This window comes from Glycine soja, chromosome 12, assembly GCF_004193775.1.
Source record: "Glycine soja cultivar W05 chromosome 12, ASM419377v2, whole genome shotgun sequence".
NCBI classification, from domain to species: domain Eukaryota; kingdom Viridiplantae; phylum Streptophyta; class Magnoliopsida; order Fabales; family Fabaceae; genus Glycine; species Glycine soja.
The window spans coordinates 14,342,457-14,486,635 of record NC_041013.1 but is presented as its reverse complement, the minus strand read 5'-3'; the positions used below and the strand labels follow the sequence as shown (position 1 = coordinate 14,486,635).

The 144,179-nt window shown below is 33.2% G+C and overlaps 7 protein-coding genes and 1 long non-coding RNA gene across 8 annotated transcripts; 2 read left to right on the top strand and 6 right to left on the bottom strand.

Moving 5' to 3' along the window:
* Window positions 1-28,530: 28,530 nt before the first annotated feature.
* LOC114378074 lies at window positions 28,531-29,250 on the top strand. The gene is made up of 2 exons (XR_003659250.1): window positions 28,531-28,723; window positions 29,097-29,250. It is a non-coding gene; the product is annotated as an uncharacterized LOC114378074 (long non-coding RNA).
* A 17,477-nt stretch (window positions 29,251-46,727) lies between these two features.
* Window positions 46,728-51,939, bottom strand: LOC114380004 (shaggy-related protein kinase eta-like). Its single transcript, XM_028338878.1, has 12 exons — window positions 51,719-51,939; window positions 50,420-50,512; window positions 49,678-49,737; window positions 49,292-49,564; window positions 49,130-49,204; window positions 48,992-49,048; window positions 48,466-48,606; window positions 48,304-48,354; window positions 48,128-48,223; window positions 47,772-47,855; window positions 47,482-47,583; window positions 46,728-47,251 (listed from the first exon to the last, which is right to left on the bottom strand). The coding sequence occupies exons 1-12, from the start codon at window positions 51,851-51,853 to the stop codon at window positions 47,156-47,158; spliced, it is 1,263 nt and encodes a 420-aa protein (XP_028194679.1). The 5' UTR covers window positions 51,854-51,939; the 3' UTR covers window positions 46,728-47,155.
* A 4,224-nt stretch (window positions 51,940-56,163) lies between these two features.
* Window positions 56,164-59,683, bottom strand: LOC114378346 (peroxidase P7-like). The gene is made up of 3 exons (XM_028336924.1): window positions 59,373-59,683; window positions 58,618-58,809; window positions 56,164-56,969 (listed from the first exon to the last, which is right to left on the bottom strand). Exons 1-3 carry the CDS (start codon window positions 59,586-59,588, stop codon window positions 56,418-56,420), a joined length of 960 nt encoding a protein of 319 aa, XP_028192725.1. The 5' UTR covers window positions 59,589-59,683; the 3' UTR covers window positions 56,164-56,417.
* Window positions 59,684-71,166: 11,483 nt separating this feature from the next.
* Window positions 71,167-80,393, bottom strand: LOC114380199 (50S ribosomal protein L1-like). The gene is made up of 10 exons (XM_028339168.1): window positions 79,678-80,393; window positions 77,675-77,752; window positions 76,851-76,892; window positions 76,681-76,783; window positions 76,263-76,330; window positions 76,102-76,146; window positions 75,897-76,004; window positions 75,715-75,802; window positions 75,391-75,437; window positions 71,167-71,523 (listed from the first exon to the last, which is right to left on the bottom strand). Exons 1-10 carry the CDS (start codon window positions 80,245-80,247, stop codon window positions 71,446-71,448), a joined length of 1,227 nt encoding a protein of 408 aa, XP_028194969.1. The 5' UTR covers window positions 80,248-80,393; the 3' UTR covers window positions 71,167-71,445.
* A 1,365-nt stretch (window positions 80,394-81,758) lies between these two features.
* LOC114380036 (sec1 family domain-containing protein MIP3-like) lies at window positions 81,759-89,680 on the bottom strand. Its single transcript, XM_028338938.1, has 7 exons — window positions 89,362-89,680; window positions 88,279-88,422; window positions 86,167-86,316; window positions 84,592-85,080; window positions 82,613-84,136; window positions 82,422-82,490; window positions 81,759-82,227 (listed from the first exon to the last, which is right to left on the bottom strand). Exons 1-7 carry the CDS (start codon window positions 89,407-89,409, stop codon window positions 82,099-82,101), a joined length of 2,553 nt encoding a protein of 850 aa, XP_028194739.1. The 5' UTR covers window positions 89,410-89,680; the 3' UTR covers window positions 81,759-82,098.
* Window positions 89,681-118,363: 28,683 nt separating this feature from the next.
* On the top strand, window positions 118,364-120,444 carry LOC114379930 (phospholipase A1-IIdelta). Its single transcript, XM_028338762.1, has 2 exons — window positions 118,364-119,086; window positions 119,478-120,444. The coding sequence occupies exons 1-2, from the start codon at window positions 118,558-118,560 to the stop codon at window positions 120,206-120,208; spliced, it is 1,260 nt and encodes a 419-aa protein (XP_028194563.1). The 5' UTR covers window positions 118,364-118,557; the 3' UTR covers window positions 120,209-120,444.
* Window positions 120,445-124,276: 3,832 nt separating this feature from the next.
* Window positions 124,277-127,372, bottom strand: LOC114377980 (multiprotein-bridging factor 1a-like). The gene is made up of 4 exons (XM_028336470.1): window positions 127,089-127,372; window positions 126,596-126,679; window positions 124,702-124,784; window positions 124,277-124,591 (listed from the first exon to the last, which is right to left on the bottom strand). The coding sequence occupies exons 1-4, from the start codon at window positions 127,228-127,230 to the stop codon at window positions 124,472-124,474; spliced, it is 429 nt and encodes a 142-aa protein (XP_028192271.1). The 5' UTR covers window positions 127,231-127,372; the 3' UTR covers window positions 124,277-124,471.
* Window positions 127,373-139,283: 11,911 nt separating this feature from the next.
* LOC114378796 lies at window positions 139,284-141,314 on the bottom strand. Its single transcript, XM_028337415.1, has 4 exons — window positions 141,119-141,314; window positions 140,969-141,037; window positions 140,342-140,373; window positions 139,284-139,460 (listed from the first exon to the last, which is right to left on the bottom strand). Exons 1-4 carry the CDS (start codon window positions 141,312-141,314, stop codon window positions 139,284-139,286), a joined length of 474 nt encoding a protein of 157 aa, XP_028193216.1.
* Between the last annotated feature and the right edge of the window lie 2,865 nt (window positions 141,315-144,179).

The window sequence follows — 144,179 nt, the reverse complement described above, 5'->3', positions numbered from 1 at the left end:
GAAGTCCAACTATTTGTTGCATGCTTGGTCGTTTGAGAAGGGAGATAGGTATTTTAAGTGGAAACATTTATATTCAAATAGAATTCAATTCTTAAAAAAAAGCATGTTCACCTGAAGCATAGCTTTTATAAAGACGACTAAAATGTTGTTTTGAAGAAAGGTCCTCTCTCTCTCTGTCTTTCTGTCTCTCTCTACCATCTTTTGTCCTCACCACTATTTGACACACTGCTCCCCTCTATATGGCGTAAACTCGATAGCTGGTAGTGCAAGCAAAGCAAAGCAAGTACCCCCACTTTTTTTTTGGGGGGTGGGGGGGGGGGGGGGTTCTCTAATCTGAATCTCCCTCTCCTAAAACTGAATTGTGCATTCCTCTTTGTCTGTTAAAATCTGGTTTTTTGTCCTCCCACACCACCTCTATAAGCAACTCCTGTTTAGTGCTTCACTACCAAAATCCACCTCCAAAGTTGTCTCTCTTTCTCTCTCCTTCATATTCTACTTCTTTCTATTACTGTAATTCTCTCTGTCTCTCTCTTGAAGAGGTACATAGAAACATAAAAAGAAATGGTAAACATATCCAGAAAGAACGAAACAAACAATTAACCACTACCATCATAGTAATCAAGAAAATCATTCTGCTGAAGCTGTAAACTAGATATACTTCCTTGGTCCCAGGCTTTCTACACACGCTTAAGAGTTTTCAGTGCAATTCCACTGCCAACATCCCTATAAGAAGTAGGTAACAGATCAATCATTGGCATGAATGATGCATGATCAGCTACCATTGCACATCAGCTACCAGCAGCTAGCTGCAATCTCCACCACTGCACATCAGCTACCAGCAGCTAGCTGCAATCTCCACTGCTACTAGCTGCAATCTCCACCATTGCACATCAAAATCTTAGTTAAATTAACACTACTGCCACACAAAAACTGCAGCCATCCTAATTTCGTGACCAATATACCCAATTAATGACCAATACACACACACACACACATCATAATTTCATGACCAATATACCCAATTAATGACCAATACACACACAGACACGTGCACACACACACACACACACACACACACACACACACACATACACACACACACACACACACACACACACACAGAAACACACACACACATATAGACACACATACATATACACACACACACACTCTAGCAATTTTGTTGCTAGTCCTACTTCTGTTGATCCCACAACAGATTCAAATTCCAACTCTAGTTCTCCTGTCAATGCTGGTTCTAGTCCTACTATTGAGCCTGCAGCTCCTATCTTTGAAGCTGGATATACTTCTGTGCAAGCTAATTCTCCTCAGTCATTAGATTAGTCTCCTTCTGAAATTTTCCGCTGTACAACATTGAAAAATGTTACTGCAGTTAATTCTCATCCTATGCAAATTAGATTAAAGTCTGCAATCCATTTACCTAGGCTTAATCCAACTCTGTTACTTGCTCATTGTACACCAATGCCTTCTTAAATGGTCTTTTTTGGAGGAAACCATTTATATGCAGCAACCCCCTGGTTTTGAAAATCCCAATACCTCTGTAGTTTGTAAACTTAATAAGGCTCTATGTGGGCTTAAGCAAGCACCAAGACAGTGGTTTGATAGCCTAAAATCTACTCTCTTGCATCTTGGTTTTTCTGGAAGCAAGTGTGACCCATCTCTCTTTGTTTTCAAAGATACGTCTCATATTGTTGGTAGTTTTGTGAACTTAGTCCAACAATTTACTGGCAGTTCTGTCAACTTAGTCCAGCAATTTACTTGCCCTTGAAGGGTTGTAGTGCACACAACTAGCTTCTGGGCAAACATACACCTTTTTCCTTATAATCTCGTTGCTTGATCTCTGCTTCAGCTTCCATGGTAAATTGTGCCCTCTTTTGTGAAGTTGGAGATTATGGTCTCTTTGAAATCCCTTGTTGCAAATCTCACAAATGAACCTATTAGTTGCCAAGAGAGTTTTTGGAGACCACCTTCTCACTACCAGTGGGAGGGATTTCTCTTTTACTACCAACACTAGAATCCCATACTTCTAATGTGGGACTAGTCTCATACCTTGTTGGATCCTAACATCTGATCTTGGTTAGCATCTTGCTTTTGCTTGTATTATTATAACTTTATAAGGATAAAGCATGTCTGTTAGGAGCTATTCCCAGCACAACCAAACTTGTCCTTACAAATTAGCCTTCCAAACGCCAATCCCACACCCAGTTGGAGGATAAGCAAAGAATACGACATGGATTTGGGGTTTTGGAAGAGAGGGTTCGACTCAACAAACTCCATTGAATCAACAATGGCCAAACAAGACTGTTGCTTCAAGACCGTCCCTCTCCAATCCAAAAGCCTCAGATAAGAATGAATCACAAATAAAATGAATTTGTCATACCTCTAGCATATTCACAAAAGAAGACGCATACCCAACTACAATAATAAAGCATAAGCACCCCCAAAACCCAGAATTCCAAATTAGTTACAAAAAGAACTTTTGATGTCGACCAAGCTCCGGATTCTTTAGATACTCTTCCTTCTTCCTAGCAGTTAGTGCCTCAATCATCTTCTTGTTAGCTCCAGACATTGACCTTGCTATCCACACTGCTTTTGCAATCAGGTTACTCAACACAAATCTTATTGACATATTGTTCTTTGATTTTCCATAGATTAAATGTGTAAACATAGATTAAATTCTTATCCAAACTTTGGTTTCAAGTTTTTGGTAGGAGCAAGCTAATTGAGTTGCTCACCTTTTTAGTTAGGTAGTCGCAATTCTATGTTAGTCACCATATGTTTTTAGTACATATCACCTTGTATTCAAGATTTTATTTACACACAAATGAAATGAGCTTATTTCAGAAAAAAAAAAAAAACTCTCTGACTAGAACTTCTCTGCCTCACTCCATGCACTTGAGTCTCTCATAATTGCCCATGCATTTACTATCACCCTTGATTTTCTTGGTATGAAAAAATCTCCAACCATGCAATCTTCCCTCGATTGGTGTGGCATTAGTAACGGTGCCACTAGATGGAGCCTCATGTTTTCCTTTATAACCATATCCAAATACTCCAACTTGTCCAAGTCTGATTCCTTCACCTTCCTCTACATACCCACAATAGTTTCCAACTCCATTTGGACTTTCTTCATCACCCGTGGATTCTTTAGGAGCTCTGAAAGTGTCCACTAAATTGTTGTAGCTGAAGTATCCATTGAGTCTAATAGCATATCCTGCATGATAGTGTAAAAGAAACATGCATGTAGAAGTGAGAACAGAGACAACTAGCTATGCACTTGCAGCTATACTAATTATTAGTTAAGTACACATCTTTTAAATGGAAAAAGAAAATCTATAAGGAAAGAATATTGCAAAACTGTCATTCCCTTTACCAGCAATATAGCATTGATGTTGGGCCGTTCAATACGATATTCATATTCCTCGCTACCAACAAAGCTCAACATGACATCCACAAAATCCTTCACCTTATTGTCTTGTCCCTTGTCTGATTGAATATGCTCATCAATAATTTTGTCAAAGAATTCATCAAAGACTGCTGCTGGCAAGACACAGAAGCAGTTGATGAGGACAAAGGCAAAGGAGATGGGGCCTGATAGGAAGAGCAAGTTGTAACTATGTCGGTGATGTCACATTATGATGATGCTTGTTGCTCTGAAACTTTTCATAATGTTGTTTATCTATAACTGTAATAAAAGGTTGGAGAATACTAACCAGTGGCTTAAAGAATTAAAAAGAAAAAAGTTTTTGAAAGATAGTATACTAATGCACTTTTACTGTGGTTTTCAATATAAATCTTCTATTTATTTGATTAAGATACTTGGTAGTAACATTTTATTATCAGGCTCTGCTTATGATGGACCATGTTAAACAAGAGCTACCCTTGGAGCATGCATTAGGAACTGTTAGATAATATCAAATTAGATGTACAACAGATTAAAGAAAGTCTACTTGATTATCAGCAAGTTAATAAAAATTAATTACTAATGATCCATAAAGTAATACTAATTATTTGTACAAAAGAAAAGCTCTATCTTTTCCACAGCCTCACAATCAAGAACTTGGCCGATACTTACTAAAAGTGCAGATGATGGTGAAGTTGCACCTATGCATAGCTTACAGCCTCAAGATGCAGAAATAGAGTCACAAAGCACCCTCTCCCTCCCTCCCTCCCTCCTTGTAAGGGTCTTATACAAGACCTCTTTTCCATTAGTTACCTGTGAATTGTGAGTCACCTTCACTGTTTTCCCTTCCCATCCTTTGTAGTATATTCTTGCCAAATCTTAGTTGACACAATTGATTTACACCACCCATTTCCTGTTGCTTAAATTGGGCCTTTAGACTACTTGACCCCTAACATCATGCATCTTGTTATTTAAAGAATTGGTATGTTCTTTCTTTGTCATTTCATTATAGCAAGGAGCATAATATGGTTCTTTACTCCTAAATCATCACAAAATATATTGAAGTAGGCAAAGGCGTGTACTTCTCCCTATTATTAGTTGAGTTTCCTTTAATAAAAATGTAAGTAAACACACAGAGACGAACATACATAGAGAGAGAGAGAGAGACACACACACACACACACACACACACACACAAACACACAGTGCGAGAGACCGTCCCTCTCCAATCCAAAAGCCTTAGATAACAATGAATCACAGATAAAATGAATCTGGCATACCTCTAACATATTCACAAAAGAAGACACATACCCAACTATAATAATAAAGCATAAGCACCCCTGAAACCCAGATTTCCAATTTAGTTACATAAAGAATTGTTGATGTCGATATTTGTCTGTAATTGAAATTTACATTTTGATGAAATATAAAGGATCATGGCTTCTCCACCTGCCTCGCCTCCTCTTCCTCCTCCTTTAGACGCTTCAACTTCGCTGTCTGTCGTGAAGCGGACACGCAAAGCCTCACTTCTATGATCCTTGTCTACCAGACCACCCGGTGCTGACAGACCAGTGGTCCACGTTGATCCTACTACCAACAAGGCCGACGGTCCCCACAGGAAGAAATTAAGAACATATTTGGGGATTGTGGCATGTGATAAGGTGGACGTCACATACGAGAACTGGAAGGAGGTCCCTACTACTCAGAAGGACTTGATTTGGGAGGATATTCAGGTATTTTTCTTTTCTTATTTGATGTTGTTTAATTAATAGCCAAAAAATACATTATTGTAACAAATAAACCTTATTTGTTATTGTCAGGCGGAATTTGAAATCCCAGAGGCTTCTGACAGTAGGACGAAAAAAAAGTTACTTCAGACTATCGGCGAGAGATAAAGGCAGTTTAAATTAGACCTCACGAGGAAATGGGCCCTTGAAGCCAATCAGGACGGTGTGGACGACACTGTCTATGATAAATACGACATAAGCAAGGAAAAATGGGCCCAGTTTTGCCAGACTCGCAGAGACCCTTCTTGGGAGGTATGTACCTTGCCATTTAAGTTGTTTTTCAAAAAAACATTAACTTGTTATAATTCATTCTAGCAATTTGAAAGATTATTGTTTTATTTTTGTAGGATGTGCGAAAGAAGGCACAGGTCATCCAAAAATAGAACACTGCCCCCCACATTTTGTCTCGTGGGGGTTATGAATATTTGGAACAGAAGCTCCTCGCTGAGAAGACCAAGAAGAAGTTGGAGGAAGCTGCACAGTCAGGAAGCGTTGATGGCGTCATCGACCCTCCATCCCCCGTCAAACGCCACGTTAAGTGGAAGATGACCCGCACCAAGAAAACAGGGGAGATGACGACTGAGGCCGCAAAGGAAATCGCTGAGAAGATCGTAAGTCATTTTCAACTAACCATTAGAATTATATTTCTTTATTTTCTGAATGCCATGTACAAATGTGTCTTTTTTGTGCATGATTCCTTTGAGGAGCAGGCGACACCGGGATCCTTCGTCCCCCATGGACGTCAGGATGTTCTCACCGCTGCTATTGGACGTCCAGAGCACCCTGGACATGTTCGTGCTGTTGGAACCGGTGTCACCATCAAGCAATACTTCGGATCGGCTCCACGGACGTCCCGCAGCTCTTCCTTGCTACCTCCTGAAGAAGTGCAGTAGCTGACCCAGAAAATCAGGGACCAGCTAGAGGAGTGATCACAAAAAAAATGATTCGGCAGCTCATGGCAAAGTTTAGCCAGATGCAGTCCAGTTTCAGTCCCAGATGCAATCTCAGGGACTTGCATTTGGAGCCTCTGGTTGGTCCTTCTGGTCCTCGAGTAAGCACAAAGGAGAGTTGTGCTGATCCCTCAGGAAATGATCCTGAGACGGGTGACTCTGACAGGTGTGGCTTGTACATTGAAGCAAATCCTGCTCGCCTGGTTGCCCTGGGAAGAGTTTATGAGGGATCTACTGTTGTTCATAACACTCCTTTGTTGTCTGGCCAAGTAAAGGTGGGTGTGGAGGAGGCTAAAGATTCAGACGCTCCCGTTCCTGTACCCACTGATGAAGTTTCCTTAGTGGGGCAGGCAATTCACACCTTCCTTGCTTGGCCGACACATCTGGTCAAGTCTTTATCACAACAGGTACTTTACTCTTACTATATGTTTCTTCTTTTTGAATTAATTCATTTAGCGTGTCTCTGGTCAAGCCATTTAATTTTGTTTCATGAACAGGCAGTTGTGTCTCCGGCAAAACCACCTCAAAAGCCGGATCCGGAGGTCGATGATCCGCTTTATCTGATGACATTGACCATCCCAGAGCTTTTCTTGAGGTCTTACCAGGTTACATGGGATGCCACCGTGTTCAGGGTCTTTAATCCATACTTCCTGCTCTACATAAAGCAAAATAACCGATGTTATATATAACTAACTACAGCAAAATAAGTGTATAGATGATGAATGTTGACATCGATTTTCTAGAAAAACCGATGTTAATTATTCGTTAACATCGGTTTTTTGTAGAAACCGATGTTAACGAATATATTAACATCGATTTTTCTATAAAATCGATGTTAACGAATATATTAACATCGATTTTTCTATAAAACCGATGTCAACGTTCATTATGCATATACTTATTTTGTTGTAGTTCTTTATATATAACATCGGTTATTTGAAAAATTGATGTTAGCATTTTTATGTTAACATCGATTTTTCAAAACTAATGTTAACAATAATACATTCAACATCAGTACTTTCAATATCGATTTTAAAACCGATGTAGAATGCCGTAAATAACCGATATTGAAAGTGTATTTTCTAATAGTGATTGTATTTATAAAGTTTATATATTGAAAAGTAATTATATCATTAATTTATTATTTGATTGTTATGAAGATAAAAAAAAAAAATTGTGATTAAAGGAAGGAGACATTCAGGCTGCAGATAGTTTGTGCTCTTTTTGTTGTATGGTCCGGTGACTTATTTTGAGAATTCATTTTCAATCAAATTTGCAGTTTCAAAACAAAAAGAAAATTGGTATGTAATTGATTTAAATTAAATTTGGCAGCTCCAAATTATTAAGTGAAGTTATTATACATCTTTGTAAAATATAGAAGGGTTGAATTTGGTTTTTATCCGCACCCTTTCCACTAACGGGACAAGAAAGTAGAAATCCATATTAATTACATCTTTGTAAAAGATAGCTGAATATTTATTTAATTTTTTCAAGGAAAAGTAGTGGTCTCTTTTAATTTCTTGAGGTAAAAATTATATAGATATAACATTTATTTAATTATTTTCAAAGTAATGATGCAGGTGATAATATAATATAATTATTAAGAAGTCTAAAAAATATATCTTTGCACAAATGATTAATATACATATATTAAATAATTATAAAATTAATAATTACTAAAAATAAATATTCTAAACGTAAATAATTATTTTTGTTTTAGAAATAATATTAATTTTCTATAGATTTTGGAATAATAATAATAATAGCATATGAGATGAAAAATACATACAAAATTGTATATATAATTAATTTAAATATGATCAATAACTCAATGTTTCGATCTGATTGCTCAAAATGTTAAAAATGTTAAATTAAAGAAAAAATTAGATAACAATTATGGTACATTTCAAATTTTAAATTTCTATTTGACGGTTCAAAATGTTGAACTAAGGGAAAAATTAGATCATATCAGTTGTTATACATTTCAAGTTTTAAGGTTTTATCTTATTGCTCAAAATGATAAACTAAGAGAAAAATCAGATCAACGATTATTGTCAAATTTAGATCCGACAGTTGTAAAAATTTCGAGTGAAGTTTATTATAATATATATATATATATATATATATAAGAATTGACTCTCACGAAAAAGAAAAATATTGTATTTCACTTAATTTGAATTATAAAATTCTCTCTTTTTATTGGTTGCTTCTAATCTATTTCCACTAAGTATTTACTTCCTACTAACCTTCGTAATTATCCAATAAGTACCACCAACAATCACAATGATATAAGAAGTCTAAAAAAAAGCTTAAGAATCATGAAAACTAACATATAACGTATCAAAAGTCACCTAGACGAAAATAAGAACAAAAATACATAAAAAATAGAAAATAAACCTTAATTGATTTTTTAATCCAAAGTCTAAGTAATCCATTCAAATAAAACTCATCAGCTCATACATTCAATACTTTTTCTAGATATATCAGATTCCATTTTTTTATACCTAAAATCAATGAAAGCTTTCACAAAAAGAAAAAAACTCATTCCATTCCAATTCAACTTACTCTAAATTATAAAATTCACTCTTTATATAGGCTAAGTTGTTTTCTAACCTTTTCACTTAGCAATTAATGAAATGCGATCCTTAATTGATTTTTCATGCCTTAAATATGATTCTTTTAAATACTCTATTGTAAATTATACAAAAGAAAAATTATTGAGATTTCTTTATTTTTTGTTTTCAACCAAATACATATAAAATTATTTTATTCTGTCTTTCTGTTCTTTTCTATTTTTTCACGCATTTTCTTATTGTGACCAAACAAATCATAAGGAATATGACGCGTAACTTTTTATGATAAAAATAACTTTTTAAAATAAATCCCAACAAGGTGAGACTGAGTCATTACAGGTTAGGCACACACTATTGTCACACATTTCAAGGTAATCACATGCGATTGATTTTCAATTGGCAAATTGTCGCATTGATACTATTTTAGATTTTTAGTATTATATATATATATATATATATATACATATATATATATATATATATATATATATATTCTCAAGGCAGCTGATCCAGAGACCTCTGTGTTTTTGAACCAAAAGTCTCATCTGGTAGCATTTTTAGCAGGATCGACATCAAAGGAGGTCTTAGCTAAAAATCTGAAGGAAGTTCTGCAAATGTTACAGCAGGAAGAAGAAGCTTCATCCTCAAAGAAGGAAGAAACAAGTTCTGCTGAAGAAGAAGAAGAAGATCCCTTTAACCAAAACGAAGATGATTGTTTTGGTATCTGTTTAGATTAAATTTAATTTCGGTCACAAAACCGTCTGTTTGTAATTAATATGTAATTAATGATGGACAATACTACCTGTCCTGTAGCCATTAAAGTCCCGGTCAAAACTACTTGTCTTGTAACAAACTGTCAAATAGTCCCGGTATATATATATATATATATATATATATATATATATATATATATATATATATATATATATACTGATTTAAACATACAAATCAATTAAATGACATATTCAGATCAAGCAGCAAAAATTAAAAAAAATTACGAGCGTACCTCCAGCCATTGCAAATTGAACGCGAAGCGGCACACACACGAACCTGAAAGACAGTTTTGTTCTTCCAAACCCTTACTCACTCTGAATTACTTGGAATGTGAACGTGGGCGCGTAACGTGAACGTGGGCGCTTCCAACATTCTCCCACTTGGCCCATTTAACCCAACATCAACCATAACAAGAAACATAATATATGAGTCATGGCGATAGGTCCTCTGATGATGAGTAGTATCTTCCATGTACCACAATATATCAAGTCTCTCAACACTAGCTCTCAACTTAATGAATAAACCATATGTTTATTCTATATCTAAACCGAATGATTTTTTTTCTCGAAATAAATAAATATGTGCACAAAATCATATGAGAAAATATCTAACTGAATAAGAGTTTCATTGAAAATAACAAAATGTACGTACAATGAAATTACATCATGGAACCAAGTCCCATTCGTACTACATGATCCTTAAAATTCTTTGGTGGCATGCCTTTAGTTAAAGGATCAGCAATCATCAACTCAGTGTTGACGTGTTCAATGACCACTTTCTATTCTTTAACACGTTCTCTTATGGCTAAGTACTTAATGTCGATGTGCTTACTTCGACTTCCACTTTTGTTATTTTTAGCCATAAACACCGCAGCAAAGTTGTCACAATACAACTTTAATGGCCTAGAAATAGAGTCCACAACTCTAAGGCCAAATATGAAACTCTTCAACCATACACCATGCGAGGTAGCCTCAAAACAAGAAACGAACTCAGCCTCCATAGTGGAAGTAGCAGTCAAGGTTTGTTTGGCACTTCTCCAAGATACACCTCCACTGGCTAACATAAAAATATAGCCAGATGTTGATCTTCGTGAATCAACGCAACCAACAAAGTCTGAGTCAGAGTAGCCAATCACTTCCAGACAATCAGTTTGTCTGTACATGAGCATGTAATCCTTTGTTCCTTGAAGATATCTCATCACTTTCTTTGCAGCTTTCCAGTGGTCAATACCTGGATGACTTTGAGATCTTCCCAAGACTCCAACAGCGAATGCAATATCAGGTCTAGTGCAAACCTGAGCATACATAAGGCTTCCAACTGCTGAAGCATATGGAATATTTTTCATGTGTTCCCGCTCAAAATCATTTTTGGGGCATTGACTCAAAGCAAGTTTGTCACCCTTCACAATGGGAGCTACACTTGGTGAACAATCTTTCATATTAAATCTCTCTAAAACTTTGTTGATATAGGTTTCTTGAGACAAGCCTAAAATGCCTCGAAATCTTTCTCTATGGATCTTTATGCCTATGACATAAGATGCCTCTCCCATATCCTTCATATCAAAGTTATTTGAGAGAAATTGTTTCACCTCATATATCATACCCTTATCATTAGTCGCAAGCAGAATATCATCTACGTATAATACAAGGAAACAAATCTTACTCCCACTGACTTTCTGGTATATACAGTGATCCATGGCATTCTCTTCAAAGCTAAATGAAGAAATGACCTCATGAAATTTTAAATACCACTGACAGGAGGCTTGTTTCAATCCATAGATGGACTTATTAAGCTTGCAGGCTAAGTGCTCACCAACACTAGATAAGAATCCCTCGGGTTGTTTCATGTAAACCTCTTCTTCTAGATCACCATTCAAGAACGTCGTTTTCAAATCCATTTGATGCAACTCAAGATCAAAATGAGCTACTAATGCCAAAATTACTCGAAGAGAGTCTTTCTTAGATATAGGGGAAAAGGTCTCTCTGTAATCGATTCCTTCTCTTTGAGTGAATCCTTTAGCAACAAGTCTTGCCTTATGTCTCTCAATGTTGCCTTCTAAGTCTTTCTTTGTTTTGAAGACCCATCTACATCCGATGGCTTTTACACCAACAGGCAACTCAACGAGATCCCAAACTTGGTTAGATGCCATAGAATCCATCTCATCCCTCATAGCATTATACCACAAATTTGATTCCTTAGAACTCATGGCTTGTGAAAACGTCTCAGGATCATTTTCGGCTCCAATGTTGTAGTCTGATTCTTGTAGGTACACTACATAATCACTAGGAATGTCTGTCTTTTTTACTCTAGTAGATCTTCTTAATGTTGTTTGGTCATCTTGCTGAGGAACTTGTTCAACTGGTTCTTGACCAATTTGTTCGATATCATCATGTTGCTCCTCAAACAACTTGATCTACATGATCACTTTCAACAGCTTGTGGAACTTCAATCACTGGTTGTCTAACACCCATTTTAACTTGAGGGGTGGGAATGACTACCAACCTATTACTTGTCCCAGAAGGTTCAACTTCATAGTGATCCCTTTCAGAAGAAATGTTCTGAAATTGATCACTCCCACTGATCAAGTCATTTTCAAGAAACTTTGCATTCCTTGATTCCACAATCCTAATGTTGTGGGATGGACAATAGAACCTATACCCTTTAGACCTTTCAGCATATCCAATGAAATACCCAGTAATAGTCTTAGGGTCTAGTTTCTTCTCTTGTGGATTATAAATTCTTACTTCAGACGGGCATCCCCAAACGCGTATATGTAGCAAACTTGGTTTCCAACCCTTGAATAACTCAAAAGGTGTCTTTGAGACAGCCTTGGTTGGAACTCGGTTTAATATATACGCAGCTGTCTTAAGAGCATCAATCCACAAAAATTGAGGAAGCTTTACATTACTCCTCATGCTTCTCACCATGTCTAATAAGGTTCGATTTCTTCGTTCTGCCACACCATTCTGATCCGGAGAACCAGGCATAGTGTATTGGGCAACAATCTCATGTTCTTGAAGAAATTTCGCAAATGAACCTGGTGCTTGTCCATCCTCTGTGTATCTACCATAGTACTCCCCACCTCTATCTGATCTCACGATCTTAATTTGTTTTCCACATTGTTTCTCAACTTCAGCCTTAAAAACTTTAAAGGCATCTAAAGCTTCATTCTTAGAATGAAGTAAGTAGAGATACATATATCATGAATAATTATCTATAAAGGTTATGAAGTATTTCGGACTATTTGCATCCATGTCTGGACAACATATGTCTGTATGTATGATTTCTAATAAATTAAAACTCCTCTTTGCACCCTTTTTAGACTTGTTAGTTTGCTTACCCTTAATGCAATCTACACAAGTCTCAAAATCAGCGAAATCCAAAGTACTAAGTACTCCTTCATTTACTAATCGCTTGATTCTCTCAATAGAGATATGTCCTAATCTCCGGTGCCACAACATAGAGGATTCTTCATTCACAATACATCATTTTAACCCAGCAGAAACGTGCATAGAAGTAGCGTCGTTTTTCAATTCAATCGAATAAAGACCATCAACCAATTGACCACAACCAATAATTTCATATTTATTTAGTAAATTAAAACCGAAGTCTGTAAAATTAAAATAAAATCCCAAAGGTGCAAGTTTAGAAACAAAAATTAAGTTTTACAGAAACTAAGAACATAAAAAACTTTCTCCAAATGTAATTTAAAGCCACTACTTAAAACTAAGACGCACATTCCAATGGCCTCTACATGCGAGCTCATCCTACTCCCTGAGTAGATGCACTGCTCACTTCCCACTGGCTTCCTTAGGCTTTCCATACCCTGCAAAGTATTAGAAACATGGATTGTATAACCAGAGTCAATCCACCATGTATTATGATTCACATTAATCATATTAGATTCATAACAAACGAAAGTCAATGGTGTACCTTTCTTCTCAAACCAACTTTTAAATTTGGGGCAGTCCTTTTTCATGTGTCCTTTGTTTTTACAGAAGAAACACTTTGACTCCTTTTTAATTGTTGGTTGAGTCGGAATCTTTCCTTTATTGGTGCCTACAGACTTCTTCCTATCCTTTCCAGAAGTAGAAGTAGTCAAATTTACCTTCTCACCCTCTTCCATTATCAATCTCTCCTCTTCTTGAACACACATGGTCATCAATTCATTAATAGACCATTTATCCTTATGTGTGTTGTAGGAGATTTTGAAGGGTGTATACTGTTGAGGTAGGGTGCACAAAATGAAATGTACTAGGAAGGATTCATACATGGTAACTTCCAGGGTTTTCAACTGAGCCACTATGTCCCTTAAGCGCATGATATGTTCACGCACACCCCTCGTTCCAGTAAGCTTAATGGAAGAGAATTGCATAATGAGTGTGCTAGCAAGCGACTTCTCAGAGGTCGTAAATTGTTCATCAATGGCTTTCAACAGATCTCTGACCTTATCATGCTGGTCAACTGAACCCCGAATGCTAGCGGATATGTTGGTTTTTATGAACATAACGGAGAGACGATTAGATCTCTCCCACTTTTCATAAAGATCAACAACATCAGGTTCGATAGTTTCAGTAATAGTCGGTGGCTCATCCTTCCTTATAGCATAGTCAATATCCCTCCAACCCAAATGAAGGATAACTCTTTCCTTCCAAACCTTATAATTATCACCTTTCAAAATGGGAAGGTCACAAAAAATATTCATAGATTGTGAAACTGCAAACAAACACACATGCTCATTAAGAAAATTTGAGACTAAACAAATGTCATGTTTTTCCAATGCAAATCATGTCTCAATATATGAATCTAGTGACACAAAACTTACCTGTGGGCTAAAGTCCTACTCAATTAGATTCATCATGCAACTTTATGATAAAACTATTAAATCATGTTCTTTTCCTTAATTCCTGTGGGTAAATTAAGAAATATAATTTAATATTTTATCATAATTAATCATACAAATATAACAAAATTCCTGTGGGTAGATTTCATCACATTACATATGATTAATCACAATTAATATTTCTAATGTGATTATAAATTTAGCATACAATTTTACTCAATTAAAGATGTTGTGGCTATTCTCTAATTTAATAAAATTATATTAATCACTTAACATTCAAAAATAATCCTTGCATAAACATACTTAATAATGCAAATGTGCTCAATATTGAATCATAAAAATTACATGTATACTAATTCAAAATAACATTGCACGTATATTCATTCAACATGTAATAAACTTTAAAGGATTAAATCCAATGCATACCAGTATTTAATATAATATTGCATGTTCAACATAACTTAGAGACACACAATTTTAAACTGTTTGTGCATAAATGATTTATCCTTCAGAAGTTATAAATATAAATGAACTGCACCTAATAAACAATTAAATTGTAGTAGCTTAGCGGCAAAGGGAGTCCTTTCATGCTTGTTGAATTAAGGAGGCTTAAAACATAACCCCTCATACCAAATGTAAAATATACATATACTGATCTAAACATGTAAATCAATTAAATGACATATTCAGATCAAACAGCGATAGGTACGTGATTTGTTAGTGAAGGTGGTTGCAAATATATTTGCAAAGATATGGGTTGAATGCTCAGTTATACAATATTCCCCATGTCCCTAATATTTTTTTTGAAAATTTTCGTTCGGTTGTTGTTGGTTTTCTCACTTAGGTTACAACGTTGCAAGAAATCCAGCAAGAGTGTAGAAAGACCGAGACAGCCTATGGAGTAAACCTAACTTTTATATCTCTTATGCAATCAAACACTCTTAGTGCTTACCAGGATGAATATTTTGTTTCTCTAAGTAACATTTTTTTAAAAATATATCTATTTAAGTAACTCATTTAATATTTATTATTAGAAAAAATAACTGTTAAGTTTGAAGTAGTGTAGAACTCACCAAAAAGCTCTTAAACAACTTAATAAATAACTATGCATGATAAATGTTCTTAGAGTGGTGTAATTAATATTTTGTAAAGATGTCGAATAATATGATCATGTAGCTTTTAATGTTTATAAACTTAATTGTAAATCAATAATGCCCGAAAATTCTGTCCTTTATTTATTGATAGGAGTTCCATCATTACTTCCGTCAATAAAAATGATTTTGTTAACGGAGACTAAAATTACATTGATTATTTATAAATATTGTTTAGTTGTCTTCTCATATAGTGGTCTCCAAAGTCGGCTCAAGCTACAGTCGATACGTGAGTGGTGAGCTTAATTTCAAGCAGGAACAACTCTACTTGTTGTAGGGCTTGCCCATAAATTGTTTTAAGCATTTTTTTTACAAACTTTATGTATAGTCTTTTATTGTTGATATGTAAATATTTGAGAAATATTTATTTTTCATTTTATAATATGTTAATATTATTTGAAAGTTATATCCAATTGTATTTGTAATCAAATGACTCTATTAGTTTTTATATATTAATATTGAACCCCCCCCCCCCCCCCCCAAAAAAAAAAAAACAAACATAGCTGCGTTTAAGATATTTAAAGTTGCTTGAACAAACTTAATTTTGAATAAAAAAGTAAAATACTAAAATAATTAAATTATTTTTTTTAATCTGATTGGGAAAAAGTTCAGTTTTCATGTACCACCATACAGTGTATTGTTTTATAATTATTAATTAATTAAAACCACTTTATGTATTTTTAAGTAATTATTGTTAAATAAATAATTTTTAATTATATAATAATATATATTAGATAATAACGTAAAAAGTTTATGTTGTTGATAAGAAGATACACTGATGGAGTCAACTAGAAACAAAGGCAATATTTCTAGAGGTGGAGCACGAAGCACCATGGAATGATCTTCATACACCACACCCAACTTAATTGAATTATCTGTATATACGCCAATTTGCCTCATGAAAGATGTGAGAAAAGGTGTCCACTCTCCCAGACGAATTGCATCACCTTCCACAAGAGCTAGAGCTTCCTTACAATCCAAAAAGGCATGATGACTTTCATTTTAATAATTAAAAAAAATCTTTATATTGATATATCTCTTTTAAGGTGAATTTATCTCCAACGGATAGCTATAGTCAAAATTTAATCTCTTGTATAACTAAGATCATTTAAAGAACTGGACTCTTAATTTCAATAGATATATTTTTATATAGATAAATTTAAATTTAAGGAATGAACCTCGATCTCACCACATATTTAAGAAATAAAGTGTCTTATATATGCTAAACCATATTAATTTTATATTCATATATCTAAATAACTTAACAATTACTTTTTAAATCCAAAAACATTCAGAGAAGATACTTTACATAAAAAAGTTTTCCTTTTTTTAATATAAGATATATGTTTTTCTCTGTCTAAATTATAATATCCTTATTTTTTTAGTGGAATTACGGTATCTCTATTAAAGGTATTGCTGCTTAAACTAGATATAATTATTATAGGTTATAAAATACTTCCTTTAAATATTTAATATAACTCCATATTTAGAACTAAAATTCGAAATTATTAATTTGTTTATATTTTAGTTTAGAGGGAGTACTTTATTTGTAAAATATTAAAAGTGTACAACGAAAACTAATTGTTACTATTCAAAAACTTAAACAAATGCACCCATAATTAAATAATGGAAACATTTTGGTGTAACTAAATCGAGCTTATATGTACGTGTAAAAGATGTTAAATATTGATATTTAAGTTTGGAATGACCCAATATCATTTTAATACGTTATACAAAACATATTTTGCTCTTAACTCTTAACCTAATATAAGTACTATAGGAATTATATACGAGGAGCCTCAAAAGAAGTTCGCATGGTATATATTAGGGAAAAAAATTAAGTCATATATTGGTTAGAGATAATCTTAAGATAAAAGGAGATTATGAACTAATTTTTAGGGTGAATTAGGTCTAAACTTATATTTTAAGATGATATCATAGTCTATTTTAGATCCATTAAAAAAATCACCAAGATTATGAACTAATTTTTAGGGTGAATTAGGTCTAAACTTATATTTTAAGATGATATCATAGTCTATTTTAGATCCATTAAAAAAATCACCAAGATAAAATATATAAGTGAAGGACAACTCTCATCCTATAAACTAACTTTTGGAATTTAATTAAGCTCAAACCCACATTAAAAAAATATAATAATAGTCCACCAATTGATACCTTGTCGATCTGTCACAAGTAATTAAAGATATGTGATTCACTACCGAAATTCAAATCTTTGACAAGCACAAAATAGTTATTTAAAACTATGTGTACCCTGTTAGAACAAATCTCTTTTAACCTGTGATATTACAAACTACAAAGAAACACAGGTTATTAATAAAATGCGGAAATTACAGATCAAAACATACCTCCAGCCATTGCTATGAAGAGTTTCTTGTTTTGGTTCTTCCAAGCTCTCTCTCTTCCACTCTCTAGATGGTGTATAAGACTGAATTCGAAGGGATGAGCTCAGGGACCAAATTCATGTGCTTATATAGGCATTCTACCATCAAGAATGCATTTATCAGTCATTACCACTCATTATTGGCTGTTACAATTCATTATTGGCCATTATCATCCATTAACAGCCATTCAATTTGGCTTTCAAAACTGATGAGCGTTACAAAATTTCAAAATGTTATGACCATGAATTATTACATTCTCCCACTTGGTCCAAACATTTTGACTTAATGCTCAATCTTCTTAAGAAATGAATATATGAATCATAGTGATAGTTCCTCTTATAACGAGTAATATCATCTATGTATTACAATATACTCAATTTCCCAAGCAGTATACTTAAAGTGGTAATAAAACTTCATGAATAAACCCAATGTTTATTCTTGGTCCAAAACATAATTTTTCTCAAATAAATCAATGTGCACCAAAATATGAGAAAATATCATAATATAAAAGTTTCAATTTTTACATATATGTATACAATCATAAATTGGAACCAAGTCCCATTCTTTCTACATGATCCTTAAATTTAAATGGTGGCATGCCTTTAGTTAAAGGATCAGCGATCATCAACTCAGTGCTTATATGCTCAATGACCACTTTCTTGTCTTTTACTCTTTCTCTAATGGCTAAGTACTTAATGTCGATGTGCTTACTTCGACTTCCACTTTTGTTATTCTTAGCCATAAAGACAGCAGCTGAGTTATCGCAAAAAATTCTTAAAGGCCTTGAAATAGTATCAATTATCTTCAGCCCAGAAATGAAACTTTTAAGCCATACACCATGTGATGTAGCCTCAAAACAAGAGACAAACTTAGCTTCCATGGTAGAAGTAGCAGTCAAAGACTGCTTAACACTCCTCCATGAAATAGCTCCACCAGCCATCATGAAAATGTACCCAGATGTTGATCTACGAGAGTCAACACAACCAGCAAAGTCTGAGTCTGAATAACCAATCACATCTAGATTGTCTGTCTGTCTATACATAAGCATGTAATCTTTGGTCCCTTGAAGGTACCTCAACACTTTCTTAGCAGCTCTCCAGTGGTCAATACCTGGATTACTCTGATATCTTCCTAACATTCCAACTGCAAAAGCAATGTCAGGCCTTGTGCATACTTGAGCATACATGAGGCTTCCAACAACTGAAGCATAAGGAATGTTTTTCATTTGTTCCTTCTCAAAGTCATTCTTTGGACATTGGTTCAAATTAAACCTATCACCCTTCACAATGGGAGCAACACTTGGTGAACAATCTTTCATCCGAAATCTCTCTAGAATTTTGTTAATATAGGTTTCCTGTGATAGACCCAAAATACCTCGAGATCTATCTCTATGAATCTTAATGTCGATGACATAAGATGCATCACCCATATCCTTCATGTCAAAATTCTTAGAGAGAAATTGTTTCACCTCATGTAGCAAACCCCGATCATTGGCTGCAAGTAAAATATCATCTACATATAAAACAAGAAAGCATATTTTACTCCCACTAACCTTGTGGTATATGCATTGATCCATGGGGTTTTCATCAAAACCAAATGAAGAAATTATCCCATGAAACTTAAGGTACCACTGACGGGAAGCTTGTTTTAAACCATATATAGATTTATTAAGCTTGCAAACCAAATGCTCACCACTATTAGAGGAGAAACCTTCAGGTTGTTTCATATAAACCTCCTCCTCTAAATCACCATTAAGAAAAGCTGTTTTCACATCCATTTGTTGCAACTCAAGGTCAAAATGAGCAACTAATGCCAAGATTATACGAAGAGAATCTTTCTTAGATACTGGAGAAAAAGTCTCTTTGTAATCTATTCCTTCCTTTTGAGTAAATCCCTTAGCAACAAGTCTTGCCTTGTATCTCTCAATGTTGCCTAATGAATCCTTTTTGGTCTTAAAGACCCATTTACATCCAATGGCCTTCGCCCCATTAGGCAACTCTACAAGGTTCCAAACTTTGTTACTCTGCATGGAACTCATCTCATCCTTCATGGCATCATACCATAAATTTGACTCTTTACTACTCATGGCTTGATCAAAAGTTTCAGGATCATTTTCAGCTCCAATATTATAGTCAGATTCTTGCAAATATACAATATAATCACTAGGAATAGCTGATTTTCTTACTCTAGTAGACCTCCTTAATGTTGCATCAACATTTTCTTGGGGATCATGTTGTTCAACTGGTTGTTCATCATTTTCATGAATTTGATGATCAACTTGATCTATTGGATTATCAACAACAGTTTGTGGAATGCCAATCATGTGTTGTTCATCATCCCTTTGAACTTGAGGGGTATGAATTACAACCAATCTTTCATTTGACGTGGAAGGTTGAGATTCTATATAATCAATTTCAGAACCTAAGTCCCTCAATTGATCACTCCCACTGATCAAATCATTTTCAATAAATTTGGCATTTCTTGATTCCACAATCCTAGTAATATGATGTGGACAATAAAACCTATAACATTTAGACCTTTCGGCATATCCAATGAAATACCCACTAATGGTCCTCGGGTCAAGTTTCTTCTCTTGTGGGTTATATATTCTCACCTCAGACGGACAACCCCAAATGCGCATATGTTTCAAACTCGGTTTCCAACCTTTAAATAACTCAAAAGGTGTCTTTGGGACAGCCTTGGTTGGAACACGATTTAATATATACGCTGCCGTCTTTAGTGCTTCAGCCCACAAGGATTTAGGAAGATTGAAGTTGCTAAGCATACTCCGCACCATGTCCAATAATGTTCGGTTCCTTCTTTCTGCCACACCATTCTGATTCGGAGAACCAGGCATAGTGTATTGGGCAACAATCCCATGTTCTTGAAGGAACTTTGCAAAGGGACCAGGTGCTTGTCCATTCTCAGTATACCTGCCATAGTATTCTCCACCTCTATCTGATCTCACTATTTTTATTTGCTTGCCACATTGGTTCTCAACTTCAGCCTTAAAGACTTTGAAGGCATCCAATGTTTCGTATTTGTTATGAAGCAAATAAACATTCATATATCGTGAATAATCATCTATAAAGGTGATAAAATATTTCTGACCATGTGCATCCATATCTGGACAACAAATATCAGTATGAATTATTTCTAATATGCTTGAACTCCTATTAGCACCTTTCTTAGACATGTTGGTCTGCTTACCCTTAATGCAGTCCATACAAGTCTTAAAGTCAGCAAAATCTAGAGTATTGAGTACCCCATCTTTCACTAACCTTTTAATCCTCTCAATGGAGATATGTCCTAATCTCCGGTGCCATAACATAGAGGAATTCTCATTAATATTACACCTTTTAATACCAGTTTGAACATGCATAGAACTATAAGTGGCATTATTTTGTAAACCAAGAAGATAAAGACCATCAGACAATATACCATTCCCAACACATTCAGAATTATAAAATAACTCAAATGATGTGTCTTTGAAATTAAAGGAATATCCAAACGGTACAAGCCTTGAAATAGAAATCAAGTTTCGGGAAAAACTTGGTACATAAAAAGTCCTTTCTAATTTTAAAATAAAGCCACTACTTAAAGTCAAAATGCAAGTTCCAATGGCCTCCACATGTGAGCCTAGCTTATTGCCTGATAAAATGCTTTGCTCACTTCCCACTGGTTTCCTTAGGTTTTGCATACCCTGTAAAGAATTTGCAATATGAATAGTAGATCCAGAATCAATCCACCAGGTGTTAATATTAACACTAACCATATTAGATTCATAACATACTAATGAGATTGATTTACCTTTCTTCTCAAGCCATTTCTGGAACCCGGGGCAATTCTTTTTCATGTGTCCCTTCTTCTTGCAAAAGAAACACTTTGCCACCTTCTTAATATCAGCTTGAGGTGGTATTTTACCATTCCCCTTCTGATAAGCTTGAGACTTAATTGCTTTGTTCTTCCCATAAGCAGTAGTCAGCAGTGCACTCTCACCCATCTCCATTACAAGCCTTTCTTCTTCCTGAACACACATGGTCATTAATTCATTGATAGACCATTTATCTTTATGTGTGTTGTAGGAAATCTTAAATGGCCCATATTCATGCGGAAGGGTGTTCAAAATGAAATGCACTAGGAAGGACTCAGACATATCAACCTCTAGTTTCTTAAGTTGAGCTGAAATATCTCGCATTTTCATAATGTACTCACGCACACCTTTCACACTGGTGAGCCGAAGAGAAGAAAACTTCATGATCAAGGTGCTTGCTAAAGTCTTATCTGAAGTGATGAACTGGTCATCAATGGCCTTAAGCAAGTCTCGGACCTTTTCATGCTGGTCAACAGAACCACGTATCCCAGCCGAGATTTTAGTCTTAATGAACATCACGCTGAGCCGGTTGGATCGTTCCCACCGCTCATATAGCGCAACGTCAGCTGGGCTACTTTCATTTGTGATTGTAGGTGGTTCGTCTTTCCTTATAGCATAATCTATGTCCATCCACCCCAATTGTAAAAGAATTCTCTCCTTCCATATCTTATAGTTATCTCCTTTGAGTTCGGGAACATCACATTGAATATCAGAAAAACTAATAGTTTGAGAAGCTGCAAAATTCAAAGGCTTATGTCAAAATTTGAGGCATACTAATCTTAATTGTATCTTTTACCAATGTAAACATACCATAAAATTGAATCTTGTGACATAAAAATTTCCTGTGGGCTAAATTTTTAATTCAATAAGAAACAATTAAACCTTATGATAGAATAATCAAATTATTTGCTTAATATTCATGCTTTACGGGTACAATATGAAAATAATTTAATTTCTATCGTAAATTTTTACTTTATGATAAAATCGACAAATTATACATACATCATGATGCCTGTGGGTAAATCATGAAAAATAATACGTCATTTTATCCCAATTAATTATACAGATATAATAAAAATTCTTGTGAGATAAAATTCATTATATAAGTATAATTAATTACAATATTATGTCTAATTCCTTATATGATCTTTAACCAACTTAATATATAATTTTAATCAAATATAGATGTTGTGGCTAATCCATAATTAATCAAAATCATAAAGATCACTTAGACATAAAAACTTATTATATGAGAATAAATAGTATTTTGCATTTCAAAATCAAGATACAATATAATTATGAATAAGATTCTCATATAATTTTATAATTGAAATATAATATTATGCATTTGATTTCATATATATATGCATAGAATAAAATGTTCTAGAATATATTCATGCATAAATTAAATCAAAATTCAAAAAAACTGTAAAGCACAATGTATATAACGTATTAAAAACGACAACATATCAAAAAAGCCTTACTGGTTTAGTGTTCTACACATATATTAGTGTTCTCAGAGTCAAGGGTTTGACACCCAGCTAGCATAAAACGTAGGAGTGTTTTTTTTTTTTTTTTTTTTTATAAAACACTGTTCATCATCTTCAACCTTTAGCGGGTCAAACCCGACCCATACGCAGACCCGTTCATTTTTCATTCATTCGGACACCATTTTTCACGATTCAAAAGCCAAAATTAAGGAAATCAAACGAAATACATATTTCTAATTTTATTTTTTAAGAAACAAGGCCCTTCATACCATAAACAAAATCAAATCGGAAAATACCGAAAAACGAAAATGGACAAGGCAGAGGCAATTCTTGCTCTGATACCAAATGTTAGAACAAATCTCTTTTAACCTGTGATATTACAAACTACAAAGAAACACAGGTTATTAATAAAATGCGGAAATTACAGATCAAAACATACCTCCAGCCATTGCTATGAAGAGTTTCTTGTTTTGGTTCTTCCAAGCTCTCTCTCTTCCACTCTCTAGATGGTGTATAAGACTGAATTCGAAGGGATGAGCTCAGGGACCAAATTCATGTGCTTATATAGGCATTCTACCATCAAGAATGCATTTATCAGTCATTACCACTCATTATTGGCTGTTACAATTCATTATTGGCCATTATCATCCATTAACAGCCATTCAATTTGGCTTTCAAAACTGATGAGCGTTACAAAATTTCAAAATGTTATGACCATGAATTATTACATACCCATGCCTAAACTAGTAGTCAACCCTAAAAGAGCATTAACTCAATACAACCCGTAAACGTTGATTTTAAAAATAATAATAAAACCTATAATCCTGTAAGGATTTAAATCATTGACTTGATCGAAATATGGGTTAATGGGACATCGGTCAAAGCATCATGTCACTTATTAACCCGGTGTGTGTGTGTAAATATATATATATATATATATATATATATATATATAATAACTGTGAAATATGAGCTAATTTGATAGTCAATTTTGGCTAATAAATGAGTGTAATTTCTTTACTTTATTATTGTTTTTAAGGAAATAATGAAAAAATTAATATCTTTGCAATTTTTGATTAGCAGAACTCAAAACAAGAAGATTTCAAGTGTTTTAGAGGAAAAATTGATGCAAAAACTAGATGAAAAAGCCTTGAAGAAAAGTTGAAAGAATTGGACAGCTCGCTTAGCGCATAGTGCTGGCTTAGCGTGCACTCTAGGCTTAGTGTGCCCTGCAGACCTAGCATGCAGAAAGCCCACAACGAATTCAACGTGAAAATTAAGCTATCTAGAGCCTATATAAGGAGGAGGAAGCAGAAGGTAAGATATACCGAGTCTAAGAGCTATCCAAAGCCTGAGCCTATCCCTTAGGGAAAACCCTATTTCTTTAGTCATTCCTCTCTTTCTTGCTATTAGTCATTCATCCCCTTCTTCTATTAGTCCCTAAAGTGTAAAACCTCTCATGACTATAAGAGGTTAAACCCCTTTTTGTTGGGAGTCTGGGGGCCAAACTTTTGTAATTTAATTCTTCCCTATTATCTATTTAATGCAATTCTATTTCTATAATTCTTCTCTATACTTTTATGTTATTATGGTCTGATCACCAATAATGTTTAGAGGGTAATACATTAAAAAATGGTTATTTTCTAAAGAATTGGGGAAGGATATTTGAATAAATTCATTGCTAGAAATAGATTGACATTTATTTTGCCCAAAAATTTTTGTATCTCTTATCTTAATGTGGTTTGTTATGTTATATTTGCAAAGAAATTTGGGGGGAAAAAGATAAATAAACTAGGCTCTTCGTGCGGGAAACCAAAGATAATGCAAGTTAGTAGATGCAGGTAAAAACAAATATTTCATTAATTAGAGAAAATCTACTACATTACATTATAAGTAGTTTTGGCATATTAGGCCCAACATTGCATTCTGACTTCATCTTTTCGCATTTAAATTATTATTTATTTTTCTTGTTATCTTTCTTCTTTTCTTTTACCCCCAATTTTCACACTTACAATTCCTTTTTTCTTTTACTTCTTCTCATTCCTTAATAATTGAGTTTGCATTACTTAAGTACAACCAAAGTTCCCGTGGATTCCACACTTGGACTTCCATCTTAATCTTTACTACTTGTGATAAAATTGGTATACTTGTCAACGAGTTAATAATATATATATATATATATATATATATATATATATATATATAATAACTAACAAAATATGATCAATTCATAATCCATACTCTAAAATTCAAACCATTATTATGATCAACCTATAAATATTGCATAATCATTTATTATTATAAATTATTTTGTTGTGTATTATCATTAAATTACTAAGAAAACTCTTGTTATTTTCTACTAGGGGTGTAAGTGGCCCGGGTTAGATTGAATTTTGTTTATTTTTATAACCCAATCCACTTAAACTTAATTGGGTTAGATTGGATTGAGTTTACCTTTTTCTTTTGTCAACCCAATCCATTGGAATGGATTGGATTGGTTATTGGGTTGAACTATTAAAAAATTGTCACCTTAAATCTTGGAATTTTTTTTAAAGAAAATTGTCAAGCTCAAGAAATAGTTAGATATTTTATTTGATAGAAAATGAGAAAAATACTACTCATATCATAAACAATAATCACTGATAGAATTCAATAATCATAAAACATAACATTGTTTTGCAACTCAAAATACTTAGTTAACAATAATCATAAAACATAACATTGTGTTAGATTGGATTGAGTTGTGTTTTGGTCAGATCCAAAACTCCAAACCTGCCACCCAATCCAATTATAATTGGTTTCATTAAATTGAAACCAATCCAATCCTATAACCCAATCCAACCCACAAAAATCTAATTGGATTGAATTGAATTAGGTGAGTTCGTAGATTGGGTTCAACCCACTTACACCCTTATTTTCCACTAATACATAAAAAAGTTGTTGGATGACCATGAGCAAGTATGGTGAAGTAGTATAAAAACACATTAGTGTTAAATCATATGTATCAAGATCAAAATAATAATAATTAGCTATCATATGTTGTTATTAGGATCAAAATAATACTGTAAGAGCATATTATATGTCATTCAACAATTAGTTATTAAAAATTTAACACGTTTAAGAATTATTAAAAAAAAACTGTTGTACTAGATCAAACTTAGCCAACTTGGTTCGGATCATCAGTTGTAACCAAAATCGAGTGGATTAAACTAAATTGATCTTAGTTGATTGCATATATGATTCGATAACCTATCTGGACCACCTGAATTCCCAATGGATGGAGAAGCCACCCATCCCAAATCTCCATTATCCTAAGGTAACCTACAAAGGGCCCTTTCCAGTTTCAACCACCTCTTTTTTTTTTTTTTTTTTTTGTTTCTTGAATGCACATGGCTTGAATTTCTTCTCATTGGACAATTTTTCTTACAAACTTTTCCTTCACTTTGCCCCTATCTCCCTTAAATTAAAGAGAAGTGATACACTTACAATAATTTGTATAACAATATATACAACATTATATTTGTGTTTATCTTTCTCCTTTTTACTCTATTATTTATTGTATTTGAAATTCAAATTTATCTTCCCTTTCTCTCTCTTAGTTATATATTTTGTTGTACAAGTATAATTTCTCTAAATTAAATGATAGCATCTTCATAAATCACCTTCAATAATACCTTCCTCTCACTCCCTCTTGATCATTCTCTTCTATTTTTTTTAATTTCTCCATGATAATTTCCTCATCCCTTTCAAAAGTTTTTTTTATCAACAAATATTAATTTTTGTTAGAATGATAGTTTTGTTTAAGTAACTGCATATATTTGTCTTCCCATTTCCCACAACTTGCTAGCTTCCTTAGCATCATTCTTAATCCACACCAATCAATTACAATTTCGAACACAATCATCAATCAATGTTGACTTAGCTGATCTTGTCTTGTGACTTTATCCTATTTTTGTTCTCTTATGTCAAGTAACATCCTACACTACTTTCATCCTTTTTTTTTTTTAATGTGAACCAAAATATTCCTCCACTAAAAGTTAACAACTAATTTCCAAGGTACTAAAATCTATTGAAGGGATTGATCTCTCCCAATATATTTTTTTATGATATGAACCAAAAATTAAATCCAAAATCAAATACTAAAGAGACAAAATTATCTAATGATCATGCCACATGATAATAGTTTCCCCATTTAACATAGCTCCTCCCCAACATTGTTCTCTGTTTAACACAGCTCCTCCCCAATACGTAATAAAAAAGTTCCAATTTAAACCAATACAAACTCATTATGTCAAACCCAAAAAATACCCTTTTATAAAACAGAATCCGCAAGCCACCCATAAACCAAACGCTATACATATCTAATTTAACATTTTCACAAAACACTTTATCTCACGTTCAATTCATGTGACGGAATAAGAATTTAAGTACACACGAAATAAGATGAGATTAATTATCATACAATATACAATTCATGTGCAAATAATGCAATACTTTTTCATCATCATAAATTATCATCAATTTTTATAATAATGATTATTTTAAAAGTTTATAATTAGTTGATACTCCTTTTATTCCAAAACAATGATCTTTTAAGATTGTGAATTGATATAAATTTAGATTAAAATATTCTTAACTTTTTAATTATTTTTGTCATACATTATCCCATTAATCACCAATAACAAGACATTTATCATCTAACAACTTATTTTTATTATGAAAATGTCTCTTTTTAATACAAGTATTAATTGATCTTTTTAATTATGTTTAAGAGTATTGTAAAAAAAATAATTTAGAAAAACTAAAATGACCGTTATTTTAGAAAAGAAAAAAAAACTAAAAACACCATTATTTTGAAAACGGAGGGAGTAATTTACTGTGTAACTTTTACACTAATAATAATGTATGCCTAGTAAACTCTTTGTTATAATTATAATCAAATAATGAAAATGATATAACTATAAAATAATGCGAGTGAACTGTGTAGGGTGTACTATGTTGACGTAAATATAATCCTATGTTATAATAACGCAATTACGTAATCATTTGCCGGAACTCTTGATTGAGTCGCTTCAGTGAATTTCAGCAAATAAAATCACATCGAAAACGATTGGCCTCAACCACGGTCAAATTACAAATATATAAAAATACAAGAACTAAACTATAAAAAAGCCAAAAAAGTACACTAGTAACTATAGGTGGGACCCACTGGCATTCAATATATATTAACTGAAGACAAGACACATACCGTTTTCTCAACCAACCTTCTTCTTCTCTTCTCTGTTCTTACTCTGTCTTCTCCCATGTTTCCGCGTCACTGAGTCATGGCGATTCGCAACTCGCTCGCCGGCCGATTCCTCCGCCGAAGATCCATTTCCGGAGAAAGGCTCATGTCGTCATGATTCCGGAGCATCGAGCCCTAGCCGATCAGAGTCCAAACAAAGTCAACGTCGGAGTGGTGAGTTTCTCACTTCTCTCTGCGTTTTCGTTGAATTTTCGCGCATTATTTGTTGTTGTAAGAAATTGAAGCGAAATTGAATCTGTTGAGAAAGTGAAACTATCGAATCCGATCAGATCAACTAAGCAGAAAGCAGCACTGTTATATTCGTCACAGCAAATAGCAGTTTATTTTATTGGATTTGTTATGTTTATTTTTCGTGTTAAGAGTTCTGATTCGTGTATTTTGTCAGCAATGGAAAGTGATCTTGAATGTAAATTTTGAAAATATATTTACACGGCATGGGAACAGTGTTTTGTGATAGTGAAATTTATTTTATTTATAGTGGATCACTCACCGTGTAACTTAAATTGTTTTTTATTACTTAGAAAAGGGTGCGTATCGCGATGACGACGGAAAACCTGTGGTTTTGGAATGTGTTAGAGAAGCAGAGAGGAGGATTGCCGGAAGTCAATTCATGTATACTATAAAAATACTATTAGCATGTAGTTGAATCAGTGGAATTGGACCCATCTCGAATTAGATTATCTTGATATAAAATCTCTATTTTTAGCTAATAAAAATAATTAATTAGATTTTTCGACAATAATTTGATGACAAAAAAAAACTTGAAAAAATTAAATAAGAAGTAACATTTTTTATGTTTGAATTAAATATTCTTGTAATAAATATAATTAGACTACACTTTACACCATCATCAAATCATAAATTAATAAAATCATTCACCTTTATAATACCGTAAAAAAAGGTTATATGTAAGTCATAAGATGGTTTTTAATTAATTGAAAGTATACAAATTTTTAGTTTATCTAAGAACATTTTATTTAAATATCCCGTGTTAGATCTTTGACATGTTTTTACCGCATTTTTAATAAAAAAAGTCTTATGTATCCATTTCTTAACGAGTGTCTGCACCATTATATGAATGCAAATTTTAATTGATTCCATGTGCCAATTTGTGGATGTCACATAAAGTTTACCCACTAACTGTTTTTGCCTTTTGGGTGTGTATGGACTGCACAAAACGCAGTTTTGGGAATAGGATACTGTTAGTTCTTGATGCGTCCTTTGATAACTACCCTCTTTATTCCCTTCCATAGGGACTTACGATTCCTTGCACTGTTTAATTGGATTCTTGAGGTGTTTTGGTATGATGATGTTGGGAACTTCTGCATTTATGGTGTGAAAGCTGGAAACTTTTAGAAACCCCATCTGGAATCTTTCACCCTCATTTTTAAGGGCGTACTAAACTGACTATAGAGAAGATGCTTTCTATAGGTTGAGTGATCGAATCTATCAATGAGCAACTTTAGAAATACAATGTTGATGCAATTGGTTTTGTAGAATGTAGGAGTGACTGAAAATTTTTCAAATTTATGTTGTCTAAATTTTAAAATGGTAAAGTTGCAATGCCACGAAGTTTGTCATTTTACAGTATCTCGAGGGCAGAATTCTTATCACTTATCAAGTTCATTCACTTGAAGATACGGTTTCATGAAGAAACTATCTAGTGAAGAGTGTCTCCATGGCAGAATGAATTTCTTAAAAAAAGAACTTATATAAGAAATTTGCTTAATGATAAAATATTATTATCCAGCATCAATCACCTATATAAAAAAAGAGAAAAAATAATGGAAAGAAGAACAATCAACACATCTCATCTCATAATACAAACCAAAAAACACAACCATCTCACAAATATAAAAAATACAAAAATCTAAAATACAAACCAAGACCAAGACAGTGGTGGCACATGAAGAAAAGAAAAGACATAGGGGTGTGGCACGATGAAGAAAAGAAGAGAAAGATAATGAGGGAACTGAAAGTTGGGGAGGTCCGGCAGAGAAAAGAAAAGAAAGCGGGGTGTGAGGAAGGGAAAAAGAGGACAAAGATTGAGATTTGAGAGAAGGAGAAAGAAGAGGTCACAAAGCAGGTGGGGAAGTGAAGGTGGGGAAAGGTCTAGAATCGTGTATCGAGAAGGTTGAAAAACAAATTGGAAATTGATGTATCGGAAAGTGGAGAAGTGGAGATGTGAAGAATTAAAAGGTTGAAGAAGAATATTACCATTGAAGAATGTTATTGTTGTGCATACAATTATTTTTTACCATCAGAGACACTATTCACTATAAATTTGGGTTAGTGTGATAGTTTTGCATAGAATATTTGTACTCATAATTTTTCTTTTATTTTTAATTGATATTTAATATTTTTTTAATCATTCATATTTATTATTTGTGTACATAAAAACTAAAAAAAAATGAATTAATTATTTTATTGGAATAATAATTAAGTTATAATAAAAAATATAAATGTGTAGATTTTTTGAAGTTTTTTGTAGTTTCCTGTATTGGAGTAAATTCTGTATGAGTTTCTTATTAGTGACATGATAGTGTGGGGACTGATGTAGCTCCATGTAGAGCTTGTAGGCCTTGGATCTTTTTCATCAATGGAGTCCTTTGTTTCTTGAATTTTAATGGCAGCAGAATGAAGAAGGAAGAAAGATGATTGGAGATGCCACTTCAAGGAGAAGATGAGTCAAGAAGAAACTCACTATCATAGGAAACCATGGATAAGAGCTTGAAGGTAGGAGAAGATGAGTGGAGAAAGAGGGAGAGAAGGAACATGAAATTTTGTGCCTCAAATGAGGTCTAAACTTTGAAGTGTAATTCTCAAATAATCAAAGTTGAAAAAATGCACACACATGACATCTATTTATAGCCTAAGTGTCATACAAAATTGGAGGGAAATTTGAATTTCTTTATTCAAATTTCACTTGAATTTGAAATTGAATTTGTAGAACCAAAATTTCACTAATTATGATTAGTGAATTTTAGCTATGGTTCAACCCACTAATTCAAGATTCTCCACTAAGTGTGTTTAGGTGTCATGAGACATGTAAAGCATGAAAGGCATACACAAAGTGTGACTATATGATGTGACAATGGGGTGTAGCAAGCAAGTGCTCACCTCCCCCTCTAAAATTTAATTGGATTGGGTTTCTCCCAATTCAATTAAATTTATTTCCCAACACACACATCAAATATTCACTTAATGCATGTGAAATTATAAAACTACTCATAATACAAAAAAACTAGTCTAGGTGTCCTAAAATACAAGGGCTGAAAAATCCTACATTTCTAGGATACCCTACCTACATTATGGAGCCCTAAATACAAGGCCCGAAAATAATGAAACATTAATCTAATATGTACAAAGATAAGTTGGCTCATACTTAGCCCATGTGCCCAAAATCTACCCTAAGGCTCATGAGAATCCTAGGGCCTTCTCTTGCATCTCTGGTCCAATCTTCTTGGAGTCTTTTATCCAATGCCCTCGGGGGTAGGATTGCATCATGCCCTCCCCCTTGAAAAGGATTTGATCTCAAATCCAGAGGTTCTTGAAACTCTGGGCTTCTTCCCTCAACACCTGTAAAAAGAATAAAAACATATAAGTGGTGTTTGGTATGTTGGAGTAAGGTAAGGTCTGAAAACCCATTTCCTGGGCATCTTTCTATGAGGGAACATGGTTCCTCACCAACTCAATGAGTGGTGCTACAAGTATAGAAAAATATGGGACAAACCTTTTGTAAAAGTTTGTTAAGTCGTGGAAGCCCCAAATTTTCCTTATACTTGGTGGAGTGGGCTACTTAGGAATGACCTTGATTCTCTTAGGGTTCGTGGGAACCCCTTGATCACTATTTAAAAAATTGTGAAAAGTAATGCAATAAAACATACATTTTTCTGTATTTTCATGTTGATTATTCCTACCAAAAAGTACGACAAACCTAAGGTGTCCCATATGAATACCTAAGTTTGTATTGAAACTAAAAATAAGAACAAACCTACCTAATGAGTCCCTATGTACACAAATCATGAAGATGTTGGGTGCATGAGTGATTTTACAAAAGAGGGTTGCACCACTCAACATTTATTATACCACCTATTTTAGGGATTTGGTGCCTAATAATACATATTTTGGACACCAACAAAGCACAAGGATTTAAGCTCTTGCGAACTAAACCCTCATCCAACAACTTTTTTACTTGAGGAATAAACTCAAGCTCAAGAAGTGTGGCAATGCTAACAAGTGTCTTTTTACAAAGGAGAAAGTGTGGAGGTTATCTAAGAGGGAAAATTTCTTTAATGTTTGTCTTTATTGTAAAATGGCTTTCCTTCGTAGCTAACCTCTTGGAAGAGACACTTACCTCCTTACACTCCTCTTTAACCATTAATGGTTGTCCTTCTACTTGAGGGTAGATTTCTTTACTAGATTCTTTCCCTTTTGCTTCTTCACTTTCATTAGAGGAAGGTGAAGTAGTAGCCTTAGCTTGACTACTATAAATGTCTTGGCCCCTCATAATCATGGTTTTCTTAGTGGGGCATTCTCTTCCAAGACATTTAAAACACTTTATAGAGCTAATCTTTTCTTGCATACTAGCCTTAGGAGGTTGTTTTTCTATTGTCTTCCCCTTATCATCTTTGGGCTTAGAAGGTGTTGCCCCTAAGATGCCTAGACCTTGGTCTTTCTTTGGATAAGAGTGAGAGCCATAAGATTTTAAAGTAAACTTTCTTTTAAGTTTTTGCTCTACCTTTATTTTCCAATCTAAGTAAGCCTCTACATTGTCCTTTCCGTGAAAGTATGGGAGGTTAATGTTAGCTTCTTGAGGCTCTCTTTCATTTTCTCTCCTATGGGAGTGAGGTCTAAGATGTGATCTATGTCTTCCTTCATAATAGTCACGAAGTTCTTCACTTAGGCTCTTGCAAGAGTTATGACTACTATAGGAGACATATTTTTCTTTTTTTAACTCTTTTAGTATTTTTCTTCTTTCTTCTTCCCTTATTTGTTCCCTCTCATCTTGATTTATTTTTACCCTCTCTTTTCCTTTTTCTTTTCTTTCTAGTTTTTCTTTCCATAACTTGAGGGAACTCAACTCATCTAAGATTCTAGATAAAGGGTCCTTATGACTAGTACCCTCGCCATTAACACTGGATGAATGATGACTCATGTTGGTTCCTAAGTTGTGGTTCTTTCTTTTTGGGGGTTTGAATAAAAAGGTAAAAGCTAGGGTTCCAAAAGAACTCAAGATAAACATGATAAGCAAGAAGAAAGTATTACGAAATAACAAGATAAGCTTGGTGTGACTAGTAAAGAAAATAAGCTATGAAAGTAAGCAACAAATTAAAGTGAAAGAAATGTAAAGTAGGCGGTTCCTAAGAGTGTTTGGATGACCTCATTTAAGGTTTCCAACAAAACACTCACTAGCCTAAGGAAAAATTGCCTAAAATTATTACACACAAATGGAAGTAGGGTGACCTATTGGAGGCTCCCAACTTACTTCCAATGAAAGACCTTTTTGTTACAAAATTTGAAAGCAATGAAGGTAAGTAAATTGTCAATTACAAAATTACAAAAAAGTCCTCAATTTTGGTGGTTGTTCTCTCTTTGGTGATTCACTCAATTTGGAGTGCTTCTTAGTCCAATATCTCTTAAGGTGTTTGGCCCCTTGCTTCTTGACTCAAATTCTTAAAGGGATGGTACCAATCCTCCTTTGCAATTCCCTATATGACAACTCACAAACAAGGAAGCAAAGAGACAAGCATTAACCAAAGACAAAAAAAAAATAATTGAAAGTTAAACTAATAGAGTTATATCAAGACAAATTTGCAAGAATTATTCAACAATTAAAGCAATGGCAAGAACATAAAAGCAAGCTAGGACTCAAAGAGAAACCTAGAATGACTCTAGAGTAGAGTAAAAAAAACTAAAAAAATAAGACTCAAAAAACCTCTAGTTTTGGAACTTGTTTCCAGACTAATTTTAAATTAAAATTCCAGAACTATGATTGGTATAAAATAGGCACAAATTATATAACAAATTTCGAGCCAAAACAACAAGCACACTTCTTTTTCACTTTTTTTTTCTGAACACTGATTTTCCTGCCAATTTGTGTGATTTTTCGTATTTTTTACTTTTATCCAAATCACTTGGTTCTTCTTTTTTAATTTGTTTCCAGATGCCTTGAAAATTCAGTAAAAATTTCAGCTCAAAATTCCTAGTGACCAATTCCCAGTAATTTTTACAAGTACGTATGTTCAAGCTGCCAGCACCAGCGATTTCAACCTAGAAATCAAGAGTAGTGTTTATGTTGCTTAAGGTTTGGATAATTACAATTTGTGTTTGCCTATGCTCAAATGTCTTGAGTAACCCAATTCAATAGAGCTTAAGACTTATTTTGATTCACATATCCAGCCACAACTCAACTTCTTCATAGGCATCATGTAGGAAACTTAGAAAACAAAAAAAAAGTTCAATAAGACTACTTCTAGAAATTGATTTAGAATATGTTATGAACTAAATAACATGCATGAATTAGACTCAAAATTCAAAAGATATGCTAATAATTATAAGAATACATGAACAAATATATCTAGAATTCAATCAACAAAATCAAAATTCAACACAAACTTCAAACATAATGTGATAATTATTATGACTAAACATGACTCTAAGACAACATGGATTAAGTGATTTACACTTATATTTTTGTGTTTTTTTTTCTAATCAATATTTTGAAATAAAACATAGATCTAAAGGTTCAGCACAAGAAGATTATGACTGAAAAATGATAGAACCTAAAATCAACACAAAAATATGATTCAAGAGTAGATCTATAAAATTTCAACCATTGAAATGCAATAACAAGTGTAGATCTAAGATTTAATTAGTTTATTTTTTGAATCTACTTTTAACAACACCAAACCACAAGATAATGGAGGATATACATGGAGAATAAAATGAAGAACAAGGAATTAAAATGAATTGACGGAACAAAAAGATAGAGGAAGCAAAAGGGTAGAAGCAAGCTTCATGATGATGAATCAAGATTGATTCAAGGAGTTTTGATGATAACAAAGATGATGACAAAAAGCCCAAGAGAATGAGTTCAAGATTGAGTCAAGAACAAATTCAAGAATCAAGAGAAATTTATTTCAAGATTCAAGAATCAAGTTTCAAGTTTCAAGAATCAAGAATAATCAAGATCAAGATTCAAGAATCAAGAAAAGACTCAATCAAGATAAGTATTAAAATGTTTTTCAAAACATTGAGTAGCACATGAAGTTTTCACAAAATCTTTTACCAAAAAGTTTTTACTCTCTGGTAATCGATTACCAGTAGCAAAATTTGTTTTCAAGAACTTTCAACTGAATTTACAACGTTCCAATTAATTTCAAAATGGTGTAATCGATTACAATATATTGGTAATCGATTACCAGTGTGTTTGAACGTTGAAATTCAAGTTCAATTGTGAAGAGTCACATCCTTTCACAAAAATGCTTTGTATAATCGATTACAATGATTTGATAATCGATTACCAGTGACAAGTTTTTAACAAAAATCAAAAGATGTAACTCTTCCAATGGTTTTCAAGTTTTTTTAAAGGTTATAACTCTTCCAATGGTTTTCAGGTTTTTTTAATGGTTTTCATTGACCAGACATGAAGAGTCTATAAAAGCAACAGCTTGACTTGCATTTTTAATAACTTTTTAAAAATTCTTTAGAACCACTTTTGAGAAACCTTTGCTACTTATTCATCTTCTTCTTCTTCCTTTGTCAAAAGCTTTCTTAAGTTTTCTGGTTTTCCAAACCTTGAAAACAAAAGTGTGCTATTCATTTTTCTTTCTCTTCTCACTTTGCCAAAAAGAATTTGCCAAGGACTAACCGCCTGAATTCTTTTTGTGTCTCTCTTCTCCCTTTTCCAAAAGAACAAAGGACTAACTGCCTAAATTCTTTTGTGTCTCCCTTCTCCCTTGTCAAAGAATTCAAAACGACATAGTCTGAGAATTCTTTTGATTCTTTTCTTTCCCATAAACAAAAGACTTCAAAGGACTAACCGCCTGAGAATTCTTTTGTTTCCCCATTCACAAAGTTTCAAAGGACTAACCGCCTAAGAAATTTGTCTTAACACATTGGAGGATACATCCTTTGTGGTACAAGTAGATGATACATCTACTTGAGTTGTTGTAACTGAGAACAAGAGAGGGTACATCTCTTGTGGATCAGTTCTAGTGGAGGGTACATCCACTAGGTTGTTCAAAGAGAAAAGGGGAGGATACATCCCTTGTGGATCTTTGCTTGTAAAGGAATTTACAAGGTTGAAAAGAAATCTCAAGGATCGTATGTCGCTTGGGGACTGGATGTAGGCACGGGTTGTTGCTGAACCAGTATAAAACTCTTGTGTGTTTATCTTTTTCTTCCCTACTCTTTTAATTTCCACTGTGCACTTTAATTACCGCTTTTACTTTTGGTTAAGTTTATATTTTTGTTCTTTACTTTCTTAACAACCTAGTAAAAGCCTAAGAAGGATTAGATTTTTTAAATAGTAAAGGTTCGTTAATAATTAATTCAACCCCCCCTTCTTAATTATTCCGAGGCCACTTGATCCAACAAAAAGAAGATCACCTAGATGAAGATGCTCTGATACCACATGACATAGCTCCATGTGGAGCTTGTAGGCCTTGGATCTTTTTCATCAATGAAGTCTTTTGCTTCTTGAAGATGAATAGTGGTAGAATGGAGAAGGAAGAAAGATGATTGGAGACGCCACTTCAAGGAAAAGATGAGTCAAAAAGAATTTCACCACCATAGGAAGCCATGGATAAGAGCTTGAAGGTAGGAGAAGATGAGTGGAGGGAGAGGAAGAGAAGGAGTACAAAATTTTGTGCCTCAAATGAGGTCTGAACTTTGAAGTGTAATTCTCAAATGATCAAAGTTGAAAAAATGCACACACATGACCTCTATTTATAGCCTAAGTGTCACACAAAATTGGAGGAAAATTTGAATTTCTCTATTCAAATTTCACTTGAATTTGAAATTGAATTTGTGGAGCCAAAATTTCACTAATTATGATTAGTAAATTTTAGCTATGGTTCAACTCACTAATCCAAGATCAAGTCCAAGATTCTCCACCAAGTGTGCTTAGGTGTCATGAGACATGTAAAGCACGAAGGACATGCACAAAGTGTGACTATATGAGTGGCAATGGGGTGTAGCAAGCAAATGCTCACCTCCCCCTCTAAAATTTAATTGGATTGGGCTTATCCCAATTCAATTGAATTTATTTTCCAACACACACATCAAATATTCACTTTATGCATGTAAAATTACAAAACTACCCCTAATACAAAAATTAGTCTAGGTGCCCTAAAATACAAGGGCTAAAAAATCCTACATTTCTAAGGTACCCTACCTACATTATGGAGCCCTAAATACAAGGCTAAAAAATAATGACATCCTAATCTAATATGTACAAAGATAAGTGGACTCAACCTTGGCCCATGTGCTCATAAATCTACAATGAGGTTCATGAGAACCCTAGGGCTTTCTTCAACAGCTCTAGTGCAATCCTCTTGGAGCCTCTTGTTCATGGCTCTGGTGACTGGTTCCATCCTAGGGAGGATTACATCACTATTTATCGGAGCTCTTCTATTGTACCTCTATGCAAGTTTGATGTAATTGAATGTAATTGATTTTCAAATGTCATCAAAAATAATTTCTTTAAACTAATCCATTTAGTTGGTAATAGGTAATAATTTGGCATTTTAACATGTTACCGATGGGAGATCAAGGCTCATAGAAAAACATCCAAGAGTCGTTGAGGTGTATTTTGCAGGTAAAAAATTTGAGAAAGAATATAATATGTTTTTATTACCCCTTTGGCCAAGATCAAGCACCTTTTCCGCCATGATATTATGAGAATGATGCTTAAAAAGTAGCAAAACAATCATTAATATTCTATTAACAATTAATAACATAGGGAATTGTTGTTTCCACTTCCCCGTATTACTAATACATTTCCCTTTCAATTTTTCTCCCAGCAATACCCTACAAAATACCGTCCCTTTTTATTTATCAATGTTTTTTCTTCACCACCAGAATTATACACTCTCACATGGTCACATCCTTTTGTTACTTCGCAATCTACATTAAGTGGTGCCAATTGGCAAATGCACATTTAATCACAACATCACCAATCCTTTTCAATAGCACAAAGAGGGATTCACAACAACAACAACAACTGTAGCACCCTCTACCCCGACATATAAATAAATAAAATATATAAAAAATATCGGTAACCAAATTCACACGGGTAAAAGGTTCACATTCACTTCACTATTATCAATTAAAACTTATTAAAAATATATTCGGCTCGAAACAAGGCCGTCAAAATTTACAAAAATATTTTGTTAAATAAGTTAGATAAAATAAAATAGACTAACATTATGCAATTAATATAAAACTTATGCCCCACTGTCACATCTTATCAGAGCATTGTGTCCCGACGTCCTTCAGCACAAGGTTCCTTTAAGCACTTCACCTAGCCATCTGCTCCCCCGAACACAAGGTTCAAGATCATCACAGGATCCAAACACAAACAGCAAACCGGGAGTGAGTTATCACATTCCTAACTACTAGAGAGAAACAAAACAACATATAGTAGTCAAATACAATTTACTTAGCATATCTCACATTATTTCATCACTTTGTCATTCAAAATTCACTTTTCATCCATCAATCACACTTTTCAATCATCAATCACATTATACAAGAATCACACGTTCTGATCAAGACATAATAACACCTCAATTTCATGATAAACAATTAGTAAGCGCATGAGACAATTATGCTAAGACTCAAGCCTACATGCAATGTGGTACCATGTCAGTGAAAAACCACCCTGGGGCGCTTAGGAGTACATAACAAGACACACCACACAATGGATTTGCCAGGTCACTCTCAATAAGTAAGATCATAAGGAGACCAGTCAGGGTCACGATGTTTTGCGAGAATGCTCCAAGCATATGGGATCAACATAAGCTTAAAGGAGCACTCAAACCCGGTGACCCCCAAGGCCTACACTCCGAAGAGTCCGTCAAGGCCTCTCCCTTCTAATTCAGGTCCAACCCCTAAAATCATTTTAGCACACAGACACTACTAGTGAATTATACAATACCCACGACCTCACACTCGTGTCTTAAGCACGTACAACATATTGCGCTACAATTTAACACTGGTTCCTAAATAGGAACCTACACTTTCTCTTTAACACTGATTCCTAAATAGGAAACCTACACTTTCTCTTTAACACTGCGCATTTACACTTTTCTCAAGATAACACTGGTCGGGTTATTGTACAATTCACAGCTTACAACACAAATAATGTCACATCAAGAGTTAATCACACACTTATTCACAACCAAAAATCATTCATAATTTCACATCTCATAATGTCACAATCCACCATCACATGTTTTCACGTATTTCACAATTCAACACCTGTTCTACTTTACATTTTTACTCAATCTCAATAACAATATTATAATCTCAAGGGAACATATCATTCCATAATTCATCACATATTTCATTTATAAGCACTGCTCATGAATTATACAATACCATGACCTCACACTCATGTTGCAAACATGTTTAACACAATTACGCTACAATTTAACATTGGTTCCTAACTAGGAACCTATACTTTCTCTTTAACACTGCGCATAAACACTGGTCGGGTTATTGTATAATTCATAGCTCACGATATAATTAATGTAACATCAAGTGTTAACACATCCACTTATTCACAATCGAATATCATGTCCACACTTTAACATCTCATAACATCACATCAACCATCTCATAACATTTCCAATGATATTCATAAGGTACAACATACACATGTTCATCAAATTTAACCATAATATTCTCAAACTCCAACACTTAATAATTTTTGGAATCATACTATAACACTCTACAATATTATTTACATAAATTGTTAATATAAATAACTACCTCTATATATATATAAACTAGCATACATCATATTGAATTACAAGTTACAAAGTAAGCTTTCAATGCACAAATTCTAAATAATTATATGAACACTTTGGTCAATTTCAATTATGATATTAATTTTTTAAATTATATATAAAAACCTAAACAGCAAGAAAAAGAGAAAATACAAAATCAATATCTCTCTAAATTTCTCCTTACTTTATTTCATCAATTCATATTAATTAGAAAAAAATACTCGATTTATAGGGTTCACGCTCAACACAATAGCATATCAATTTCACAACAATTGGTCTGTCAAACATATATAATTCACTGTAATAATTATAAGGATAAAATGAAAATTGCAAAAACACCCCAAAACTCATTCCAATTGATATCTCTAAGGATCCCTACACATGTTCTCACTAATTCCCAATTGTGAATAATTCATCCCTTACCTCTAAGCGGGCTCACGTGTCTTCAGCCATCGATAGTAGTATCTCTAGCGGTTCCCTGAGATTCCTCCAATTTTTTTCCTCTAACTGTTCTGATAGAGTTCCCAAACGTCAAAGAAACAAAGAAGGGATTGAAGCCTCCACTTGTATTGTCATCATGCGATTTATTTTTCTCCATTCACAAATATTATCTCAAAAATCCCAACGGTGAAATCGTGCTAAACTGAATTTCGAACAACATATCCAAATTTCATGAAAATCCAACGGTTAACGAAACCGAGATCGTAGTTTTTCCGAGACAGCTCTGGGTTTCTTCGGGAAAGAAAAATGTTACAATGTGAGGGGCATTTCTCTTAACTCAGACAAAATATCGAAATTTCCAACGATTAAAATTCTCGAAATTTGGTTGCGAACGTGGTGCTCAAATTTCATGACGATCGAACGGTGAATGAGTTCGAGATCGTCATTTTTCTGAGACATGTTAGGTGGCCTACAGGAAAAAGAGAGGATTTTGGGAGAAGAGAGAAAAAACGAAATTGTGAGACAGAGGAGGCTGAGGAGTCAGTCTGAAAACTGACCTATCATGTTGCTATTTATAGCTAGGGGCATTTTCGACCTATTATTTACTCTATTTATTTATTATTTTATAAAAATAAACTTTATTTTATTCTCTATCAAACAAATAAATAAAATACCTTTTTTATTTTCTCTCAAATCATTATTTTAATTAATAATTATATCTCCTTATTTATTTATTTATAAAATCTCATCATTATTTTTTAAATTCTATTTATTTATAAATAACAATTCTTTTTAATCTAGTTTACGAAAATTGGAAAGTTACAACAACAACTACCATCTCTCGTCCAGAGAGAACTAATTGAATCAAACAACGCCACAACGGGTTTTAAGCAATGGTTAGCTATTTAGATGTTTAATTATTTGGTTCTTCCTTTCTTAAGTGTGTCACTTTTTTTGGGTAAAATGATTATGTTTTGGGTTGGGTTATTGAGTCTTTTTATGATGAGGATAAATGTATTTATGATGATGACGACCTTTGCTCCGAGGTTGACTATATGTCACGATAGGTAGTAGGTAAAGATAGAGATTGAAGGTTTTTTTTATATGACTATTGTGACATATCTATTGGAATGGAGCCTATATGGGGGTTTGCTTTATATTTTTATCTTCTTTGTATCACATTGATGTCAGAGGGGCACATCATGGATCCAGGCTATTTTTGTAAAATACAAATTAAAAGGGAGTGTAATAGAAATATAGGAAGTAGAAATAGAAATTCCCATAACATATTAGTACTATCATTAGCCACAAAGGTAAGGCCCACGAAATTCAAGCCCATCAATATATGTATATAAAAGGTGAAATTCTCGAGATAAAAAACTATTTGTTCTCATTTATTACTTTCATTTCCTATATTAGGGAAAGTCCTGACTTAACTCTCGGATTCCCTTTGCATGAGTCCCACCACCGCTGCATTGAAGGAGTCCACATAGTAGAGTTTAAAAGAGACACCACATCTGAAAGGAGGAGATCATTCTAGTATGCTCATGTAATACACTTATAAAAACTACTAAAAAATCCATATGAAACTAAGTGAAGCCCAAGCGTGATTTCTTAAAATCAAAGATATATTTTCATTTATATTAACATGTGTTAACAAAATGTAATTAGATAACAAAACATTTAGTAGTGGATAATTGTAATTTAATAAAGAAAAATGCTTAATATTTTTATAGTTTTTCATAAAGGTACTCAATCATTAATTCAAACTACCATAATTGAGAAAAACTAATTAACTATTAATGCTAAATTTGTTAATATATTATCAACAACTAATTTAATATGTTTTTACAATTTTTAACTAATTGTTTTTTATTTGGGTTATCTTGTCATAATAAAATGTATTGTAGGTTATTATGAATTCATATAATAATATAAAAATAATATAATTATTTTGTTAAATTGTATACATTTCATGCTACAACAACCACAATGTGTAATACACATAACTACAAAAACCTTAACATGACAATGACTATAACCCCAATTTAAAATTGGAAGGAATATTATTCTCAATGTGTTCGACTTTGGAGATTGCTTAGAATTCATCTTCTAATGTATGCTCAATTGTATATGTTTGGAATGGTTTTGAAATTATGCTTCCATTTAAGAGTTTTGTTCACTGCCTCCAACACAAGGCATGGTCAAAGGAGAAAAAAAATGAAAAGGGTTTGGATGTTATTATCACATGTGATAGGTTGGACAAAATGGAGTAAGAGAAATAATATTATTTTATTTTTTACTACACTCATTTTAACATTTTAACTTTGCAATGTTGATAGATTATGTTAAAGCTATCATGTAGGGGTGTACACGTAGGGGTGTTCGCGAGCTAGTTTTGATCAAATTTAGAACTCAATCCAATCAAATTTGATCAGTTTGGTTTGGTTTGGTTTTCACAATTTTTTTTGAAACCCAATTCATTCATGAACGGTTTGGTTTAGTTCGGTCCAACAGGTTATCCATTTAAATTTGATCTTTTTTTTCTTAGAACTATTATTTTACATCACGATTCATCCAAATATCCAATACAATTAATTTAATATTATTAAATGTCTGAAAGTAATAAAATTGATTCATTCAATATCATCAACATAATTTTTTAAAATAGACTAATACAAATTAAAACATAACATTCTTCAACAAGATTTACCATAATAGTATGAATCACCGTTATTTCCTACAAACTAATTTCTAGCAATAAGTTTTGCTGCAACCATATTTGCTAAAACAAATGAACAAAATATGATCCATTAATATTATAAACATGGCAGAAAAAAAAATATGAAAAAAGGTGAAACAAATAATAATGTACCTGACATTAATACCTTAAGAAGTTTCAACACTAGTAGTCCCAACACTTACAGTTCCAACACTTGGAGTCTCAATATTAGCAATATTTAAAGTCAAATCAAACAACTCTAAAAAATTTGATCGATTTTGATCGGTTCAGTTCGATTTTGATCGAATCTATAAATCTAAACCCATGACCAAACCCATACATGAACGATTTTGATCAGTTTGGTTCGATTTTGATCTAAATAAATAAATGATGATCCAACCCAAACTGTTCAGATCGGTTTTGGTCAATTCGGATTTGTGGGTGACCCGTACCTGTGAACACCCCTATGCACACGGTTGAGTTTGACTAAACCTGTCACCGAATCCTATAAAAAAATTCAGGTTGGGTTGGATTTTAGAAATTTTCTATCATACTAACAACATTAGAGTCACCCTGACATCCTTTCCCAAGAGTAATAGTTTTTTGTTTCTTATCAATATACCTCTTAGGGTTTTTTCCTATTAATCTCTCGTATGTTTTATCAAATTAGTTGTTCCATATTTAGAACTATTAGCCTTATATGATTTGCGACAATAAATGTAAAAAACATCCTATCAAAGTGAACCCAAACACAATGGGTTTTCTTCTTAGCACCTTTGCTTGTGAAGATGGAGCTGGCATCTCAATCAAACAGAGATATAATCCAAAATCTTATAGGGTTATTATTGTTATAACACCAAAACAAATGTGAATACAACCAAAACTCTATAATATAATCTTTATGGAATATATTTAGTCAATTTTTTGATTGGTACAATAACACATTAAAGGCTCATGACCCATGGTATAACGAAAATCATTTAGTAGTGTTCATTGTCTCGAAAGATTTAAAATACAAAACTTGTTATCCAATCCATTTAGTAGCAGGATTAATTGGATTTGTCCCAAACACTTAAAAACCCAACCCAATTTGTTTGGGTCAAGTTGGTTTAGTGGGTCACCGAACACCCCTACTATCATGGACATGGTTAGAGTAAAAACACGGAATGTGAATATCTTACTATTGAATTTGTATGCTAATCCCTTGGAATAGGGACAAATCCAAAAACTTACTAAAGGAGTTGATTTTTTTAATTGTTTAAATGTGTCTTTTAATAAATATATTTTTAAAAACAAATATTTACTATTTTTATACATAAAATGATACTAATTTTTATTTTAAATGATAATAACCTTAACAATTATCAATACACAATTAGTTTTACAAAATTTTAGACTAGTTAACAACTTAATCATTGTAGTAATAACAACAAACATAGCTAACTTTACACACTAGCTAACCTTAACCATTATTGTAATAACAACATACATACTTAATTTTACACTAGTTTACATTAACCAAGTTTTATATATATATATATATATATATATATATATATATATATATATATATATATATATATATATATATATATATATATATATATATATATATATATAATGCCAAGGGAGGGAGGCTAGGGCTCTTGCCAGTCCCAACAACATGTGTCCCTAACCATGGAGAATGATGTCATGTAATCCTATGTGAGTGACCTCGTTTAGTGGAACGATACTTTATTATTGTTATTGTTAGTTTCTTAAATTACCAAAAGTTATGTGATTTTTGTCTATCATGAGAGACTAAAACATGTTTATGTTAAAATATAGAGACTAGAAGCATATTAAATTTTTATAGACAAATCGATATTCAAGTTATTTTTTGAGAAAAAAAAATCATTTTATCCATAAACAAAACACCAAAATCAATTATGAGGCAGGGGATGTGAATGCTAACAAGACATACCCAAAAACTGAAAAACTGAAAATTGTCACCAGCCTACAAAAGAGGAAAAGAACACTACCAAGTACTAATTTGAGCATATGACTCACTAATGTGACAGTTCATTTTTATGTTGTGTTTGTTATTTTGCAGGGCAGTACCATGTTTTTCATGTTTAGTATAGTAGTTATATCGCGGGTTCCATATTTTGCTATAGGTTTGTGTTACAAGAAGTCATGTAAAACATATGTATTCATTTTCTTTGTGGTGCATGGATGAACACTCCTTCTGAGTCTTTTGTTAGCATCTTTGTAAATAAATTTAGTTACTTGAGAAAAAAGGTTAATTAATTGAAATTTAATTTAAAATCAAATCAAACCAATTTAATCAGTTTTTTTTCTAAATTCAAACTAAATCAACTCATAATTATGTTAATACCCTAGTATCTTTGATTGATAGTAATTTTATTTCGTTGATTACATTATATTATACGTTCAGAAACAACATTGTTTAACAGAATTTACCATTAGAGCGGATAACATAGCATTTAAGAATTGCTGCTTAACCAAATTTTTTTATAAAAAAAAAAAAACATCTTTTAAGTTCATTTAAACAATTCATTTAATGTTATCATCGGAGGAAAAAAAAACTTTTAAATCTGAGGTGAAGTGTAGGACCACCGAAAAAGCTTCTAAACAATTCAATATGCATAGTGGATGATCTTAAAGCGTTAGGTTTGTGATTCTTTTTCACTTATATATTTTGCTCCCAAGTCCTAACCATATGTGACTTCAAATTCTGACTTAGACTTCAACACAAATAGAAATGAAATATAATTGAATATATAGCAACGAAGTATATTAACCCTCATCTCAACGTATGTTGTTAACAAGTCACCCTAAGTGCACACACCCTTGTCATCAACATAAAGAATTCATATTTTTTTCTTCCGTAACCAACTTTTTGATTGAATCCTTTCTTCTTGTCCACATATGACAAACAAAATCTTCTTGGGTAGAAGGAACGGGGTTACTAGAGTATTAAACAACGAGAAAATTTCTTGTTTTGAATCAAGAGATTGTTATAAACATAATATAAACGACATCCTGAATTTAATCTCATAAAAAGCAAGCCAAACTACTATAGGGGCCCCTCAATTCAGCTGGGCCCCTCTACCTATGAAGACATGATTGCTATCATTTTATACTCCTAGCTTTCTGAAATCTGACCAAAACAATATACAGATGCAGGGATAAGTATGCTTTAACTTGAATGAAATACTACACAGAATCACCAACTTTCAAGCTTTACCGAGCAACCAACACATGTATACATCTTCACAAGGGGGAGGAAAAACTGCATATTATGTTGGGACTCCCAGTTATACATAGGCCTCAAACAGCCCTTCTGTTGATTCACATCGATCACTATGTAGGTTGACTCATCGTTTCATTATCCCTTTACATCTATGTACCGGCAGAATGCGGGAAGCTGAGACCCATCTGCCGCCTAATATGCTCTGGGATGAGCCTATTGATCAGTTCAGGTGATGCTCCAGCTAACTGTAGTTAAGTTTTCATTGCAGAATGATTAAGATATTATTCTGGTGTTAAATACTGTTCACAATTTTGATATAAGAGAAATTGTTAATTGGATTCCCTTGTGTTTGGTTTGGATCATGCAGAACAGATGGTAAAGTAAGTAGTCATACAGATATACATAATGAACAGTGGACAAAGCAACAGCCTTGACACGTCACATTTAATAAAAAAAATACGACTAAGATATATACCTCCTGTTTGAAGTTGAAAAGTGGGGGCAGTGGACGGCCATTAGGTAGCCGGGCATTTGGTTCGCGAAGCTCATCAAAGAAAGGATGTGCACATGCTTCCAGCTGAAATAATAAAAGCCACCAGTGAAAATTAAGCCAATTGAGTTAACTAAATTAAAAAACATGCCATAAGGAATATAGATATAATATCACAGCAAGAAGGTTAAAATAAGCAAACTTTTTCCTGTGTATGTTTTCCTTTTATTTAAAGGGGAAAAGTGAAGGGAGGTATCATAGTTCATCCTACTCACCGCAGTGCAGCGGAGACTAGGTGAATATTGGAGAAGCCTTGATGCAAGGTCAATTGCTTCAGGAGGCATTCGCTTGTGGAAAACCTGAAACATAGAGCACCAAAATAAATGCATAATTCACTAGCCAATGCTTTATCCTATTAGTGAGGTAGTAGGTTACATCAATCAATGCTATCATGCTCATCAATTACAAAACAAAGAATATGGAAAGCAACCTCAAAAACCTAGTTGTAACTTGTAACGCATGCTATTGAATTTGATTTTGACAACTATTTTTTCATCTTTTTAATCCCCATTTTAAAGTCCAATGGCAAGTGATGAATATCAAAAGGAGGATGGATGAGAAATGTCATTACCTTGTGCCAAGGATGAGCTTTAATCTGAGGGAATCTAAACTCTGTATAATTTGGGTTCATACAACGGATTTCCTCGCGTGTTGGAGTACCAAGAACCTACAAGAAGACATCTAAATAATTATCTCTGCAGATATATTCTGCAATCCATGGAGACACTCATATAGAAGGGACATCACCTTGATAATTTCCACAAGTTGGTCCACTTGGTTTTCTCCAGGAAATAATGGCTATACAAACATTAGAAACTACGTGAAGTCAATATAACATATCCCAGAAAGAAAGCAAAAAAATCTTAAGTATCAACAACATTAATGCATAGATTTCCAGAAATTTATAACCTGTCCTAGAAGAAGTTCAGCAAGAACACAACCAGCTGACCAGATATCAATAGAAGCTGTGTATTCTGTTGCACCAAATATTAGTTCTGGAGCCCGATAGTAACGTGAACATATGTATGAAATGTTTGATTCACCCTTGACCTGATATAAATTTTTTGTGGAAAAATAATATCATAACTATATCCTACCAAGTGGTGAACATGAGAAGCTTCATGAAATTGATAATTGAATAAAAAATCCACATGATGCCAATCGATAACTTTTCTTCTATTTATTTTTCATATAATAGGAAAAAATGGGTCAGAGTCAAGATTCTTGGCATCATTTTCACTTCAATTGCTATTTACTAATAACAAATCATCACATAAACAGGTTAAATCAATATTGCATTTATGGAAAGATCTTATACAAGTTTTAGCATAGCTATGTCCGGTAGGAAGAATTTGATTTTAGTAGTCCTCCATTATCATGGTGGCATATGTACATGAAGCAATGATGTGTACAAGAACAATGCAGACCAACATACCAGAACTTTGGCACTCCCAAAATCACATAGCTTAACTTGGTGAGTAAGAGGATGAACCTGTAGTCATATATGCAAAAGGTTAAGATTTAGAATAAATGAATACAACTCATAGAGGAAAAGCATTGAAAGAAAGCATACCAAAAGATTTTGAGGCTTCACATCCCTATGGCAAACTCCCAGTGCGGTATGGATATATGCTAATCCCCTAAAGATCTAAACATCATATCCAAACTCGATTGTTACAATGTTATAAAACAACACATGAGCTAAATTCCAAACAGAGAATAGAAAAGTTCATACTTGATATGTATACAGTTTCACATAGATGAGAGGCATTCTCTGGTTCATAGTAGTGTAGTGCTTTATAACTCGGTACATTGATTCGGGAACATATTCCATTACCAAGTTTAGAAAAAGTTCATCTCTGCTTGTTGTGGAGAAGAAACAGTGCTTCAGGGAAATTACATTAGGGTGATCCATTAAGCGCATTAACTGCAATTCACGATTTTTGTACCGCCTGTCTTGCAAGACCTTTTTAATAGCCACTGCTTCTCCAGTCTCCAAGCACTTTGCCTATATTTTAGGTAAAAGAGGAATGCCATCCAGGGGTGGAAAACAATGAGATATGTGACAGCAGAGAAAGCTTAATAGGAATATTTGTCATCTAGGTGATTGTTCATCCATACCTGAAAAACAACTCCAAATGATCCAGTGCCAACAACACGTTCTGCCATGTAACTGATGGTCTGCAGGTGGTATCATGGAAGTAATCATAACAAATAAGTTATTTACGAAGAATAAATTTTATTTTTTTTTGGACTCCAAAGATAATATATATTAATGCATGAAAAGTACCAGTAGTACTAAAAGATACATAGAATATAATACTTCTGTAAAAACATAACAAACATCTCAAGAACAAACCACAAACCCTGCCCTTCCAAGAAGCATTAAATAAAAGCTAAGGACATTGCTGAGGACCACTGGAGAAAAGGGACATTGAAATCCCTTTCCCACCCCTTCAACCAAGCCCACATAAGGAAACTCAGATAAATATCACCAATTTTAAGCATAAATTTATTGAACCATCATAATTAAATTCTTCAAAATTATACATCTTGTAAGAGCTAATATATTGTTGGCGAATAAAAATTATCAGATGAGGTAAGCACTGGGGAAATAAGCCAAACTCTGATTGACAACCAGTATTATATCTTTGGAAGGCCTTGAATATAATAGGCAATTTATTAATTTAGATTCCCCAACCACTAACTCTACTTCCACTCTATCCCCATAAGGAAGTGAACCATTATCAAAACAATAATCAGTATATACAATAACATATATTTATGAGGGTATGAAATGAATTTTTTAATAAAAATTGTAAGTTCAGGAGGAAAGGGGTTGGGAGTTAGAACACATTCTCACCTCTTTAGGTTCCCCATTTTTGCCTCCAATTGTGGTGGAGATTATGTGGCCAGTGACAGCATCATTCCCCTCAATGACAGTAGCTGACATATCCTGCAACTTATAACAAGAATTAGATATTTAATGCAGTAAAGCAAATCTCCTAATACAGTACTTGAATGTCAGATTTTTATTGATACAATATCAATCATATTTAAATTTAGCTTTACAGATATTGTCATCAATAATTTTGTTTAGCAACGTCCACAAAATATGGCAACAACATGTGCCTATCAACTATCAAACGCATGCCGTGCCAGACATGGCAACAAACATGCATATAGACAGTGAAGTTAATTTGAGAAGATGCAAATATAAGGAAAGGGGGTATCTCATGACAGTTTACTGGTTGAAACAAGTGTTATGAGAAGAAAATTGCATGGCAATGAAACATATGAACCAGAGGGTTACCAGAAGAAATCAGACAAAGTTCAGAATGTGAAGTTGAAGAAAGGCAAAGTGTAAAGAGCTCAAAGAGCACACACATAAACTAAAGTTAAATCAGGTAACCGCAGCTCACAAGAAAGCATAAAGAAAAACTTCAACGCTATAACTTAAGACACAATACAGAGAGAATCTAAGGACACTAATTCCCTGAAGCAAAGCAAATTATAACCGTTTGAACTTTTGAACAACAATCCACCACAAGGGAAGTAAAGGAAATCACACACACAAACCCCAAAAAATGTAAACAAAAACTATACCCCCATAATAGACCATATAATAGCACAGAATTAACATAGCTAAAGAAAATTAACAGTAGATTAGAGATAAGTGAAAGAAACATAAAAATGTTAGAATGTGAAATAAGAATGTTAACTCAGGTCAGCTAAGTACACCTAATCAGAATCTCTCTCCTTGAATTAAAGGAAACAAAAAATCAAAGCACAGGATTCCACATTTTCACATTGATTCCTTTCCTTTTCTCCGACACCTAAAACAGAAAATTCTAATTTTTTCTTCAGTGTTAAGATCCCTACCAAAAAAGCATCAACCAAAACACACTCCAAAAAAGTAAAACCTAATTTTCTTTTCTATTTTTGGAGTTCGTCAACGAGAATCAACATCGCTCTCGAAGAAAACAATAACCATTCCGATCAGCGGCGTCGCCGGAGAAAATCTCTGGCGAGCACGGAAAACCGGTAGATCGGTCGAAACTCCGGCGACGCCGGAGCTTCGAGGCGAATCGACGGAGATCGGAGCTCCGGAAAGTCGGAAACCACTCCGAGGGTTCGTGAAGAGTACAATGAGCGGAAGTACCTTATCTGTCTCCATATCGGAGCTCCGGCGAGGAACTTCGGGTTGCGGCTGAGACTGCGGCGGTTGCGACGGATGTATAGCCGCCGCCGCCGGTTTGTGGTGGTGGTGGTGGTGCCCCAAGGGCAAGGAGGCCATGTGATGTGAGAAACACTCTTCTTCTTCGTTTCTCTCTCCTCTTCCCTTTCTCTCTCTATTACCTTTCTTCGTTTTTCTTCTCTCTCTCTTGCCCTGTTTTTGTTCAAGAAGAGAGAAAGAGTGAGTTCACGCGAGTTTAGGGAGATTGAGAGCACGCGCGAATCAGGGTCGTCCAGTTTCTGCGTGCGGTGATCGTGATGAAAGGGAGCAGTGATCTGGTGCCGTAAGGGGCAGGAGAACCGAAGCAAATTCGATGTTCGTATAATGTTACGTACTTGCATGCAATATTTTGTAAAACAGTTTATCTAGAGAATTTAAAACGAAAGGTAGTGCTTCATAACTCAAGTCCAAATTGATGATAAATTTACATTTTTATATTTAATCTTCTTAATAAATATTTTGATTTTTTATGATAAATATATATATATATATATATATATATATATATATATATTTAACGTTTGATGACGTTAAAAGACATTTTGATATTTTCTTTATTTATTAATTAAATATTCATTAAAAATCATTGTGAACACGAAACATCCGATGCATGGTTCACGCAGTTAATATAGTATGAACATCTTTGAAAACCTCTTACAAAAGAAAGAAAGAAATGTAATTAAAATAAACACATCTTAAAGAAAATTGATTCATTCAAAATGAAAACGCTGTCCTACATATATGCATTTATGACTTTGTTATGAATTGTCAACTTAAGAAATAAAATAAGAATGAACATTAAATCAAATGTACAGTTTGATCTATTTAAAATTGAATGAGTCTTTTTAACAAGTGATCATAAGATTATATGTATATTATACAGTTATATTAAATATTTTAATTAGTTGAAAAATAAAATATTTCATAACAATATACTAAGTACTTTTTAACCAAAATTTTTAAAATATTCACTAATAAAACTCATGCATACTATTTTTTTCAATTAATTAATCTTTTACTTAGATATTTATTTATTGGGAAATACTTTGAAAATAAAATAAAAAATTACAGCTCCTTCTCATAAGTACTTTCCATTGGGTTTAATAAATTATATTACTGATATATATATATATATATATATATATATATATATATATATATATAAGTATATAATTTCTATATGCATATCCAAATAATGTAAAAAATATTTTAATTTTCATTTATTATAATTGTAACTATGTAGTATATTCTAATAATTTGCTCGGTTTCATCTCATTAGTGCACAGCACTCCGTAACTTCATGAAAAATAATATTTTTTAAAATTTAATTGGAATATATTTGAGTGTAGGATTTTTGACACTACTATTTAATTAGTACTAATTATAAGACTATATTTGAATAAAGGTTGAGAATAAATTTTAAAAATTTTAATGTACGAAATAATGAAGAAAAAAAAACTACTACTTTGAGACAAAATATTTTAAACTCTTCCAACTGCAATCTAAACATACATTAAATTTATAGATTAGAAAATAACCTCTTTTATTTTTAACCTGGCCAATTTTCCAATTTTAGATTTTATTTTATTTTTCAGCATTAGTTGTTTTCAGTTTTTACCCGATTCAATAGTTAAAACCTAAAACAGGTAGTTATATATTGTATTCTAAACTATCCTTTATGTTATAGAAAAAGAAATATCCTAAAGGAAGAGAAGGGACGTTCAATTGAATTTATTATCACTTCACATAAGCCCCAAAATGTAACATTTGGCAATCATATATATATATATATATATATATATATATATATATATATATATATATATATATATATATATAGAGAGAGAGAGAGAGAGAGAGAGAGAGAAGCTGGGAATTCCAGAAACCTCTGGTAACTGCTTTTGCTTCTTGCTAGCTATGGATGCGATTAAGAATCATAATCTTGACCTTGACGTGATCATGTAAAAGTAATTGAACAGTGTAAACTCCCCCTTATGGAAGGAGTGGTGTTCAAAACATGCATAACAAACAATTATGAAATATTTTATATTTAAATTATATTAAATCAGACTAGCTAGAATCCAAAACATATTAAATGTGTATAATGAGCTCTTAAAGTCACAAATTTTTTTCTTCAGTAATGTAAAAATTATACACTGAAACTAATTTTTTACTATTAATTTTGTGATAAGTGAAACTCTGAGTAAATTTTCTTTTTTACTTTTCAAATTTAAAATTAGACATTCTAAATTGTTTAACACTTTATGTTCAGGTAGATAATTCTATTTATAATGTTTAAAAAATGTGAATTTGGACCTAATTTATAAATAGATATCTTACTTAAAATAATTTCATATTTTTTATCTTTATATTTGAAAATAAAAATTATTTTATATCTATTTATTTTAAGAAACTTTATGATATAAGATCAAGATAATTTTCAAATAATCACATGATCTGATGTAACAATAGATCTTATTCTTATTTTATGGATAACTTTTACATTTATAAAATAATATTCTGTTTGATATTAATTATATTCTTGGTGCTATCAAAGAATATAATAATATTTCATTAAAATATTTATTTGATTGAATTAAAGTCTTTAACTTAATTATCAAATAAATTATTTTCTTTTGCAAAGATTTGAGCACTTGTTTATGTGTGACCTCATAGGTTCAATACTAAACCGGTAATAATTAATCATGATTAAATTACTAATCAAGGTAAGTGTCTATATAGCAACACTTCTTAACGTCGAATCAACATCTTCTACCTTCAAGAACCAATAAGAATAATGTAATATTTTCTTCCATCATTCATAGCTCAAGGTTAACTCTAGAATATAGTATCATTGTTAAACTCTAATAACTTAACACATTATATTTAATCAATGAATGACTTCCATTGCTCTATCAAAATCTTAATTTTATCATAGAACTTAAACTCATTACCTAGAGATGATGTACTCTTTCTTGATTAATCATTAATTTTATAAGTATTTAATCATATCAAATATTCATTCAACTAGTCCCCTAAGGTATTAGGTGCCCAAAATCAATATATAACAAATAACTTGCTAATTAATATGATAGTCTCATGTAAAAAGAAATTATTATTATTTTTTTTGAAAACTTCTTATTGACATATTAAGGTAATATTAACTATTAGAAATTCTCAATTGAGTCAGCTTAAGGATGACATTCACATATATATCATTTATGTAATTTAATAAATGAAATATATTAATCTTTATTCAATAAAAAATATTACACATATATTAATATATTTGGATTATTAATGTCTTATTCACAATAATTCTACAATCAAGAATAATTTAGATTAAAATTATAAAAAATTTGTTTCTTATTATCATAATCTTTATCATGATAATAAATCTTTAATTTTAATTAAAAATTTATTAAATTAATAATTTAATAAAATAATAAATATGATAATAAAATAAAACAACAATTCTTTAGTATGATAATATGATAAATTAGATCTTACATATTTATCAACCAACAAATATATCATTTAAAAGCAACCAAAGTGAAAAGCATTTACTTTGAAATCATATGAAGTCAACAAAGTACGAATTGAAAGCTGACCGTAACCTGTATTATAACTTAGTCTTGGAGGGAGTCTTCTATGGTCACAATTTGAAGCGAATACCATTAACGTTGCAAAATTTGCGCTGTGTAGTTCAAAATAATATTGAAGCGAATACCATTCAGAGTTGAATTTTGATATATTATTGGTACTGAATTTTTTACATTGTATATCAATCAAATGTCACTTCAAATATATATAACTTCTAAAGGTGATTAATACAAAATTTAACAATTTTACTATACATATGTATATAGCAGCTTCTGGGTCTTTTAGTTATTTGATGTTATTTGTTGAGCAGGAAGTGTGTTTCCAAACACCTTTAATGAGACGTTTTATATTAAAGAAGTGTCCATCAACATTATTCAAAACAAAGTTCTACCATAATTATATTATTTTTCAAAGCAAATTAATTCTTTTAGTTCTTTAATTTTCAATAAAATAACACATACACAACGCAACTCATGGACTACATATATGTCTCTTACTAGAAATCAACATGCTGATAGGATGTGCTAGCTAGGTTCAAAACTTTTATAAAGTAGGTAATTTAAATATTATTTAGTTTTATTTTAATTTCCTAATATACTGGATAATGATAAATGTATGATTGTTATCCATTAGGATAATTATATTTTATAAAATTTAGTTTTATTAAATGTATGATAATTTAAAAATAAAATTTACTTTTATTAGTTTCAATGGTAGATTTTAGGAGTGTAATGATAGAATAGTCGCTTTGAGTCTATCACATGCCCTAAAACTAGAAAGCAACACAAAATTACCAACTGAAAAATACTAACATTAATATAACCCAAGATCTAGTCAAACTTATATGACCATGACCTTGCAATACACTAATCTCTCATGAGTCATGACCTCTAACACGTCGCTACTACTACCACCTGCTGATACTCTTGTTATTATTGCCATCACCAGCTACACAAAAAGCCAACACACAAACATGAATTAAATGCCAATGCATGCATCATTATTACAAAATACATCATGATCAATTCACAACCCTGCAATTCCTTCTGATCTCCCCACTGGACCCAGTGAGGGGACTAATGTTGCCCAACTTCACCATGGCAGCAGCAAAGTCCCTAAAGAATGCAGCATTGTTGCCACTGTAGGTCCTCACAAGGGCATCCTGAGACCCACCATTGAAGAGAACTTGGTCGGAGTGGAGAAGGCCGCGGCCGTTAACGAGGTCGGAGAAGTAATTGTTGTCGAAGCGGTTGGGGGTGAGGGTGTCGAGAGGGGCCAGGTTGGTGTTCCCACCGGTGGCAGGGCAATTGGCTTTTCTGGTGGTGGCGAAGTTGGTGTCTATGTTGGTTTCGTTGTATATGCGGTTCCTGAAGAACTGGCATTGTGCTTGGCCTATTGTGTGGCCTCCAGAGAGCACGGTTAAGTCACTTGAGGTTAGGCCTTTGGCTGCAAACATTGATGTTAGGGTTGAGAGGTCCGAGGATGGTCCTGGGATTTGGCTGTTGGCTGCACTCTGGCTTGCTGTTCTTGCATCTCTTCTTCCAAGTGGGACGCTCCACGAGGGTCCTCCTAGCTGCAAATCACAATGGGTTAAATAAATTTTTAGTCATAAAGTAGTGAAAACAAGACATAATTATTGTAACAAATTTTTAATGTATTATAAATATTTATAGTTTTTTATTTATTTATCGATGTTTGTTGTTAATTATTATTTTTTTATTAACGAGAAAAATTGAATCTATCAACTTTTTTCTCCTTCTCTTCTCCTCCAATTTACTAAAAAATACTTATAGTTTCAATCAATTAAAAACTATCATCAGTAGTGTCAGCGTGTTTGGCTTATCATATCGGGTGTTTTTGTAAAAAAAAAAAAAACCCACGCACATCAATTTTATAAAACAACGTGAAAGAAATATATATCTTTTACTAAGATAATTATAATAAAAATTAATAAATTTATTATATATATATATATATATATATATATATATATATATATATGAGTTTATGATTAGATGATAATATAGAAGGTTTTTACATTGTTAAGCAAATAGTTTATTTTGTGTGCGCGAAGATAGATGAAAAAAAAAGTTTCAATATCAAAATCTTTAAATTTCTTAGGTATACCATTAAATTTCTCTTGATTATCTTATTTGTTTATGTAGAGATGCATGATAATGTGGAATTTTCTTCATAAAGAGATAAGATATAGGCATGACACATGAACCTTGGTGTGTGTGTGCTTTTTTTTTAATTATTTTTTAAAATTATTTTGTTTAATGTGTGTGTTTTGCGTGATATTATTGGATACCCCACTACATTGCATGATGGTCGATTATGCTAGAAAAGTGAAACCGAAAGTGGGGGACAAGGTTTGAAAATAGGATATATTCATGCCGAAGAAAATGGAAATAAAGAAAGCAACATCAAGTTAGCTACTTTCTGAGAGTGACTTTTAGCTACTTTCTGAGAGTGACTTCACGTTGAAATCTCAGTGAGAACAGCACACGGTCTCAATGGGAGAAGGAAAAAGCCTGCACACTACTTCTTATTTTTTATTTTATTTTAATTTAATGTTATAAAAAATATTTTATTTTAATTTTCATTTTATGTGCACAGTAACGGTGAGTATGGATTCGCTAATTACTGATGCTAAATACATTATTCTAATTGATCAATTCCTTACTCAATGTAATCGATTATTTACAATGTTAAAACTTCAAAAGTTTTATGCATCCTAAATGCCCTTCTTATTAGAATACTGTCCCTAAAATCTTGGGCCTAACTTTTCCACACTGAGATCTACTTCCCCACACGGGAAAGAATTTAGACTCATTCCCCTACGTGACGTGAGTATGTGCAAATTTGACCTCCAATAATGCCTTCCACCCCCTTTTAATTCCCTTATTATTCCTTCTCTTTCTTTTTCTTGTAAGACCTATAATAAAAAAACATCTTGACCCATTTTTAAGCCTCTTTAATTAGACCCCTACTTAAGTGTATTCTAGACCCATTTTATTATTGTTTAAAATTCATTAAACTTATAAAATAAAAAAAATAGGACATGTAATATTTTATAGTTTCTAATAAATTTCAATCAATAATAAAAAATAAATTAAAAAAGTAGTTAGATATTGCTAATTCTTGTGATACACTATGCATATCATTCAGTTTGTTATAGATGAAGAATTTGCCAAAGAAATTATGGATAGTTGGCTCACCAGCACAACTCCGTCTCTTGTGGCAAGTGCTAGGATATCAGCACAAGAAACGGTGGCATTGCAAGAAGCTTCAACGTTGGTTTTAATGGTATCAATAACTTCGAAGCCCCTCGCTGAATTTCTGTTAGGTCCTGCATTTTTCTCGCCAGTGAAGGTGGCAGTGTCGTCCAATAAGATTGATCCATCACAGCCCTGCGCATATGATTCAAAGAAATAATTAAAATTAAAAATAGAATTTTTTGAGGGCACCTTCAAAAAATTTATAACTTGAACCTAAAACCCTTTTTGTAGTAGTGTGGCTGGCTAGTTATGAACTGAAAATAAAATACTTAATTATATATAATAACTTAGACAATCCAGTTAACAACTTAAAACTAATTTTTGGGTACGTTGAATTAAGCTATTTTCTTACTCCTAACCACCTATACAAACTTGCATTTTACAATGCCATACATGCTTCGAGGTCATACTAGTTTACATAACAATATTACAAAATAATTCAAATGAAATCCATTTTTTAATGTATTAAAAAGTTTTGAGATGCAACCAAAAAAAAATTGAAAAGGTAAACAAAAGAAGGTATGAGATTGAAAATCCAGAGGTTAAAAGTGTAAATTTGGTTTCCATTTGGACATAGTTGATCCTAGCTAGCTAGCCTATATTATACGGAATAAGATGTGAGCTTATTAGCTTAATTTAGTATCTAAGAATTCTGTGAGCCATAGATGCAAAGAGAGGGTAGCTAGAGGCTTTACATTTACAAAGCAATCATGAAAGAACAAGCGAAGAATAGAGGCACCAATCCTGGCTTCTTTAGCAACAGCTTGCCTCATTGCACTGCGCACAATGGTTTGAAGGTTGGGGCAAGTTTTGGCATAGAAGGTGGGAGATAGTTGTGCGTTGCTAGAAAAGGCTAAGAGAGAAAGAATAGATACTACAACAAACAGGTGGTTATTAAGGGAATTGGCCATATCTATAGCTAGTTTCAATTTGAGGCACAAATTGACACACTAACTAATTAAGACTATTTTTTGTGTTGAGTAGTGGATGTGTGAGTTGTGAAGTTGCTTTTAGAAGAATCGAACATGCATGGTATTTATAAAAGGGTTTAGGGCAAAGGTGCTTATCCACGCAAGACAGATAAGGGTACGTAGGGACAGAGTTAGATATCAAAAAGAAATATAGAAAGTAGAAAATTATATTTGCTCAAATTTTCAAACTTGTCTGCTGCTACTACTTACGCGCTTTTCTTTTCTTTTTGGGAAGAAAATTTGCAAAATAAAGACAAAAAAGAGCAGTGTTGACTTGCTCTAAATTAAATAAATCATGCAAAACAAAGGGAAAAAAGATGGTAAGGAACTAGTTCTGGGTAAATGCTTTAAGGGGAAAAGCATATGGTTTTCAGTATAACATCGAGATGCCATCTCCCTTGAACATGTTAGAGATGTGACTAGAAGTTCAATTTTCATGTCCGTGTTTATTATGGTAATTGTTAAGAGAGATTAACTTTTTAAATAAATTTTAGTAACTCAAAATCATCTTTAACTTTTAATTAAGGGATATATATATATATATATATATATATATATATATATAGAATTTTTTTTTAAAAAGTATAACATTATTTAATTTGGCTAGAGAGGATTTAATGTGATTCTAAGCGTTAGATTATGTGGTTTTAGCTAATAATGATGTATATAAAAGTTTAATATAATTTAAGCATTTGTAATTATGTAATTTAACAGGAATTGTTTATTTCTATTTTAAATAAAAATTTAAACATTTAAATATAGTGATAGTAATAAAATAATTTTGAAATTTTATGAAAATTTATGAATATGATTTATTTCATAAATAATTTAATATTAATGGAAGTATATTTATAAAATTTATTTTCTTAAAATATCATTGAAGTTATAATTTTAGAATTTAATGTTTATGTATTATTATTTAATTATAAATCAACATTTAAATTATTTTAAGATAATTATTTTAAAAGTTAAAAAATTTATTATAGATGATAAATTGTGGTGAGATCACTTGTTAAAATTTTTACAGTATAACCTTTTTCTCATAATTTTATAAAAATTATATTAATCTTATATATGTTACTCTTGATTTTACACACAACCTGTCTCATTAATTAAAGAGTTAGATGACGTGCTGTTCCAAGTGTCTCTCAAGAAGTTTCGTGTTCAAATACTATTTAAGCTGTCATTCTTCGCCATATAATAAGTAAAGGAGATCACTTTGAACACTTCACTTCAGAACAAATCATTTTCAGGGGAACTTTTCTACACTCCTATTAATTTTTAAATTATTGACATGATTAACAATAAATAAATAAATAACAGTTTAATTGCATGGAAGTGACAATAAAACGAATGTCAGTCACAGAAACGTACACTCCCCAATATTAGAGATTCACAATTTATTTATTTCAATACGAGAAAAATACTTCGATTGAGTGCTAGGTGTCTTCAATATCTTTTCAACCAAGAAAGAAAGAAAGAAAGAGGATTTCAACCTCTTCGATCTTAGAACGAGAAAATGTTAAAAGTAAAATAAGATTTAATTTTATGCCAGTACATATGTGAAAATTTTATTAATTTAACCCAGAAAAAATCATTTATCTCATTTAAAGTTTACTTTTCATTAATTAACTACTGATTAATTTAAATGATTTATATATTTATTTTAAATAAAATTTCAAGTTTAAACTAAAGATATAGTATATTTTTTTCTTGACCAAAATACCTTAACTTTTAATATTTTGAAAGAAAAAAAAAAAAAGAAACATATTACATGAGTTGGAGATAAGATAAATGTATATATCTATCGTACAAGTAATAAAGAGTAAATATGACTATATATATGAGTATCATCTTTATAAGAATTGCGGTTTAATAACTTATGTATTCAATTAATTACACTTTTGAATAAGAAAACAAGAAATAAATGATTATTATTTTGGTTTTAAATTTTAATTAAGATAAAAAGAGATCAATAAAAAAATGGGTAGGCTAAAATCTTCTCAACCATCTCATTCAATCCTAAATTTCTTTTAATCATGCAATAAAACTATTAGATACTTTTAATTTGATTCAATGTAACTTTTAGATACTAAAAAAAAAACTTTATATACATAATAAAAACTTTTAATTCAGCAGTAAATTATAAGGCAAATAAAAATGATATTATTGTATTCAATATAAAAATATTTGATATTTTTAAATAATTTAAACTTTTTAAATAAATGTATTTAATATTTTATATTATGTATTCATGAACAAATAATAAAAGTTACATTATTATTTTAAAATACTAATAATATCTTTAAAGACTTTAAAATTAAAAATCTATAAAACTATTATTAATATATTTTTATTGTAGTTTTTAATACAATCGTATCGTAATTTTAGATGCAAAAGTAAACTTCTACCAAACTAACGAAAATTGCTGACTTTTAATCATTAACTATCGTTTCTTTTTAAACAGCCCATGCGGTGATCAGTTTGACTTGCTTTTACCATGCAAGTTGCATGCTCAGGGATGTGACAACTTCTTCAATATAAGAGGACTTAGATCGGTATAAAATGAATTTCAAACTAATTAAAATAAATAGAAAGACAAAAAAAAATAATTTTAGTATATATGTTTTTTTGACATAGGTTGTGAGATCATTATGAATGACAAATTCTTCCTTCAAGTATTTAACCTAACTATATATTCAAGACTCAAACTCAAGATCATGTTAAGGGATATGACAACTTCTACCATATTAAAAGAATTTAGATTTGTATAAAAGGAACTTCAAACGAATTAAAATAAAAAAGAAGACAAGAAAAAAATGATTTTAATATATATTGAAGTTTTTTTTGTATAGGTTGTGGGATCACTATGGTCGAAAAACTCTCCCTCCGAGTATTTAAGGCAGATGTATACTTAAGACTCAAACTCAAGATTATGTCGAGAGATGTGACAACTTCTACTGTATTAGAGGAACTTAGATTGGTATAAAAGGAATTTCAAACAAATTAAAATAAAAAGGAAGACAAGAAAAAAATGATTTTCACATATGTTGAAGTTTTTTTGGTATAAGTTGTGGGACCATTATCGATGTCAAAACAAGCTTTCTACATGGAAGATTGGAGGAATACATTTTGATGCAACAACCTAAAAGTTTTGAGGTGCAAGGGAAGGAAAATTATGTTTGTAAGTTGTTGAAAATGTCTCTTATGGGTTGAAGCAATCTCTAAGACAGTGGTACAAGAGATTTGATAAGTTCATTGTTTTTTATGGGCACAACAAAAGTTCCTATAAGTGGAAGATGGTTCCCACATCTATATGCTACTCTATGTAGGCAACATGCTTATAGCATCTCAAGATAAGTCTTGAAATTCAAAATCTAAAGTCATTAGTCAATAATGAATTTGAGATGAAAGATATAGGAGCTCCAGAAAATATTTTGGGCATGGAGATTAAGAGGGATTGAGTCTAGAATAAGTTTTTCTTATGTTAGAAGAAATACATTCATAAAGTATTGAATCGTTTTGGGATCACATCCACAAAACCAATTTGTACTCCTTTGACAACGTCCATTCATCTCACTAAACTCAATGTCACTTAGTCAAAATCAAAAAGGGAATACATGTATTGTGTTCTTTATGCAAGTGTTTTAGGTAGTCTCATGTATGTAATGGTATGCAAGAGATCAGACCTAGTACAAGCAGTCAGCGTGGTGAGTAGGTACATGGGTAATCCTGGGGAGGAACATTAACATACTATGAAATGTATATTGGACTAATCTATCAAGGTGACATATGTGACATTTCAATTTTTGTAATCTAGATTAAAAAGGATTGTTATTTATAAATAAATAGAGTTTTAGAAAAATGATGAGATTTTATAAATAAATAAATAAGGAGATATAATTATTAATTAAAATAATGATTTGAGAAAAAATAAAAAGGGTATTTCATTTATTTGTTTGATAGAAAATAAAATAGAGTTTGTTTTTATAAAATAAATAAATAAATAAATATAGAGCAAATAATAGCTGAATACCCTAGGTATAAATAGGTATGTCAAGTCAGGTGCCTTTTTTTGGTTTCATTTTCGTTTTTCCCCTTCTCCTCTCAAAACCCCTTCTTTTTCCCACAGTTCACTAAACCTGTCTCAGAAAAACAACGATCTTAGACTCGTTCACCGTTGGATCGTCGTGCAATTTTAGTACCAGGTTCGCAACCGAATTTCGAACATTCTCACCGTTAGGAATTTCAAAATCATATCTGAGATTAGAGGAAAACTCTTCGCATTGTAGCATTTTAATTTCTCGCAGAAACCTAAAACTGTCTTGGTAAAACTATGATCCTTGTTTCTTTAACCATTGGATTTTTATGAAATTTGGATATGTTGTTCGAAATTCAATTGCGCACACTTCCACCGTTGAGATTTTCTATATAATATTCGTGGAGGGAGAAAAGGGAATCACATGAAGACAATACAAGTGGAGGTTTCAATCTCTTATCCGTCTCTCTGACGTTTGGGAATTCTATCGGAGCAGTCGGAGGAATAACTGAAGGAATCTCAGGAAACCGCTAGAGATATTACTATCACTGGCTGAAGACACGTGAGTCTGCTCAGAGGTAAGGGATGAGTTATTCACAATTGGGAATTAGTGAGAACATGTGTAGGGATCCTTAGAGATATCAATTGGAATAAATTTTGGGGTGTTTTTGCAATTTTCATTTTATTCTTATAATTATTACAGTGAATTATATATGTTTGACAGACCAATTGTTGTGAAATTGATATGATATTGTGTTGAGCGTGAACCCTATAAATCGAGTATTTTTTTCTAATTAATATGAATTGATGAAATAAAGTAAGGAGAAATTTAGAGAGATATTGATTTTATATTCTCTCTTTTTCTTGCTTTTTAGGTTTTTATATATAATTTAAAAATTAATATCATAATTTAAATTGACCAAAGTGTTCATATAATTATTTAGAATTTGTGCATTGGAAGCTTACTTTGTAATTTGTGATTCAATATGATGTATGCTAGTTTATATATATAGAGGTAGTTATTTATATTAATAATTTATGTAAATAATATTGTAGAGTGTTATAGTATGATTCCAAAAATTATTAAGTGTTGGAGTTTGAGAATATTATGGTTAAATTTGATGAACATGTGTATGTTGTACCTTACGAATATCATTAGGAATGTTATGAGATGGTTGATGTGATGTTATAAGATGTTAAAGTGTGGACATGATATTCGATTGTGAATAAGTGGATGTGTTTAACACTTGATGTTACATTAATTATATTGTGAGGTGTGAATTATACAATAACTTGACCAGTGTTTATGCGCAGTGTTAAAGAGAAAGTGTAGGTTCCTAGTTAGGAACCAGTGTTAAATTGTAGCGCAATTGTATTAAACATGTTTGAAACATGAGTGTGAGGTCGGGGTATTGTACAATTCATGAGCAGTGTTTATAAATGAAATATGTGATGAATTATGGAATAATATGTTGTCTTGAGATTATAATATTGTTATTGAGATTGAGTAAAAGTGTAAAGTAGAACACGTGTTGAATTGTGAGATACGTGAAAACATGTGATGGTGGATTGTGACATTATGAGATGCGAAATTGTGAATGAGTTTTGGTTGTGAATAAGTGTGCGATTAACTCTTGATGTGACATTATTTGTGTTGTAAGCTGTGAATTGTACAATAACCCGACCAGTGTTATCTTGAGAAAAGTGTAAATGCGCAGTGTTAAAGAGAAAGTGTAAGTTTCCTATTTAGGAACCAACGTTAAATTGTAGCGCAATATGTTGTACGTGTTTAACACACGAGTGTGAGGTCATGGGTATTGTATAATTCACGAGCAGTGTCTGTGTGCTAAAATGATTTTAGGGGTTGGACCTGAATCAGGAGGGAGAGGCCCTGACAGACTCTTCGGAGTGTAGGCCTTGGGGGTCACCGGGTTTGAGTGCTCCTTTAAGCCTATGTTGGTCCCATATGGTTGGAGCATTCTCGCAAAACATCGTGACCCTGACTGGTCTCCCTATGATCTTACTTAGTGAGAGTGACCGGACAAACTCATTGTTTGGTGTGTCTTGTTATGTACTCCTAAGCGCCTCAGGGTGGTTTTTCACTGACATGGTACCACATTGCATATAGGCTTGAGTCTTAGCATAACTGTTTCATGCGCGTACTAATTGTTTATTATGAAATTGATGTGTTATTATGTCTTAATCAGAACGTGTGATTCTTGTGTAATGTGATTGATGATTGAAAAGTGAACTTTGAATGACAAAGTGGTGGAATTACGAGAATTACATGTAACTAAGTTTTATTTGGTTTATATGATATGTATATTTAGTTGTCTTGTTTCTCTATTAGTTAGGAATGTGATAACTCACTCCCTGTGTGTTGTTTGTGTTTGGATCCTGTGATGATCTTGAACTTTATGTTCGGGGGAGCAGATGACTAGGTGAATTGCTTTAAGGAACCATGTGCTGAAGGACGTCGGGACACAACGCTCTGATAGGATGTGACATTGGGATATATGGTTTTATAGACGGTCTTGTTTGAGCCGAAGTGAATTTATTATTTATTTAGAAAAGTTTTATGATGATGTTTGAAAGGTGAATGTGAGCTTACTACCCTCTTGAAAGACTTGTATTTAAATATGTTTTAAAAACTTGAATTAAGTTTATTTTTTTTAATTATTTCTTTTATTATTAGTACATATATGTGTGGGGTAGAGGGTGTCACAACATATCTAGTGTCCTTGTTGTATATTTAGATTTGACTACGCTATAGATTTGGATGCAAGACGATCTATGATAGGGTATGCATTCACAATTGACAATTCTCTTGTTAGTTGGAAGGCTACACTTCAACCCACAATTGCCTCGTCCACTAGAAAAGCATAGTGCATGGCTCTAGCAAAAGCAACAAAGGAATCAAAGGTATTTGATTGAAAGGTCTTATTAGAAACCTCGAGTTTTCACGGGATAAAGCTACCATTTTTTGTGACAGATTGAGTGCAATTTGTTTAGCCAAGGATTAAGTCCATCATGAGATGACTAAACATATTGACATTAGATATCACTTCATTCATACTAAGAAGAGGATTGCAGTCCCAAAAATGAATACGAAAGAGAATCCGATTGATATGTTCACAAAACTTGTTCCTCGAAGCAAGTTCATACACTTCCTGGATCTACTTAATGTAGATTGTTGGGAACAAAAAAATTTACATCTGATTTAAAATTATTATTAGACCAAGATGGAGATGGTTGGAAGATGGAATAGACGACATTAAAAGAGATGATTAGACGACAGTGCTCTGTATGGTTCAGTCTAGTTCTTTATGTTGAAATTTATCTTTTGTCCAATGGAACGTCCAAGGGAGTCTATCAATGTATCATCCAGCCTGTTTAGTTAGTCTGTTAGATGATTTATTAACAATTTTCTATGATGTAAATGTTTTATTCTTTCTTCTGAATCAATCTTCAATGTAGTTTTATTCTGTTTAATGTAACAAAACTTTCATTGTTGTATTATCTATTTTCTCCCTCTATCATATGCTTCTCTATCTGTTTTTTAATTTTTCAGTCTTAAATCAAATAGGACACAAATCTTTATCTATTATGCGAATCAATGTCGGTTATTCTCTCCCACACATAGTAACCTAGAGATCGACATCTTAATCATATCTTAAAAACACTCGTTTTCATTTAGTCTAGATAGATTGACTTTGTAGAACGTTTAGGGAGCGGTATAGTTTATATGTGAGAATTTTGTTTCCGGAAATGCGGATCCAATTTGATTAGATTGAATTGGTTTAGTCAAAGACATAGTTGGCATAAACAGTTGCCTTAAAAGTTTGCTGCGTCCTTTTGCTTTTATCATCAATAACTTGATTTGATGAGAATTGCATTATCCACGTTCTTTGAATTTAGTCGTGACCCGACAAAGGAATTGATGAAAATTTAATTATTTGATTCTATATATCTTATATTTTATTTTAAAATAATTGCCATTACAAAATTAAACACAAGAAAAAAAAAGACTTAAAGTTAAATAGGTTTTTTTAGTCTTTTAAAGGTTTTTTAGTCGATTAATTTTTTTTAGTATTTATTATCAAGTAATAACGTTAATTAATAATATAATAATCACGTTTGCAATTCATTGACTTATTAAATTGTAATTTTAAATATTTCATCAGTCTGAAATCAATTATTTCATGAAGATTTAAAAACACATTTTATTAGTAAAAAAATACACATAATTATCATATAAGACTCTTTGATCTTACAAGTTAATGAACAATCAGTATTATTGCGTTGTTATTGATATATGATACAGACTGAAACAAAAAATAATCTTTACGAAATAAAATCAAAAGAGAAATCTTTAAAGAAATAAAATAATTTTATTTTATTTTATAGGGACTAAGATTATTTAAGCCAAAAAAAATATCAGAGATTTTTTTTGGCTACAAAATAAATGTATCTTTTGATATTTTTTTAGGCTACAAAATACATGTATCTTTTAAGGGGCAGTATTTTTGTTTAAGTTTAGACTACTAGTCTATATACGATATATTGCTGAGTTTTTTTTTTTTAAATAAAGCATAACTTTTTTTTACAGAAAAAATAAAATATAACTGTTCCTTGCCCTATTAGTTTTTTTAACAACCCTTGCCCTATTAGTTAATATGAAAAAAATGAATAAAGTTAGAAAAAATAATATTTCCTTAAATTTTTCAACCATAAATAAAATGAAACAAATTACAGATTCCAAGGTGATAAGTATTAATTTTTTTTTAAAAAAAAGGATATATTTTTTTTATATGCAATAAGGGTATATTTCACAAACAAAAACTAACTCTTTCAAATTATAGAAATTAATCACCAAAAAAAAAAAAGATTTATCGTTCTTAATAAAATCTTTCTTATATACATTACTAAAAATTAAAGTCTGATTAACATGTTTGAAGAATTCAATTATTTATCAACTGTCTCTAGACTTTAATAAAAGATTACATGATTTGACAAAAAACTTTCAACCCCGATTATAGTGGTTGATAATAAAGCAATATGTAGCACTTGGATAAGGATACGTCATGGTCGTGGCTCCCATGCATGCCTGGGATTAATTAATGACTTTGAAGATTTGGTTTAATGACAAAAAGAAAAAGGTATATACTACTCACAGAAAAAATAAAAATCTTATCATGCTTTGCTCCCTTGGATATTTTTATTAAATAAAAATAATCTTTTTAATATAAATATTATGGTTTTATGATGCCAAATAGGAAAATACTATAAGCTTAAAATATATATCATAAGTATTTTATTCTGGAAACAATCCTACACAAATTGAATAAAATTAGTATAAGTGATAAGTTTTTTCTTTCTAATTTTTAATATAATTGTGTAGTTAAATTAAAACAATTTTATATTAATTAATCTATCGACTGAATAATATATTATTACACTATATAATAATAATAATAATAATAATAATAATAATAATAATAATAATAATAATAATAATAATAATAATAATAATAATAATAATATGATACGTTAATCGTATACAAATCATGAAAACAAGTTCAATGATTGACATTTTCTTTTTTCTGTTGGTATATATTATTTTCTTAGGGAACACATGAACTTGTCAGCGGCCAAAAGCGATAAATTAACAATTGAAATTTGAAACATGCGTGGATCCTCCTCATTGACTTACGTTAATCCGAAATGGGATTTAATATTTAAGATTCTCATACATTTTTCATGAGATTTCACCGATCACATATATTTGCGTATTTAAACAAGCATTATAGTTAACTATCATCTGCATGGTTGTGAATCATGATATGCTTAGTTGAGTACCAAAGGTAGAATAGTCTCCTTCCGCGTTTTATTCGGTCGCGGACCTTTAATCAGTAATAGTCACGTTGACTAACAACATGAAGCTTGCAGAGAAAAAGGTATGCACCAACCAAAAATTGGAGGGAAATAATCGATTCAGTATAAAATCATTAATGGGACGATGCCGAAATACAATAAGGTGGCGTTATTGAAATTGAATTGGGTACTTTTTGCGAATATTTTTCTTTGCCATTTGCCTTGAGGAATTCAATAATTGAATTTTTAGAACCGTAATTGCTGCATGTAGGAGTGGGGCATGGACTTGGTGCTGGGTATTTTTTCCTCATTTTTATTAAAAAATAAAATCAATTTTTGAAATTAAAAGTCAACCACTACAACAAGTCTCTTAAAACATCTTTAGTATCAGATCTTGAGTAAAGATTTTAACCTCAAGATCTAGTATTGTATAAATCTTACAATAAAAGTGTTGCAGAGATCTCTAAGGTGGAAAATGTGTTCTTGCATAATAACTCTAAAGATATCTGCATGAACTTAAAAAAATATAAAAATTACTTAAAAAAACCAAACCCATGGGAAGGGAGAGGACAAAAGAAAGAAGAGGATGGAGAAAAAATTGAAAAAAAGAGGGAAAGTGAACCTTGGAAAAAGGAAGAAGTGGGATGTTGGGAAAGAAAAAAGTGATCACTATGTACAAAGTCATGTTCGAAAAATTAAACGAACGAAACGTGAACAGTCAGAAAGAATTGAAAAGCACACTACAACGGATCTAAAAAAAATCAATTTTCTTATTTTTTAATATTTATAAAAAAATTCAATGTTGCATGAAATTAATTATATTTAATTTAATAAATAATTAAATAAAATATTTAAAAGTAAGATTCATGTGAGACTTATAAAAAATTATCTAAAATCTCAAAATGAGATCTACCACTACAAAAATAAAACAGATCTTAAGAGATCTTTAATCTTAACATGACACTTAAAATCTACCAAAATAATCTAAAATCTCATTTTGTGATCTACCTTACTCTTACAATCTTATTTCACGGAGCTTGTTTTGCAACCTAATATAACAAGTCTCTTAAATTAATCTTATCTTTTTTTTTTTTTATATATATATCAAATTAGTCTTATTCTACCTAGCTTGTTTTGCGACCTAATCTTACCATCAACCCACTTTGATAGTTTCAACTCTTGAGCATGTCTGACTCAAACGCTTCAGTACTAACAAAACATACAATCAACAATAAAAATTGATTAGATGTATTTGCATTTATATATATTCATCTCATGATCAAATTCTAGAAATATCTATCAGTAATTACATGCAAGTGAATCAACATTCTTCACTTGTTAATTGTTAGTCAATTATTTTCTTTGCATAATTCTTTTTAAAAATTGTTTAAAATCAATGACAATCGTTTTCCATAAATTATTTAAAAATAAAAAATAAAACTTCACGAGTGTTTAAAAAATCACATGCACTGACCACTGCAAATTATATACGCAAAGAAGCAACCCCAAAAAGCATTGGCATATACATTTTAACACATCAACCCCAAAAGATCATTGTCATATAAAATCAGTTTGCAGGTGATCAGTAAACAATAAACCATTAAATCCAGATATCAAAAGGTTAGTATCTATTGCTTTAAAATAATAAACTTAGTAATGGCATAATTTTCTGTGGTGCAATGAGGAACATGATACACCATTAAGGTGACCAGAAAATTCAACAAGCTTACACAAAAAAATGTCAAAACTTTCGCTTATTGCCACATATATCACTAAACAAAGCTTACATAATCAATGACAATGAACAAAAACCTACGACAACAACATATGTTCATCTAAGCTTGGATTCATGTTGAAAGCCCACATTTGCCATATCCACATGATTCATACCACATGCATTTTCTTGTAGTTATCTGCTGCTTTGGATATTGATTGTATTGATACAGGTAATCCTGGGCCCATCTGCATCAATACGATAGAACCAAATAACTTGAAACGTTACAAGAGTGAGACATAATGCACCATACTGCAATTAATGATATTAGCAAATTTAAGTCTTCGCTTCTCCCATTTTACAACTCCCTCCCTTTTGTTTCACTTGCCCTGTCATTGCTCACTCTTAATAAATAATAATCTCAAACAAGATTACGCTTAAGTTAACTGCTTATCCCGACCCTATTCTTCACATTTTCTTAATAATCTCAAACAAGATTAAACTATACCTTTTTTCTACACAGCTTATATTCTTATGTATCCCTTCATCCTATACCATGTGTTATTCATATAGTCTATCAGATGCTATAAATCAGAGCAACTACATGCATCCTGAACGAGCCAACAATGAGAGACTCATAAATGACTTGGGAGAAACAATTTACAAATCAAATTCCATGATGTTATATTCACATGCAATATTAACAACTAAGCCGTAGTAGGTGGAGATGATGTTAAATTCCATGATTCATTTTTACAAAAATGAAACCCGATCAATGATCATCATTATCACATTGATTATATTAAATTAAGAGAATAAGAGAATTATGCTTGCATGATTCTTCTTCAATGATTCAAGAATTTACACTGATGTGATTATACCCAAAGCTCATCCAAGGTAAAGTTAATAAAAAAAAAAAAAAAATCTGCCTATCCTATTATCCACCCTACCTTGAAATAATATTAATAAGGAATAAAAGTAACTAGACCATAAAAGATTGTAGTGAGAAGTTCATTCCTTTTGCCAATATGAGATACTTAGTGCACAAGGTGGCAACAAGAAAAACACAGCCATCATTTTCTAAATTCATGATTCCTCACAAGTATTGAATAGACTGATGTCAAGAAGACATCAGAAAAAAGGTGTATCATTTATGTTCATATATTCTACAGATATATAAAAGACCAAAACATGGTTGCAATTATGTATTTTGTGTGCTTTATTATCAGTGTACTTTTTACTCTTTTTCTCCCTTTTTGTACTTGTTGACCCTTGGTCTGTATATATATAAAATGTCTTCAGCCGAGCGAATAACTCAGTTAAGTATTATCCCCAAATATTGTGTCTCAACTTGGTATCAGAGCGGGTCAATCCCGCTCTGTGCTTCCGTCAACTATTTGTCACAAGCGCCACGGTCTGCCATCACCGGTCTTTTCACTGATGACACCTAGATCTGGTGCGTTTTCCGAATCGCGATTGACCCCTGCAAGTTTCGAGGTCAGAATCCTGCTCACGCTCTCAAGCATCACTTCTTCACATGACCCAGTCAGACACGTTCTGTCCACACGTTGGTCTCCGATGATCGGAAAGTCACTTGACCACCACAGAACGGTTTTTCGACACTTCCTGGACCCATTCCAAGCCTTTTTCTTATTTTGTTGCCCACATTCGAGTAGTGGGTCAGTTCTCTCAAAGGTTTCATCCCGGTTTTTCATTGTGGTCCTAGTTAGTTTTGGTCCTCTTTTCTTCAGATATGACTTATTTTGGAAACCGAGTAAGAAATGGAAGTTGTGGCCGCCCTTGGTGTTCACATTGTAAAAGGAAAGGTCATACTCAACTATCCTATTAGAACTTGCATGGCTTCCCTTAGAAAACAACAAATGTCTCCAAGGAAGGAATTTCTAAACGACTGTTATCTGAAGCTGAGTATCAGGAATATCTTTGGTTGAAGTCCAACAGCCAGACCCAATCATCTTCAACCTCTAGTTTTTCAATTGCTTGATTTTCTCAATACATGTACAGTCAAGGTCCATGGGTGATTGATTCAGGTGCTTCTGACCATATTTCTGGTAATGCCTCTTTGTTTACCTCTATGTCTTCCCAAAAATTCCCTCACCTCATAACCTTAGCCAATGACTCCAAGGTAGGTTCCAAAGGTGTTGGTCAAATTCCACTACCTTCTTCCTTAAACTTAGAATCTGTCCTTTTTGTTCCTAATTGTCCCTTTAATCTAATCTCTCTAAGTCAATTAACCAAGTCTCTAAATTGTTCTGTAACATTCTGTGCTGATTCTTTTGTTATACAGGAACATGGTACAAGACGAACAATTGGAGTAGGACATAAATCAAGAGGACTCTACTATCTAGAAACTAATTCCTCTGTCCTGTTTGGCAACCCCATCTCCCAAACTTATTCGTGATCACTTAGGTCATCCAAATTTGTCAAAGTTGAACCAAATGGTTCCTAGTCTTGGTAAATTACAAGCGTTAGAATGTGAATCATGTCAATTAGGTAAACATGTTAGGTCTTCCTTTCCTAAGCAAACTGAAACAAGATGTAATTCTCCTTTTTCCACTATTCATTTAGATATTTGGGATCCAAGTTGTGTCACATCCTTTGGATTCAGATATTGTCACCTTTATTGATGAGTATTCTTGGTGTACTTGGGTTTATTTGATGAAAGATAGATCTGAACTTTCACCTATCTTTGTATCCTTCCTCAATGAAATCAAGAACCAATTTGGTAAAATAATTGAAGTCCTCAAGAATGACAATGCTAAAGAATACTTTTCTTCTGCTCTCTCTTCCTTTTTATCCTCACAAGGCATTTTGCAACAATCTACTTGCTCCATACACCACAACAAAATGGAATAGCAGAAAGGAAAAATAGACATCTAGTTGAGACTGCATACACCTTATTGCTTAATGCAAATGTCCCTGTTCATCATTAGGGTGATGCAGTTCTCACTACTTGTTTTCTAATAAACAAAATGCCTTCTTCCACACTTGATAATAGAATTCCCCTTCCCATTATCTCTCCACATGAACCTTTATATCATGTTTCTCCTCGTGTATTTGGTTGCACTTGTTTTGTCCATGATGTTACTCCAGGTTTGGACAAGCTCACTGCAAAGGCAATCAAATGTGTTTTTCTTGGGTATTCTCATCTTCAGAAAGGGTATAGGTGTTATTCTTCAGCTACTAGAAGGTACTACATGTCTGTTGATGTTATCTTTTTTGAAGATATCCCCTTCTTCTCATCATCCATTCAAGATTTCAACTCTATCCAATAGGTCTTACCTATCTCATCCTTCAGTCTAGTTGTGTCTTCTACCTATAAGACTTCCCACCAAGAAGAAAATTTGTCTCTCTCTCGAACCAATAGTTTAGCTGAACTATCTTCACCTCCTTCTATGGCATGCCAACACAGGATGCAAGGAACTAGTCCAACATGACATGAAGATTCTTCTGGTTCATGTCCTTTTCCATTGGCTTCCCCTACATCACATCCTTCTCCTTCATCACCTCCTCATATATTCTACAGATATATAAAAGACCAAAACATGGTTGCAATTATGTATTTTGTGTGCTTTATTATCAGTGTACAGTTTACTCTTTTTCTCCCTTTTTGTACTTGTTGACCCTTGGTCTGTATATGTATAAAATGTCTTTAGCTGAGTGAATAATTCAGTTAAGTATTATCCCCAAATATTGTCCCAACTGTTTACAATATCTAATATGCCATTTAACCAATAAATAATCATAAATAACTATCCTCCACAGAAGATTATTACCAAACAGAAGTCCTTTCTAATAATTTCCTCCTTTTTCTCTGTCATAATGGAGTGTTTTGATAGTTAAAACTTGTCCCCTAAACTAATTTTTGCCAGCAAACTGTTTACAGATGTTCCATCATTTCAAAATTCAATGTCCATTAACATCTTTCTGTTTTTCGAAGAGAATAAGAATAGGGGAGGAAGGAGGAATTGTATGTACACCTAAAGTTTGTTTTAGTATCATTAATGTGAAATGCAAGAATAAAATGGTAACTTTCAATCTTAAATACATTTAATGGACATAAAAGAATGAAACAAGAATGAGATGTAAGAGCTTACCGTGCTGCTTACATGGACAGACAGCACATACCCAGCATATTTGGAAGCTAACAACAAAGAAGAGAATTGTAAGATAATAGAAGTAACCTTAGCACATAAAATTTGTGATCATGGTACACCAAGTGAAAGGGGAAATTGAGCCCCCAAAATTGCACCTCCAAAGCTTTTGTTGTAAATAAGATTTCGTGTTATGGCATTTGTTGTAAATATAGGTCGAGGGGGAGGGGAGGGGAAGGGAGGGAAGGTTATCAGCTGTGATCTGACATTTCATCTATTTTTTTCTCCAAACAGAGAGGAGAGCATAAGGATTTGTGTGCTACTTACTCTTCTTTAAGCCAGCAGGCTTTGCAAGCAATACAGCATTCATAAACGCACTAATATTCTCCCGTAAAGCCTCCTCTTTGTAGCTTACCTGTGGATATTATTGAAAGCATAGAACATCTCATGCAACACACTTATTACTTTTAATGAAGTCTATAAAGAGTTGGAAGGGAACACCCCGGTACCTTTCCAAGTCCCACATGCAAAATTGATTTACTTTCCATTTTAAACTCTACACGGCCTTGTCTTAGCTCTTTCAACTGCCCAGCAATATCACTAGTAAGAGTACCTAGCTGTAAAACATAAATGCAACCAAACAAGAGTTACATACAATCCACTTATGCCCAGACTTCAAAATTAAAAAATGCCAACAAATGTTGATAAACTAACCTTCTTATCTGGCATCAGTCTTCGCTTTCTAAGATATTGTGCTATCTGCATAAAAGTTCATATAAGCTTTAGAAGATAAAACTATTAATCTGATAAAAAAAACTATTAATTCAGATGATTTTACAAGTATAAGACTATTCAAGTAAAAAATAAAAAAATACCTTTCCAAGATGAGGTGCCATTCCAGGAGTTGAGAAGCATTTGTCAACTTTAAGCTTATTTTTACCACCTATAAGTGTATATATATATATATATTAGATAAGGATAATGTAGTTTAGAAACTTTATATTCTTGGCATGAAAAGGAAAAATTATAGTTGCTAAGGCACCAAAGACATGTTTAAAATATCCCCTGCACAGTTGAGTGACACTCAAAGTGTCTCTTGAGCACATTAACAACAAAACTAATGTCACAGAAGGAGACGAATATGCAGCTAACAAAATAAGAAAAGCAAGAATAAAACCAAGAAGGCAAGGGGCAATATGCATATGCACCTTTGCTTTTCACAAATTTTAGTAGGGGGAAAATCTATAAAAATGATGTACAAAATTACTTGGGAGAAAGAGATCAGTTCATTACTAGCAATCTCCTCAATAAGCTCTTTACCACCAACTATATCAGCTCCTGCAGCTTTTGCTTCCTCTGCCTCAGCCCCTTCTGCAAAAACAGCCACACTGACGGCCTGGAAGGTATGAATAATTAGATGACAAACCTACCATTATTCCAATTGCTTAACGTTCATAATTTACCTTCGGAGCACCATGAGGCAGAATCACAGTACCACGAACTGCCTGCCAGAGTTGAAATCATTATCACCTAAAGCAAAGGATTAATGAAACAGAAAAGAACATTTTTTTTTATCCACACAGAAAAGGCATATAACAGTGATGTGGGATGTATAAGCACAAAAAGTTTACAGAAAACAAAATTACAAAATTTTGTAGATTCTGTTTGATAGTCTTTGAAGAAATTTTCCAAGATAGTTCATTCATAATAATAATAATAATAATAGTAATAATAATAATAATAATTATTATTAATTATTATTATTATTTCACAGCATAATGCTTAGGGAAGTTAAAAAAAAGCTGTGCTTTTAAAGATATTATTAAATTTATTATATATTTTTTTAAAAAAACACGTCCTCAGCAAAATTAATAATACTCAGCATGTTTCAAGAAAGAACATAGAAATGTCCATATTTGCTGAATATATCAAATAATAGGACCCATTTCTCTAACCATCAATTGAAAGCATATATAAATATATAGGATAGGTAATTTGAAGTCTTTGTAGACAGGGCAAGTCTTTGAGAACACAGGAGCTATATAGATCCAACTTCCAAGAGAATCAATTTGTTTAGCCAGCAGAAATAACTGGACATTCATCTTTGAAAAGCATATGCCACCAAGTATTAAGACTAAAGTATCACTTTATGCAACTTCTTGAACATGACAAACCCACAGAGCCTTAAGTCAGCATGTCAAATTCAAAATATATATGATGTTCAAAGAATCACTCAAGCACATAAACACATCCAAGACAGGGAAAAGGGAAAAAAATTTATACATACCATTTCTGTTCGCTTTGAATCAACACCCAATCTTATATGTGCTTCAACAGTTTCATCAAACTTTGCCTTGGCATTGGTCTGAACAATATGTAACTATATTAAATGACAGCAACTGATGGAACATTCAAGGTAAAATGCAAAGATCACTACTAAGGATATACTAATCCAATCAATAGCACCACCAGTTAGATATAATGAATATATTTAGCATATTAGATATCCTAACAATTCATTAATTTAGAGGTACTTGTTATTGAGAAAAGGGAACAGGTTAGAGAGAGTGTATGTGTCAATACTGTTGTCACAAATAATAAATATTTGAAATTAAAAACTCAACAGGGGGATGTGCTATACACAATACTTTTGTAAGTGCATACTGCATGCAAACTCATTTACAGCTATAAGTACACAAATACAGAATCACACAAAAAAAAGAAAAAAAAAGCAGCTGGTATTATTAAAATCTCATCATGATTTTTATACTCTGTAAATTGGTCTCCCTAACAAGGAGCAAAGTAGCATAAGTAAACAACACATAGTTTTCTATCTATGTATCTAAATTTTGAGGCCATAGCTTGTAGAAACTTATTGCAATAGGTACTCATTTTTTTTCCCAAGACAATCATATGTATTACATATATACCTAATAACAGACTTCAAGTAGTATTCAGTTTCAGTCCCCTAAAACAATGTGAGTGTGTGTTTGGGAAGTAGTTGAATCCAACACCAATGGGGTTGCAGATGAAAATACAACATAGTTGCTTTGAAATTTTTGCATTTGAGCATGCAATTTCTCCATTCAACGCTAATCCAAACACACCCTTTAACAGTCTCAAGATGCATTTTACAAAAAATATTAAATGAGACACAGCTTACAAACTCTTTCACCAAAGTAACAGCTTAGACATTCCGTTGAAATTACTAAGCAGGCCACAAATATCCCAGTAATTTTTATATAAATTTTGTGCCTAGATTTCTCATTGGAGGATCCAAGACTCTTTGTTTGACATATAATTTCTCATACAGTAACATATTTCTAATAACCAATAATCCCACCATGGCATTACCCAAAGCTCTAACAAAACTCCTACGCAGTATACACATATGGTCTACAAATTAAGCTAGCAAGAATTATCAGCCAAAAACAGTTAACATACAACAAAAGTCTTATTCTACTAGGGCCCTGATTGAATAAGTCTATCCATAAGTACTTATAGAAGAAGAAAAAATTAAATAAGCTTCTCTTGAATGCTAAAAATAGCTTATGCATAAGTTAAAATCAGCTTTTGGAGAAGCTACACATGTTAAAATCAACTTTTGCAGATGCTAAATTAAAGCTGATTTTTTAAACTTATGCATAAGCTATTTTTAGCATATAAGAAGCTTATTTCATTTTTGTTTTCTTTAAGCTTATCCAAGAAGAGCTACATGAATCATTTGACAATATTCAGCTTGGTTAAAGACCAAAGTTTCAGGTATATTACTTTGCACGAGTTCCCTGATTAATAGTACGTTAGTCAACATAAAATTAAAGACATAGAAATAAAATAAATTCATCATTTTACACACATCACTCTTGCACCATTAGCACCAACAACCTAATCCCATGTTCAGCCCCGGAACTAACCACTTCATTCCAGTGAACAAAAACGAGCAAGACAAGCCAACAACCAACACTGAATTCATTACCATCCCAAAGCACTTCTAAAAGAAGAAAATAAGAAGAAAACAATGAAATGGACTTCTACATAAGCTAAAATAAGCTTATGCATAAGTTAAAAATCATCTTTTAGAGAAGTTATATGAGAGAGCTTTTAAAGATCATCATCAACCTAATACTAAATTTGGTCCCTGAACTAAACGAACCACTTCATTCACTGAACAAAAACGGGCAACACAAGTCAATCGCCACCACTTCATTCATTGAAACCAAAAAACAGCACAAACTCTAAACTATCTATAATGTGAAAAATGTTCTTTCTTTTTTTTTTTTTTTTTTGCACCTTAACTTGGCGAATGGCTTCGTTCAAATCAAGCGGAGGCGGCTTCTCGTTTTTCTTGGGCTTAATCAGCAGCGGGAAAGGCACCTTCATTCTTTCATCCTCGGCGGCCTTGGCCATTCGCATCCTCATTTCATTCTCCGCCTCGATCATCCTTCTCTCGCTCTCCACCGCGTCCTCCGCCGCCACAGGCGCCCTGTCGTCGGGGAGCGGCGCCACGCCGCGCGAGGAGTACGACACCGGTGCGATCGACGGCCCGTCTTTCACGTACCGGATGTCCTCGCGCGTCCACGCGCGTTGCGAGTCCGGCGGCGGAGGGCGGTGGGATTGTGGTTCGGGTGAAGGTTCAAGTTCGGGTTGAGGTTCGGGCGGCGGGGGTTTGGGTTTGACAGGGTAGGAGACGGGTTGGATGGGGATTGGTTCGAAGGGTCTGCGGGGAGGGTTTGAGTTTGATTCGGAGGAAGAGCAGAGGGATCTGTGAGAGGAGAGAGAGATAGGAGAGTGGAAGTGAGAAGCGCGTTTGGGGAAGGAATGGCGGCGAGCTTGGGAGAGGAGAAGCTTAAGTGCCGCCATGGTGGAAGTGTGTGAGAGTGTTAGAGGGAGAGAGAGACAGAGAGGGGTTTTGGTTTTTGGGAAATGAGGTTTTGCTGGGGAAGAAGGAGGCCACGTTGGTTCGGGTTTTGAAACACCCCGAATTCTAATACGGATTGTGAAACGCGCTCGATCGGGTTAAATTCAAACATATGAATTATTTTTATAGTCTTCTAATGATAAAACTTGTATTTTTTAATCTTTAAATTTTCCAAATGTTTTTCTAATCTCTCCTTTCGTAAAAATCGCTATAAATTGGTCATTTAAATAATAAAAAATAAGTCAAGAGGACTAAAAAAATATTTTATAAATTTAAAAAACTAAATAAATACATTTTAATTTGAGTAATTAAAAAAGACAAATCTCAAATTTGAGGGATGTAGAATATATTTAAACCTTAAAATATCTATGAAGATCGGATAGACCTTAAGTAGAATTTTTCAACTTTCAATCATCGTTGGTTGATTTAAATTTAAGCTTACAAAATAAGAAAGTTAAACATTTTCGTTGGACAGGTGATACCCATTTAAAAATTAATCTTTTGTATGAAAAAAATTATATTTTAATTGTTATAATAGGCCTTTATCCATTCTATTAATTTTACAATGGGAAAAGTTTTCATATAACTTTTTATGTACAATGGTTATATTTGATATAACTAATTGGAAGTTAAAAAAATAATTGAAAGTTGAAAAGTTGGCTGATAATAAAAAATTTAAATTAACTTATTAAATTATAAGGGCTTGATGAAACTAGTTGTTAAAATAACTAAAATATATAAAATGATAAAAAAATAAAATCATGATTTATTTAAAAATAAAAAAAATAACTAAAACATTAAATAAAAAGAAAATATAAAAAGTTAAAAACTAACATTTTAAAAAATGTTACTTCAAGTAACATTTCAAACAACACAAAAAACTATTAAAAATTTTGTTTATCAAACAATCAAATAAGTTTTTTAGTTAGTAAAAAAAACTAAAAAATATCTTATAAAACATAATATATATATATATATATATATATATATATATATATATATATGCTCGTGCAGTATGCATCTATTGTTTATCTAATTCACACCATTCCGTTTTTGTTTTAATTCAACGGATATGTTTTAAAATATTTTATTATATAATTTTTCTTTTTTGATATAATTGTGTTTCCTCTTCAAAAAAAAGTAGAGAAGAAGCTGATATAATAATATTTCTCAAACATAGATTTATGGGTAGATTTGTCAACCTAAAAGTTAAAACACATACTATATGGTCCATCATTTTTTTACTGAATTAAACCACGTAGCAAACCGTGTCCACATCATGTCTTATGCTGTAACAGTGAGAACAAAATGAAAGTAAGACTCGACACTGTCTAGACACATTCAATTTTGGCCAAGATATACATAGTATGTATGGTTTCCAGTCCAACTTGTTGAACATGAATTTCAAGAAGTTGGATCATGAATTTCTAGACTAAATCCAATAGTCTACCGCTTACTAAACACAAAAGAAAGGGTGGTTATGTTTTTGCTAACTTCATTTGACATCAACTTCTGTTTGTAACAGATATCCAAACATGCACATACTCGTATCGAAAGTATATTGGACAATAATCATGCGCTTGCCCTTCTGGAGTATCCATTCATGCTTCCATGAATGGCCACCCATCCAAATTCTTGAACTGTGATTTATATTTTTGAAAGCCAATTTTGACTGCAGAAAAAAGTTATTATTTTCTCTATTTGAACTGCCTATTCAACAGTTAAAGTTACAACGTACAGGAAAACCAATTCAATTTAATTTCTATCTCCTATTTTTCTAATTGATGAACGAATTAAATGTAACTCGAGTCCCCTAACAGTAAGTCGAGCATGTCATTGGAAGTGAGGAGAGTTGTTCCACCAACAAGCAACTCTATATCAGGTCTTCCACTTTCACCCAATGCCTTATGAGCTTCACGCACCTATGTGACAGTGACAGAAATCAAGGAGCGTGTTTTAAATTAAACACAGAAGGTTATGTATACAGAAAAAAGACAACCAATGTCTCATCATTTGTAAAACATGCATCATGTTTATAAAACTTTCATGGCAATACCATGTCCATATTGTTATTCACAGACAAAGGGAGAGGAAACAAAGGTAATCAGAATTTCACCTCGAGTCCATTAATGCCCCCAATAACAAACACCAAAATGACATTTTGATCGGCAAGACTTGGTTTGGCCTGCAGCATTCGTAATGAGAGGAAGAATAGACCAAAGGATAAAAAAGAAATTATTAGCATATTTGAACTGGACTACTGAAGCAATGTCCTGCATAGCCAGAGGTTAAGAAACCATAATTTACCTGACCAAGGCCAAATCTTCCAAACCCACTTTTAAACAAGCGCCCCACAGTGGAAGAATGATATTCTAACCCAGGCACATCGTACTTGCCCAACACCCTTGTTAGTAGCTTATAAAGTAATCCTTTTCTATCCTCATCAAAATTAGCTTCCGTAGTCAATGATCCATCCCTCAATGGTATATTCTTTCTTTTCAGATCAGATAACTTATGAAGAAATTTGAAAAAGTTATCCACCCTATCACGCAACTCCAACTTCAGTTGCACGTCACCATACACTTTTTCATTTTTATTGTCACCATCACCATCTTCGTCACCCCATTTACCCCACTGATCATCATCAAAATCATCAATATCTAATTTTGAAGGTTCTTCAGCTGTTTCCTCTGATTTTGATTTGCTTACATTAGTTTCAAGATCTTCCCTTAGTCCATGTAGAAACTTGAGATTTGCTACTGATGGATTTTCAAGAAGAGCATCTACAACAGCTTCCTTTAACAAATGTTCCTCTTGCCAAGAAAATGGCCCATCAGAACCAGATGTTGGAAAATTCTCACCAGCCAATATATATCCAATGATCATCAACAGCAAAGCATCTTGCAAAGAAAGTAACCCCTTTGAGATCTCCCTTTTCCCTTCATTTACATGTGATCCCAAAAAAGCAGTCTTATTGATGAGATCACCAATTTGAATGGCAAGACTTTGACTTGTTTCTCCAGAACTAACACCCAGAATTTTCTCTGCACTGCTAAATGCATCCCATTTAGCATAATTTGATTCCTCAAGGGCAAACAATGTGGCTGAAGCTAATTGGATAATTCCTTTGTTCCTTAGCAAAGACGATTGGCTCCTGGACAAAGCTTTGATCATAGCTTGCAACTCTGGCTTTGTAACAAGACCAGGACGAGACTTCACATTCACAGTAACATTTTCCCTGCGCAGAGTTTCTTGTAGCCATTTCTTGACCAGTAGGGCCCCATCTTTTGTTTTTCTATCTAGAATAGCCTCCAATAATGGCATTCCACGGAAATTTTCCGAGGAGACAAAGGACCCAGTAAGTATCTCTACATCAGACTGACTAGGCTTGTCATGAATTTTCTGGCTTAGGTTAATCAAGCCTTCAATCTGAGAATCAGAATTACCAGAATTCCAACCACACAAAAAAGCTTCAACAGTTTCTAAAAGTCGAAAATTGTCTATTTGCCAATCTTCCTCATCCAGGATCTTTGCAAGTGGTATCTGAACATCTAAAGGAGCACGGTGCAGGTAGGAAGAACTAAGTTTGAGTTGGCTTCCTGAACCATGGGAAAATGTTCTATTTCTATGGGGCAAAGAAGAAAACATACGGTCAACAAGTGAGTCCCCATGACAGCAAGGAGTGAGAAGATCAAGTGTACGATCAATGAGTAACAGCCCTGCTGATCGTTTACGGCGACCTACGTCATAAAGACTTGACATGTCTGTCAATATTTTTCCCACAGTTTTTGATATATCACCAAGGGAGAAAATTTCCATTTTCAAGTCCATCTATATCTTAAACAAAAAGAATTAATGGTCAAAGAAACAAATTAAAGAAGAAACAAAAAAAAAAACAAAAGGTATTGTCACTACTGGAAAATCAGATATACTCTCAATAAAACAACAAAGCCTCTCCCCCCTTAAGTGGGGTTGGCTACATGCATCAAACAACACTATTGTGTTTTCATTAAATACCATGTTTTTGCTAAGGACATTCAGAGAAAGATCTATTTAATAGGGAACACTCTTACTAGCAAAGTTTTATTCAAGTAAATCTTTTTCAAAATGGAATTATGTGCACCCTAGTAAAACAGTATGATTTTGCATGCAGCAGTTCTATCAGAGATCTATTTTGATGTTCGAGATTGAACACTGACATTCTGAGAAATTAAAAAAATAATCCTGAAAAAAAATCACCAGAAATATGCACACATTTCAGCTAAAGAATGCATGTCACTTGTTACCTTGGCAGCCAAATGGTAGAGAAAGTGTGCCGTAAGAGTAGCTCCAGGAGGCACATCATCAGCATCAGAGAGCAAGCCAGTACTTAAGGGAGGCAAACCAGGACTAATAGAATCTTCATGCTCAGCTGATAAGTATGCTTCAGCCACCAACCCTTCTGAAGGTAGGACAAATACTCGTGGTGAAATGGGACATAAAATCATGGGAAAATGATGAACAGAAACAACCAATTTCTGCACAGCATCTTCTATGCAGTCTAATTGATTGTGCTCGTAAAAATCTCTTCCACTAGAACTAGCTTCAAGATTAAGAACATCCTCTCCGCTGGAAGGAAACTCTGAACGTCCTCCATCTTCAAAGTTATGTTTTGCCTGTCCAGGTTTTGTCCATGATTTCTTAACTAGTTCTTCATAATCTTGAACCAGTAAGGATTCATATTCATGATATGCATCTGGCCCCAGAGGTGAATCAGGAAATGCTGAGTGTGCTGTCTGTATTTTAATTAGTATTAGAAAAACCAACAAAAAAGGATAAAAAGAAAGGCAATCATGTAGGAAATGGGTATTAGAACGAAATAACTGTAAACTTGCTACCACAATTCATATTTATAGATAAAATAATTTCATCCTTGTGTTGATCATTGGTGATAAATAATGAGTTTGTCCCTTTACTCTAGCAAAAACAACTCTACTATCCAGACTGACAATTTTAGAAGAACTGGAGAAATTATTGCTACTTAAATAAGTCACCTCATCTGCTTTTGACTTATTGATTTATTCCTAAGACATTTTATAAGTCTAAATAAACTAGAGACAGCCCAAACTGTTTTGCAATAGCTAATAACTTCTGTTTCTATTTCTACTATAACAATATTACCTTTTTTACAGCTTGAAAACCGTATCAATTTGGGCCACCACTAATACAATCAGTTTATTGCAACTTGCCAACTACCCATGTAATACTAAGATTTTCATGCTAATGAACAAACAATGAATTATGGTGCAACCATAACTCATTCTTCAAAAACTAATAGCTTATTTTACTATTGTAAGAGACAAAAAGAAAAGGAGTAAATGCGGTACAAGCCAAGTTAGTAATGTTATTGTTTAAAACTGTCACCAATGTTATGAAAAAGAAATTGATACTAAAATGACATGCTTAACACATAATAATAATAATAATAATAATAATAATAATAATAATTATTATTATTATTATTATTATTATTATTATAAAGATGATTGAGCTCCATTCCTAATTTGCATATAAAACTAATCTGTTTCTGAGAAAGCACTATGCTTTCATCCAGGTCAAGTTATTACAAAAAAAAATGTGTAGTAAGGCTTGTAAGTAGTAGCAGCTAAACTATTATTTCAGGCATCTAAAAGAATAAAAATTGACTCATTCAAATCCATAGGTAAAAGTAAAACCATATTTTTTTCAATAGATAGGTAAGCCAACATTAATGTATGAAACATGGAACAATAATACACACACACACACACACACACACAGAGAGAGAGAGAGCCAAGCATTGAAATTAGAAAAAGAGAAGAGATGTAATTACAAATAAGCACCTCTGAGATAGATGTAAATATAATGCAATGACGAACAACTTGATGTGCGCTCAGGCAACGTAAAATATACCGGTGTGCATCACTTAGTAGACTTGATGTGATAACCACAAGTTTCCTCCCAGGATCAGAATTTGAGTTCCAATCAACCACCTTGACAAGGAACCATCAATATAAGTAGATCGTGATACATGTGGCTTACCTAAAAGCAGTCTATTATAGTACAAACACATTGGAAACATGCAGAAATCTGTGCCAGCAGATGAAAAGATTACTCACACCTGGTTATATACAGCGTCAACTATAAATTTACTAAGCAGAAGGATGGAATCATGGAAAGGACAGAGAACAAATAGAGTAATGCTATCCTCCTACTACCTTTTATGGTAAGTATTTATATTTCCAACACATTAAATATATACAGGATTAAGAATTATTCAATTCTTTAACATCATTATCTGCAAACATTAAAACTTACAACTTTTGTATGTTCAAACAAGATGTATTGGAATTTCGAGAGAATAAGATAATCAGAGGTAAAGCTATAACTTTGCCTCAAGGGTGGCCTAAAACACGACTTAGTAAAAGAAAATTTAAGTTTTCACAAGCATAACATATGCAAGAAATTTAATATATTGAATTGACTATTGAGTACAAAAACAGTATAATAAAAGAAATAGATTAGATAGATAAAGTATACACACACACACACACACTATAGGAGGATCACAAAATAATCTCTATAGTAATTTAAATAAATATAAAAAAAATACGGGTGACCATGGCCCCACCAGGTCACCCCCTCCCTCTGCCTCTGCCTGAGTCTGAAGATAAGATTAAGAAAATAAGGTCTCAAGAGGAAACGTGAAATATGACCTTCCATATTTTGGCATTAAGAGTTCACATCTCTTATAGAGATAAATAATTTATGTATCATACAGGCTCCATTCAGCAAGCACGCATTATACTGGTTCCATTCACTCATAATGAAAACACTACAGCTGCAACACGTGACCATTTCTGGATTACAGTATTTTATACAATACAAGAAAATAGTTGTAAATTAAAGTAGAGAGGCTAATCTGAGGCAGTATAAGGAATCAAAGTGGTTCAAAGCCTTAAATATGCAAAAAAAGCAATCCAATCTCCTTGTATATCATTATCCTCAAAGCAACCATAATAGTTTTATGGTTAAAAGACACCATTGAACGCAGGCATTTCTCTCCATACAAATACACCATAGCCATTGAGCTGCCAAAGCCATGATTCTGCATATTAGATTATCAGACAGGACTCAATCCACCCTTCAATCAAGGTTTGAAACAAACCTTCCAACTGATGAAATGGGCTCTACTACTTTGCTTGGCTATGCAAGACTTCAAAGTATGGTAAAGGGAATGAAAGGGAATACTGGACAAGTATGTCTGAGTCAGAGTAATCCAATGACTCAAAAGACTAAGAACCCTTCCTATTATTCTAGCACTTGGAGACAGTCAGACCATTTGATCCCAAAAGGACTTGACCCATGAAATGCAGGAATACAATATCGACAAATGACAATAGGGTATTAACATGTTCCCTATAACAAGGAGAAGAGGCGCGGATGATGTTAAAATTCAAGTTGAGAAAGCCTCAGACGAGTTTACTGCCAACTCAGTGAGTAACAGTTATCTTATGATTAAATAAAGGAATTCAGGATTATTAATTTAAGAATATTTTGAGTTCTTCTGTATATAAAAAATTCAAATCAAAATTCTAAAAATTACACATATTGATAATTATAGATATCCATCATCAGACTACACTCAAACTTGACTGAAGCTGACATATGCCCTTCCTCTATTGACTGATATAACATACTTAGCAATTAATGGGCTACAAAGTTTGGCAAGAGGAAAGTATCCTTAAAGTGAAAATCCACACTCGAATCACCAGCAAATATTCATTCCATGTAAAAGCATGTGATATAATCATTTTCAAAAACAGAAAAATAGTAATATCCTCAAAAAAATTCATAAGCAAATCACTCAATGAGATGATAATCAAATCTTGGTAGCTTACTGAAAGTACAGAAAGACAACTCGAGCAACAATCTAATATGATACCAGCACTTACCAAATCAAGTGGGCACATGTTTTCCAAACTGCAAATAGCTCGTGCCCCAAGTTCAAGAAGTATTGGATATGCCGCAATAAATTGGAAACTTTCTGTAGACCCAGCATCTAAATAAACAATAGCATCTTGAATATGCTCTGATATCTGAAAAAAAAAAAAAAAAGAGCACACCAATTCATGAAAAACTTAAATGAAAAGGATCACATAGTAACAGTTGTAAGCTAGGTAATGTTTTTAGAAGAAAATTTAAATTCTTAGGCGCAGCATAAGATGCCTAACTGTAACTATAATGGCCACAAACCTACAAAAGAATAACTTCACTCAATGTTAAAGAGAAGAAAAACAAAGAGTTACTTATAAGTACAAAATAAAATAAAATAAAATTATAGATTCAAATGAAAATGAAACTCAACAGTAAATCATTCTTGAAGCTATCTTCCCTGGAGCTATACAAACATACCAAGATTACCTCTTCCAATCTCAATATCAGAAGGTGAAAACTTCTTTCCTTTTGGGACACAAATTCTAGCTAATGGAGGGTCCACTGATACAGCTCCCAAACAAGGTTTTAAAAATCAATTTGCAACCATGATTTCTGCTGCAATGTCGTGGTTTTTGGGGTCACCACAACCACCATGCAACCTCAATTGTATCAGCAATATCGAGGATAGCAACAAAACCACAAAACGCAATTTAAAACCTTGCTACCCAATTCATACCATGACTCTTAAGTTAAACTGCATTAAACTGAATCAGATTCATTGTTCTTAATCTAAAAATGGTTGCACAAGTTTTATCTAGATGTCCAGGGACACTAATGTAGACCAATATACATCCAATCTCTCCCATTGTTGAATTTGGCTAATGAAGTACAGAAAACTTCCCATTCAAAACGATACATGCAACAAAACATGTATTAAGCATTCCTTTCTTATAACTATATCCAATTGATTCTTAATTTTGCAAAATTACGAGAATTAAAATTATAATCATTGCAGACCCCAGTGGAATCATTCCACGAAAACAAAATCAGACATGAAATTGAACTTAATTGAACATTCTACTTCAGAAGGCTTGTGCTACCTGTCTTATTGAATCGATGCAGGATTTAATAACATCAACCGTAGCCATTTCCTGTTCTCTTTAGTCGCTTCAGCGGAAGATGCAAACGAAGTGACTTTCTTCGAACGCGAATCCAGAATCCCGCACGAGCGAGCGAATGTGCGTTGAATTGAGCTAAAATTTCATTCGTTTCGAACGAATAGCGCACTTTTGGAGTTTTTGAGAAAACGCGGTTTGCAATCAGAAATTACGATTAGAGGCGGGTCTTACTGCTCCTCCCTCACTCTTCCACTTCTTCCCAGTTCCCACTCCTCCCCTACCGTTCACCCACTCTGTTTTTCTTTTCTGTTTTATTTTTGTAATAAAATTAAAATATAATTTTTGTCATTAATATTGGTTTAATGACATTTTTTTCCATTATGTTTTTTAGTTGATTCACTTTACTACTAGTTTTAAAAAGTTTCATAGATTCTTTATGTTTTCAATTTATCTCATTTTGATTCTTTTTTAATTTGTTGTTATAAACTTTAATGCTTGATTAACTTTTCAAAATTTAAAATGATTTAATATCATTTTTAATTCATTATATTTTGTTTTAGTATATTATATTTTAAAAATTTTATTCTAATTTTTTATGTTTTTAAAATATATTATTTTGATCATTTTTTCAATGTTTCATTCAAAAATTTGGTGTCAGTTAGTATTTTAAATTTTATAACAGTGAGTTAACATAGTGGGCGACAAGAAATTATCACTACCTTACTTATTTAAAAAATAAAAAATTATTAAATAAATGAAAAAAAGAGATATGATATTACGAACAACAATCTTTACTCTCATGTTATTATTAATATTATTATCTTCATTCAAATTTATTGTTTAATAACGATAATAATTCTATTCCCCAATTATTTTCAATCACAATGGATAGTGGTTCATTCTTTTTACGCCGCTTCATCTCTCACTACCGACCCAAAAAGATTGTTGTCTCGCTCCCATTTCCATCTCTGCCGCAATCTCCCTATGCAATCAATTTTTTTGGTGGTTCGTTAATGTTGTTTGATATATATGTGGTGCTGCATTTTTTACCTTTTCAAATCTAAAAGAGGTTGGAGGAGATGATAATTTTTTTAATTGTTTATTTTTTTGGAAATAAAATAAAGATAGTGGTGGATTTTAGTTGTCACTATTTAAAGTTAATTATTTTAAAAAGCTTAATGTTATTTTTGGTCCATTATATTTCGCAGTTGTAATTAGGGTATTTGGCTCCCTAGTGGGACTGTGAGATATTCCTACAAGCTCTTGTCTTTTAGATCGACTATGAGATTAATTTTTGGTCTGGGACATAGTCACACTTAAAGCTTCTTACCCTTCCCTAAGAATTTATTATGCGAAGATCGAACTCAGGTCCTCCCCCATAAACTCAGTGTGTTGTCAATTGAGTTACATTCATTGAGTTCTAACACATTTATCTAAGGTACTATCAAGAAAAAAATTAATAAAATATAAAAATTAAAAGAAATAAAATAAAATGAATAAATAGGATTGGACAAAATTGCAAAAGAGAGAGAGAGACCAAAATCATGGATGGAGAATTAAATGGGAGTCAAAATTACAATTTAACATTTGAATAATTTGGTGATGAAGTATTTAAAAGATTGGAGGATAAAAGACAATTTTGACCCTCTAAGTATATAGTGTTGTCATGTTAATCCATGAAATTAAGCTTATTTAAAAAAAAACATTGAAAGTATGCCATCAATAACTATACAAAGTTAACAAAAGAGTGGGGGTAAATTGGGTAAATCGTGGCAAATGAGATTGATAAGGTGACTCTCCTATACAACAGTCATGTGGACTCAACTTAATGGTGTTAGCTGGAATGGATGGCAAGGATTAAATTGAACCATTTTAATAAATTAAAAGATTGAATTGAATCCGAAAAAGATTAGAAGACCAAATTGAATCAAAATAACAAATTAAAGGACAAAAAAAACTAATTTAACTTGTTTTTTATCTGCACACTCGAGTACTCCCATTATATAATCTTTTATTGTAAAACTTGATTTGTAAAATTAAAATAAAAACCTTTGGTTGTAATGCTAAATTGTTTAAAGACCTATTGAATGGAGAAATTGGTAAGCAACATACATAGCATAGTGCATATACACCAACCCTAGAGTAGCATTGGTGTGAAATTAAATTCTCTGTTAGTAAATTCAAAAGGGTAAAATATGTTTTTGGTCCCTCAACAATCACGCATTTTTGTATTTAGTCCCTCGAGTATTTGTTGACTGATCTTGGTCCTCCAACAATATTTTCGTTTCAGTTTTCATCCCTACTGTCCATCTCCTTTGTTACGTTTTGCCACGTGGGTCAAGATGGCGAATTATAGGTTGACACTTGGAAATTTTAATTGATGTGAATTTTTTTTTTCAGAATTTAAGATATTTTGTATTTATTTTATTAATTATGTTTTTTTAAATGTTAATTTGTAATTATCTTTTTGGAAAGAGACTGAAAAGGGTTGTAAATACACTTACGCTTATTTTCACGTTCTCCATCAAATGAATTTCCATGAGACCAAAACCCTAGCGAAGACCACAATGAAGATTCTAGTAGCATTGCAGCAAATCTTTTGTCCATATAGTATTGGGAAACGTTGGTGGACCCAAGAGAGCATAAGGCGACAATTTCAAACCTATTTTGAGGTTGGTGTTTTCTACCTCAAACTCATTTTTTGCTTTATGGTGTGTTTGGTGTGCATCATGTGTGTGTGTTGTTGTTGTTGGTGTATGTATTGAAGGGATTGACTGGTTTGGTGCATATAGTAAAAGCATGGTGGGTGGGGTTAAAAACATAAATAAAGCTTGACTGAAAGTCATTGGATTATTTACCTTTTTGGTAGTGAAAGGGAAAGCATTTGCATCATTGGGTGTTTTATTTTGTTTGGTTGTATGAGCTATACCCGATTACATAGTCAAAGCATGTGCAAGTTGAATTACAAAATTAAAAAATAATATAAAAATTAGTTATATAATAAAATATTTTAAATAATTAATTTTTAATTTTGTTGTATGAACTTATGTATTGTTTGTTGTAGGGACATGTCTTTTACTTTGGTTATACACCACGAGAGTTCCTTTGTGAAAGACAATTGTTGGAATATAATAAATAAGATGTTGATGCATTTAAGAAAATGCAAGACATTGACACTTGGTCATATTTCAAAGGAGTTGATCTATTGAAAGAATTGGGCTACGACTTTAGTAACTATAGGTTGTGGTGGAAGCATAGAGATGCTAATTTTGAACAAGGGTTAAAGGAGTTTGCTAATGACAATGATGCATTGCAGTTATGCAATTATGCACTGATTAATGAGGATCGTGAAGTTGGTTTGTATATTGATCATCTGTCATTAATGATAAGGAATTAATAATAGCTTTAGAAAGAGGGAGTGAGAATGATGGAGAGGGTGAGGATTTTGAAAGTGATGAAGAAGCATTTTCTGCAAGTGAGGATTCTAAAGATGGTGATGAAGATATGGATTTGGATAATGAGTCTTTACATCACCTGAGTAGTGTTGACAATACTACACCTTGGGGGAGCATTTTGCATTTGATATCCCAAATATGGATGATGTTGGAGATGATATTGATGTTGACTATATGTCTGAGGAGTTGGACAGTGGGAATGAATCAGATGGGGATGACAACATCTGGCTTAAAAAAGTTTAGAGCACATGAAATGTGCAAGGATTTCGAGTTTAAGATTGTCATGCAATTAAGTTCATTGACCCAATTCAAGGAAGCTATGATGAAACATTCAGTGTTAAATAGTAAAGAAGTCACATTCATTAAGAATGATAAGAAAAAAGCTAGGGTTGTTTGCTCACAAAATTATGGTTTTTTTATGTTTGTGTAGCAAAGATGGGAATGATGAAATATATAGCATTAAGACTCTTTGAATAACATAAATGCCCTAGAGTATTTGATAACAAGAATGCTAAGTCCAAATGGGTAGCAATGCAAATTCTTGACAAGCTAAAGTCTAATTCTAGTATGATTGTGAATGATGTTGTTAATTATACTAGGAGTAGGTTTACAGCTAGAATTACATCATCCACAACTTACAAGGCTAGAAAAATTGCATTAGCAATTGTGGAAGGGGATGCTGTAAAACAATATGCAATATGAAGAGTTGATAAGAGCATGTGAGGGGAATAAATGTATAATACCAATCAAGAGACCAACTCCTACAATGCAACCAAGATTTGAAAGATTATATGTTTGTCTTGATGGGTGCAAAAAAGCATTTTAGCAAACTTGCAAGCCTTTTACAGGCATTGATAGATGTCATCTTAAGAATAAATATGGTGGACAATTTTTGGTGGTTGTTGGGGGAGACCCTAATGACTAGAATTTGCCAATAACTTTTGTTGTTGTGGAGATTGAGACCAAGGATACATGGACCTAGTTTTTGAATTAACTATTTGAGGACATATGGCACTCTAGTAACAATTCTTGGGTTATATTATCTGACCAACATAAGGTATTAAATTATACTCTTGAAAATTTTCTAGTCTTGTACTTGCCATAGTCTTTTCATATTATATTTGACATTTGTTTTTCATACAAGGATTTTGCCAATCATTGCAAGGTATGGTAGGAATTAACGAACATAGATTCTACCTTAGACATATATACAAAAACTTTAAAAAAGATATTTAGAGGTGGCTTAATGATAAGGTACCTAATGATGGGTGCAACAAAAGCAACTTATCATTCAACATGGGAGGAAAAGATGCTCCAACTTAAACAGATCAATAGAGATGCATATGATTAGTTAATGGGGCACAACAAACAAGCAGGTGCAAGCTTGCTTTCAAACAAACTAAGTGTGATGTTCAAATTAACAACCTGGCTGAGTCTTTTAACTCTACCTTGTTAGCTGCTAAAGATATGCCAATACTAACAATGGTTGAGTGGATAAGAATACATATAATGAAAAAGGTTTTCTACATAAAGAGAGAAGGTCAAAGAGTGTCATGGGGATGTGATACCAGAACCTAAAAGATTAGATAGAGAAGTACATCTTAGTGTAAACTGGTTTGCGGCTTGGCCTAATGGGCAAGTATTTGAAGTGACACATTGTGTCATAGGTGAAAAATATGTGGTTAACCTGGAAAAGCAATCATGTACATGTAATTTCTGGGATCTTGTTGGTATCCCATGTTGCCATGTTGTGTGTGCTATAAGGTATGCTAACGGTAAATTTGAGACATATGTGCCCAAGTACTGTAGTTGCATCTCAGCCTAAACCATCATTTGCAACACAAAACTCAACACAATCTACACTAATAGTTGCCACACAGTTTGCACCAATAGCAGTAAAAAACTTGTAAGAAAAGCTGCAAAACAACCCGTAAGAAAAGCTGCAATTAAACCTCTAACAATAGTTGAACACCAATGAAGAATGTTCCAGTCAACAAACATAAAGGTGGAGGCTCTAAAATTAATGCACTAGCTGCAAAACAAGACAAAGGTAAAAGTAAATAAATAGTTGGTACATCTTAGATGTACATTGGATGATATTTGGAGAACGTTAAATGTTTGCCTTATTGTGTATTGCAGGGTAAATCAATGGCTCCTGACCTAGTTGCCAATATGGCAACACAAAGCATTAAGATAGCAAGAATAAAATTTTTTTAAAAAAATATTCCTTGTTTTTTCTTTCATACAAATTAAATTTGATTTACACACAAACTAAGATTATTTTTACACCAAGGTGACATTTTAAAGGAGAAAAAAGGTCAACATGGGCAATCTAAATATGACCTTGAAGCAAATATTGAAAATTGGAAAGCATTACAACAAGCTTATGTAAGTAGTTACTGGTTTATGAAAACACTTTATGTGATTGGTAAACAAAATTAATATATGTTGAATATTTGTTTTTGTTCAGGAAGCAATATCAAAGTCAAAGATCATGAAGAAGCAATTGAGACAAAAGTGAACTTACTAGGACTTATAGTCTACTTATATTTTGGATTCATATGCCATATGAAGTTGGAGTGCAAAAGCTGATTCATATTTAGTTCATAGGGGTTTAGTTGTACTATGTTGGTCTTTTTGGCTATGATGGCACATGTATTTAATTACATTTGTGTCATTTGTTGGGGATGTAATGCTAGTGTCATTATTTCACTTTGTAGTATTAGACAAGTGGATGACACTGGACTAACTTTTGGCTTCAATACTTATAGTGTTAATGATATTTCAGTTAGGTTCAGTTTACAATTGTCTTTACTCTGTGTAATTTTCATTACAATATTGACTTTTATAATCATCACCAATTTGATGAGTTGCAAACTTATTTTTGTAAGTAAAAATAAAACACTAGATTATTGTTATCAATGAAATAATTGTAGCTAAACTAGCTATCAATAAATTAAAAGAAACTTAACATTTGTCTTCAATTAAGTCATCATAAAGAACAACCATTTTTCACCATAAAACACCAATTACAAATATCATGCTTGTTCCCCTTAACCATCACTAACAAGCCAACAAGCACAATTAAAACCTTCCAAAATGGAATATTCAACTTCCAAAACATAACTATGACCTTCCAAATTAATGTATTTCAAATGACTACAAGCAATTCTTACAAAAACAAAAATTATTGACATATACATCATTGATTGAGGTCGTACCCGAATCAAATAAACATTAAAAATGCAATATCTAGGAAGTGATCCTAGGTCGTCTCCCAACGAGCAATGGTCAACCAAACGTTCATAACAGATAGTAATAAAACAATAACGAATTGGAGGAGGGGTTTGTTTGTTTTGTAAATTAAACCGCAAGAAAATTCAAATTAAAGAAATAATAGAATTAAAACATGTTGTTTCCCCTTGATTCACAAGCAAGTCTCTTATCCTAGGTTACGAGGATTTATCCCTAATCAGTTCAACCACTTAATCCAACCCTAAATTAAATTACTAAGCGAAAATTAACATAAGGTTGTCATTATGTGATTAAGCAACACATACACCAATTAATCATGAACGAAACTGATCATTAAGCATGAACGTAAATTAAGCGCAAAGACAATTAATCAAGCACTAAGCATGCATGGATTAATAGCAACAATTACAGAGCAATTGGTGAAGAGGAAAATCTGATCAGAATTCAATAGTAATAACAAAACCTCAAAGAGAGTTGTGCTTGATCCTCAAGAGAAAACAACGCTGGAGACTTAGCCTTCCATTAATCAGCAAAGAACGAAATTGCAATTGGGAGCAGAAAACGAAATTGTAGATTGAAGCAGAAAACGAAATTGCAGAAAATGAATTTTTATTGCTACGTGAACAGTGTGCATAAACAGTAAAAACTGGAATTGCATAACCCTAAAATTATTCTCCTCTCAAAAAACTCTCTCTAAACTAAAACTCTGGTGCTGTTATATAGGTCCTCAGCCCCAAAGCTTACAAATCTCTTTTAAGTCCAAGCCCATAAACAAAATAAAATAAAATCTGGACAAGATAAGATAAGATTGAACGAAATAAAATCTAGACGAAGTAAAATCTAGATGAAATAAAATCCGGATAAGATAAGATTTGATAAAATAAAATTGTCTGCTCTCTTCAAGTCCAAGCTCAATTCCGGATTCGAGCCCAATTGCTTATAATTCTCCTGAAATTAAATTAAAAACACAAAATTAGTCAAGTAGGCCCAAATGATAAAACTGCATAATTAATTTGACAATTAAGGCTAATCAGTAATTAAAATGGTGACAAAAAGGGTTAAGAAATAGGAGAAAATAATGACACATCAAATCCCCCCACACTTAGCCTTTGGCACTCTTGGGCAAAATTAAAAAGCAAAGCAAGGAACAAATCGAGAGACATTAAAGAGAAACAAACACACACAAAAACAATTACATATTTCTCAATGAATCTCAAGGAATGAAAGGAATGGGCAACATCCAACACGTAGAGAGTTAAAGAATCAAGACACTCATGAAAATCATCCAAGCATCTCAAACATGGCAAGATAGTCAATCAGCTCAAGAATGAAAAGTGATAAAGCCTCGTAAGATATGCACTCTATCTCTCAAGTGTCTAGGCTACTGTTTACCCTCAGAGCACCCATGAAAACAAACACCACATAGACTTGGCAAGACTCTAAAATTGACAACCACACCACAAACACATGCACATGAGGATCAAAAGGTCTTTTAAGGTTGTAATAGGGCCAAGGATAAGGTAGAGGAAAGTATGGGATAAGTAGCTAAAACCCAAAGGAATAGAGGAGCAATAGGAATAAGTGGGAACTAAGAAAGAGTAGTAAACCCCAAAACCAAAATTAAAAATTAAGCTTAAAAAGTAAACCCAAAACAAAATCTACCAAGTCCTCAAACCAATCCAAGTCTTCAAACCAAGACCTCATTTATTCAACTTCATTCTTTTTCTGTTTTCTTTTTTTTTTCATTTTTTTTCATTTTTTTGTTTTTTTTAACGTGAACAGTAGCATTTGAAAGCATTTGAAAAATATAGTAACAAATAGGCAATATATGTATATACATCAAGCATGGACAAAATACATCATCAAGCATAGCCAACAAAAACATATCATCCAATGAAACATACCCCCCCCCCCCCACACTTATTCCCAAAATAATTCCAAAGCTCCAAAATTCCTTAAAGGTAGGGTGAGATCATGGTTTTTCACTTAAGGCTTGTAATGAGCTTCAAAACAAAGACCGGGGAACATAGGCTCAAAGGGGCTATCAAAGGAATTAATTCAAGGTAGGCTCTTGACTAGAGGCTTATAAGAACAAAATACCTAAATCATCTCCCAACATGCATGTGAAGCAAAAAGTATCAACAAGAGTCAAGCCAAGGCTATTGTGCAAGCAATCAATGGGGCAAAACACATCGAATAAAATAGATGATGATGGCTCAAATTCTCACCAAGGGTAAATCTATCACTTTCAATTCGAACTTTCAAAACTAACTTGACATGTAGAGAAAAACAAGGATTTCAATTCACAAAATGCCAAGAAACTCCTATTTCAAAAAAAATTACCCATTACCTGTAAATAACCCAAAATTCAAAGAGAAACATGCAATGTTGTACACAAAACATAAAACCAAAATAACAAAATTAACCTAGAAAACCTAACAAAATTAAACTAGAAAACCCAACAAAATTAGAAAACAATCTCCCCCCCCCCCCCACACTTAAACAACACATTGTCCTCAATGTAGCACAATCATAAGATCAAGAGCAATCAAAACAATCAATAAATTTGGAAAAGTGCCATAAAAGTAAAGAAGAAGATAGAAAAAGAAAACTCCCTAAGTCATGGCGGAAGAGAAGTAGGATGAAGTAAAGAGGTCTCCTCCACCACTACATCCACTAAGGAGGGATTTGTGAGGAATGGTTTCATCCGGTGTCCATTGACCTTGAAGCTCTTATCTGTGGATTCCCTTTTGATCTCAACTGTATCATAAGGAAAAACATTAGTCACCACAAAAGGACCAATCCACTTTGACCTCAACTTACCACTCATGAGTTTGAGCCTAGAGTTATACAATAAAACTTTCTGTCCAACCACGAAGTCCTTCTTAGCTATCAAGTTGTCATGGAACTTCTTGGTCTTTTCCTTGTAGAATTTGGAATTCTCATAGGCTTCCAAACGGATCTCATCTAGCTCACTTAGTTGCAACTTCCTTTCCTCTCCACCCTGATCAATAGAGAAGTTGCAGGTCTTTACAGCCCAATAGGCTTTGTGCTCTATCTCTACAGGAAGATGACATGCCTTGCCAAAGACAACCCGATAAGGAGACATTCCTATGGGTGCTTTGTAGGCAGTCCTATGCGCCTAAAGAGCATCATCCAGCCTGATGCTCCAATCTTTTCTATTCGCTTGCACAATCTTCTCCAAGATCCTTTTTATCTTCCTGTTTGAAATCTCAGCCTACCCATTAGTTTGGGGGTGGTAAGGTGTGAAAATTTTGTGCACGACCCCATACTTTTTGAGCAGGGAATACATGGATCTGTTACAAAAATGGGTGCCTTGATCACTAACGATGGCTCTAGGGACTCCAAACCTGCAAAACAAATTTGATCTAACAAAATCCACAACAACCTTAGCATCGTTAGTTCTGGTGGGTTTGGATTCCACCTATTTTGAAACATAATCAACAGCAAGGAGAATATAAACAAAACCAAAAGAGACAGGGAAAGGCCCCATAAAATCTATACCCCATACATCAAACACCTCACAGAACAACATGGGTTGTTGAGGCATTTGTTGTCTCCATGAAAGTGAGTCGCCTGCTCTCTAACAAGGCTCACAAGTGCTACAGATTCTCCACGCATCCTTGAAGTTGATGGGCCAATAGAAACCGTAGTCAAGCACGTTGCAAGCTGTCCTTTGTATGCCAAGATGGCCACCTGGTGCGGAAGAATGGCAGAATTGCAGGATCGAGCCAATCTCATGGTTTGGAATGCATCTCCTAATAACCTGGTCACTGCACAACTTCCATAAATAGGGGTCATCCCAAATATAATGCTTAGCATCGCTCTTAATTTTATCAAGGGAGTACAAACAGAAGCAACCAAATAATTCATAATATTAGCAAACCAAGGAGTGGGGAAGGAATCAGAAATACTATACAGAATGTATCAAAATTCAGCACAAGGTTAGTTTCAATGCATTTATTAAAAACTCTATCCAAACATGCATCAAAAGAGGATCCATAAACAATAAAATCATCCATAAATACCTCTATGCAACTCTCTAAAAAATCACTAAAAATGCTAAGCATACACCGCTGGAAGGTTTCAGGGGCGTTGCATAGGCCAAAGAACATCCTCCTATAGGCAAAAGTGCCAATGGGACAGGTGAATGTGGTCTTTTCTTGATCCTCAAGAGCAATATGAATTTGTAAATAACCAGAAAACCATCGAGAAAATAGTAATAAGACTTACTTGCCAAGCGCTCAAGCATTTGATCAATGAATGGCAGGGGAAAATGATCTTTTCTAGTTACCTGGTTCAACCTCCTATAATCAATGCAGACTCGCTAATTGTTCTGCACTCTTGTGGGAATAAGCTCATCCCTCTCATTCTTGATCACTGTGAGGCATGTCTTCTTAGGAACCACTTGGACTGGACTCACCCACTGGCTGTCAGAAATAGGCTAGATGATTCCAGCTTGTAAGAGTTTGGTCACTTCTTTTTTCACCACATCTAGAATGATGGGGTTGAGTCGCTGCTGTGGCTGCCTCACTGGCTTAGCTCAATCCTCTAAAAGTATCCTATGCATGCAGGTAGATGGGCTAATACCAGGAATGTCTGCTAAAGTCCATCCAATGGCTTTCTTGTGCTTCTTGAGAACTAGCAACAACTTCTCCTCTTTCTCAACATCAAGGGAGACAGAGATGATCACTGGAAAATTTTCCTTGTCCTCCAAGTAAACATATTTGTGGGTTGCTGGTAAGGGCTTCAACTCTGATGTGGTTGGTGGCTGAACAGTGGGAGGAACCAGGGTAGGAGAAGAAGAAGAAGGTTCCTCAGCCTGTACCTCATAAAGCAAGTCAGAAGTGTATGTACTTCCTGCAACATGGTTAGTGCATTCTGACTCTAAAAAATCAACATCAAGAGGTACAACACCCAGAAAATCATAACCAGAATCAAATTCAAATTCACTCTCAGCATAAAAATCAGATACAGGATCAAATTCAAACTCATATTCAGATTCAATGCATAAGGAATGACAAGTATACAGATCAGATAAAAATGGATGTTTCATACCATGAAGAACAAAATCAAAATCAAACATATAATCATCAACAATCTGATCAATTATCTCAGCACAAAAAGCATAATGATCCTCAGATGAATGTTTCATGGCATTAAGAATGTTAAAATGAATAACAATATCACCAAATTCCATAGACAATGTGCTAGCATAAACATCTATCTTGGTTCGGGCTATTTTCATAAATGGCCTGCCTAAAATAATTGGAACTGAACCATGGGAAAATCCCTCTTCCATATTAAGAACGTAAAAATCAACAGGAAAAATAAGTTCACCAACCCGAACCAACACATCCTCTATGAAACCTGCGGGGTAAGCAACACTTCTATTTGCTAAATGAATCACCACATCTGTAGATTGCAACGGTCCAAGAGATAAAGAATTGAAAATGGAAAAAGGCATGACACTAACTGATGCTCTTAGATTTAGCATGGCATTCTCAAATTTACTGTTCCCAATAATGCAAGGTATACAGAAAGTACCTGGGTCCTTACATTTCTTAGGAATGTGAGGAACAGATTTACCTATCAATGCTGATACATTTCTGCCCATGCTAATCCTTTCATTGCCTTTGAGCTTCCTTTTGTGGGTGCACAGCTCCTTTAGAAACTTGGCATATCTTGGAATCTGCTTGATGGCATCTAGTAGAGGTATGTTCACCTCTACTTTCCTGAAGGTCTCCAAGATCTCCTTTTCCACTTCTTCCATCTTTTTGTTTGGAATTGCTCTAGGTGGGAATGGAAGAGGGATAGGAGGCTGTTGCAAGTGAGAATTACTAGAAGAAGGTCCACCTGCATGAAAATTTTTGTTAGCTCCCTCATGATCAGGAAGCTTTCTCTTTTGTGCAACTATCTCATCCTCTTTTTCAGGTGCAAAATGAAGCTTGACAGGTTCAGGTCCAGGTGCTGCTACTGGTGGAGGCACTTCAAATTGCTTGCCAGACCTCAAGGTGATGGCACTCACATTTTTCGGATTATGCACAGTTTGTGAAGGCAATTTGTCAGAATTTTAGGACTGAGCTTGGTTCAACTGAGTAGCCATCTGCCCCATCTGATTTGTCAGACTCTGAATGGAGGCTCTTGTCTCTTGTTGAAATTGCATATTCTGGATGGTCATTTGCCTCACTAACTCTTCTAAGGAAGGTTGAGGAGGGACCTCAGTTACTAGTTGTCTTTGTTGTTGCTGCATTGGAGGAGGAACATATGGCTTGCTTGGACCAGCAGCATTCTGGAAGGGAGGGACAAACTGTTGTTGTTGTGGAGGACTTGCCCATCTCAGATTTGGATGATTCCTCCAACCTGGATTGTATCTGTTACTTGAAAGGTCATAATTATTCTGTTGTTGTTGATTTTGCTGCTGAGGGGGTCTATTATAAATGTTTGCAACATAAGCTTTAGGTTGCTCATTGACTCCAGATTGCTGCAAAGAAGGATAGAGATCTGTATGGTGATCTGCAGAAGAATATAGACCACACACTCTTGCAACAGGTGCATATGCAGATTTCTGATTCATGGCAAGCTGAGTTACTAGGTTGACCAAGGCATCCAGTTTTACCTCAAGCTTTTTATTTTCAGCAGATGAAGATGAATCCATGGCCACCTTATGGACTCCTCTAAGGACAATAACATCATTTCTTGCACTGAATTGTTGGGAGTTGGAAGCCATCTTCTCAATCAAATTCCTGGCCTCAGTAGGGGTCATATCACCAAGGGTTCCACCACTGGCAGCATCAATCATACTCCTCTCCATGTTGCTAAGTCCCTCATAGAAATACTATAGAAGGAGTTGCTCAGAAATCTGGTGGTGAAGACAGCTTGCACACAATTTCTTGAATCTTTCCCAGTACTCATACAAGCTCTCTCCACTAAGTTGCCTTATGCCTGAAATGTCTTTTCTGATGGCAGTGGTCCTAGATGAAGGGAAGAATTTCTCAAGGAACACCCTCTTAAGGTCATCCCAGCTGAAATGGACTTGGGAGCAAGGTAGTATAGCCAATCTTTTGCCACTCCCTTCAGAGAATGAGGAAAAGCCTTTAGAAAGATATGATCTTCCTGGACATCAGGGGGCTTCATGGTGGAACAAACAATATAGAACTCCTTAAGATGCTTATGAGGATCTTCACCTGCAAGACCATGAAACTTGGGCAACAAATGTATTAGTCCAGTCTTGAGAACATATGGAACACCCTCATCAGGATATTGAATGCATAAACTTTCATAAGTGAAATCAGGTGCAGCCATCTCCCTAAGATTCCTTTCACGAGGTGGAGGTTGAGCCATGTTCTCAGTATGAAAACTAGTAGTCGAATGCTCAAAATCAGAATATTCAGAATCACCAGCAACAAAATACTCAAAATGCTCAAAATGCACAAAATGATCAGGATGCACACTATGCCTAACTAATCTATGAAAGGTTCTATCTATTTTAGGATCAAAGGGTTTTAAATCACCTGGATTGCCCCTAGTCATGCACTATATGCAACAAATAATGTATCTCTCAAACAAGCACCAGGGGAGGGTTAAAACTACAACTATAGTCAAATGATATCCAAATGAGTTGAAAATTTGTGAGCAACACCCTAAAATCATGAAAAGATAGCACAAAAAATTTCAAACAAAAATTCGAAGTCTAACTATGAAAATTACCTAAGCAAAATTTAGAAAAATAGGACAATAATACTTGAAAAAAAAAACTTAGTAAACGGCTAATTTTTCGAGTTTGGGAGACCCCAAAAAGCCGGTTGTCACAGTATGGGAAACTTTTTCTATCCCAAATGCATATATAATAATAGTCATTTTGATACCCGGAGCAAAAGTAATGCCCGTTTTAAGTTTTGCTAAAACCAAGTTCCCAAAATTTTTGTCTCTCTCAAATACTACCACACCAAGTGCTCCTGGTATTTTTCACACAAAATATGGATCAAAAGAAACTACCACACAAAAAATCAGCCAAAAATAACAACTCTAACTATCAAAACAAAAATCGCTAATTAAATTGCAAAATCAGTCGCTAGTTCCTAGTCGCTAATCACTGTTCACAGCAAAACACAAAGCTGAAACAGTCGCTAAACAGGGAACACGACTGAAATGCAAAACAGAACGCTACACAAAACAAAACAACACACACTCACAACCTAAACAACAGAGCTACACACAAAAAAACTAAACACTATTATAAACCTTTGGCCCACTGCTCCCCGGCAACGGCACCAAATTTGATCGAGGTCGTACCTGAATCAAATAAACATTAAAAATGCAGTATCTAGGAAGTGATCCTAGGTCGTCTCCCAATGAGTAATGGTCAACCAAATATTCATAACAAATAGTAATAAGACAGTAACGAATTGGGGGGGTTGTTTCTTTTGTAAATTAAACTGCAAGCAAATTCAAATTAAAGAAATAACAGAATTAAAACATGTTTTTTCCCCTTGATTCACAAACAAGTCTCTTATCCTAGGTTACAAGGATTCATCCCTAATCAGTTCAACCACTTAATCCAACCCTAAATTAAATTACTAAGCGAAAATTAACATAAGGTTGTCATTATGTGATTAAGCAACACATACACCAATTAATCATGAACGAAACGGATCATTCATCATGAACGTAAATTAAGCGCAAAGACAATTAATCAAGCACTAAGCATGCATGGATTAATAGCAACAATTACAGAGCAATTGGCGAAGAGGAAAATCTGATCAGAATTCAATAGTAATAACAAAACCTCAAAGAGAGTTGTGCTTGATCCTCAAGAGAAAACAACGCTGGAGACTTAGCCTTCCATTAATCAGCAGAAAACAAAATTGCAATTGGGAGCAAAAAACGAAATTGCAGATTGAAGCAGAAAATGAAATTATAGAAAACGAATTTTTATTGCTACGTGAACAGTGTGCATGAACAGTAAAAACTGGAATTGCATAATCCTAAAATTATTCTCCTCTCAAAAAAACTCTCTCTAAACTAAAACCCTGGTGCTGTTATATAGGTCCTCAGCCCCAAAGCTTACAAATCTCTTTTAAGTCCAAGCCCATAAACAAAATAAAATAAAATCTGGACAAGATAAGATAAGATTGGATGAAATAAAATCTGGACGAAATAAAATCTAGATGAAATAAAATCCGGATAAGATAAGATTTGATAAAATAAAATTGTCTGCTCTCTTCAAGTCCAAGCCCAATTTCGGATTCAAGCCCAATTGCTTATAATTCTCCTGAAATTAAATTAAAAATACAAAATTAGTCAAGTAGGCCCAAATGATAAAACTGCATAATTAATTTGACAATTAAGGCTAATCAGTAATTAAAATGGTGACAAAAAGGGTTAAGAAATATGAGAAAATAATGACACATAAATCATTGTCAACATACATTAACTTGTCCTTATTTCTATCCTACACCGTAACTAACTAAACACAACCAAGAATTTCACGTTCTCATTCTTTGAAGAAGCTGCATTTCACAACACATATCATGCCTCCAAACAACGTTATCATCCATGCAAGCAAAGCAACAAAACCATAACAATTTCTTCTTTCCTTTTCAGCATCAAGATTCTTCTACAACTTGTTGATCTTCTTGTTATGCTCCACAACCGGTTTAGCAACCATTTGCTTAACCACATCAATCTCACCATGGTCCTCGTTAGTCCACCTAAAATGTGAACAATGGAGTCACCTTTAAAATTTTCCAAAAAAAAAAAAATATACTAACCACAAAAGCAAAAAACCAAAAATTTACCTTCCAATTTGGGCAACCCCAAAATAGCCTTCATGGGTTCCATGAAGTATGAGAAGTTACAAGCACCTTTCTACTTCTACAATTGCATTTCATCCAATCCACAAAAAAGGAGGTCAATGACGAGGATGACTGCACACCCCTCGAGGACCCTAATGATTCCTCTCGATCACCTTCTTTGAAACGACATTCTACAACAATAGAGAATTATGACTAGAACAACGGAGCTATGAGCATGGCGATGGCTTGCAACCACCTCTTCTACTATGTCTCTGTGTTAGGGTTAAAAAAAAAAGCTATCAAGGATAGGTTTCTATTAAACGAAGACCATTTACCCTTTATTATTAATTTAGTTTAAATGTTTTAAAAATTAAAATTGATATAATTTTTAATTAAATTTTAATATTAATTATGATGTGTCAATTAAAATACCTACGTGGCATAACTTAACAGAGGAGATGGACAACGAGGATGAAAACTAAAACAAAAATATTGTTGGAGGACCAAGACTAATCAACAAATACTTGGAGGGTCTAAAAACAAAACTGGGTGATAGTTGAAGGACCAAAAACATATTTTACCCAATTCAAAAAAATAGAAGTCACAATGTTTTTTTGTTCACAGTTTCGTAGTTCTTTTTTTTATTTTTTTATTTTAAGAATATGAGATTTCCAATCCCAAAATGAAAGACTTCCTTAAGGCTTCACCATAAGCATCTAGACCGCAACAAAGACTTCCTCTTCCTTCTTAGGTGAAGTGAAACTTCGATGGGGCCTCTTGCGAAAATCTTGGTCAAGCTACAACTAATGGGATTTTTAGAGATTGCAACAGTGCCACTCTTGGTAGTTTTGCTATCTACCTTGGTGTTCAAACCTCCCTTGATACTTAACTTTTTGGTGCAATTATGTTCATAGAAATGGCCTTATCTAAGGGATGGTAGAAGCTTTGGCTAGAGTGTGACTCCCTTTTGACTGTTTAGGTTTTCAACAACTTAAATATTGTCCCCTTCAAAATTAGAAATAGGTGGTTAAATTTCTTGTATAGGATCGATTTTATTCAATTTATAATTTCTCATATTTTTAGGGAAGACAACTTTTGTGTAGATAAATTAGCTAACTATGCAGTTCATACCTGTAGATCTTTTTGGTGGGATTTAGTCCTTTCTTTTTTCCTAGGGGACTTTTATAGAAATAGATTTAGTTTTCCTTCCTATAGGTTTAAGCATTTTGGGAGTTTTGTTTTTCCTCCCTAGATGTTGTTATTGTCTTCTTATTTTTATTATCAATGATATTTAAGGTTGGGTTTGGGTGCAAGGGTAGTTAGGTGCCAACTAATTAGGATGTATCTATCCTTGTAGACCCTTCCTGCCTTTTCTAAAAAAAAATGTTATCAAGTTGAATAAGTTTGTATTCATGATAAAATTCTTTTCGTGCAAGAAAATAATTTAAGCAAACAATTTTAAACCAAAACCGTTATTTGTTCATAGAATTTGGAGTTTCGAAATGCACAAAGGAGACTTGATCTCAAAAATGAGAAAACAAAAACAACTTCTCTTGACTATTGTATGTTCTTTAACAATAGCTATGAACTTTGGCCATTCATGCCTTCAATTTTGTCTTCCATCTCTGAATACAACTTCCTAAGCCTCTCAATAGTCTATTTTGATCATTCCCATTAACCATGTCTATTGGCTTCCAAGAATGTCTGCACCAACTTTCTAAAAGATTTTGGATCAATGTTCATGAGCTTGTTTAACATTAGCTCATCTTCAATGAAAGTTGTGTTGGCTTTTTCATACACCAATTTGTCAACTTGGCCTGAAGTTGCACACCACCCCCATTGTATTGGTGAGTCTTTTTTGGATATTAAAAACACCCTCTTATCCACTACGCAACATGCCTTCATAATTCATACCACTTTGGGTTCAACAAGTTGGTACTTGAATTTAATCTAAATTGTCTCAAGAAGGTCAAAACTTAAAAGAAATTCATTTATCTATAATTCAAATTGGAATATCTTTTCTGGTTTGGAGAATGTCACAACCTACCCTTTAGTGGGGGTGCAAAAAGGACAAAATAATAGGCCAAAATGTTTGTCTCTAAGGGAGAAAACGAGCGGAGTTGCCACCAACGTTTATTTGAAGAAAATTTTAGAAAAACCAAAAAGACGAAGGTCTGCGGATTTTGAAAATGAGGGTTCGGGAGTTGTTAATCCATGGGGAAGGTATTAGCCCCCCACGCGCCCGTCATAAGGGACGACAACCTTTAATCGAGTGTGTAAAACATGACTTCAAAATTATGTATTTTCCCTTTTTTATGTTTATTATTTTTTTGGGGTCAACAAGAGTGTTGCCCTTGCTCCTACGTATCCTCAGGTGCAATGAGGAAATCAGACCTACGTAGTTCTTTAAGTCTAAAAGTTTGTATGTTAAATTATTTTTATGTTTTTAAAAGATTGATTTTAATTATGAACAAAAGTCGTTTAAGGCATTGGACCTTGAAACAATGTTTTAAACTTCGAAAAATGGAGAGAGTCTTTTAAGGCGTTGGACCTTGAAACGATCTTTTGATTTTTTTGAGAAGATGAGAGAATCGTTAAGGCATTGGACCTTCAAACAATCACAAGCGATATTAGATGAAATGAAGAAGTTTATGAGTTGGTTTTAGTTTGTTTTTTGCTTATCAACCTTCAATTTTTTTTAAAGATAACTTGCGGCACCAATTATCGGTTAAAACTTACTTTACAAAAGAAAAGTGATTACCGATGATAGGAGAAGGAGATGAAGATGCACAAAACAATAAAGAGGGTCCCATAAGGGTCCATAAATCATGTCCAAATCCTTAAAGACAAACACTAACCGGATGAAGAACAAAGAATGAGGTAGAAGTCGATCACGATCACAATTCGGTAGCGCCTTGACCTTGTTTTTCTCTTCTTTCTTCTTCTTCTCTCTAATTTCATTCAATTCTTTCAATATGTGAAGGTTGAACCCCTTCCTTTAACCCACTCACGCTTATTTATAGGAATAAGGGGACTTGGTTGATCTGTAACTCACCGAGGCGAGCTGTTGCTTCAACCTAAAGTAACCTTGCTCGCCCAAGCGAGCTGGTTACTTCACCCCTAAGTTTTTTGGGGGCCCAGGTGAGCCAGGGGTCAAAAAGGCTTCCAAATGACCCTTTTGCCCTCCTTTTTGGGTATTTTTTGCATTCTTTACCAAAACGTCAAAAAACCTTTCGTATTGCACAGTAACTGGTGTCAAGAAGCTCAATTCGGCTAGCAATGATCAAAATGTTAGCAAATGATAGTCCCCGGACTGTTGGATCAAGTGGCCTCAGAATAATTAAGAAGGGGGGGGTTGAATTAATTATGAATGTGTCTTGACTAATTAAAATTTATCCTTTTTAATATTACTAGATTCAATTAGGCTTTACTACTAAGTTATGAGAAAGTAAAGTACAGAAACAATAACTTAGACAAAAGTAAAGCCAAAATAAAAAGTGCACATCGAAAAAGCAAACACAAGTTTTATACTGGTTCGGCAATGACCCGTTCCTACATCTAGTCCCCAAGCAACCCACGGTTCTTGAGATTTCCAATAACCTTGTAAAATCTTTACAACCAAAGAGCCACAAAGGATGTACCCTCCCTTGTTCTCTTTAATAAAATTAAGAGCGATGTTAAGCATTATATTTGGGATGACCCCTATTTGTGGAAGTTGTGCAGTGACCAGGTTATTAGGAGATGCATTCCAGACCATGAGATTGACTCTATCCTGCAATTTTGTCATTCTTCCGCACCAGGTGGCCCATCTTGGCATACAGAGGACAGCTTGCAAGGTGCTTGACTGCGGTTTCTATTGGCCCACCATCTTCAAGGATGCGTGGAGAATTCAAAGGGGAACATGCAATGTTGTACACAAACATAAAACCGAAATAACAAAATTAACCTAGAAAAAAAAACTAATAAAATTAAACTAGAATACCCAACAAAATTAAAGAACAATCTCCCCTCCCCTTACACTTAAACAACACATTGTCCTCAATGTAGCATAATCATAAGATAAAGAACAATCAAAACAATCAATAAATTTGGAAAAGTGCCATAAAAGTAAAGAAGGAGACAGAAAAAGAAAACTCCCTAAGTCATGGCGAAAAAGAAGTAGGATGAAGTAAAGAGGTCTCCTCCACCACTACATCCACTAAGGAGGGATTTGTGAGGAATGGTTTCAACCGGTGTCCATTGACCTTGAAGCTATTATCTGTGGACTCACTTTTGATCTCAACTGTACCATAAGGAAAAACATTAGTCACCACAAAAGGACCAATCCACTTTGACCTCAACTTACCACTCATGAGTCCGAGCCTAGAGTTATACAATAAAACTTTTTGTCCAACCACGAAGTCCTTCTTAGCTATCAAGTTGTCATGGAACTTCTTGGTCTTCTCCTTGTAGAATTTGGAATTCTCATAGGCTTCTAACCAGATCTCATCTAGCTCACTTAGTTGCAACTTCATTTCCTCTCCAGCCTGATTAATAGAGAAGTTGCAGGTCTTTACAGCCCAGTAGGCTTTGTGCTCTATCTCTACAGGAAGATGACATGCCTTGCCAAAGACAACCCGATAAGGAGACATTCCTATGGGTGCTTTGTAGGCAGTCCTATGCGCCCAAAGAGCATCATCTAGCTTGGTGCTCCAATCCTTTCTATTCGGCTGCACAATCTTCTCCAAGATCCTTTTTTTCTCCCTGTTTGAAATCTCAGTCTGCCCATTAGTTTGGGAGTGGTATGGTGTGGAAATTTTGTGCACGACCCCATACTTTTTGAGCAAGGCATACATGGATCTATTACTAAAATGGGTGCCTTGATCACTAACAATGGCTCTAGGGACTCCAAACCTGCAAAACAGATTAGATCTAACAAAATCCCCAACGACCTTAGCATCGTTAGTTCTGGTGGGTTTGGCTTCCACCCATTTTGAAACATAATCAACAGCAAGGAGAATATAAACATAACCAAAAGAGACAGGGAAAGGCCCTATAAAATCTATACCCCAAACATCAAACACCTCACAGAATAACATGGGTTGATGAGGCATCTGTTGTCTCCATGAAGGTGAGCCACCTGTTCTCTGACAAGGCTCACAAGTGCTACAGATTCTCCACGCATCCTTGAAGATGGTGGGCCAATAGAAACCGCAGTCAAGCACCTTATGAGCTGTCCTCTGTATGTCAAGATGGGCCACCTGGTGCGGAAGAATGACAGAATTGCAGGACTGAGTCAATCTCATGGTCTGGAATGCATCTCCTAATAACTTGGTCACTGTACAACTTCCACAAATAGGGGTCATCCCAAATATAATGCTTAGCATCGCTCTTAATTTTATCATTTTGAGCTTTAGATGCTAAGGGAGGAAAAAAAGAAGCAACCAAATAATTCACAATATTAGCAAACCAAGGAGTGAGGAAGGAATCAGAAATACTATACAGAATGTACAAATGGTCATCCGAAAAATCATCCCAATTGGGTGAGTCCTCAGACGCATGCTCAATCCTACTCAGGTGGTCAGCCACGAGGTTCTGTGCACCGCTCCGATCACAGATCTCCATATCAAACTCTTGGAGCCAAAGCATCCACCTGATCAATCCAGGCTTTGATTCAACCTTCTTCAACAGGTACTTCAGAGCTACATGGTTAGTATAAACAATAACACGAGTACCAAGTAAATATGAATGGAATTTCTCAACAACAAAAACTATCGCTAATAGCTCCTTCTCTGTGGTAGTGTAATTTGCTTGGGTAGCATCCAAAATTCTAGAAGCGTAGTAGATCACCCGAGGTAGCTTATCAATCTTTTGAGCAAGGACAGCCCCCAATGCGTAATTGGATGCATCGCACATTAGCTCAAATAGGGCTGTCCAATCAGGTGCCTGAATGATAGGGGTGGTAGTCATCGCACGCTTGAGGCAATCAAAAGCCTCTTTGCATCGGTCATCAAAATCAAACTCCACCTTCTTTTGCAGCAGATTGGATAGTGGAAGGGTCACTTTGCTAAAATCCTTGATAAAGTGCCTATAAAGCCCTGCATGACCAAGAAAAGAATGAACCTCTCGCATGCAAGAGGGGTAAGGCAATTGTGAAATAACATCTATTTTTGCAGGGTCTACCTCTATGCCCCTATTCGAAATGATATACCCTAAAACTATACCTTGTTCTACCATGAAGTGACATTTTTCAAAATTCAGCACAAGGTTAGTTTCAATGCATCTATTAAGAACTCTATCCAGACTATCCAAACATGCATCAAAAGAGGATCCATAAACTGTAAAATCATCCATAAACACCTCTATGCAACTCTCTAAAAAATCACTGAAAATGCTAAGCATACACCGCTAGAAGGTACCAGGGGAATGGTAGATGGAGGAGATGAATGTGCACATAATAACAAGGGGGACCCCTAAGGGTACATAGATCACATTCAATCCTTAAAAATAAAACTAACCGACTGTCGTAGGAAAAACACAGAACAAGAAATGATGTAGGGATTGATCATGGTCACGATTCGGTAGCGCTTCGGCTTCGTTTCCTTTTCTTTCTTCTTCTTTCAAATTCTTAATATCCTTCAATGTTGAACCTTCTAACCCTTTAAAACCCCCCCTAGGATGGCTATTTATAGGCAAAAGGACACTTTGGGGCGGTAGCAGCTCGCCCAGGCGAGCTGAACCTTAGCCTTGAAGTAAGGAGCTCGCCTAATCGAGCTAATTTCTTAACCATGAAGTTATTTGATGGCCCAGGCGAGCCATATGTTGTCCTGGGCAAGCTGGGGTCTAGGAAAAGCAAGGAAAAGACCCTTTTTCCCTCCTCCATTGGTATCTTTTGTTTTCCCGATTGAAACACCAAGTGGTTCCTTGGTTCACACTGTAACTGGCGTTCTATGTCGTAAGTCGACTAGCAAGAATCAAAAGATCAGTGAAATATAGTCCCTAGATGAAATTAGGGTCTGATAGTTATATCCCTTGGCTACTAGCCCATCCTTATTCCTAGTGATCAAATTGTGTTCATCCAATTTATTTTTAAACATCCATTTAGTGCCAATGATGTTTGTGTTTTTAGAATAAGATACCAATTCTCATACATCGTTTCTTTTAAATTGGTTCAACTCCTCATTCATGCACACTATCCAAAACTAATAGTTGAGTGTATTCTCTATAGACAAAGGTTCTACTTGAGACACAAATGCAGTATGCTTACAAAAAAAGTTCAAAAAGTGTCTGGTAGTTACTCCCTTTTTTACGTCTTTGATGATATTATCCATAGAGAGATCCCTTGGTGCTTTCCATTCCTTGGGACAAAAGTTGTGTTGTGATAAAGATCCTTCTTGAGGTTTATTGCTTACCAGTTCTTCACTACTTGGAGAAGCTTCTCTTGGACTTCCTACATCATCATAAAAAATAAGCATTTTTCCCTTCTTTGCTTTCAAAGAGACAAATTTGTTCTTGTCTCTCATCATATGCCTTGAACAATTGTTGTCCAAATACCACATAAGCTCCTTGGCTTCAAGCCATACGACAATTTCAACTTCACCATCTATCATAAGACAAAATTTTGCCTCTTCTTCATTGCTTGAAGTGCTAAAAGAATTCTCTTCCCACGCTATTTAAGCATTCTTCTTTTTGTTATGACCTTTTGCCTTCTTTTCTCCTCCTTGTTGTTTCTTTTTTAAAAGATTGAGCATTTAGGTTTTATGTTGCCCGGTTTGCCACACTTGAAACAAGTAAAATTATAGGATATTGAATAATTCTTCTTAAAGTTCTTCTAGTGTTGAAAGGATCTTCCTTTATAATTCTTCTTGTTCAAAAACTTCTTAAACTTTCTAACAATTAATGTTAGATTCTAGCTCTTGAAACCTTCTGCATTTTCTTCGTCACTCGCATCACTAGATGGTATGGAGGGTTTTAGTGCTAAGTCTCTACTCTTCTTCTCCTTAGCCTCCTCTTCAGCCATCCTAATCATGTCCATTTCATATTTTCTTAATTTTTTTAGTAGCTCAACATATGTGATGGAGGTAAGATCTTTGGACTCAAAGATTGTCGTGACCTTCGGTTGCCATGTTCTATTGAGGGACTTTAGTATCTTTATGTTCAACTCTTTTTCCTCAAACACTTTCCCAAGGCCCTTAAGATTATTCAATTGTTTCTCTTTTGAGAATCTCCAATTGTTTCTCCTTGTTGCATCCGGAATGCCTCATACTCTTGAATAAGAGAATTCTTCCTTGTTTTTTCTAACTTTCAGAGTACCTCCATGACTTACTTGAATGAAATCCCACATCTCCTTTGTCATTATGCAAACACCTTGAAAACTTATCATAATTCAAAAATGAGTGAATGATATTCATAGCTTTAGAGTCATATTTAACTCTTCTAACTTCTTCTACAAACCATGATTCAAAGGGTTTTTCTAAAGTTTTTTCATCAACAACTTGAGTTGAAATTGTGTAACCATTTACTACTGCATGCAAAATACCTATATTAACATATTCAATAAAAAAAATTTATTCAAACTTTCCAAAAAGGATAGTTCATGCTACAACAGAGTAGAAGTCTGTTAATGGATACATCTTCCATAAATGGCAATTTATTCCCGACCATATTCAAAGACTTTTGATAAAACCTTAATTAATATTCAAGATCCTAGCTTTAGATACCAATTGTTGGAATAACCAGGAATATAGAAAGGGGGTTGAATAGATTATTTTCAAAACTTTTACTTAATCATTATTTAGATTCAATTAAGACATACCCCTTCATGTAATCAATGTTTTCTAAAATTTTTGTTAAGAAAGATTATCAAAAAATGAAAAAAATGAATACAAGAATATATGAAAATAGTTTTTGGCCTTTTCACATAAATTCAATTACCAAGATTGATTCACAAAACTAAGGTTTAGAGAAAAAGAGAATCACATAAGGAATTTATACTGGTTCAATCTTCAAGAACACCTACATCCAGTTGTTCTAAGACCCATTAGAACTTCCACTAATAGAGAACCAAATACAAACATTATGCACATGCAATTCCCTTAAATTCTACTTTTTTCTTGAACCTTACAAGAGAAGGATTAGGAGTTGAAACCCTATCAACTCACACAAACCCTTGGTAACCCTAACCAAGATTGAAATCTAGAAAGAAATCAAAATTAGATTGAATACACCTTAATGTGCCGATCACAACATCTTCAAGCTCTTCCTTTAACTATCAACTTATGATGAAGAATGAATGAATCCTTATCAACTTGAATCTCTTAAAGAAATGGAAAGTAATTCTCATAGATGACTTTTAGAATGTGTTTTCTAAAAGATGAAATCATATCAAGAGTCACTAATGAGAAAAAATAAGTAAGGGTATTTATAATTTTGACAGCTAAAACTGATTTAATTGATTAACAAACATGGTAATCGATTAACTCATTCAAATCCCTCATTGTTATTCATTTCCATAAACATGGTATTTGATTACAGAATGTGGTAATTGATTATCTCGTTTCATAGAGAACTTCTCAAGTTTCTGTAGTTCTAGAATAATCGATTATCAAATCTGGTAATCAATTATTTCGACATAGAGAGCTCCTAAAGTTTTTAGACGAAATTGAATTGATTACTAAATGTGGTAATTGATTATCTTGAGCCACAAAGACTTCCTTCTTCTGAAACTAGCTTATGTAATTGATTACTGAAATTGGTAATCAATTAATTCGACGATTCTTGCCAAATTTCAAGTAGAAGTAAGTTTTGTTGCTTTTTGTAATTAATTAGTAAACTTTGCAATTGATTACACTATGTTAAACTCATTGCTTCTAAGAAACTTTGAGATCAATTCATTAGTCTACCTTGTTTGATAACTAAGACTAAATACTAAGCATGTATATAAGAAAACTAAAACTAAATCACCCATCATGCCTAGTCTAAAACATCTAACACAAAATGTCACATCTTTGATTCATTCCTTTTTTCGGATGGTAAATATTTCTCAGAACATGGAGTGTGAATCAAACCCATGTTTGAATTGAAATTGAGATATTGATGCAAGTTCTTCCCTTCTGAATCAGGTATATTCATATCTGAAAGAGGTTGACAATAAGTTTTTTTAAAATGGACTATTTGTCCCTCTGTTAGAGGTGTTCCAGAAATGTCTGCGATCGAGTAAATAGCTCCACCTTGGTCAGGTAAGTCATCAAGTCAGTTTTTAAAATATTGATTCCGACAACACATTTTTTCCCGAAAAGGCACCAAAGAAAGGATAGCAAGAGGGATGATTTAAGTTTCAAACAAAACTTGAGTTGGCTTTTCTTAAAACAATTGTGCTCACCCTAGGTCAAGGCCCAAAATGACTCTTCTTGAAACTAGAGGTTTTTTTCGCAAAACACTTATTAGAACCCATTTTTCTTTCTTACAAGGCCCAAAAGCATATTTTCTCTTATGTCTATATTTTAAAAAGGCTAAAATAGAATATTTATTATTAAATAAGGTATATGCATAAATAATAATAAAAAATAGAATTTGTAACGGTATAATGTGCATATAGTTAATATCTTGTTGTTATTCTATATATGAGTAGTGGTACATGAACAACTCATAATTTTATACATTTTATCAATACCTTTTATTTTTCTTTATCTCTCTTTTTATCACATCATAAACCTTATCATACAATATGTGAATAGTTAATATCTAGATGTTGGATAGCATATTAATGTCTATCAAATATTTTTCTATTATTTGAGACAAGTAGGTGTGTGGGAGTCAAATTCTCCTTCCAAATTAATCACCCTACAATAAATGCTAATCACTAATCAATTAATATAGAATATTGAGTAGATATTAACTATCCACACCCTGATCAAGGATTGAAATGGCATAAGCAAAAATTAGTGTAAAATTATGTTTTTAGTAATATACAAAACCTTATTATTATCATCTCTGCCCTCACCATAAGCTTTCTCATCTTTTTAGAGTAAAAGTCCTTTTTTTAAAATAAAAAATTATGGCCCACAAATTAAAATTCTATCCACTAGTGTCTATTGATAAGGAATTCATTTTGTCTTGACTAGGGTAAAAGCAAAGTAGCTATGTCTTAATCTCGATATAGAAAAAATCAGATAGGCTTTCGCCTTCCTTTTTTCCGTCCAACGAGGTAGTCTTTGGAGAATTATTCCTAATAATATATATATATATATATATATATATATATATATATATATATATATAAATTAACTAATTAAGAATATAAAATAATTTACTACGAAACCTTTTTAACAAATTGAGTAATGAATAGGTTTAATTGTTTTTTTATATGTAAGTTAGTATTTTTTATTTTCGGTCACCGTAAGTTTATTATAAATTTATGTTTTTTTAATTTTGATTTTTGTAAGATATTTTTATTTATTTTTAATTCTGTAAGTTTACATTTTTTAATTTTAGTTTCATTTTAACTTTTCCATTTATACTCTTCAAAATTTATATTTATAGGAATCAAAATTAAAAAAACACAAATTTATCACACCAAAATTAGAAAAAAAATAACTTACACGTATCAAAACTGAAAAATATACTAACTTACCGGGGGAAAAAAGATATTTAAGGCTGATGAATATAATCTTGTTAACGCTAATAATGAGAAAAAAACACACACAGTGATTGACTAAGAAAGAAAGCCGAATAATGTTTTAACACGTTAAAGCATTTCCTTTATTTTAGATAACATTTTCTAATTATTTGTTAACTTTTATTTTGTAAGGCATTGTTTTATAGGAACGTTCCTATAAATAAATCTTCTTAGTATTTGATAAAAAAAAATATCGAATGCCTTGAACCATAATAAGCATATTCAAAACTTATCTAGCATAACTGCATAAGAGAATTAATAGAAGGATGCAGTAAACTGTAAAAGGGATTTAAAATTATTATTAATGAATTTAATTTTCACATATTATTAATATATATTTTTAAAATCATCTTAGTTAAATATAATTTAAAAATAATTATTATAAAAAAATTCAATAAACTTACATAAGTGATATATATCATCATTTTTTTTATAAGTACAATGATATCATCATTTGTAACTAAATAATAGTAAAAAAATACCTTTTTTAAGAGGTCAGATATATTTTTCACTTGAGATACTTCAACTAGAGTCATGGTGATTATTATGTCAACAATGTTCCTCTGTCAGTATTAAGAATTTTGACCTCAAACTACTAATTAAACCAAAATAATCTAAACTTTATTCATCGAGTAATATCTATTAAATAACCGATGGTAAAATCATTCCTTTTAATCGCGATTTTTTTTTTCTATATACAAATTTAAAATTTAAGACATTATGATTAAACTAACACTTTAATTAGAATCTAAATAAATTCTTATCTTATAATCGAAGAGGATGGATAGAGAAAGGGCACATGTGAAATCGAGAACAGCCATGTAGCTATACAGACAATATACTCCATGAATGGTGGGTCAACCACATCCATATCCATGACAACCCTTTCATAAACCAGCCAGTCATTATTCATATTATCTCATTCTCATATATCTCTCTCAATTCCTCATCCCACCACGCACACACAGTCACAAACTCCCTTCTTCTTCTTCCAATGGCCGCCACAGACGTCACGGAGCCCACGTGGGCCGAGCTCCTGGGCCGCGACAACTGGGCGGGCCTACTAGACCCTCTCCACCCCTCTCTCCGCTCCCTGATCCTCCGGTGCGGGGACCTCATCCAAGCCACCTACGACGCCTTCAACAACGACAAGAACTCGCTCTACTGCGGCGCCAGCCGCTACGGCAAGGCCTCCTTCTTCCGCAAGGTCATGCTGGACTGCCCCGAGAATTATGACGTCGCGGCGTTCCTCTATGCCACCGCAAGGGTCACCGTCCCCGAGGCCTTCCTCCTCCACTCGCTCTCGCGCGAGGCCTGGGACCGCGAGTCCAACTGGATTGGCTATATCGCCGTCACATCAGACTCGCGATCCCAAGAACTCGGGAGGAGGGAGATCTACGTGGTGTGGAGAGGGACCACCAGGGACATGGAGTGGATCAACGTCTTTGGGGCTGGGCAGGTGGATGCTTCCGGGTTGCTCAGTGCTAAGAGCCTCAAAGAGCTGAAGGATGGAAACAAAGACGGTAAGGGCATGAACCATGAAACTCGTTATCTTGCAAAAGTTAAACCTATGTCCGTGAGTCCGTGATGTGATGAAGACACATAATAATGACTTCAACAATTTTGGAATAAACAAGGAGAAAACTAAAAAATTATATCCTAAAAAAAACATAATAACGATTCTAAAACTATTTAAATTTAGAGGATGCTCAAGAATTTCTCTCATGAATGATAAAATTATTTTTTTTATAATTATTTTAGTAGTGATATTTTTTTATTATAAAATTTGACATGCAAGCATAACACTTATAGTTTGTGAACTGTGAAAATTAAACTTATAATTTTTGTCCAAAAAGTTTAAAGTCCACTTTTAACCAGCTTCATATTCAATTCAATCTACTCTAATTACTACAGGTAGTAGCAGCAGCAGTGACGAGGAAGACGACCCGAGAAAACCGAAGGTGATGTCGGGTTGGCTCACAATCTACACGTCTGACAACCCAAAATCCCCCTTTACCAAATCCAGCGCAAGAACGCAGCTTCAAGCCCACGTCAAATCCCTCTTACAACATTACAGCTCTGAGAACCCCAGCTTGGTCATCGTGGGGCACAGCCTCGGCGCAACCCTATCCATCGTGAGCGCCTTCGACCTGGTCGAAAACGGGGTAACGGAGGTCCCGGTCACCGCCATCGTGTTCGGGTCCCCCCAGGTCGGAAACAAGGCCTTCAACGAGAGGTTCAACATGTTTCCGAACTTGAAAGTTTTGCACGTGAAGAACGTGATCGATTTGATCCCACACTACCCGGGGAAGTTGTTAGGGTATGAGTACATGGGCACGGAGCTGGTGATAGACACGAGGAAGTCGCCGAGCTTGAAGGACTCGAGGAACCCGGGTGATTGGCATAACTTGCAAGCGATGTTGCATGTGGTGGCGGGGTGGAATGGGAAGAAGGAGGAGTTTGAGATGAGGGTGAAGAGGAGTGTGGCGTTGGTGAATAAGTCTTGTGAGTTTCTGAAGGAGGAATATGGCGTGCCAGGGTCGTGGTGGGTGGAGAAGAATAAGGGGATGGTGAAGAGGGAGGATGGGGAGTGGGTGTTGGATGCGCCAGATGAGGAGGATGTGCCTGTGCTCGAAGAGATTTGATTAGCTTTAAGCTTGGATCTAGTAGGACTGTTAATCTCTTCATGTAATGGAACATTATTCAAATCTAAATCTTCTATAATAGATTTATTTTATGTGAGAATCGAAAATAAATAAAAATTTATATATTTTATGTTTAATTGATTAAGTTAGACCGAATGGGGTGTTGATATATGTATAATGTTCATGTTAAAAAAAAAAATGAATGTATCATAATGACATTGTCCTTTTTTGTTTTGTTTTGTTATTCTTCAATGCTCTTGGATATATCGTGATTATGATGTGTATTTCATTACCTGGACCATATACTTTTGTGTGATTCATAATTTTTTGACTTTCAATACTTATCTCTTTTGGAAGAAAGTTAAGTGTACATCCTATTTTTAAGATGTATGGGTACAGAAGAAAAGAAGAGTAGGAGTCTATTAGGCAGGAAGAAAAGAAATAGAATAGATAAAAAAATAAAGATAGGTGAGAAAAAGAAATTTAAATAAGTTTGGTTGAAAAGAAATAAAGAGAAATAAAAATGTGTAAGAAAACATTATTTTCACTCATTTTATTTCCACTCTCCTCACCCTATTTTCATGTTACCAAACAAGACGTCAGAGAGGAAAACGTTAAAGAAAAGAAAGAAATTGATAAATTAATACAATAAGTGATGTGACAAAAATGAAAAGAAAAACGTGATAAATATAAAAGAAATAAATGTATAATGATATTAATAATTTATCCCCTTTGTTATCTTAATTTTGAGGCTATGCTTTCGTGATGCCATTGAATGAAAAAATCAATAAACTTGATATTTTACATTCTATTTTTTATATTTCATTAGGTTATTTCAAACCCATCATATCTCCCTTGCTTACTTTTTATACATCTTTAGGTCAAATCATACTTATTTTTATTTTTTTCAACTTCACATTTTTTTATAGATCTCTTAAATAAATTTCACTATCATACATCAATTATTTTTTTAAGCATAGATGCTTTAACAATAGCCCACATCTGATTATTGCTTTTATTTATACAATACTCTTATTAATATTTTTAAAATCGGATCAGATCCACCTGTTCAACTGGAAACCAACATAATGATCAATCTGAACACTTTAAAAAATTGAGACATTTCATAAATAGTGAGAATCAATAAATAATCGACCAAAATAAGTATTGAACCAGTTTTATTTATCTTTTAAAAAATTTAAAATTTTACAATTTTTAAATTTGATATAAAATATTTTTAAGATAAAGAAAATTATATATATTCAAATATTTCATATAAATATCAATCATTTTGTCAACTATTATTAATTTTTTCTTATAAAACACATAATTTAGTCATTTATATTAATTTATAATTTTTTAATCCTGAATTTTTAATTATATATATTTTATTACTTAAAATATTATATAATATTAAAAAAATATATAACACTAATTCAATCAGGACGCAACCACTTTTTCTATCGAGGGTCCAATTTTAAAAACATTGGTTCTTATTCACATATAGGAACCACTTTAGATAACCTATGGACATGCCTTTACTTTTACAATTTATTTTCTTATATAAGATTACTTATAATAATTTAATTAGAATTTGTATGTACAAATTAAAAAATATCATCACAGATGATAAGTTTATTTTTTATAATAATTATTTAAAAATAATATAGGTGAAATGATTTATAATTGATTAGACATATTAATTTTTTTTATGCATAAAAAAACCATATGTTTTGTTTACCGTTTATATATCATAATAATCTCTCTCTTTTCTCTTTTATTTTCTCATTATTATTGGAGTGTATACATTTTAAAGGAATGTCAAACATCCCTTTTCGAAAGAAAAAATTGTAGTTGATGTAATCGATCAAACACTCACATAGATTAAATTGCCTCCTCATCGTTTTGATACTGAAAGTTTAGTTAATTAATTAATTAAAAGGGATCAAATTCCGTTTGTTAAAGGTAGGGACAAATGTTGGAAAAGTAAAAGAAGTGGTTCCTTCCATCCTTTATTTTATGGAATATATGCTTATTCTTTTTGTAACCAAGAAAATATGCTTACTCTTTAAGTATGTTATTTTAAAAAATAAATTATTTTATCATATTCTATGTAACAAAAAAAATTATGATTCTTTTTTAAATCTTTCTTTGACTGTATATTTAAAAAGGAAAAAAAGATAATTATGATTCGAAATGTAAATCCCATTTTATATAATGAAAAATTATGATACTTTAAAAATCTTTCTTTGGAAATTTTTTTGGCTGTGTACATTTAAGAGGGAAGTGACAATAAAAGGAAAGAGAAAAAAAATACCTTTTAATATTAAAATAATACTATTGTCCAATTTAATCAAAGGTCTATTAGTCCAGAGAAATCAGATGCATCGGTGATCAATAGACCTATCAAAACTGTTATTATAATTGTTTCGTAGAATTATTCATTTTCATAAAAGTGATAACAAAAAAACTAATTCGATGAACTTAATCCCCCAAAAAAAGAAGAAAAAGAACTTAAAAAGATCATTTGGCTGTGAGCCTATGACACACGCAACAGGTGCAGTTTAAAATGAGTAGTGCCATTCGGTAAAAGAAATCTTTACGAAAGTGAGTACAAAGCAGGATAAATTCATAACCACTATTGGTGGATCCCTATAAAAATTTATTTTTATGTATCTACATGTTCAGTTTAACATTTTGGGTCAATCATATTGTTTCGTTAAACTTTCACGAATTTGGATTCATACAATACAACATTTTTCTTAAAATATTCATAAGAAATTTATAAAATCAATTGAATAAAAGAATTAAAATATGTCCAAAATTTTCTACTATAATATAGTCATTACTTCGATGATCATAACTCTGAGTTGTTGCATTAATTTCTTTTAATATGTCAAATTTATATCCTTTACACCAGATAATGTTATCAACCACCATAGTTTGTCACAGGGAATCATTTTCGATGATAGTGACGACATTTCTTAAACTTCAATCCTTTGTCAATATCTTCACATGCAAATCACTCACAGAAGGTACATATTACCAAGCAAATCAATATTACAATGCAAGTTTTGGGATCTTTAGCAACCATCACTAGAACACCAGTTTTGTTCGCTTTGTCATCATCATCCACAAGCACCATGCTACCCACTTTCACGCCATGGAAAGCCACCAAGGAGGTTCTACTCTAGATCCCCAACATGATCCTAAACCACTCAACAAGGACTAAAAGTGTCAAACTCATGCGATAACTTCTCCATCATCCGACTCCAACAAGGCAACAATATTGTCACCATGTATATTGCCTACGGGTTACAATAGCCGATGGCAACAAACACGATTAATTGTCGTCAAAGTCGATGACACACATTGCTTCTTTTTCTGTGTCCCCAAAGTTTCAATCCCAACAAGACGTGCCTGTGATAGGTGACAATGGTGGTGATCGTGAAACCTAGGCCGTTAAAGACTATAATGATGATGATAAGAGAGACAAAAAGGAGAAGGGTGTTGTAAGGAATCAATGGACGATGGAGAGAAAGGATTGCAAAAGAAAGACTCCCATGTGGAGAGTAAAACCATTGGGATTAGATGAATCCAACAATGAAAAAAATTGATTCACCATGAACTACTTACAACTCTAGTCCATAATAACATATGTAACAAACCAAATGAAAATTGCAGGCAACTTTTTTTTTGTTCATTCCAAAAACAAAATCAACTTTAAAAAATGTCAGTCAAACATGTCGACAATTATTTTGTTCTCAACTTCTCCAGAGAAAATATTTAAAGAAAAAAAAACTTCAAATTAAGTTAATATACACATAAACTTCATCTAAACCAACAACCCAAAGGGATTTGGCCTGGTGGAAGTATAGTGGGTCTGTAAAGCTTGAGAGTGTGTACTAGTATACTCCACAAGGTCCCTGACTCGATTCCTGCGAAAAACAACTCCTTGGTTAGGGGTTTTACGCGAGTCGCCCTAACCCCAGGACTGTGAATTTCCCCTCCACGGTTTTGATGTGTAAAAAAATAGCAAAATGTATCAAAAAAACCAACACCTCCACAATCGCAGGCAAACGTAGGATTTATACTAATTGCAACTTTATTTAGTCGAACAGGTGACAGGTGAAAGCCACAGGTCCTCACAACCATTTAATTGTCTTACATATTACACAATTAGCGAGCAAACACATAACACTCCCATAGTGAGTTAGTGATATGTAAACCAAGCTACATGCAAAACCATAGCATTAGTTTAATTTATTTCTTGCCACGCAATTTTGCTCCAAGAGCCCTTTCCAACTTCCCAATTATCTGCTGGTTTGGAATGGCCTTCCCTGACTCGTACTCCTGGATCACTTGAGGCTTCTCATTGATCAGCTGCAAGTAACAATGCACATCATTGATCATGCCTAAATACTAGTAGGAAAAAAAAGAGACCAATAATGAATAATATATTCAAAAAAAATCTACAGAGAAGAAAGCAATACTTGAGCAAGCTGAGCCTGAGTGAGTTTCTTGTCCATCCTAGCTTGCATTATAGCCTTCTTAAGTTCAGTTGGTACCTTCTCATCTGCACCCAAAAGTTCAATTACATCATTTTTGCACCAAGTTAGGAAGAGAAGCCATTAAAGAATATATGACATTAAAGGATAGAAACAAGATCTTCAAGGTGAGACAGAGAAAATGCATCAGATGCTTTAACTTGGTTTAAGAAATCTAAAACTGGAGCGCTACTGATATTGAAGGTTTAATTAATCATTTGGTTCCTATACCTACACCAACTTTCCGTTTTAGTCCCTAATCCCTATACCTAAAAATACTACAGTTTAGTCCCTATATGAGCAATTTTTATGTTTTCGTCCTTGTTAGTTTTCTGGCAGTGCAAATCACCACTAATCGAGGCATGAGCACAAAAACATTATAAATTGTATAGGGACTAAAACGTAGAGTTTGGGTAGAAAGATTAAAAGGTAGAGTTTAGGTAGAAAGACTAAAACAAAAAGTTGGCACAAGTATAAACCTTATATGAATCAAAATCCAAAATATGCACAATCAGTAAACAAACTAAAACCAAGAGAGCATAAGGTTCAATCAAGTTTTATGCTCATGAAGCCTGCAGATTTTTTTTTTCAAAACCTAGAGTGGATCCAGGACTAGAGCAGTTCCACATCACATTGAACAGAAGTAAAAGATAAGAAACAGATTTATGTACCCAAAATACATAGTGTCATATCATCAAGTAAAAGTGTGAGAGGAGCTATTTTTTATCCATTCAATCTTACATGATAAGTATGTAAGAAACAGATTGTATACAGGACTAAAATTTATAATGGCAAATTTGTAAAAATAGTATCATTCAACATAGAAACTGCATATAGGGCAATAAAGCAGCAAATCACTTTGCAGAAAAAAAAACTTTATTTTGGTTGGCGAGGGGGTTAAAAATTTTCCTCATTTGAACCAATGTCATCATTTCCACCAATTCTTAAGAAAGGACATTGAAATAAGTTCTAATTCATAATTCCAAGTTATGCATACATTTTGTTTATTAGTGCTTAGGATAAAGAATTAACATTAATTTCTATAACTTCAATTTGAGTCAATGAGTGACAAAATCAAACAAGAAAATACAACTAAAGTCCCACCAAAAGATTTATGAATTTCCTACCTAGCAATTATGTTAAAACTCAATGAACTAACTATCTCAAATTTTAAGTTATTAGGTGAACATTCTTATCTCCAACACACACCCTCAAAGAAGATCCCTTTGAGTTCCAAGTGTGATTAATGCTCAGCCCCCCTACCTTGAGCAGAAATTCCACTTTTTATTGGAAGAATGAGGAAAGCAAGAATCAAATTTTAGATGACTTAGAGGCTCTAATACCATGTCATGAACCAACTACCCCAAAATCTAAAGTTGCTTGGTGAAGATGCACAAATGATTCTGTGTAACATCTCTAATCATTAATCATTAACACCACCAAACACTCCAAAAGTTAGCAGTAGTAAACTCATTTTTAGCTACTGTGATGGTGAGACAGTGGCATCTCCAGCTCAATTAATGCTTCAACACAAAAAAGACAGAACCCCCATAGTTTAGTAAGAGTCAAAAGAAAATACATAAAACTACCATACAGAACAACATGCTCCAAGCAAAAATTTGTAGCTTAAAAAAACTAAAGCTGGACAAAGAAGTCATTTGGGAATATCCCCTAACTGCACACACACACCCTTATGGACAAAAACATTGTTTAGATAATTCACCTCTTGATTCTTCCCATATAACTGTATATTCAAAAGTAGAAGCACTGAAGTTCTATCAACGGTAAAAAAAACATGAAAAAATAAACTAGTTCTCTATCTATATGTTGTAATACTCACGAGCTAGATTCTCAGTATCATCATCCAGCCTCTTAGTGTTCAATGAAGTGCTGCTAGATGCTGCTTTATTTGTCCCAGCATTATCTGTAACAACAACAACAATTGAACAATCACAATTCAAACCATCCAAATAAAAAAGCTTATCAACAAAAGAAGAACAAAAAAGATCAAAAAGAAACAAACACATAAGACACGTCCACAACCATTCCATAAGAAAATATTTAATTAATTTTTCCCAAACCCTTTTTCCATCCAAACTAATTAGTTATCAATATCATTTTTTCTCCTAACCCTTTAACACCAAATCATCAAAGGCAGCAGCAACAATCACAAGAGAACACGTTCAAATCCGAGATTTCAAAAAAATAAAAAAGACAATAAACTGATCAATTCGTGAGAAGAAATTTATATTTGTCAGATAATCAACACGCGACGAACAACTATTCGAATATTTATTATATGTTTTTTTTCGATGAGGGTTTTGGGAACGAACACTTTTTTAGGGTTTCAATTTCCGCGCCGGAGCGCCGGGCGGCGTTGACGGCTTTCTCGTCCTTCTTGGCGGCGGCGGTGGGAGCCTTCTTGCGGAGGACGACGGGTTCCCAATCCTGAGATAGAGGGCCAACACCTGACATGGCTATGGAATGGATCTGTCTAGGGTTCTTTGTTTTCGTTCGCGAAGCTTCTCGATGAGAAGAAATATTGAAGATGGAAATGGAAGATGGGATTGTCTCGGAAAATGATATTTCTGTATTTGGATGGAGCAAACAGAAAAGGATTTCCAAATCCCAATTCCTTTTTTCGTTTTATATTAGTTAATTTGTCGAATTATTTTTTAAAATTATAATTATTAGATATTTTAGTTTTTCACATTAGGAAGATGAATTATTTGTATTTATTTTAAGTGGAGGAAGTATTTTGTTTTGGGTTAATGTCACATTTTATCACTCAATTATTATTATTTTGTATATTTTATCATTTAAAATTTTGTTTCATGCTTTTTATCATCATATTTTTTTTAGTATGCACACATTTTTTATCTAACAAGGTATTGACATGATCTTAAGAATGACGTTATTGTGTCATCAATTTTTTTGAATAATATCATTTTGTTATTAACATAATGATAAAATGTGTGAAAATTAAAAAACATAATCATAAAATATATGAAATAAAAAATAACTTGAATGGTAAAATGCACAAAATAAAAATAAAAACATAATAGTGAACTTTGAGAAAGAAAAACCTTGGACAATGAAATTCATTAAAAGTTGATAAATCAATAGTAAAATATGCAATTTAAGTCTTCATGTTTTTTGTTACAATTGATTATCAAACACAAGCTAGCATGGGAGACTTGAGATGTCCCACATGAGAAATAAATTGGGATAGTTGGATGTGATAAATATATAATTACAAAGATGTTATTTTTTCTTTTTTTTTTCTCTCATTTTTCTATTTTATCCTTTTTTCCCTCTCTTCTCACTCCACCTCTCCTCCTTCCCTAATATACTCATACCCTACGAGTATCCATAAAAGTATCCACAAGTAGGCACAATAACTACTTGTTTATTGGGGTTAGGGATGGGTATTTACCCGCAATTTGGGGGGGGGGGGAATGAGTGTGTGTGTGTACGGGAACTATAATACTCATCTTGTCCTGCACATGTCATATATATTATATATATTAATGTAATTAAAATATGTTATTTAAGTAAATAATTTATATTATACATATACGTTTTTGTAAAAAAATAATTATATTTTTCTAATTTAATTGGTATTTTAAAGCCACAATTCACGTTTTTCAATTTAAGTGTTGATGTCATAATTGAGGTTAGTAAACTAATTAAGGATCTATCATTGATTTTATTTCATGTAAACACTTTTATGTTGGGACAATTGAATATGAGTATACAACTATGGTTTTGGTTTGTAAATTTCACATTAGTGTTTTTATGTTGAGGCCAATATCATCCATATGCTTCCAAATAGCATTTTGGTTTTGGATTGACTTGTAAATCCCAAATATTGTTTTGTGTATTAGATTTAACATATCTTATATGATATTTGTCTCACTCAATTCAAGAATAATAAATTTATGCATATCGTCATCACATGATGTTCTAGTTTAATTAAAAATTTTGTTAAGTCATTAAGATATTAACTTTAAGAATCACTATGTTGGATAATTTTTTTGTAAGGTTATTTATTTATGAATTTAGTTTGAACAAATCAATATTATGTTTGTTTATTTTTAATATTATGTGTGGATGCTTAGATTATTTAAGAGTGACTTTTTAATTTACTTGTAGTAAATCTTTAATTATTATATTTTTATTGGTTTATTAACTTCATACATAAGTAAAGTGTGAGTTGTGGGTATGGGTATATAGGTACCCAGCGGGTATAGGGATGGAGATTAAGGTTGCTACCCGTGTGGGTAAGGGGTGGGGTACAATTTTATGCGGGTATGAAGATAGGTACTATAGGACCTTACCTAGACCATGAGCATTGTCATCCCTATCCTTCCCCCAAACACCCATCGTTCTTACAACAAAACACTTTCCTTTGCGATCTGCCATCCCCAAATCCATGTAGAACACAAGCCCAACGAAGAGCAATTAGAAGCCAATGAACTCATCATATTGTTAAATGAAAATCTTGATGGTGAGGTAAAATATCACATTCTTAACAAAGGGTATGAAATCAACTTTGTTTTTGTCACCATCTACGCAAAATGCTGCAACATAGATGGTGACGAAGGAGGCGGAAAGGATGGCACTGAAGTCGCTGCAAAGGACGACAAAGATGTTAAGGACAGTGTTGTCGAGGGAGTAGAAGGTTTCAATTTCTACTATGTTGATGTCGATAACGATTCCAATGTCATTTTTGAATGAAAAGAAAAAAAAAACTTATAGAAGTAGACAAAAGAAAAATTTGAAGTGGATCATTTGGTAAAGGGGGTTGAATAGTGGCACATGAACCGACTAAACAATTTTTTGCGCAAAACACACTTGCTTCTAATTTTTTTTCTCAAACTTCTTGCTTGGAAATCATAAGTTATCAAGAAGTATGTCTTTGTCTTCTTAAGTACTCAGAAAAAATAATAATTAACAGTAAACTCTCCAAGTAAACTACGACTAACTTTTGTATAGAAAAGTTTTCCAAAATGTATATATTTTCCCTAATTTATGGTTCTTTTCGTAGGATTGTAAATATTTTCTTGTTAGTTTAAACTTTGCTCAGTATATACTCTCCACATGGAATTAATGCAAATTTCACTTCATTTTCAGGCAAAAAGGAGAAAAATTGGAAGGTGCAGCAACTGGTGTCTCGCTAAGCCTGGACCATGCGCTCAACGAGTATCATCCGCTAAGCGAAACATCAGCCCTCTTAACGAGTAAGAGGAATCTTGAAGGGAATCTGCCACGCAAGCACACGCCCAGCGCGTAACCAGATCGCACAGCGAGTCATCTGTCTCTTCTGGCGCTTAATGTGCCTGGCTCGCTAAGCCAAAGTTCACTTACTCGTGCTAAGCGCATAAATGGCGCTAAGCGCACCTTCGAGGACAGAAAGTCCTTTTTAAAGCCTGAAATGAAGAAAAAGAGAGAGCTTGGCAGATAGAGTGTGAAGAACAGAGAATAGAGGTGCAAAACACAGGAAGGAAGCAAAAACCTTAGCTTTTAGGAGGATCTTAGGTTTAGGAGTGATTTCTAGGTTTCTAGAGGTGGATGAGACATCCCCACCAATGTGTAATATGTTATTTTCTCTGAAAACCCCTTTCTGCTTGTGAAAAGTGCTACCTTGTGATGGAAGGCTAAACCCCTGTTGGGAAATTCTGCTGAGAATTTGATGTAAATCCTTATCCTATCTATTTAAAGTTGTTTTTATGTGTTCAATATTTCTATATGTGCTTAATCTATGCATGCTTATGGCTTGATCACCCATTTGTATGTAAAGTTAGGAGCTTTAGCATTGGAAAATGTACTGCATCCTTAGAACTAGATAGAATGGGCTAGGTTATCGTATGTCTGGACACGGAGTGCGGTAATTTAGTTTTATTATGTTGTGACCCTAATGTTGTTTAGTTAAGCTAAGTTCGACGAGACATCCGAGAAAGAAGTTTTATTAGAATTAGCCCATTCATGCGAGACATCGATGTTTGGGAATGTTGTCCTCAATATAGAACACATGAACATCTTTGAATAGAGAAAAACCTTTAATTGCATCAAGTAACTCAATAGGAAGACCCAACGCTTTTAATTATTTGTTTTAACACCCACTTGCTCATATTTTTTGTAATTAGAATAGCAAACACTATAGTTTTATTCATGTTCATTGTTTTTTTATACAAATGCCTACTTATTGAATGATGCTTCACTAAATGAAACAAGTTTCCTGAGTTAGATACTCGATTTCTTACCGTTTTATTATTACTTGCACGACTCGGTACACTTGCCGATAAGATTTTGAATCCATAATAACAAGTAGTACAGGGGCGGAACATTACTGCTTCAAAAGCTACTCTTAAATTCTCATATTTTGTGGCCCAACAAAATTTGATAATCACTTTTCTTTCTCAGAGTAAGTGTTGCTTTTGAATGATAAAATTGTTTTGAAAAAACCTTTTGATAAAATATCTGAGTAAATCCTTTATAAGGTTTTCTTCACTAAGACCAAGCACCTAATTATGGTATTATTTCTTTCTTGAAGTCTTCACAGGCTCCTACACCCTAGTATTCTAAACATTTGCAAGTTCCACTCAATATTCTCTAAGCCTTTGACGACTTCTCCAAGTATTCTTTCAAAAAATCTTCTTTAGGTTTCACCCAAGTATTCTTTCGAAAAGCTTTTTTAGGCTTCAACCCCAAATATTCTTTTAACATTTGTAGGCTCTACCCAAGTATTCTTTCAAAAGTCTCTTCAGGCTTCACACCAATAGTAGTAATTGGAACTAGACTCACACAACAATTGTTGTATTCACTCTGAACTTTAGAAGTAGTAATCCCTATGACTACTTTTCTGTGTCCCATTAACCCATGGGGATGGACACTATACTTTTTGGGATACATTCTACTAATATGAAGGTGTTCAGAGACACTCCTGCTATGGCTCCACCTAGTGTGTTTTGGCTAAGGAAGTTTCTTCTAATAGGGGTAATCTAGATAGACTCTTTTTTTATGTTACCCTCTCTTTTTGGTACTCTTTCCTTGCAAGTTACTCCTTCGAATTTGATCAATATACAAAGAGATATGAAGTAAGTCATTTATGGTTGTTGGAGGTTGAATTCAAATTGTTGCATGAGTGTAGAAGCAAGCTTCATGATGAATCAAGATTGATTCAAAGAAGTTTTGATGATAACAAAGGTGATGACAAAAAGCTCAAAGATCAAGAACAACTTCATGATAACAAAGATGATGATCTCAAGAATCAAAGAATGAGTTCAAGATGTTCGAGATTGAATCAAGAACATTTCAAGGTTCAAGAGGAAATTTAATTTCAAGAATCAAGATTCAAGGTTCAAGCTTCCAAGAATCAAGATCAAGATTCAAGACTCAAGATTCAAAAATCAAGAGAAGAATTAATCAAGATAAGTATGAAAAAGTTTTTTTCAAAAACTGAGTAGCACATGGATTTTTCTCAAAACATATTTTCCAAAGAGTTTTTACTCTCTGGTAATCGATTACCAGATTGTTGTAATCGATTACCAGTAAGCAAAATGATTTTCAAAAAGCTTTCAACTGAATTTACAACATTCCAATTGATTTCAAAAAGTTGTAATCGATTACAATGTTTTGGTAATCGATTACCAGTGTGCTTGAATGTTGAAATTCTAATTCAAATGAGAAGAGTCACATTATTTCACAAAAAAGCTTTGTGTAATCGATTACACTGATTTGGTAATCGATTACCAGTGATTGTTTCTGAATAAATCAAAAGATGTAACTCTTCAAATGGTTTTTGACTTTTTCAAATCGGTTTTAAGTTTTTCTAAAAGTCATAACTCTTCTAAATGGTTCTCTTGACCAGACATGAAGAGTCTATAAAAGCAAGACTTTGTTTTGCATTTTATAAATCAATCTATACATCCATCTTTTCCAATTCATTCTATATACAAGCAGTTTTCCACATTGATTTTTGAGTCTCTTTGAACTTCTTCTTCTTCTTCCTTTTGCCAAAAGCTTTCCAAAGTTTTCTGGTTTTCTAAACCTTGAAAACTTGTGCTATTCATTCTTTTCATTCTCTTCTCCCTTTGCCGAAAAGAATTCGCCAAGGACTAACCGCCTGAATTCTTTTTGTGTCTCTCTTCTCCCTTTTCCAAAAGAACAAAGGACTAACCGCCTGAATTCTTTTGTGTCTCCCTTCTCCCTTGTCAAAGAATTCAAAACGAAACAGTCTGAGAATTCTTTTGATTCTTCCCTTTCCCTTATACAAAAGATTTCAAAGGATTAACCGTCTGAAAATTCTTTTGTCTTCACAAACTAGGACATGTTTCCTTCTTTGAAAATCTTCCAAGGATAGTGAGTAACTCAACTTCAAAATCAGTGCTTCCTAACACTTATGCATGACTTCAATTGGGTGTGTGCTTTTGGATGGTGAGACACATTTGTCTTCACAAACCATTTTTGTAGTGTAGCTTCTAATGGTCCTTTAGTCATGTGTAGTTTCTTATATCTATCCTTGACTAAAGCTATGTGCTCTTGATCATATACAACTTCTGATATTTACACTTTGACCCGGAAAATATGATTGTTTTTCCAGCTTCTATATAACTCTCCTTTTGGTAGTCCTAATTCTGAATGTAGAATCTATGTCATGAAAAGCTTCCACTATATAAGTCTATGCTTCACACATTTTCCATGCTTTCTGAATTTATCATATTTTTCTTAAAAGCATTCAAAGCAACTATTAATAGCTAAGTTCAAAATACTTAAAGTTTTGTTTCTTGATAGTTTGTCATAATTAAAACTTTAGCTTCTAGAGCAACTTTTTCTCAACAAAATTGAATGTATAATAATAATAATAATAATAATTTATCACCTTGTCGTGTTTATTTTGAGTGCATACATTTTAAAGGAATGTTACACAATCTTTGAAAAAAACAAAATTAAGGTGCAACTAAAAGTACTTTTTATCCCAAAATGGAGGGGATTAATTAAGTGTTAAATAAGAAGTCTCGAATACCTCCTAGTTACCAAAAAACTTTAGTTGAAACATGAAACTAGAACCAAAATTATTATAATGGATGTAATTCGATCAAGGGTCTTACTATGAGTTACTTAACTTTAAGCAACATTGCTTAACTTTTTTTTTTTCCACCGAAACAAATGACATGGTGTTACTTATATAAGCACCATTGTTTATATAATGGTTGTTGCTTAACAAATTTATATCATAAATAACATACTCCCATGTTCCTATTTATAAGACAGTTTTGAAAATTTTATCCCTTTTTATAAGACTTTATTTCAATTGTCTTGTGGATTAATTATTTTTTTACTAAAATACTTTGAATTGTCTCTTTCTCTCTCCTATAGAGATTGTAAAAGATGAATAGATTTCCAATAAAATTAAGAAAAAATTTGGAAACATATTATAATTATAAACAAATTTAATGCTAATAATTAAATTAATAAAAAATTTTAATAAGCGTAAATAATTAATTATGCCTCATAAATAGAGACAGAGGAAGTATTTTCAAGCATTCATAAAATTAAGTTCAACACTCAATTTAACAACATCGGGATAGGAGTGAATTTTCTTGTAGAGTGCTTAAATCTATGTGGAATAGTAAGACCCACAAGATTAGAATAAGTAACTCATCTAATCAATTGTGTATTATAGATGCTCTAAGGACATTGATATGAAATTAAAAGAGAAAATATTTTATTAAAAATCATATGTGAACACATTTAAAAAACATACAAAATCAAATCTTTACACATTTCAATATAAATATTTCATTTTTACTTCTTTAATCAATATTCCCAAATAACATATTATATATTATTTTTTTAGTAAAAACAACTTTAAGAGTATTGACCAATTTAATGTCGGGTCTACAAAAATTAGATGCAACAATTCATATAACAATTTCTATAATAATAATTTTGATGTTTATCTCACTATCATTATTATATGTAATAAATGTTAAGAAGAGAGATAAATACAAAAAATATTATGGAAAAAAAATTTACAAATTGTTATACTCTAGTATAAATTGTTGTACAAATAACAAGAAGTAAAAAAAATGTACAAGTAACATTTTTCAAAATTATTTGATGAACTTAATTCCAAAAGAAATAAAATAAAACTTAAAGAAAAATAGGCTATGCACTAATAATGCAAAGCAATTTTATGTTGGTATTCAACCACAAATTAATATTTATGGTGAATTTGTTAATTTGTATACTCCCTCTAGTCGTATTTAAAGACCCAAATTGAAAATAGTGTTTGATCAATTTTAGAAGACTCAATTCATAATGTCTCTTGCATTAATTATTTTTAAACTAAAATATTCCAAATAAAAAGAGAAGTTGTAATAACAAACAATTATAAGAGGAAAAAAAGGTATTAAGAACAATGATAGTTTTGGGGGAAAATTTATAAATTCAACATATTATTGTCAACTAAATTAATCATTTTTCTTAATCCTAATAAATTAGATAGTTGGATCTTATAAATAGGACTGAAAAAAAAAATAATTATCTTAAAAGTCATACTATTGATTATTTATAATTAGTTTATTTTTATAATAACTATCTTAAGTCATACCAACAATAATATGTAATTAATTGATAATACAAAAATATTTTATACTGTAAAATTATTTTATATTGTCGATACATGATCATTAAACTCAAAATAAAAATAAAACTCTTTACCTATTACAACAAATGCATAGGCACATTTTAATATATTACTCCCTTTGTCCCATATTATTTGTCATCTTAGATTTTTTTTACACAGATCAAGAGAAAACTATTAAATGGATAAAAGAAAATGTCAATTTTATAAAATTAACCTTATCATTATTATTTTATTTATAATTTTTTTGTTATCCGTCATTAATACTATAAGGAATATAAGTAAAAAAAATAGTCATTAATGTTATGTTAAAATTAAAATGATAATTATTTTGAAATATATTTTTTTTTCTTACACAACAATTATATTGACACAAAAGGAATACTAAAAAAATCTATAAAATTAAATTATATTGGACCCTTTCAAAACACAAGTTGGTTCTAAAAACTTCTCTCAAGTTAGTGGAAAAAAACATACTCCAAATTAAGTCAATACACACTCATCTCAAAACCGATACACCTCAAACGGATAAAAGTAGGATTTAGTAAGGGTATAAGTGGCCTAAATTAATTGAATCTTGTCTTTTTTTTTACTCAATCTAATTAAATTTGATTTACATTTTTTATCAACTAGTCCAACTTCATTTGAATCGAATTAAGTCATTAAAAAATTATCATCTCTTTAAATCTTGAAAAAAAAACTCAAACTAAAAAATACTAAGGATTTTTTTTTACATGCATAATAGTGAGAATATTTTAAAAAATCAGGATTCCTAAAATATTGAAATATTCATATGATAAACATAAAAAAGGATTATGTACTAACGAGCAATTTTTTTTTTACAAAATCATCCAATCATATCCCACCTTATATGATAAATTTATTACCTTTTAAGATAATTATCTTAAATTTATTTAAACGATAATTTGTGATTAAGTGATAATATAAAACTATTTTAGTTTATCAGTGTATAGACATTAAATTCAAAAATAAATCATAAATATATACTTGTAGTAACATTCATAAAATAGTGTAATATCTTAAAATAAATAGAAAAAAATAAACACTAAAACAATTAATGTATTACCTTAAGAATAACAATATATTACCTTGAGAATGAAAAGTGATTAGTTTAAGGTTTCCATATTATTAATTTAATTGCATGCAAATTTGGATGAATTTTGGTCAAGTTCACAACACCAAACACATCACCCAATTCAAATTTAATTGAGTTCATTACACCTTTAGGAGTTATACTGAAAATGCAACTTTATTTATCCCAACAGGTTAAAGCCACATATCCTCACAACCATATAACTGTCTTAAATATACACAATTAGCTAGCAAACACAGAACACTCCCATAGTGACATGCATAGCAAAATACATGCACAACCATGACATTAAGTTCCTTATTTCTTGTCGCGCAGTTTAGCCCCAAGGACTTTTCCCAACTTGCCAATTATATGCTGGTTTAGAATGGCCTTCCCTGACTCGTACTCCTGAATCACTTGAGGCTTCTTATTGATCAGCTGCAAGTAACAAAGCACATCATTGATAATGCCTAGCTGCTAATAAGGAAAATAAAGAGATCGATCATATATATATATATATATATATAAAACGGCTGAAGGGAGGGTAATACTTGAGCAAGCTGAGACTGAGTAAGTTTTTTGTCCATCCTAGCTTGCATTATAGCCTTCTTAAGTTCAGTTGGTACCTTCTCATCTCACACAAAAGTGCAGTCACAATACACGTGCACCAAGGTACGGAGAGATGCCATTAAAGAATATTTGATATTAAAGGATAAAAACAAGATCTTCAAGGCAACACAGATAAAATACATCAGAGGCTTTAATTTTGGTTTAAGAAATCTAAAACTTGAACAACAGTGTTACTGCTCACCATAATTCTCTCGTCTATTAAGCAATTTCCCATCTATTAAGCAGAGCATATTATATGAATCCAAAATGTGCATAATCAGTGAACAAATAAAACAAAGAGAACAGGTTCAAGACCATCCTTTATGCTCATGAAGCCCATAAATTTTTATCAAAACCTAGATTAATGATCCAGTGACCCAGAGCCCACCTCTCATCGTGCACAAAAACATAATAAACAGATTTATGTGGCCAAAACACAGAGGGGAAAAAGAATGTATGACAGGAGTAAAATTTTAACCATTCAATCTTACATCATACACTCCTTGAAAGTATGTGAAACCGATTGTATGCAGGACACAAATTTTTAATGGCAGTTAAAAAAAAATAGTTTCACTCAACTTAGAAACTGCATATAGGGCAATAAAGCAGTAAATCAGCTTGTAGAAAAATCTTTATTTTGGTGGGGGGAGGGATTACTATCATGAAATTTTTTCTCATGTCTGAATCTATTTCATCAGTCTACCATGTTACACATACATGCATTTTTCTTAAATTTGAGTGACACGTATATTTGAGTGACAAAATCCAACAAGAAAATAATACTAAAAACCTACCAAAAGTTTAATGAATTTCCTAGCAATTATATTAAACTTAAAACTCAATATTTAATAGTCATGAACTAACTATTACGTGAAGACACATAAATGGTTTAATATCACATTTGTAAAACACCCCAAAAAGACCACTTTGAGTTTTAAGTATGATTAATTCTCAGGCTGCCTTTACCTTGAGCAGAGATTCAACTATTTATTAGAAGAATGAAGACAGCAAGAATCAAAATTTAGATCACCTGGCCAACACAGTCTCTAATACCATTTCATGAACCAATTACCCCAAAATCTTGAGTTGATTGGTGAAGATGCACGAATGATCCTATATAACATCCCTAACAATTATACCACCAAACTCTTCGACATGACACTCCAAAAGTTAACTGTGCTAAACAACATTTACAGCTATCGTGAAGACAACAATTAACTGATCAATTCGATTAGGGTTTTGGCAACAAATACTTTTTTAGGGTTTTGATTTCAAGCCAGAGCATTGGGCGGCGTTGACGGCTTTCTCGTCCTTCTTAGCGGCAGCGGTGGGAGCCTTCTTGCGGAGGACGACGGGTTCCCAATCCAGAGAAAGAGGGCCACACCTGACATCTGTTTCTCTCTCTGGCTATGGAATGGTTCTACTGTCTAGGGTTCTTAGCTTTCGTTGGCAAGCTTCTCAACGAGCAGAAAATAACGAAGATGGAAATGGATTTAGAGACTTTGATAACTTTCCTTCATTTGAGATTTTTCAAACAATTGAGATTAATCTAATAATTGAGATTTTTCTACTTGTTTCAAAACTTTTTTTTATTGAATTATTAATTTAATTTTATATTTTTTATATTTTAAAATCGCAAAAAATACTATTGAACCAGTGGACTAACTTTGAATTTGTCTAGGGTATTGAATTATTTAACTTTGAATCGATGTCCGATGTCCGGACAGAGAATTTTATTGCTTGCGGTAGTTCCACAACAAGTTCAAGTATTGTTTCAAATGAAACTAGTTGGGTGCATGCACATATGTTTGAAATAAATTATATGTGAAAAAAAAATTATTAATAACCACTTTTATCCCTGAAAGTGTAATTCGCTGACAAATATGTCTCTGAAAGATCAAAATGTAAAATTTAATCATCGAAAGTGTTAAAAGCATAACGTCACAATAATCACTTATAAAACTAATTTGCAAAAATAATTTATAACAAACATAATATCAATAATATTGATTATGAATAAAAAAATTCCTGTCACAACATAAATTATCCAAAATAAATATTGTACCAAAATACCAAAATAAACATTGTATTAGTGTATCAATCATTATAAATTTATCCAAATTATAATAATTAATCACTATCTAATATAAATAAAAGATTAATCTATCTCATATTTTAGTTATTCGAATCTTGGTGGCTGGGCATTCCTGGTGTAGGTATGAAGCTCATGTAATTCGGTTGGTTCTTGTTATGAGATACTCCATCTGACATTATAATTCGAATTGGTGCTAAAAGCCTAAGTGGAGGTGGTCTAAATGCAGTTGGCATTGGTGGAGGTATGAAGATTGTTTCCTACAACAATAATAAATAGTGATTAGTTATGAATAACATAATTTAACAATAATTAATCAATAAAATATAAAAATCACTCGCGTGACTTGGAGTTGGAACATTTTAAGTTGGAGTAATTTCTGAATTAGTTGAAGGTTGCTCAACTTGTGGAGCATATTGAAAGCAGTTAATCTCATCCTCCATATATGTAAAATAGTCATTAGCCTCTGCACAAATTTAATATAACTATAGATAAATAGATTATTGAGAACTAACATTAGTAAGTAATCATTAGCAACTAACATTCCATGTGGATAGCACAAATTTAAGGTAACTATAATAAACAAATGGTGTATGCAGTGGCATCCTCTGAAGGAGTAATCATCAAAATTTAGTCTTTAAAGGTAACCTTTTGCAACAAAATAGAGTAGCCAAATGGTTGCTAACAATATATATGATTAGTCCCTTCTTATACAACACAAACTACATTTAACAATAGCAGGGCTGCATCAAATCTAGCAGAAAGTAATCATGTACTGGATTAAAGGTAACCTTTTCCAACAAAACAGGGTAGCCAAATGGTTGCTAACAATATATATGATTATTCCCTTCTTATACAACACAAACTACATTTAAGAACAAATGCTTGCTAACAAAATTTAAAAGCAGTGTACAACACAAACAACATTTAACAATAGCAGACTTGCATCAAATCCAACAGAAAATAATCATGTACTGGATTAAAGGTAACCTTTTCCTACAAAACAGAGTCGCCAAATGGTTACTAACAATATATATGATTAGTCCTTTCTTATGCAACACAAACTACATTTAAGAACAAATGCTTGCTAACAAAATTTTAAAGCAGTATACAACACAAACAACATTTAACAATAGCAGACCTGCATCAAATCCAACAGAAAGTAATCATGTACTACATAATCAACATTGCATACTCAGTGGATTAACAACAGTAGATCAATTCACAATATACACAGAATAATTGACAAATTTAAGTCATGTGGTTATTGTATCTGATGGCAGTAGTAGATCAATTCACAACATACACAAAAAAAGTGGATTTACAGTAAGTAAATTAGTTGACAACAAGTAATCGGTGCTTAATCTGTTACAACCATGCCCTAGGAATAATAAAAAAACTTAATCATATGTTTAGAAATATCTTACTAGTGTTGTTGTGGTTGCATTTAAGTTATTGCCTTCTTCAACAATAGGTTTCCACTTTTTTGGTCTTGGTGGAACACCACTATTAATGCATCCTCTACTGTTGTGACCATTGAGACCGCATCTAGTACATGTAACCTCTTTGTAGGATCTTTTTAGTCTACTGTTACTGGCTTGACCCTCATTCTGATCTTTTCTTCTACATTTTTTAGGTCGACCAAGTCTCTTTTTAATATGGGGTGGTGTCAGCCTATCAAACGGTGTAGTTTTCCAATATTGTTGACTCCTGGTAGGGCGTATGTAATTTTCATAGGTTGCATTGTAAGATACAATGGTCAACATACCATCATTGTAGTCCTCTAGTCTGTGGTTATTGTATCTGATGGCAACAATCGCATGCCTACAAGGCAGACCTATATACATAAACACAATTTTCATAGAGATGCAATACATAAAATCCATAATTGACAAATTTAAGTGATGCAGTGGTATACCTGTAAGTTGCCACATCCTACATGTGCATGACTGGTTTTGTAGATCAACATCAATTCTTGTTTCATGATGGCAGACCTCAAATCTAGTTCCATCAGGATCACCAACCCAATTTGCAGTCCACTTGTTGGATTCAAGTTTCTCCTTTTCCAGCCTTGATTGTTGCATAGGTACCAATGGGCCTAATCTTGTAGCCATTTTTAGTTTTGCACTTGTCATCTTGCACATTATATACGTCCTTATATCCTCACATAGACTCAAAATTGGCTTATTTCTAAACTTTAAAATCTTTGCATTAAAAGACTCACAATTGTTGTTAGTTATGTTGTCAACTTTGGAATTTTCACTTAAGTAAGCTTTGGTCCATGATTCACGAGGCCACTTGTCTAAATATACACATGCTTTTTCATTCTTCCTTTTTACAGCTTCCATACTAACCTTAAATTCTGCTTCAGTAATAGATTGTGCACACTTCCAAACTAGGCCTCTTTGTCTTTCCACTGCTTTGAGAAATTCCTCTATAAGTGCATAACATAATACCTGTGTTTCACACCTAGCATAACTTCTTGCATTACAGGAAGCAACCCCTACACATAGAATATAAATAAAAATTACATGTTAAATATCAAAACAAGTAAAGGCAAGGAAAATTAAACACAAGCAGAACAAATTATATTGCTAGCATGACACACTAGTATGATTTGAATGAAATCACAGACCAAATTACTGCATAGTAAAAAATAACCCTGATGTTTATAACTTATTGACATTTATATCCTTCAATTATTGTACTTACTGACAAAAATGTCCACGATACATTATATCATATCGCTATCACATAAGCATGCATGAAATCAACTTTCTATATTGAATTGTACCTTTTGGATGTCTGACATGAAATTCTATCCATATTGCTTGTAGTCTCCTATGTCTTCATGTAACAAAGTGAGGAACCACTTCTAGTTATCTTTATCTTCAGCATTTACCACTGCATATGCAATCACAAAAAAAACATTGTTTGCATCTTGTCCCACTGCTGCAAGCAAATGACTGCCACAGTACCCTTTCAGGAAACAACCATCAAGACCAAGCCAGCCTTGAATCCTTTCTTGCATGCATTTAAACATATATAAATTCAGTGGAATTGTGGAGAGGATCTAGGGATGGGAATGCAATTCATTTTCACAGTTGATCCTTCATTGCTTCTTGTTAACTCATGTGAATAGTCCTAAAGCTTAGCATATTGCAATTGGATGCTTCCCTCAACTAGTGATCAAGCCTATTTGATAGCCCTAAACATCTTTCTTTCATCAATGTGCACACCATAATGTTCTCTAAGATGTTCATGTGCCTCCATATGATTTAGGTTTGGATGAAACCTAAGCTTATCAGCCACCCTTTTTGCCACCCATTTTATTGTAGCTGGTTTATTTTTGAAGACCCTTCCACATATGTGCTCCTCCAAAAAAGTCTTGATTTGAAAGCTTCTTGTAACTTCAGACCATGAACAATAAATTTACCATGAACATCCAACTTGTTTACAACATCCTCTAGCTCGAATGGTGTCAACTTTTACCCATTTCAGATCTCTGCCATAGAAAATAGTAAAGTCTCTGACAACTTCAATAAACATTTTGATGGTATCAAACTCCATCCCAACCTCCAAATGCACTTGTCCAAAACTACTAGTAGGATTGTAGTGAGGATACATGATTTTAGAATTGGAGTCACCTTCATCATCACTATTAGGAAAGGATTGAAATTCTTCAGACTGATAACTATCTGTCAATGTGTCACTTGACTGTCCATCATCTTCTGGAGACACATATACATAGTCTGGGTCACTTTCAGAATGATCAGAAAACTCAACATCCCCATCATGTTCTTTAACTTCATCATCATCTGCATCATTGTTCACTTCAGTTTCAACTCCAATAACTTCAGGTTTTGTTTCAACTCCTGTTTCAACAACTTCAGTTTCTGCATCTTGAACACCAGTTCTAACTACTTCATTTTCATCATCTGAACCACCTTTAGCACCATCAACATCTATATCTTCAATACCATTCTGAGTACACTCTTCAGCAACCGCCTCAACCACATTTTTTGCACTGCAATTTATAGGCATTGCATGTACTTCAATCACTGGCCCAATTTCACTAACAGGACCCCCCTCTTGATCAACATTTTCTAAGTATACATGCACTTCTTTTTCTTGATCAACAAGCCCAATTTGACGCATAAACAACACATCACGACCATTTTCCCGCCTTTTTAAACCAATACCAGGCACCAAATAACATACTAAAACAAACTTAACATAGTTGCGGCAGGCTTTGCACAATTTTTAGGGTGTCCACACATTAACCAAATATGTTTCAACTTCTTCCCAGACACAGAATTCACCACCGACATACTCCAGTGCCCCATTTGCATTTTGTATGAATTTACCATTGTGGTGCAAAATAAGACTGATTTCATCAGACATCTTATAGAGAAACATAACAAACATTAATTATATTTTCACAAATAGAGAATACAAAAAGTTTCGGAATAGAGAAGAGAAAACAAGTTTCATAACAGAGAAGAGAAGAGAAGAAGTTTGAGAATAAAGAAGAGAACACAAGAGAAGAGGTTTGACAACAGAGGCCACATGGACGATGACCACCACGAAAAACCCGACGACGACGATGCCATTACGATCATCATTGAAACCCCAAAACAATCTTCTATCAATGACGAAGACACTAGCCGATAACAGAGCCATTACGACCAACCAATAAATGTCATATGCATAGCAAAAAAATTAAAAAAGCGAACAAAGATGACACAACATACGATAAACTCCAAACCTGGGTGTGCGTCACTGTGTTCACTATCAACGGGAACAAATGAATGGTGGTCATTGTCGTTGTGGTTGGAAAATTTGGGAACGAATGTATGCTGGTCACCATCACTGTGGAAGTGTGGGAGATGAATGGGAACCAGGCTTTTGAAATGAATAAGTTTCAAGAAGTGTGGGAGATGAAGAAAAATCGAGAATGTACCTTTTAGGAACAAAGA

Bases quoted from the DNA above. Each gene is read 5' to 3' on its own strand.
- LOC114380004 (XM_028338878.1), bottom strand. From the start codon at position 51,853: ATGGCCTCCTTGCCCTTGGGGCACCACCACCACCACCACAAACCGGCG. The intron at 48,224-48,303 runs GTGATGTCCCTT...GTCTTCTTGTAG, and splicing joins AACTTGTGGAAATTATCAAG to GTTCTTGGTACTCCAACACG. The intron at 47,252-47,481 runs GTATATATCTTA...ACTTAACTACAG, and splicing joins TTTTCAACTTCAAACAGGAG to TTAGCTGGAGCATCACCTGA.
- LOC114378346 (XM_028336924.1), bottom strand. From the start codon at position 59,588: ATGGCCAATTCCCTTAATAACCACCTGTTTGTTGTAGTATCTATTCTT. The intron at 58,810-59,372 runs GTAAAGCCTCTA...TCATATGCGCAG, and splicing joins TTCATGATTGCTTTGTAAAT to GGCTGTGATGGATCAATCTT. The intron at 56,970-58,617 runs GTGAGCCAACTA...TGTGATTTGCAG, and splicing joins CAAGAGACGGAGTTGTGCTG to CTAGGAGGACCCTCGTGGAG.
- LOC114380199 (XM_028339168.1), bottom strand. From the start codon at position 80,247: ATGGCGGCACTTAAGCTTCTCCTCTCCCAAGCTCGCCGCCATTCCTTC. The intron at 76,005-76,101 runs GTTAGTTTATCA...TATGTTTTACAG, and splicing joins GACTGATGCCAGATAAGAAG to CTAGGTACTCTTACTAGTGA. The intron at 75,803-75,896 runs GTACCGGGGTGT...TAATATCCACAG, and splicing joins TGCATGTGGGACTTGGAAAG to GTAAGCTACAAAGAGGAGGC.
- LOC114380036 (XM_028338938.1), bottom strand. From the start codon at position 89,409: ATGGCTACGGTTGATGTTATTAAATCCTGCATCGATTCAATAAGACAG. The intron at 85,081-86,166 runs GTGCTTATTTGT...ATTAAAATACAG, and splicing joins TATTTACATCTATCTCAGAG to ACAGCACACTCAGCATTTCC. The intron at 82,228-82,421 runs GTGAAATTCTGA...ACTGTCACATAG, and splicing joins GGGGCATTAATGGACTCGAG to GTGCGTGAAGCTCATAAGGC.
- LOC114379930 (XM_028338762.1), top strand. From the start codon at position 118,558: ATGGCCGCCACAGACGTCACGGAGCCCACGTGGGCCGAGCTCCTGGGC. The intron at 119,087-119,477 runs GTAAGGGCATGA...TAATTACTACAG, and splicing joins GAAGGATGGAAACAAAGACG to GTAGTAGCAGCAGCAGTGAC.
- LOC114377980 (XM_028336470.1), bottom strand. From the start codon at position 127,230: ATGTCAGGTGTTGGCCCTCTATCTCAGGATTGGGAACCCGTCGTCCTC. The intron at 126,680-127,088 runs GTTCGTTCCCAA...TTGTTGTTACAG, and splicing joins AATTGAAACCCTAAAAAAGT to ATAATGCTGGGACAAATAAA. The intron at 124,592-124,701 runs GTATTGCTTTCT...TGTTACTTGCAG, and splicing joins CTCAGGCTCAGCTTGCTCAA to CTGATCAATGAGAAGCCTCA.
- LOC114378796 (XM_028337415.1), bottom strand. From the start codon at position 141,314: ATGGCTACAAGATTAGGCCCATTGGTACCTATGCAACAATCAAGGCTG. The intron at 141,038-141,118 runs GTATACCACTGC...TTATGTATATAG, and splicing joins TAGGATGTGGCAACTTACAG to GTCTGCCTTGTAGGCATGCG. The intron at 140,374-140,968 runs GTATGTTGACCA...TTGATTATGTAG, and splicing joins ACTAGAGGACTACAATGATG to TACATGATTACTTTCTGTTG.